Here is a 144,179-nt window from a genome sequence, read left to right on the forward strand (position 1 = left end):
AAAGTGGGATAGCATCCCCCTTAGCCCAGGGTTAGCTGGACCTGTTCCGGTGCAGGGTTAGCACTGATTTTTCGGGGTTAACCCCAGAAACAGTGCCAAAATAGCCAGTGTGAAACAAGGTCAAGAACAATGCCTTGAATGCTCACTGTCCAATCACAAAAGCTGCACTGTCACTTAATTAACATTTGCTCGTGATGTCTGTAATGTGCTCTATACGTTAGTTTGATAAGCAAATTCATACTATTTGTCAATGGAGTGCGTACTGGGAGCGGAGTCAGAGAGTTGTGAACAGGAACACACTTTATTTAGGCAGGAGAAACCAACAGACAGACGCCACTGCGTCGAAACCTCCATCCAATATGCCAAAGGGCAAAAACGCGCAAACAGTCACAATAATAATAAAGTACAAATAAACATACCTCGTGAATATACAACACGGAAATAAACGCACACCAGAAATAGCGCGTCAAATGACACGTAACACGAAACAATCTCACACAAAGACATGAGACGGGAACAGAGGAATAAATACATGTAGTGTGATTGGGGAATGAAAACCAGGTGTGCAGGGAACAAGACAAAACGAACGGATAAATGAAAAATTGAGCGGCGATGGCTAGAAAGCCGGTGACGTCGACCGCCGACTTCGGCGGAAGTCATAAAACTATTTTATCCTTCCATCTGAGGACAAAAAACGAAATACTTTCATCCTTGCAAACGCTCAATTTTCATCTGTTTTCATAGCTTTTGTATTGACATTTTATTGGATATATCCATGATAATAATATTGCTTCATGATTTCGCCTTAATCAGAAAAGTTGTCTCGTTCGTGCACATAATTCTCTGGTGTTGGGTGAAATTGAATTTCAAAAGTGAAACAATTGTGTCTGAGGTCAGACAGACAGGCGGCAATTTTATACAAACCATCAGGGTTGGAAATCAAATGCTAGGCTCGAAGCGAAAGGGTATGTGTTAACACATGTCTCATTACTTATAACATTGGTCACGTGTCAGATATATAATCAAATCAAATGTTATTGGTCACATACACATGGTTAGCAGATGTTAATGCGAGTGTCGCGAAATGCTTGTTGGTCGCATGTTGTGTTTGTCCACGTTTTCCCAGGGCTTTGGAATAAAAGTGTGAATCCTTAGCCCAGGGCTAAAGCTTAGCCCAGGGTTAACAAATGGTTGTGTGAACACAGGCTAAACTATTCCAGGGCTAGTCTAGCATGGGGGCTATGATAGCCTGGGGCTAAGAACAATGCAGTGTGAAAAGGCCGTAGGTAGCCAGGCAAAAAACTTAGTCCATGGTTAACAAATGCTTGTGTGAACACAGGCTAAGCTATCCCAGGGCCAGTCTAGCCTTAGGCTAAGAATATGCAGTGTGAAAAGACTTGTTAATATTTTTAAGAATGCCAATTTCATGAGGAATTGAATGAATTCTGATAAACTCCAGCTACTTAGAGCTACGTAAAGCAAAACCTGTTTGTTTTTATGACTAATTGTCTACATCACCACTGTTTATGGGTGACATGCAGTGATAAGTCCCAGATCTGAACCTCTCTCCATAGGTGTCATGTTCTATTGATGCAACCCCATAATGCACCTCATCTCACTTCACAGGAGACAAACTTTGCACAAAAGCACAGGCAGCAGGCAAAAACAAGCATGAGGGATCGCTCAACCTGACTACCTCCTACAAGCTGGCAAAAAAAGGTTCCCCTCCCCCAAGACTCCACAGACAAAGATCAGTAGTACCCCTGTAAAATCATTTCAGATAATGGTGTTGTGCATTCTAATATGAATATTGAGAATACCTTTATGTTCAAACATATTGGAACAAATAATGCAACTGAGATTTATGCACAAAACAATCCACAATTCTTACTATTGTAGGCTTAGTCACATGACAACAGGAAGATTGATGGGCTCGCCTTCCTTTGATTCTTTGTTTGGGTATGGCAATGCAAATATCAGGATTTGGACTGTGAAATTTAAAATTAAAATCGACAAAACTCTTTAACAGATGTTTTATGTTGCTAAATCAACCTGTTGGCAAAGGGAACATAGTAAACCGTGAGAAAATGAAATGCTCTGTAAACAAGACTGCATTCCAAATAATTTTTTTGTAGCAATCAAATGGGTATGTAGGCCTACTATGCATTCAAGACAAATATCCATTGAACAACCATCTTGTGTAATGAATAAAATGTAGATTTATTTTATTGAAGAACCACCCATTTCAATATGTTGAAACAAGTTGGCATTCCTTACAGATTTTTTTATATTTTTAACCTTTATTTAACTAGGCAAGTCAGTTAAGAACAAATTCATATTTACAATAACGGCCTACACCGGCCAAACCCGGACAATGCTGGGCCAATTGTACGCCGCTCTATGGGACTCCCAATCACGGACGGTTGTGATACAGCCTGGATTCGAACCAGGGTGTCTGTAGTGGCGCCTCTAGCACTGAGATACATTGCCTTAGACCACTGCACCATTCGGGAGGCCAACAGATGTGAGATAAAAACCATATTTGCTACCTTAAACCCTTTATTTTGGGTTTAAGGGGGTAACCCAAAAGTAAGATTCAACAACAAAGAGTGAATCTTATTTTCTATCTGGTATTAAAAAAGTGAAGGTAGGTGATATTTGAGCGCTTCAATCATGACAAACATGTTCTCTTTGCTCACTTGCTGTGGGCCATGGATGAGTTCTGACTGGAAAACAACCATTGTTGACTCAACCTCTCCAAGGCATGGCTCATTCTTCTCTTTATCTCCCCTGCATTCTTACTTCATTTTAATACCCATTCATGACTAAAGAGTCCTCTTACGGCTGTTTACACTTCTGATTTGTATTCTAAATAGCTCATAGATCTTTTGTATTCTGATTGTTAAATGCTATCTGCAAGCTCCTGCTGCTTACACTGGGGTCTGCAGACTTTTTCCTAAACCTTTTGGAACATAAATGTGTTATACATTGTGCGAAAGAATAGTGCATGGCAATAAAACAACTAATAAGAGTGAAAACATCACAAATTGATCTCGTTTAAACGGCCTTCACGAAAATGGTTTCAATGTCTCTTACATGCACTCGAAACAATGTGAGCAACACTAATGCATTTCACAGTCCTTTCTCTCTCCTTCCATGCACAGATTATGAATTATCTACTAAAACAGGATAGTGAGCACAAAATGCAATGAATAGTTGGGTAAACATTTGTACTGAAGTCACAAAAGGTGTTTATAACAGTCTTATTTACCCTCTATTAGCCCTAGAAATTGTTTTGGAACTCAGCATTGGCCCCCAAGAGTATTCTAAATCAATAAATGTTATTTTCTGAAGGTATGCTTTTGTAATAAAAATCTTTATTCTTCATTGAGTGTGGAGTCAATCTTTTTTTTTTTTTTTACTTAACATGAAGTCAGTCACTGCCTCTACATTTAATCCATCAGCACACACTTCAACCACAGGGACAGAAAACAACTGTTTGCCAGTGGCTGGCTTTGATAAGAGGACCCAATCCAATCCTTTACAGTGGGCATTCTCTCGCTCTCTGGCCCCTCTGCAGGAAACAGAGCCCAAAAATGTGTTAGTTAAAAGAGTTGAGTTCCTAACAATACTGCCACCTCATCTCCTCATATTCACATCAACTGCTGGTCTGTACTCTGCACTATGTATCTGATGGGATTGGCGTGGTACATAAAAACACTTGCTTTACAACACAAATATACGTTGAACTGATAAAGTGGGTGGATTCATTCAATCAGTCAGTAATATCAGATTTCAAAGAGGATAACTGCATGCTACAGGCTGCAGCTATTTGGTTACTGAGTAACCCTTTTTTTAACCTAAAGATCATAGTGACCTTCCCCGTCATCACCCAACACTAGCTGGGGATTACTTCAACTGAAATAAGAGATGGTGAGAGTAGTTTGGTTAGAAAAGGTCGAGAAAAACGAGTGCCACGACCTGTCTAAGCATGAGCATATAAGAGAGAGAGATATTTCAAATCCTTTGGGTCACTTAACACTTGGAAAGTGTAGACATAACAGTAGGCCTACTTAGAAAGTGACAACCTGTGGAAAAAACTGTTATCAAACATATCGAATGCCAGAAAATGCCTATCAGCACTACCAAATCGATGTTATCCATGATGCTGTGGAATGCTATGAGACCAGGCTGGATGAAAGAAAGGTGAAACCTAGTCAGTTGCACAACTCAATGCATTCAACTGAAATGTCTTCCGCATTTAATCCAACCCCTCTGAATCAGAGGTGCGGGGGGCTACCTTAATCAACATCCATGACATCGGTCGCCCGGGAACCAGTTGTTATTGGGGGTTAATTCCCTTGCTCAATGGCAGGACTGCATATTTGTCCACCTTGCCGGCTTGCGGATTCAAACCCGCAACCTTTAGGTTACTGGCCCAATAAACGTAACCGCTGGGCTACCTGTCGCGGAGGAGTATAGTTGATTTAGTGAGAAAAGTACATAAGTGCAACAGTGGCAACCCGTCATTCTGCCCCACCTGTTTTGAGCCGCACTTGTTTAGCTACAAAAAAAAATTAAAAAAATATTTGCCAGTAGATTGTTGACTTGATTCATGATGATGACTGCTAGCTTGCTTGCTAAGATTTTGAAAGTATGGTGTTGACATCAGTCCAATCAAAGCTACTGTAGAAATAATGGGATTTGACACAATTTTATCTGTGGCCAATCACCTTGAGCCTTCTTGGATGGGCACTTCTAATGTAACTCCATGGCAGCACCCAAGGGGCTTGAATTTTTTGAGCTCTCCTCGTCGATTTTTGCAAGTTATTTTGGCATCAAAACAATGTAAAAAAATGTTTTATAATTGAGTTAATAAAGCTGCATACAAACATGGTCTCTTTTGGCTTTCTTCAGTAAGTCAGCTCCAAAAGGCAGGTGTTTCAGCCTAGCTCAGTGCTTTCTGTGGTGGTGGGGCAGCCAGCGGAAAATACGGAGCATAGGGGTTGGTAATGTTCTCTAGTTGCGCTACGATTGGCTCAGTGTTCTGTCACTCATGGGGACACTACGTCACAGCAAAATCTACGGGGAGAGCTCGAAAATTCAAGCCCCATTTTGAATGGTCATCCAAATTCGGTCAGGAACTTGGGCCTCTTTCTAGAGCTCCGACCTGAAGATCACTAACGCCATGATTCAACCTTGTTTTTTTCCTGAGTTCCCAGTTGTCTTGAAAGCACCATAAGTCCAGAGAATGCCAGACTTTGATGACAACATTTGATGACAAAATTTGCCCATGAAGGACCGCCGTGATTAAAATGATCCCATATGGTATCAGGGAATATTCCCTTTTGACTGACCACTGTTCAAGTGAGCATAGCACAAGATGATGAGTCCAAAAATGTATTGTTTGCTGCTGCAGAAATTATGTAATATGCCAGGGAGATATGTATACTGTAGCTAAGAATGTAATACTAAGTGTATGTTGCCTAGTAAGCTGTTAGTAGCCCATGTGCCTCACCCAAATAAGTTGGTCCCTTTTCCCCTCATAATTTAGCATACTGTTCTGATTTGGTGGTGCACATGTAGCTTATAGACTGTTTTAGCGAAATGTCATCATCAAATATTGTAAGTGCTTTCATTGTCTGCTTAAAGCCCCCTTTTATTTATGCTATGGTTCTGACTTGGTGTACAGGGAGAATACTGTAAGAACGGCCCATGTTCTGAATTCTGTAGTTGTACTTTTCAAAAGTGCTGAACAAATAGTTATTTATATTGACTATGTCCGTCCTAGCTCAGTCATTAATACCTTAATCGAAATTACAGATTGCCTCTTATCCGCTCGTCGTCCCCTTATGCCATAGTTTGTACATCTCAATTGTCAGTAGAAACCACATTTGTTTAAGCAAGTCAGCCATATCACCTATGTTTTTTTAAATGGCAGTAAATGAGGTTGAATGAACTGTTCGCTGTTAGCACGGTGTAGCAGTGGTAAGGTGTTGGGACAGCTTTATGTAGACCCTAACAGTTTATGGGCACCGTTTGTCACCGTTATAGTCCAATTAATGTATTGTTTCGTGTTGTGTTGTGTAGTGGCTTTGCTGGCATGCATCTAAAAACATGTTTGGGAGTTTGCCACACCAAGATGTACATGCTAAAATCGCCACTGAAGTGCACGGAGATTCCAATACCAATTAACGCCTCATTCAACACTCCAACACTCTAAAATCTGTCCAATGTTTAAATATTGCAAAAGGGCTACTGGGTAGATTTCTCATTGCCTCGTCTATGCATTCAAGTGACGTCGGCCACTTCTGTGAGAACCCTAAAAACGACAGTGTCACACGCGACCAAGGCTCCTCCTGTGGGAGGAGCGCAAGAAGGGTAGGATATTTAGGTGCATTCGAATCCTCAGGTTACTAAAGTTATTCAGACCCGCGGAGATAACCTGCATCACTGCGTTGCCACGATGTCTTCTTTTTACGAGGTCGAAGTGAGTTTACCATTTCAGTCATTATTTCAAATTATAGTAATTGTATCTATAGCTTTAATATAGACATAGGTTCTATAACACATTGTTCTATACAATAAACGAGGCTATGTTTCTCAAATGACTATTCTGTATAATTCGCCGCAATTTTGCTATGTATTTTATTTTCTCGAAGTAATTTATCAATGTTTCTCAAATAACACAAATATAGCCTTATAATAGGCCTAAACTATTCCGTCATAACTAACTTAGTTTTAAGTATGTTCACAAATAGCCAATTATTATATTTAATAGACTTATTGTAAACGATTATAATATTACACTTTGTTTTTCTTTTTTGCAGCACATATTTTTGGACAACAGCACCTATGAAGAATCAGGGGATTTTGACTTGGATTTGGGTTTCGAGGAGCCGTGCAACAGAGTCGGAGGTGATTATTTTCAAAGGATCTTCTTACCGACAGTTTATGGAATAATCTTTCTACTTGGAATCGTCGGAAATGGACTGGTAGTAACAGTGATGGGCTACCAGAAAAAGGTCAAAACGATGACTGATAAATACAGGCTCCATCTTTCTGTGGCTGACCTCCTACTCGTCTTCACGCTACCTTTCTGGGCGGTGGATGCGGCCAGCAGTTGGTACTTTGGTGGCTTCCTCTGTACCACTGTGCATGTGATCTACACCATCAACCTGTATAGCAGTGTACTGATTCTGGCTTTCATCAGCGTGGACAGGTACCTGGCAGTGGTGCATGCCACCAACAGCCAAACCACCAGGAAGAGGAAGCTGCTTGCAGACAGATGGATCTATGTGGCGGTATGGCTACCTGCTGCTGTTCTCACTGTGCCTGACATAGTGTTTGCCACAGCTCTGGATAGCGGCTCCAGAACCATCTGCCAGCGCATATACCCCCAGAAGACTAGCTTCTACTGGATGGCTGCGTTCCGTTTCCAGCACATTCTGGTGGGCTTTGTCCTGCCTGGTTTGGTCATCCTCACCTGCTACTGCATCATCATTGCCAAGCTGTCCCAGGGTGCCAAGGGTCAAGTGTTGAAGAGGAAGGCTCTCAAGACCACCGTAATCCTCATCCTGTGCTTCTTCAGCTGCTGGCTGCCGTACTGTGTGGGAATCTTTGTGGACACCCTAATGTTGCTCAATGTGATCTCCCATAGCTGTGCCCTGGAGCAGAGTCTGCAGACCTGGATCTTAATCACAGAGGCTCTGGCATACTTTCATTGCTGTCTCAACCCCATCCTTTATGCTTTCCTGGGTGTTAAGTTCAAGAAATCTGCCCGAAATGCACTGACCGTCAGCAGTAGGTCAAGTCATAAAGTACTGACTAAAAAAAGAGGACCCATTTCATCTGTATCCACTGAATCTGAGTCTTCGAGTGTCTTGTACAGTTAAAAGTCACCATCCTTTGACTTTTAAATCTCAGGTTGAAACTAAGCTTTCTTTTTCAGGGACAAACTACATTCTCTACAGTTTTGACATCTTTGTAAAAAAACTAACAAAAAATAAGCTCTTTCTATTTGTAGTTGCCACTTACATTTTTTGTTCTCTGTAAAGAAAATCATTTTATGTACAAAGAAGATTTAATCTACAGGCAGAGCCTGATGTCCATTGACTGGTCAACTGTATATATCAATCCTGCTACAGACGCAATTCCTTGCGGACTATCATAGAGGATGCATTGTTCTAATACGGGACGTGCCATACTTCTTCATGTCTGCTTAGGGATACTATTTGTCCGTTTAAAATATCTGTAGATAGTTATTTGCCTTTTTTCTGTTCGCACTTAACTTGTGTGATTAGAAGTTATTATTTATTGCTGTCGCTCACACTGAACGTTTTGTATCATTATTTCCTATTTTGTTATAAGTGTTTATCATTTCAATGTCAATGCTATTTTGTTCAAGTGTTGTAAAATAAAATATTGATAAATGACATGTAATGGCCATGGTGTTCATTGCTTCTCAACCTTTTCTCTCTAAATGAGTGACTAATGTCCCCCGGGGGCCTTATTTGACTGTGGAGGAGGACTGACCAGAGAGTCTTGTAATTGCAAGAACATCTGTGCACTTTTATATCCTAAGCAGCCGCGGCACTACAAAAGCTCTGAGGTCGAGTCAGAAGGATGAGCACCCATATGGCTGGTTCTGGAGTAAGAAAATAATGTATGTTTAGTTTAGGTAGACAAACTGCACCCCTCCCCCAATAATGTAGTGGCTATGTAATGATCCAGTGTGTTTCAACTTAATTAGAACATTTTAAAGCAATCTATCAGCATGAGTACACAAATAGAGATGCTGACTGACCGATGTCTTTGTTCCAATCCGATATTGGTTATAATAATACAATAGGGAACACATGATTCCCATTTAATGGACTTTTTTTTAAAAGATGTACAGCAGGGGTGGTCAACTGTTATTTAAGAAGGTCCAGTCACACATTTCCTAGGTGGCAAAAGGTCCAGATGGATATTGTCATTTATCGGCGTAGTAACAAACACTCATCTCACAATGCATGTATCCCGAAACTGTTAACACCCCTCTTGTAGGCGGAGATAGCATTTTGCAGTTTTAAAAGCTAATTTCCTGCAACTCTACACATTTGTCTTGGGGCAGAGAAAATGTGCCATTTTATAAGCTAATTTCCTGCAATTCCACACATTATGCAATTTCTTATGTGTGTTCATATACCTGAGTGACTCCACAAAAACCAATGGGTGCCCCCATGGGGTAAAGCCCCCTGGGCATGTAATCTGGTCTGATAACTACAAGATTTAGATAGCTGGTTAGACTAATTTACCTAGCTAGCTAACATGGGCTAGTTTATCAACAGGACATTTCTGACAGGTTATAAATATCTCTCTAAGTTCTGTCAGTGAATGACATGACAAGTGGAAAACTACACATGCCCTACCAAATTTTGACATTGCCCCTTGTGGCTTCTACTATTACAAATCAAATATTGTATAACATTTTTTTTTTTTGTGACCGGGGGCCTGTATTGACCCCATTCTGGGTCCAGATCCGGTCCGTCGTCCACTTATTGAGTATGGCTCATGTACAGTATGGATATGGATAGTGAAACAGAAAAAAATAAGCAGACAGACTCATTAATTGATAGTAAGCCATTGGTAAATGTGAACAGTGAATGTATCCATTTGAAATGATGAAAGGCTGATGATCAAGTTGGAGACTGGAGGAAGCCAACAACAATGGATGCCGTAGTAAATTAAGATGTTGAATGGGCTTCACTGCGTTGTTGTGGTTACAGTCATTCCACCAGAGTCCAACTAGGAGGCATTACCATGACTTTACCTTTAAAAAAGGTGTAAATCACCCCCCATAAGTTCCATAAGTGTTTGGTTATTTTTTAGTCTAGGTTCTCACAGTCTACTCACAATAAAACAGGATGAAATAAGAAGTGCTTTTCCTGCTGGAAACGTATTGGAAAGGTCCACCTATTAGCATACGAGCTAATTGTCCCATTCAGCTGAGGGAGAACTGGGCCATTCACACTCCATTGAGTTCAGCTGGGCTCACCACTTCTGCTTCTTAACTGCCACTTGGAAACCTATATATGAGATTATATAGAACTGATCAAAGACTAATGTTTATACTCCATCTGAAAGTCAATGTCTTTGATATGGCATCAGAGATGTATTATATTGAAATGATGCAGAAATGATTTGTTTAGTATGACAGAAGCACAATTCAGTTGAATGCAATCATCATAATCATCATTATCCTCCAATTTAGACTGAATCATTTAGATCCATCTTGATTATCACACAAACCAATGGTTTCAAACTCAAAACTCATGTTTTCAGGAAGAAAATGGTCAACACATTTTGAGTCAAAAATGTTCCGTGATGATTCACTGGGTTGGATAGGATGTTTTTCCATTTCGAGAGGTTAAAGGCTAAAGCTGTTGACATGCACAGGAAATTGTTTCTAACCTGGGTTAATTAGCAATGTGCATTCAATTGTTTAGAGGTTCCGATTGACGGAGATATAAAGATCACTTCTATTACAAGATTTGACTCAGCTAATTGAGCTAAGATTACATTTATGGGAGATGAAAGTATAGGGTAATAGAGATCTCCTTCATATTAACCTGATGGAAGTGTTATTAGTTGGGGGCTAAAGTAAAACAAACAGACAAGGTTGCTCTGGGACATTAACCTATTACTAACGGTTACATTGTTTTGGTTGGGAAGTGACCAGCAGGAAGACTGTTTCCTGCATCAGGAGCTTCTGTGGCCAACAGCCTGTGAAAATACTTACCCCCCCTACGACTGTATTCAACCCTCCCAATGGACCACTAGATGCATTTAAGAGCAGGGTGCCAAAGTCATTTCGTCGCAAAGGCCATTCATGTAAAATAAAATGTCAGCGGGGCAACAAATTGGGGATTTAAGTTTGACCGATACAAATGGAATAGTCCCAAAAGTGCAAACTCCCCCCAAAATCGAACGCACTTCAAAAGCTTACACGGTTTTGAAAACATTTTGACATTACCTGTAAATTCAGGTATTTTCTGTGTATTATTATTTCCTCAACTTCATGTTTGCTTGTTTTAATTAATCGCTGAATCACCTAAAAGTAGTTAGGCCCTCAATGAAGTCCTTGATATTATATAGCTTTATACAGTTGAAGTCGGAAGTTTACATACACCTTAGCCAAATACATTTAAACTCAGTTTTTCACAATTCTTGACATTTATTCCTAGTAAAAATTCCCTCACTTTATTTTAAGAATGTGAAATGTCAGTTCAATAGCAGAGAGAATGATTTATTTCAGCTTTTATTTCTGTCATCACATTCCCAGTGGGTCAGAAGTTTACATACACTCAATTAGTATTTGGTAGCATTGCCTTTAAATTGTTTAAGTTGGGTGAATTTTGGCCCATTCCTTCTGACAGAGCTGGTGTAACTGGGTCAGGATTGGAGGCCTCCTTGCTCACACACTCTTTTTCAGTTCTGCCCACAAATTTTCTATAGGTTGAGGGCAGGACTTTGTGATCACCACTCCAATACCTTGACTTCTTTGTCCTTAAGCCATTTTGCCACAACATTGGAAGTATGCTTGGGGTCATTGTCCATTTGGAAGACCCATTTGCAACCAAGCTTTAACTTCCTGACTGATGTCTTCAGATATTGCTTCAATATATCCACATCATTTGCCTCCTCATGATGTCATCTATTTTGTGAAGTGCACCAGTCCCTCCAGCAGCAAAGCACCCCCACAACATGATGCTGCTTTTCCAACAGACTTGAAGGAGTTCCCACATATGCGGAGCACTTGTTGGCTGCTTTTCCTTCACTCTGCAGTCCAACTCATCCCAAACCATTTCAACTGGGTTGATGTCGGGTGATTAGTAGAGGCCAGGTCATCTGATGCAGCACTCCATCACTCTCCTTCTTGGTCAAATAGCCCTTACACAGCCTTGAGGTGTGTTGGGCCATTGTCCTGTTGAAAAACAAATGATTGTCCCACTAAGCGCAAACCAAATGGGATGGTGTATCGCTGCAGAATGCTGTGGTAGCCATGCTGGTTAAATGGGCCTTGAATTCCCAAAAAAATAATCACAGACACCATCACACATCCTCCTCCATGCCTCACGGTGGGAACCACACATTTGGAGATCATCCGTTCACCTACTCTGTGTCTCACAAAGACACAGCGGAACCAAAAATCTAAAATTTGGACTCATCAGACCAAAGGACAGATTTCCACCGGTCTAATGTCCATTGCTGGTGTTTCTTGACCCAAACAAGTGTCTTCTTCTTATTGGTGTACTTAAGTAGTGGTTTCTTTGCAGCAATTCGACCATGAAGGCCTGATTCACGCAGTCTCTGTTACTTGAACTCTGTGAAGCATTTATTTGGGCTGCAATTTCTGAGGCTGGTTACTCTAATGAACTTATCCTCTGCAGCAGAGGTAACTCTGGGGCTTCCTTTCCTGTGGCGGAGAGGCAGTTTCATCAGAGCGCTTGATGGTTTTTGTAACTGCACTTTAGGAAACTTTCAAAGTTCTTGCCATTTTCCGGATTGACTGACCTTCATGTCTTAAAGTAATGATGGACTGTCATTTCTCTTTGCTTATTTGAGCTGTTCTTGCCATAATATGGACATGGTCTTTTACCAAATAGAGCTATCTTCTGTAACCATCCCTACCTTGTCACAACACAACTGATTGGCTCAAATGCATGAAGGAGGAAATAAATTCCACACATTTACTTTTAACAAGGCACACCTGTTAATTGAAAAGCATTCCAGGTGATTACCTCATGAAGCTGGTTGAGAGAAGGCCAATAGTCATCATAAAGGCAAATGGTGGCTACTTTGAATAATCTACTTTTTTAAACACTTTTTTGGTTACTACATGATTCCATATGTGTTATTTCATAGTTTGGATGTCTTCACTATTATTCTGAAATGTAGACAATAATAATAATAAAGAAAAACCCTTGAATGAGTAGGTGTGTCCAAACTTTTGACTGGTACTGTATATTTTTTACCTTTATTTAACCACACAATTCAGTTAAGAGCAAATTCTTATTTACAATGACAGCCTAGGAACAGTGGGTTAACTGCCTTATTCAGGGGCAGAACGACAGATTTTTACCTTGTCAGCTCTAGGATTTGATCTAGCAACCTTTCGGTTACTGGCCCAACCACCAGTAACCGAAAGTGGTTTGATCCCTAAATGCTGATTGGCTGACAGCCGTGGTATATCAGAACGTATACCACGGGTATGGCAAAACATGTATTTTTACTGCTCTAATTACGTTGGTAACAAGTTTATAATAGCAATAAGGCACCTCAGGGCTTTGTATTATATGGCCAATATACCATGGCAAAGGGCTGTATCCAGGCACTCCACTTTGCGTCGTGCATAAGAACAGCCCCTAGCCATGGTATGTTGACCATATACCACACCCCCTCGTGCCTTATTGCTTAAATATTACATTTACGTGTGTGGAGTGTAAGCAAAACATCCATATCTTGCATGATCTTACACACACAGAAACGTGTACAAAGCTCTCCCTCGCCCTCCATTTGGCAAATCTGACCATAATTCTATTCTTCTGATTCCTGCTTACAAGGAAAACTAAAGCAGGAAGTACCAGTGACTCGCTCAATATGGAAGTGGTCAGATGACGCAGATGCTAAGCTACAGGACTATTTTGCTAGCACAGAATGGAATATGTTCTGGGATTCATCCGATGGCAATGAGGAGTATACCCCATCAGTCACTGGCTTCATCAATAAGTGCATTGATGACGTCATCCACACAGTGACTGTACGTACATATCCCAACCAGAAGCCATGAATTACAGGCAACATCCGCACTGAGCTAAAGGCTAGAGCTGCCGCTTTCAAGGAGCTGGACACAACTTATAAGAAATCACGCTATGCCCTCCAACGAACCATCAAACAGGCAGAGCGTCAATACAGGACTAAGATTTAAAACTACTACACCGGCTCTGACGCTTGTTGGATGTGGCAGGACTTGCAAACTATTACAGATTACAGAGGGAAGCCCAGCTGCAAGCTGCCCAGTGACACAAGCCTACCAGATGAGCTTTGAGGCAAGCAACACTGAAGCATGCATGAGAGCACCAGCAGTTTCAGACGACTGTGTGATCCCGCTCTCCATAGCCGATGTAAGTAAGAACTTTAAACAGGTCAACATTCATAAGGCCGCAGGACCAGACGGATTACCAGGGCGTGTACTCAGAGCATGCGCTGACCAACTGGCAAGTGTCTTTACTGACATTTTCAACTTCTCCCTGACCGAGCCTGTAATACCTACATGTTTCAAGCAGACCACCATAGTTCCTGTGCCCAAGAACGCCAAGGTAACCTGCCTAAATGACTACCGACCCGTAGCACACCACATCTGTAGCCATGAAGTTCACCCACAACCGCATGGCCAAGCACGACTCCAACACCATTATTAAGTTTGCAGATGACATAATGTTGGTGGGCCTGATCACCGACAACGATGAGACAGCCTATAGGGAGGTCAGAGACCTGGCAGTGTGGTGCCAGGAAAAACAACCTCTCCCTCAATGTGAACAAGACAAAGGAGCTGTTCGTGGACTACAGGAAAAAGAGGACCGAGCACGCCCTCATTTACATTGACAGGGCTGTAGTGGAGTGGGTCGAGAGCTTCAAGTTACTTGGTGTCCACATTACCAACAAACTAACATGGTCCAAACACACCAAGTCAGTTGTGAAGAGGGCACGACAACACTTATTCCCCCTCAAGAGACTGAAAAGATTTGGCATGGGTACTCAGATCCTCAAAAAGTTCTACAGCTGCACCATTGAGAGCATCCTGACTGGTTTCATCACCACCTGGTACTGCAACTGGTTGGCATCCTACTGCAAAGCGCTACAGAGGGTAGTGCATATGGCCCAGTACATCACTGGGGCCAAGCTTCCTGCCATCCAGAACCTCTATACCAGGCAGTGTCAGAGGAAGGACCTAAAAATTGTCAAAGACTCCAGCCACCCATGTTACAGACTGTTCTCTCTGCTACTGCATGGTAAGCGGTACCAGAGCACCAAGTCTAGGTCCAAAAGGCTCCTTAACAGCTTCTACCCCCAAGCCATAAGAATGCTGAACAGTTAATCAAATGGCTACCCGGACTATTTGCATTGACCCCCTTTTTTACGCTGCTGCTACTCAATGTTTATTATCTATGCATAGTCACTTTACCCCTACCTACATGTACATATTACCTCAATTACCTCGACTAACCCATACCCCCACATTGACTCAGTACCCCCTGTATATAGCCTCCTTATTGTTATTTTATAGTGTTACTTTTTTTTACTTGGGTTTATTTACCCTCGTTATTGTTATTTTATTTTTAGATAATATTTTCTTACTCTGCATTGTTGGTTAAGGGCCTGTAAGTAAGCATTTCACGGTAAGGTCGGGGAATGTGACAAATACAACTTGATTTGAAAGATGACAGGGTGAGATTTCCACAGCTCTGGCGGAACTATTGTTATTTGACCTAGTTTCGGGCCGGATTGAGATAAACTATTTTTCTGTGCGTCAGGGAAATAGGTCCGTCTTCTATCACCCATGAATGCTCTGTGAACAGCTGACTGTCAAGAAACGTTTGATATCAACTAACTACAATCTCAAAAGAATAATAACTGTCATGACTAAAGATGGAGTCCAAGGGTAAGAGAAATGCTTTCTCGTGTCTCAGAATGTTTTAAACGCTAACGTTAGATACTGTAGCTGGCTAGTTAAAGCCGGTTGTATTTGCAGATGATTGCATCAGCAATTTAATATAGCAGTTTTCCATCAAGATAGTAAACTAGTTTGCTAGCTAGCCAGTTTAAAACAGAAAACGTCACGAATAGCAGCTACAGCTGTGAAGTCCACATTTCTTTTCGCTAGCTACTACAGCTAAAGTTTGACAGCTAACTGGCTAGTATCTTAACAGTAGCAAGCTAACCACTATGCATGCCAGTGCTCTCTGACCGTGCCATCATGCTCAATAATATATGCCACTTAATTTAGCTGGCTAACTTTTCATGCGTGCTGAACCTAGTAGTTAGTTAGGTAGGTAGCTAGCTTGTTAGCTTGTTAGTTAAAACAACAAAGCCTTGATTTAGTGGTTGAACTTTCATTTTGCATTCCTCCGTACTCAATAAATGATGTAAATAGCTAACTACCGGTATGTCGTATAAAACCTATTTGTGAGAAAGCTAGCGTGACATGTGCCATTCATAATTGAGTGTGGTTGTAAAGGCTCTGCAAAAGGGAACTTGTCATAACCTGTCCATCCATACACATTCCCCCAGTTGTTTGACCAGTGGCAGATTATGCTCGGGTCAGAGTGCACAACCATGTCATAAAGTGCAGTGTTTCCCTTAAAACCGCTAGGCAAGTGTATGGGAAGCGTTACAATTGATTTTGGGACAGAAATAAACTGACAAGTCTAGATCACTGTTTGACAGCCAGTGTTGGACATTGTATAGCATACATTAACACTTGTCCACTTGCCGAGGCAAGTAAAACAAATTGTCAGTCGAGCAGATTATAGATTTAAATTGCCCGACTGGACAAGTACAACAAAAAAAATTGATCAAAGTTACCTCTGGATGCGGTGTGGTGTGCACTGGCCTCCCAATCTCTGCAGAGCGCGTCACAGTAGAATTATTTTAGGCCTGCGTTCACAGGCACGAGCGGTCGCAAGATGCGTTTTTGAGATCAGAGCCAGTGTAGCCGCGTGTGCATGTTTGTTGATATTCATTGCTAGTGAGTTATTTCCCCAGTTATTAGCAGTAAAAGTCATGGTGTTTGCGTCACCTGCATGCATGCCAGAGGCGAGAGAGACACTGTAGCAGCAGATAAAATAACGATATACAATAGACTAACTAGATAACCAGCCAAACTACACACTGTGTTTTGAATTGGCTATCTCGCTAGTTAACTATTGATGTATTAATGTCATGTCCAATGTCCTAAATATCTTTCCCACCCGGCACTCGTGTACAACCGCAAATGGCCGCCACACAGTTGATATGGGTGCACAGTTTATGAAACCAATGCTGAGTCCTCCGGGTTGTAAAACGTCTCTCAAGTGCTCAAAATTGGGTGTTTAAATAATTCTCACACCGTTGGAAAGCTGGGATTCTCCTCTATTCAATACTGGCCATATAATTCTAAAAACGTAAAAATAATATGATTTAAAATAGCCTAATTGACAAGTAACTCCTATGCTGCCAAGTTCTCCCCTGAAAACAGAGAGAAGCGTGTCTTAGTTAGCTACCTTGCTTTGAAGTCGCCCACCTTAGCCATTTGATCCCTGGTAATTGAATGAGGGAATTATTTTACAAAGACAAAAATAACAGCTGCTCAGCAGTCCCTTGATAAGCTGACTGTGTTTGAGCAGGGTTGGATCAAAAGCCGACACACCCAGTAGCTCTCCAGATAGAGGGTTGACCACATGTTTTATACAGTAGCCTATCAGTGCAGTAGTTTACTTTGGGGGGGTTTAGTGCCTTTCTCAAGGCAACAAAGGCAGGAGCTATAATACATGGGATCAGAGACCAGCAGCCTTCCATTGTCAACACTAGTGATAATAATGCTTTTTATCTTTTGAAGTGGTTCCTTGCATTATGCAACACAATTTTCAAGCACTGTTTTGGTCCATGGTGTTACAGGTGTTTTTTCACTTGTAAGTGACTTGAAGTTTCGTACAAGTAAAAAAATCTGTCCTATTTGTCCTATGGACAAGTGACAAAAAAATCAAATGACTGTCAAGCCCTACTATGTTCACAGCAGGTGAGGCCCAAGACTAATTTTACATGAGGGCAGGGGGGTGTTCAGCAAGACACAACGTTTTGGAATGTTCAGATAGAAATATGGTACAGTATAACAAACATGCCTGTAGAATAATGAATCACGTCTGCTCTATTTAGGGGCTCCCGAGTGGCGCAGCAGTCTAAGGCACTGCATCTCAGTGCTAGAGGCGTCACGACAGACCCTGGTTCGATTCCACGCTGTATCACAACCAGCCGTGATTGTGAGTCCCATAGGGCGGCGCATAATTGTCCCAGTGTCGTCCGGTTTAGGGTTTGGCCAGGGTAGGCCATCATTGTAAATAAGAATTTGACTTGCCTAGTTAAATAAAAGGTTAAAAATATATATAGAGAAATTCCATGAATATATCTGCAACGTTTTTGTAACTGAACATGGGGGCAGCAGTTGTCCCAAAAAGTGTAGACAAAAATGTTAAAGTAGGCCTATATATGATGAAAATTTTAAATGAGTAGGGTGCATAATCAGTCAGTTCATGTCTGATCTTACTTTCACTTATTCAACACATCAAGTCTTCCTTTGTTTTCTGTAAAATAACCCATAGTCTATGCATGATGGCACGTGTTGAAGTAGCCACACTGACTCTCTGAGTCTTTCATGTGGAGGAATATGGGCTTATTCTCACTGAATCGAGTTATCGGGAAGAAATCTCTATTTACATAATATGTACATACACTTAGAAGGTTCGGTTGACTTTCTTGCTTAGCAACTGAAAAATACCGTAAATGTCACAATAGCCAGCCACTAGCCAGGAGGCTACGCATGGGAATAGGGTTGCACATTTTGGGGAATATTCAGAGGTGGAAACCTTACGTGGGAATATATGGGAATTAATGGAAATATATGCAAATTAATATTAATACCATTTAAATGTAGATATTAATACCATTTAAATGGATATATTTACCATATCATATGGAGACAGAAACATAAACATTTTACCTTATCATAAGTAGACATATTTGCAAATGATTAAATCCTTCCAATAGAAAGAAATAAAAAAAAGATTTTAGTTGCGAAATTAACTTTAATTAAATGAGTTGACTCTTCACATGGGATGATTTCACTGAACAACAAAAGAAAGGGAATATTGAATGATCCATCGCATCTCCCAAAAATGTTTTCAACATACATCTGTAAAATGATAGTCTAGAAACTAAAGCTTTGGTTGTCTTCCGCTCAGGCGTCCATATCTTCTCCCTGGTCCTCCTCAATGTTCACCTCTTGAACATCAGACTCTGAGGCCTCATCTTCACTGTCACTTTCCAACCTGGTTGAGGATGGCTCGTTGTCAGGCTCAAAAAGCCTCACATTTGCCTTGTATTGGTCAGCCTGTTGCGTGCTTTGGTGTGTGTGTGTTCCCAAACAAGGACCAGTTGCGCTCTGAGGCGGCTGATGTTGGTGGGATGATTGAGGCAACAGGGGAAAGAGCCTTAGATCCACAAAGTCCCTTCCACCAGGTGGCTAATGAGATATGTTGGCATGTCTGCCATATTCCATCTCCATCCCAAAGCCCTTCCTTGGAAGTGTACTTCGCCAGACTGCCAAGAACCTTGCCTTCATCCAAGCCAAGGTGGCGAGACACGGTAGTGATGACACCATAGGCCTTGTTGATCTCTGCACCAGACAGGATGCTCTTGCCAGCATACTTGGGGTCCAACATGTACGCTGCGGCGTGTATGGGCTTCAGGCAGAAGTCTTCACGCTTTTGGATGTATTTCAGAACTGCAGTTTCCTCTGCTTGGAGCAACAGTGAAGTGGGCAGAGCAGTACAGATTTATTCTCTTACATCTGCAAGCAGAGTCTGAACATCAGACAGGATGGCATTGTCTCCCTCAATCTGTGCAATGGCTACTGCTATAGGTTTCAGGCTGCTTACCACTCCCTCCCAAAATACATCATCCAGGAATGTCCTCTTGATGGGTATGTCCATATCGGCGTGCTTTGGTGTGTGTGTGTTCCCAAACAAGGACCAGTTGCGCTCTGAGGCGGCTGATGTTGGTGGGATGATTGAGGCAACAGGGGAAAGAGCCTTAGATCCACAAAGTCCCTTCCACCAGGTGGCTAATGAGATATGTTGGCATGTCTGCCATATTCCATCTCCATCCCAAAGCCCTTCCTTGGAAGTGTACTTCGCCAGACTGCCAAGAACCTTGCCTTCATCCAAGCCAAGGTGGCGAGACACGGTAGTGATGACACCATAGGCCTTGTTGATCTCTGCACCAGACAGGATGCTCTTGCCAGCATACTTGGGGTCCAACATGTACGCTGCGGCGTGTATGGGCTTCAGGCAGAAGTCTTCACGCTTTTGGATGTATTTCAGAACTGCAGTTTCCTCTGCTTGGAGCAACAGTGAAGTGGGCAGAGCAGTACAGATTTATTCTCTTACATCTGCAAGCAGAGTCTGAACATCAGACAGGATGGCATTGTCTCCCTCAATCTGTGCAATGGCTACTGCTATAGGTTTCAGGCTGCTTACCACTCCCTCCCAAAATACATCATCCAGGAATGTCCTCTTGATGGGTATGTCCATATCGGCAGACTGTGATATGGCCATTTCTTGGAGAGACTCCTTCCCCTCCAGGATACTGTCAAACATGATGACACACCACCACCCCAAATGGTGTTGCTGGGCAGCTTCAATGTGGTGCTCTTATTCTTCTCACTTTGCTTGGTGAGGTAGATTGCTGCTAGATGACCCTTCACATACCTAACCATTTTTTAAAATGTTACTAGGCAAGTCATTTAAGAACAAATTCTTATTTTCAATGACGGCCTAGGAACATTGTGTGTTAATGCCACTGCGTTGTTCAGGGGCAGAACGACCTTTTTTTAAAATATATATATATATATTTTGACAGGACTTTTAATGTTTTCATCCTCCGTAGGGCCAGGCTTTTTCCCATAAGTTTACATTTTTTTTCTTCTCCATATTACCTAATTATAAAAGAATCGAGTCCCATCATAGTTTATATAAAACAATTTTTGGGTTGCTGCAACTGCTGAATTATTACTATGTCATACCTGGAGTTTTACCTGGTTAGGTTAGCCTACCAGATCAGGAGAAACTCTGTTTTCCTGAAGACCAATGTCCCCCCACAACTCTGGTACCTGTGGTGCCAACTCTGAAATGACCACACAATATTACAAATGAAAAAACATAGTAGAATATCTCAACATTTTTGACTTTCGTTGTTTGACTTCCTTTTCTCAATGTTGATTTGCATATGTCAACATTTTTAAGATAGTATCAACATGTTTTTAAAAGAAATGGTGGCGGAAATGGTTTTCTATAGTTTTCCGTGGCTCAGTGCAGCTGGCAGGCTTAAACAAGTCTCAAATATTAGGAAAATGGCAATACATTTCAGCTGTTTCAAAAACATGGCCCAACGCGACATCTGTTCTAGCGCTTGCAGCGTGATCATTTCCCAAGTTTACACAAACAGTATTGTCTCTCCAGCATCAATGCCTTTCGAGAACCTCTCAAATGTCCCTTTTCTATCGTCACTGTGAAAACGGCCTATGTTATCAGTGACGCTAGATGCCATTAAATCAGTTGCAGCCTGGTCAGGGGTCCTACCACCATTTCCTCCTCTCGTCATTGTGTGTTAATGGCACTGGATATGTGTATAGGTGTGAATGTGCTTAATTGCCCTCACTCATCCTGACTCTGTTGACATACTTGTATGGTTCCCAGGGGTCGCTTTTATAGTATTACAGGAGATAATGATGGTATTGTTTTGAAAATGTTCAAGATTCAACATCAAGAATTTTGAGTTTCGGTGAAGGATTGCCTTTGCCTAATGCCTATTATGCCTATTATGATTTCCTTTGTGACAGGAAACAAGTGGAAGGGAAAACATTGTAAAAACACTGGCAGGTCCTTCTTTTGAGGTCATTGCTTAACGCCATCTGTTGCTGTTGTGATTGTTGTTTATATTGCTATTTATGTCACTGTTCTCCTTTTGATCAGTGTTATTTCCTATAGATGCTTACTGTCAGCGAGCACAATGACACAACCTGACACTACCACAGGTTGTGGATGAGAAAAATACCTCCTGCTGTGCGTGTGCAACATGCGTAGTAATATTATTGAGGAAGTGCAAAGTTTTTTTTTTTTTCATGGAATCTTTGATCTAATTCTGGAAACAAATCGCCTATGCCTACCGCTCCTTGGTTACTGTAGTCATAATAAAGGCTAGACACCCTTGTAGTCCGTATGAATCATATTGACCTAGAATTTTAAGTGATCCATTTATCCCCAGTAGCTGTGTTTATTGTTAGCCTGGACAGAAACATGGCTCATCAACCTGTGTCATTAGCCACATCCAGAGGTGGTGGTGATGGCTGGAATACATTTTCCCACCGGTCAAAAACTTCCTACAGGAAGCCCCCAAAAATGTAGGTAGCTAGTTGACTTATGTTTTGCATTGGTCTGGACTTCCTGTTGCAGGGTCGTGGAGGAGGTGGACCAGGCACCGTCGAAGAAAGGCTTGAAGAAACAGCAGAAGGAAGCGGAGAAAGCAGCTAAGAAGGCTGAGAAGCAGGCCAAACTGGTCAGTGGGTTTTGTATGCCTCTCTGCCCCTCTGCTATTGACGTGACACAATCGGGTGGGGGGGAGGGGGACGGGGTCCATTGTTTTGCGATTCCTGTCGTTGGTTTGTTTTTGTCCACTCAAACAAAGAGACATTTTCTTAAGTCGGGTATCAGTGTTGCATCGTAAGCAAGTGTGAGAAAGTTAAACTGTTTTTATGTTGTTGTTTTTTTACCCATTTTTCTCCCCAATTTTGTGGTATCCAATTGGTAGTTACCATCTTGTCCCATCGCTGCAACTCCCAGACAGATTTGGGAGAGGCGAAGGTCGAGAGCCGTGCGTCCTCCGAAACACGACCCAGCCAAGCCGCACTGCTTCCTTGACACAATGCCCGCTTAACCCGGAAGCCAGCCGCACCAATGTGTCGGAGGAAACACTGTACCCCTGTCGAACGTGTGCCCGCCACAGGAGTCGCTAGAGCACGATGGGATAAGGACATCCCTGCCCTAACCCAGTTGACGCTCTGCCAATGGTGCGCCGTCCCATGCGTCTCCCGGCCGGTTGTGACAGAGCCTAGACTCGAACCAGGATGTCAAGTGGCACAGTTAGCACTGCGATGCAGTGCCTTCAGACTACTGCGCCACTCGGGAGGCCAGAAAGTTAAACAGTGTATGAAGAATGGTATTTTTGGTGGGTCATTCTCTCATTAGGGACAATCTCCGTTCAGATGCTTTCATGAAGTAGCAGTGTTTCCCCTAAATTCATTTAGCAGCTGTGCCCCGCCGCTGCTAAATCGTTGCCGCCATTTTGGACACACGTACTCATTCAAGGGTTTTCTTTGTTACTATTTTCTGCATTGTAGAATAAAAGTGAAGACATCAAAACTATGAAGTAACACATGGAATCAACTAGTAACCAAAAAAGTGTTAAACATGGCAAAATATATTTTAGATTCTTCAAAGTTGCCATCCTTTGCCTTGGTGAGTTTTACACACTCTTGGCATTCTCTCAAACAGCTTCACCTGGAATGCTTTTCCAACAGTCTTGAAGGAGTTTCCACATATGCCGAGCACTTGTTGGCTGCTTTCACTCTGCGGTCCAACTCATCCCAAACCATCTCAATTGGGTTGAGGTCGGATGATTGCGGAGGCCAGGTCAACTGATGCAGCACTCCATCACTCTCCTTCTTGGTCAAATAGCTCTTACACAACCTGGAGATGTGTTGTGTCATTGTCCTGTTGAAAAACAAATTATAGTCCCACTAAGCGCAAACCAGATGGGATGGTGTATCGCTGCAGAATGCTGTGGTAGCCATGCTGGTTAAGTGGGCCTTGAATTCTAAATAAATCACCAACAGTGTCACCAGCAAAGCACGCCCACACCATCACACCTCTTCCTCCATGCTTCACGGTGGGAACCATACATTTTACATTTTAGTCATTTAGCAGACGCTCTTATCCAGAGCGACTTACAGTAGTGAATGCATACATTTCATTTCATACATTTTTTTTTTTTTCCCATACTGGCCCCCCGTGGGAATCGAACCCACAACCCTGGCGTTGCAAACACCATGCTCTACCAACTGAGCTACAGGGAAGGCACATGCGGAGATCATCCGTTCACTTACTCTGCGTCTCACAAAGACCGGGCGGTTGGAACCAAAAATCTCAAATTTGGACTCATCAGACCAGTGGAAATCTTTCCTTTGGTCTAACGTCCATTGCTCGTGTTTCTTGGCCCAAGCAAGTCTCTTCTTCTTATTGGTGTTAGTAGTGGTTTCTTTGCAGCAAGTCGACCATGAAGGCCTGATTCACTCAGTCTCCTCTGAACAGTTGCTGTTGAGATGTCTCTTACTTGAATTCTGTGAAGCATTTACTTGGGCTGCAATCTGAGGTGCAGTTAACTGTAATGAATTTATCCTCTGCAGATGAGGTAACTCTACGTCTTCCTTTCCTGTGGCGGTCCTCATGAGACCCAGTTTCTTGATGGCGCTTGATGGTTTTTGCAACTGCACTTTAAGAAACTTTCGAAGTTCTTGCCATTTTCCGGATTGACTGACCTTCATGTCTTAAAGTAATGATGGACTGTCGTTTCTCTTTGCTTATTTGAGCTGTTCTTGCCATGATATGGACTTGGTCTTTTACCAAATAGGGCTATCTTCTGTATACCACCCCTACCTTGTCACAACACAACTGACTGGCGCAAATGTATTCAGAAGTAAATAAATTCCACAAATTAGCTTTTAACACACCTGTTAATTGAAATGCATTCCAGGTGACTACCTCATGAAGCTGGTTGAGAGAATGCCAAGAGTGTGCAACGCTGTCAAGGCAAATGTTGGCTACTTTGAAGAATCTAAAATCTAAAATATATTTTGATTTTTTTTGTTGTTGGTTACTACGTGATTCCATTTGTGTTATTTCATAGTTTTGATCTCTTCACTATTATTCTACAATGTAGAAAATAGTAAAATTAAAGAAAACCCCTGGAATGAGTTGGTGTCCAAACTTTTGACTGGTACTGTGTGTGTGTGTGTGTGTGTGTGTGTGTGTGTGTGTGCCAAATCAAAACAAACTTTATTTGCCACGTGCGCCGAATACAACAAATGTAGTCTTTACCGTGAAATGCTTTACATACAAACCCTTTACCAACAGTGCAGTTCAAGAAGAACAAAATATTTACCAAGTTGGCTAAAATAAAAAGTAATAATAAAAAGTAACACAATAAGAATAACGAGGTTATATACAGGGGGCAACGGTACCGAGTCAATGTGCAGGCTAGTTGAGGTAATCTGTACATGTAGGTGGGGGCGAAGTTACAATGCATAGGTAACAAACAAACAGTGAGTAGCAGCAGTGTACAAGGGGGAGGTCAGTGTAAATTGTCCTGTGTGTGTAATATCAACCATGTGTTGTTAACTAGTGATTATGTTGAGATTGATCTATTTCTATATATAATCAGCAAAAAAAAGAAACGTCCTCTCACTGTCAACTGTGTTTATTTTCAGCAAACTTAACATGTGTAAATATTTGTATGACTATAACAAGATTCAACAACTGAGACATGAACTGAACACGTTCCACAGACATGTGACTAACAGAAATTGAATAATGTGTCCCTGAACAAATGGGGGGTCAAAATCAAAAGTAACAGTCAGCATCTGGTGTGGCCACCAGCTGCATTAAGTACTGCAGTGCATCTCCTCCTCATGGAGTGCACCAGATTTGCCAGTTCTTGCTGTGAGATGTTACCCCACTCTTCCACCAAGGCACCTGCAAGTTCCCAGACATTTCTTGGGGGAATGGCCCTAGCCCTCACCCTCCGATCCAACAGGTCCCAGGCGTGCTCAATGGGATTGAGATCTGGGCTCTTCGCTGGCCATGGCAGAACACTGACATTCCTGTCTTGCTGGAAATCACGCACAGAACGAGCAGTATGGCGAGGTGGCGTTGTCATGTTGGTGGGTCATGTCAAGATGAGCCTGCAGGAAGGGTACCACATGAGGGAGGAGGATGTCTTCCCTGTAACACACATTGTTGAGATTGCCTGCAATAACAACAAGCTCAGTCCGATGATGCTGTGACACACCGCCCCAGACCATGACGGACCCTCCACCTCCAATCGATCCCGCTCCAGAGTACAGGCCTCGGTGTAACGCTCATTCCTTTGACGATAAACGCGAATCCGACCATCACTCCTGGTGAGACAAAACCGTGACTCGTCAGTGAAGAGCACTTTTTGCCAGTCCTGTCTGGTCCAGCGACGGTGGGTTTGTGCCCGTTGTTGCCGGTGATGTCTGGTGAGGACCTGCCTTACAACAGGCCTACAAGCCCTCAGTCCAGCCTCTGTCAGCCTATTGAGGACAGTCTGAGCACTGATGGAGGGATTGTACGTTCCTGGTGTAACTCAGGCAGTTGTTTTTCCCATCCTATACCTGTCCCGCAGGTGTGATGTTCGGATGTACCGATCCTGTGCAGGTGTTTTTACACATGGTCTGCCACTGCAAGGACAATCAGCTGTCCGTCTTGTCTCCCTGTAGCACTGTCTTAGGCGTCTCACAGTACGGACATTGCAATTTATTGCCCTGGCCACATCTGCAGTCCTCATGCCTCCTTGCAGCATGCCTAAGGCACGTTCATGCAGATGAGCAGGGACCCTGGGCATCTTTCTTTTGGTGTTTTTCAGAGTCAGTAGAAAGGCCTCTTTAGTGTCCTAAGTTTTCATAACTGTGGCTTTAATTGCCTACCGTCTCTAAGCTGTTAGTGTCTTAACGACCGTTCCACAGATGCATGTTCATTAATTGTTTATGGTTCATTGAACGAGTATGGGAAACAGTGTTTAAACCCTTTACATTGATGATCTGTGAAGTTATTTGGAAGAAAGGGACCTTTCTTCTTTTTGCTGAGTTTATATATGTGTATATTTCTACCGAGACACGCTTTTAATGGGATAGTGTGAGATTTTGGCAACTAAGCCGTTTTCTACTTACCCGTAGTCAGATGAACTCATAGATACAATGTTTATGTCTCTGTGTGCGGTTTGAAGGAAGCTGCTACCTAGCGTTGGCTCAATTGTTAATGGGCTAGTGCAATGACTGGAAGTCTATGTGATCAGCTAGCATGCTAACTGTTCCAATTGATTTCGTCATTGCACTAACTCTAGTTAGCAATGGCAAGCGCAACTTCCTTCAACCTGCATGCAAAAGACATAAAAATGGTGTCCATGAGTTCGTCTGACTGGAAGTAGAAAAAGGGCTTAATTTACAAAATATCACTCTATAAAAGTTAGGATGCATGAGTTTTTACTCACCAATGTAACAACACAGTGTGGTCAGACTAACATAGTTGTAGTCAAGATTTGGTTACCTATAAGTACATAGTTATGTTTTTGGGTTATTACATATTTATTAACTTCCGGACATCTTCGAAACTACCCACAATGCACTATTTCTCAACGTCATATGGAGGATCTCCTCTGTGCTGCCGAGTTCGTATGCTAGCTCAGTAGTTAGCTCAAGCTGGCTAACGTTAACCACTAGTCATGATAGCATGTAATTTCATTCCAGACCAAGTGTTGGTGGTTGTGAGCTACAATCCACCAATAACAGGAAGTGTAATGTAAACAAGAAGCAGATGGGGCACGTCCGGCCATGCAGCATGCTCCTCAGACTTTTTTGCTGGTTATCTAGTGGGATCCCGTTAGCACGACAGGCTCTGGTGCCTTCTTCCCGTGGGCTCAAAACAAAAGAGAAAATCATTGCTTGCTCTAATTTTGTAGTACCTCGTCTGTCCTCCTTTTTGTTATGTGAACTTTTCGGCATGTTCTCTGAAGTAGGCTATGGGAGTTTTGTAACTTTTCCCACCTTGGCTTATTGGTAGCGCACCATCTGACGGACATCTGGAATCTATTTGGGATTTCCCTGACTCTCCATCAGGCTGGTGAACCACCCGTCTCCCCCTGGCTTTGGTAGTTAACTCAGCCTGCACACTTTTAAAATGTTTCCCATTGGATGGCCCCAACTATCAATCTGTAAGTCTCTGCTTTCTCTTTGCTTTGAGCTTTGGTTATGTTTTAGTTGTTAGCTGTGTCCTAGCTGGTCTCCAGTAATTGGGCTCTAGCGTTCCGACCATAATCGTTAGGCTTGGCTGGCTAGGCTAATAGCTAGTTGGCAAAATAGATAATGTTAGCAGGCTGGCTAGCTTGCTGGCTAAGACAACTGCATATAGCTAATATTCTTTGATAACTGGTTAGATGGTGTAATGTATTTCCAAAACTTTGGTTTTCTTGAATGTGTCTGTAAGCTAGCAGTTGATAGCACTAAATGAGCCAGCAAGTTGCTAATGTAATGTAAGCAGCCTGGTAGTGCTAACATTAGCAGGCTAGTAGGGCTGACGTTAGCAGGCTAGTTGGCTAGCAACCTTGCAAGTTGATTTGTAACAACAAATTTAATAAGGTTTTTGCTTGTAAGTTGCCTGAAAATAAAATTGAGTAATCATGAGTGCAAATGATTTGGTTTAATTTGAAGTTATACATTTAAGTTATTTCTGTTGGAGTTTACATTATAGGGAATAGGCTGGCTTACCGGGTCCATATTACATCCCCCCCCGGAACAGCGTTTTTCGGCATTTCTTCTGAATTCGGATCGTTTTTATGTAATAACTCGAAAAATGTAAAAGTGAGGGGTAACTTTGCATTGCGACTTTTGATGCGTATACTAATGCAAATCCGTATGTTATGTGGTTATGTTTATGCTACCTACCCTTTTAAGATCATAGTGACAAGTTACAACTTATATTAGTTGCAAACAGGGTGAGCAGTTGCGCAAATAAGACCCATGAGTGCACAGCCACCGCTTGCTCCTCATCTCCCTACAGTGCAGTGGCACGCATCAGTTATTTCAGATGGTGCCAACCACCGCTGCTGAAAAAGATCTTAGGGGAAACACTTAAAGTAACCTATATTTCAGATGGAATACGTTCTCCCTTGGATCTTAGAAACTGCGAAAGCATCCATCCACTTCCATGGCCATTCCACTCATTCTCCCTCTATTCCACCAGCCAATACCGTAGACATATCATTTGCATGGGAAGTGAAATGGTAGCCTAACCGTTAATGCTAACTTTCATAGTATGGAGATTTAGCATGAAGGTCTCCAAGAAGTCGTTGCACAGATAATATCAGTCCACTTGCTGTTCCCAATAAAAGGCAGTTTACCATTATTTAAATGCAATGTTAGGCCTATGTCCCACTGTAATGATTTGCCTCTTCTTTTCAGTCTGCTGACCAACAAAGCACAGATGACGATGTAAGTATCCTCGAGGATCAATTCTTCCATGTTTCAATTAGCTTCAGATATTAAGTATTTATTTACACCTTTTCTATATGGCGCAATACCAAAGGAAAATGAAAATGTATGCACCTCTAGTGATGTTTCCTATAAAGCTACTGTATTGAATGCTTAGCAGATGAACTCTTCTCTTATTCATCAGGATTTTGCCAAGGATCGGTACGGTGTCCCTCCGATGGTACAGTCCCAGCAGAAACTGGGTCAGTAGTACAGTCAACAACTAACTCCTCTCTTCTTTGTTCCAACATAATATTTACATAGGAAATCCCCATTCTCAACAGCCCCTACTGTTAAGTAATATAGATAACGTGATTTATATCGGAGTGACTCAGTGACATGGCGCCAGTAGTAAAGACGGCGTAGATATCAACGATGATTGTGGTGTGCCATAACTCCCAGATAAATGTGACAGATGGGTCGTCCACCTGTCTGCCTGCTCTTTCAGCTCCAATGGCATACAACAAAGTTGCCTTCCCACCTGCACGCCTGTCCACAGGGATGAGGAAAGATGGCGCGAGACAGCCTGCCTTACATGTGGGTGGAATCCGGTTCAACCAAATGGGTGGCTCACTGCCGCCGGGGCGCATGTAACGTTAAGCATGCATCAGTGACACGGCAAAGTAGAGTCCATTTGTCATAAGACAGAGAATGGGGCGAGGGCCGCAGAGCGTTTCATATTTAGGACTTCTGCTCTCCTTGTAATATGAGTGTCTTTCCACGAATAGTGCCTTTTGCTTCCCTTTGATATTTGAAGGAGAAATTGCACACCGATATTGCATTTTAAAAGCCTGTTATATTAAGTTAGGTGCCCTTTTAATATAGACCACATGGATAATTTAATCAATCAACATTTTTTATATGAATAAAGGCATGCTAAAGTAATCCCTTAATCCCAAAATGTCTTCAACTTTCACCATCATTGTAAAGCCCTTGTTATTTTGTTGCTTTGACACTCATTTCTAAAGATGATTATTTTATTTAATGTGATTAATTTACATCTGTCCCTCATTTTAAGGTCACCCTGTTACGTGAACTGAACTCTCGTTTTAATATGGTGAAACTATGTTTTTCAAAAGGAACATTGAACATCTAATAGTCAAATCATAGTGTAAAAGTAAGTGAACTGGTTCTACTCTTTTTTTTTTTTTTCAGTTTTGTGGTGGAAAACTACATTCAATTGCTGCTCCTTGTAGCACACAACAAGTTTCCATTCCCCCTGTCAAGAGGGGATTTATGGCCGTTACTTTATTTGGCACTTATTCCTACTATAGTAATTTTTTTATTTAACCACTTGAGATGGAAAAACTTGTTTTTTGTGAAGTTGAATATGTGCTTTGTATTTTGTATTTTTTTTTAAACCAAGTTACACTTCTCAAAAGGCACCGAATTGGTGGAACAACCCATGAGCTTCTTTGTGTGAATGTGTGTGTGGGCAGAAGGGGGAAGGAGGTATATGGTCTTTGAAGTTTTCTTGAAAGGCACACTTTTCTTCCCCTGTGAGCCAGACAGAGGGTTGGTCCGTGTCCAGGAGCTGACACCTGAGAAGGCTGGCCAGCTGATCTGGGTGCGCGCCCGGATTCACACCAGCAGAGCTAAAGGTGAGATTCTCCATCTTTGTCCAGCTCCCAATCACTCATATTTTCCCTTTAGTCCTCAGGACATAGCCAGCCTTCTAATCTAAATGGCGCCGTAACTGAACCTTGGGGTTTACCAAAAAGATTACCAACTGTCCTTGGGCCAAAAAGTCGCTACTCAGAGAAGAGCATTTTTTTCAGTCAACTCTCCTCAGGTTGGCAAATAAGGAAGGTCAAAAAGCTAAACGAGTTGTGCACAATCTTGGAAAATCACAGTATGGCACCAGACTTGAGGTTTTTACCTTATTTGCGGTGATGTGGGACATAGGGGATGGGGGTTGTAGATTGCAATGTTTCTGCTATTATAGATTCATTACACAAGCACATGCAAGTTTCTTTTTGAAAAGTTTGAAAACTCCAACCAAAGCTCAGTTATTTAAATGGAACCTCAAATTTGGGTTAAATTGTTATTTTCCAAACTTGTCAGAGCTTGAGGCTATAATTCAATGAACTCATTGAGCCTTGGCTAACTGTCGGAGTCCATCCAAAATTATTCGAAACGTCCAGCACGTACACAACTGTGCTAACAATATGCTAATAAATAAAGCATCGTGTTATGATGATATCGTGACGGCTTCCTTCCAGGACAACTTCCGTGTCAAAAGCCATTTTCCTCAACCTTCATTCAGCTCCACAGTGAAGGATGTCCTTAAGAGCAGAATAACATCCTGATTTACACTGGGATGAAGTGACTGTTTTTTGGGGATTGCAGCCCCCCCCCCCCCCCCCCCCCCCAGTCAATGAACAGAGGAAACCACATCAAAGCACTTGGGTGGTGTCTGATGGTTGACAAACCTGGTTTACACAGTCTCAAGGTGTTTGGTTGGGAATTAGCTCTCAGCCTCCTTCCATACACCTTTCTTCAAAGGGTCGTCCGTTCACGGTTCTGACAGTTACCTGGAAATGCTGTGAAAAGCGTTTTAATGGGTGAGAGGTGGAATCTGAAACGGGTATGACCTGTTGGCCTGAGAGAGTGACATGGCATTGTATAGAACCACCATGGCACCTGTTTTGACAAGTGCGTTAGGAGTTGCTAGCCCAAATGAGAGGGCCCCTGCTGATGCCTATTGTATTGTTGTCATCGTTTTAGGGAAGCAGTGCTTCTTGGTCCTGCGCCAGCAGCAGTTTAACGTACAGGCCCTGGTCGCCGTGGGGGAGCGTGCCAGCAAGCAGATGGTCAAGTTTGCCGCCAAGTGAGTACAAGACTGAATTTCCTGTAGGCCCCCGACAAACAATGGTGGGAAAAGCTGGCTCCTAATGGGCCCAATCCATTTTCACACATTCTGAAGGAGTCAATCATTTGTCACCTCATGTCAAAAGCGGCCACTTTCAGATGCGATACAGCAGTGTTTAATGGAGCCATTCCTGCCCAGATAACAGAGTAAATACAGTAGATCAGATGGGAAGAGCCTGAGCATCATTAATCACTCTTGGGTCCTGCAATTTTGAGTTTTTGGGGGAGCATAAACAGAATCACATGTAGAATCCCTATTAATATAATAGGATCTCTATGGGTCTGAAAGTTTGTTTAACATTTCAAATGTGTTAACTTTTAATGTGGCATTAATGTAACCACTCATGCTGTTTTCATCTGATTGCCAAACAATCACTGCAAACTAACAAAACACCCAAAAGTTTATTGAATGACATTCGAAAATTGCCTATCACTAATAACCTGAATTGATGCGTCCACTGTCGGCGCGTCTGTCTCAGCCACTCATCTCTGCCTTTGAAAAATGGCACCGTTATCGTCGAACCACACCGCATTCTGAGCGTATTCCACATGATTTCAAGTCCCTTCGCAAATGTTTCATGCGGGTGACTTGCGGTAATGATAACTGTAGGCTCTAACACTATCTTTCTTGGCATCTTTGTTTTAATTATTGTGACATGCTCATGTTCAACCGGTACGGTGTAGCCCTATTAGTTTATTATTTACCATTCTGGCTTACATGCTGACCAAAGCGGACACGATCAGGACAAGCAGGTTGACATATCAAAACAAACTCTGAACCAATTATATTAATTTGTGGACAGGTCGAAAAGTATTAAACATGTATGGCAATTTAACTAGCTAGCTTGCTGTTGCTAGCTAATTTGTCTTGGGATATAAACATTTGGTTGTTATTATGCCTGAGATACACAAGGACCTCTACTCAGACAATTAATCCACAGATAAAATGGTAAACCAAATTCCTTTCTCGTCATCTCTCCTCCTTCCTCAGGCTTCTTTTTTACTTCTTTGGACTTTATATGGCGGTTGGAAACCAACTTTACGGTGCATTACCACAGTCGTGGACAAGTTTTGAATGACACAAATATTGATTTTCACAAAGTCTGCTGCCTCAGTTTGTATGATGGCAATTTGCATATACTCCAGAATGTTATGAAGAGTGATCAGATGAATTGCAATTAATTACAAAGTCCCTCTTTGCCATGCAAATGAACTGAATCCCCCAAAAAACATTTCCACTGCATTTCAGCCCTGCCACAAAAGGACCAGCTGACATCATGTCAGTGATTCTCTCGTTAACACAGGTGTGAGTGTTGATGAGGACAAGGCTGGAGATCACTCTGTCATGCTGATTGAGTTCGAATAACAGACTGGAAGCTTCAAAAAGGAGGGTGGTGCTTGGAATCATTGTTCTTCCTCTGTCAACCATGGTTACCTGCAAGGAAACACGTGCCGTCATCATTGCTTTGCACAAAAAGGGCTTCACAGGCAAGGATATTTGTGCCAGTAAGATTGCACTTAAATCAAGAACTTCAAGGAGAGCGGTTCAATTGTTGTGAAGAAGGCTTCAGGGCGCCTAAGGAAGTCCAGCAAGCGCCAGGACCGTCTCCTAAAGTTGATTCCGCTGCGGGATCAGGGCACCACCAGTACAGAGCTTGCTCAGGAATGGCAGCAGGCAGGTGTCAGTGCATCTGCACGCACAGTGAGGCGAAGACTTTTGGAGGATGGCCTGGTGTCAAGAAGGGCAGCAAAGAAGCCACTTCTCTCCAGGAAAAACATCAGGGACAGACTGATATTCTGCAAAAGGTACAGGGATTGGACTGCTGAGGACTGGGGTAAAGTCATTTTCTCTGAATCCCCTTTCCGATTGTTTGGGGCATCTGGAAAAAAGCTTGTCCGGGGAAGACAAGGTGAGCGCTACCATCAGTCCTGTGTCATGCCAACAGTAAAGCATCCTGAGACCATTTATGTGTGGGTTTATTCTCAGCCAAGGGAGTGGGCTCATTCACAATTTCTCCTAAGAACACAGCCATGAATAAAGAATGGTACCAACACATCCTCCGAGAGCAACTTCTCCCAACCATCCAGGAACAGTTTGGTGACGAACAATGCCTTTTCCAGCATGAATTAGCACCTTGCCATAAGGCAAAAGTGATAATTAAGTGGCTCGGGGAACAAAACATCGATATTTTGGGTCCATGGCCAGGAAAATCCTCAGACCTTAATCCCATTGAGAATTTGTGGTCAATCCTCAAGAGGCGGGTGGACAAACAAAAACCCACAAATTCTGACCAACTCCAAGCGTTGATTATGCAAGAATGGGCTGCCATCAGTCAGGATGTGGCTCAGAAGTTAATTGACAGCATGCCAGGGCGGATTGCAGAGGTCTTGAAAAAGAAGGGTCAACACTGCAAATATTGACTCTTTGTATCAACTTCATGTAATTGTCAATAAAAGCCTTTGACACTTATGAAATGCTTGTAATTATACTTCAGTATTCCATAGTAACATCTGACAAAAATATCTAAAGACACTGAAGCAGCAAACTTTGTGGAAATTAATATTTGTGTCATTCTCAAAACTTTTGGCCACGACTGTACAACCGTGTGGAGTGTGGACGCCGGTTCATCTTTCAATCACCCACATGGGTATATGCTCTTAAAAACCAATGAGGAGATGGGAGAGGCTGGATTTGCAGCGGGTTGAGTGTCACAAATAGAACCTATTTCTATTTTAGCGCCTGGCCAGGCAGACGCTCGCTGAAGCGCACAATGATTGAATAACATGTGCGTAAATGTATTTTGCAACGCTCAGCGCACGCGACACAAGCGGTGTGGTCAGCGTGTTGCTTTCACCGATGGGTCAGACTCAACTTAGCCTGCTACTGGAGGTCTTTATGAAAAGCGTAACAGCATGAGAATACTGCACTTTACCAAGCCAAGTCTGTCAAACACGTTCTAATCTCGAAGTTGACATGATTACACTTAATGAGTGACTCTGAAAACACTTCAATGAAAAACGATGAATGAAGTATAAATGGAACGACTATATAGGCCCAACACCACTTATTTTATGATCAGTAGGTCAGTCCAATATGCTTGGAAAGTGGAAACGGCAAAAGGTTAACGTTACTGGAGACGTTTTGGAGACTAATTAACGGTAAATAAGTGAATTGTTCCGCCCCACAGTTAAAATTGATTACAGACAGTTAGCAATTGCTCCTACACTTTATTGCTAGCTACAGTAGTGTTTCCATGTCAATAACATGTCTCTAAAAATGTCTCTAAATGTCTCCATGTCTCTAAAAATGACTGTCTCCTGTAGTAAAGGCCACACACGTTATCAAGGCCAAGGTCACATGGTCAAAACATTCACCTCATTGACAGGACCCTCTGACCTTGTCCGTTGTGTCAGTGGTTTGACCTCTCACTGTTTCCTCTCAACCTCTTGTCTGTGATGCAATCTAGGAGGTTGCTTCAGAGCTGGTGTACACTGTAGCAAAACGTTTTGCAAATGAAAACAAAAACAATCATTTGTTATTAGACAAATTCAGGTAGGCCCCCCGTAGTTTCTGCCCGTTTAGTTCCTATTACATTTTTTTTCTTTCTAGTTTAAGGACAATAATGGTCCCTGTTTGTGCTCTACATCGCTACCACTCATTCACCTGTACCTTCAAACACCCTTCCTCACACTTTGGCTAGATCTAGACTATCAGATCATGTATTTTTTTTAAATCCTGTGTCGCGATTGCTCCAAAATAAGAATAGTTTTTACTTTGCTTGTGTAAATAGGTGTTTTGGTTCGGCAGTTTATTGTATTGCAGATATTGCACACAACCACCAAATCCATGATGAAACGTCTGTCATAAACCAGCTTACATCAAAACACACTCAAGACAAATGTATAGTCGGTTTGTGTCCCAAATGTCACCCTATTCCCTATAAAGTGCACTACCTTTGACCAGAGCCCATAGGGAATAGGGTGCCATTTGAGATACAGATCGGGTTGAGGCCTGCGGTCCGCAGAGATCTAAACATCCTGCTCCCCAATCTTATCAATCCACACAATGCATATTGTACTTTTCCCAACAATTATTTTAAATCACAACTATTGGCCTTAAACGGTTAATCAAATCTAGCTGTTGGACATGTTCTATGTTGATTGAATTCTGGGGAAGCTGAGTAAGCTTCTGGGTCACATGGGTCTTTTCGTAATCATCAAGAGGTTAAGCCAGGCCAGTGGTGACCTATAGGGAAGAGCGTGTAATGCTTGTGTCACATAGTATTTCCACTTCCTCACGCCGAGTTAAATTAGGTTCAGGGTATCCTCTGCCTCACATTATCTTGATTAACTTTCTCTTACTAGAACATAATATTACACAATGGATTGAAAGGTTTCACATATCTTTATATAAGACACAGCCTAGTCAGTTGCCTTGTCTGAGCCAGAGCGGACCATAGGATCTCCTGTTCCTGTGGTGTGAGTCATCTTGATGTACAAGTACACCCCATGGACATGACGCTAGTCTAGGTAATCAAAAGTCTTACTTGTATGACTTACTCATATTAGTTGATGGGCAGCGTTCATTGTCCCTGGGCAGGCTGGCCAGGTGTTAGAGGGAGGAGGTTATTAATGTGGGCTTTTTATTTGTCTAGCTGATTCCCCCCCCCCCCCCCCATTGTGTGAAACGTCTGACTGAGGCAGCTGCAGTGGACTGACTGGGTTCACCGTTCACAACGCTCCTGTCTCTCATTACTGCTTTTTAATGAGAAGAGGTGAAGGGTCACACCGGGCTTGCTCCATCTGGCTCCGTGCTATGTGACAGTTGGTATTGACAGTTCTTCATATTTCTATGAGGCTCTCCTGGGGGGGGGGCTTGGACAGTAGGATAGGATAGCAGTGGCCTGCTCTGATAGTCACTCAGCATGTCTTTCAGAGGGTTGTTTAACCTCTGTCTTATTGTTGCGTGGCCACTGGTGTTTTTACTGTAGTTCATAGCTGTGGTGTTTGGTGTTTGCACGTTGTCGCAATCGGATGATTAAATGTAAAGAGAATAGGAATGTCCGACACCATGGTAACCGTGGATCAAAACAACATAATCCTGTGACATTTTGTCTCAGGGAGAGTAGCGTCAGGTGAATTTATGTAGCCGTCATTTTTGTATTTTGTTTCTTTATATCGTGGTTACCAACTGCTCAAACCCCCCTCCCCCCCCACCACCAAATCTTTCAGATCATGAAAAGCTCCTGTGACTGTGAATCAGGGTTTTGAATGGAAACTTTCAGTTCTCAGCTAGACTCCCACTCGTTTGACTTCAATTGATTTGTGTAGACTGATAAGGGCTGTGCCTCTTTACCCCCCCCCCCCCCCCCCCCGCAGCATCAACAAGGAGAGCATCGTGGACGTGGAGGCGGTGGTGAAGAAGGTGGAGCAGACGATCGAGAGCTGCTCTCAGCAGGATGTGGAGTTGCACATTGAGAGGGTAGGTCTGTCTTCTGCTCTGTCTGACCACACCACAGACAAACAGACCGACAGACATGGCACACGGAGGGAGGACAGCTGTGAATCAGAGGAGCTACTGGTTCAAAGATATCAGTCTACGACTTCTTTTGACTGCTTTCTCTTTTTCGAATTGTGGTACTTTCCGTTCCGCCTAGCAGTTGAACCTGGAAAGTACTGTGAGTTTAGAGTGACTTTCTAGCTGAATCTAGTTGAACCAACCCTTCTAAAGAAAAATCTCACCTTCTTTTCCTGTTTCAGATTTTTGTCATCAGCCAGGCCGAGCCTCGTCTGCCATTGCAGCTGGAGGATTGCGTGAGGCCGGAAGGAGAGGGGGATGAGGTGAGGATGAGGACCAGGGCTCTTGGGCCTCGCGCAGGCAGCTCTTCTTAGCTGATCAAAGGTCAAACTCATTTCATCCAGAGATCTTCCTCCGTCCTGATGCTGGGTGAAAAATACATACACACCCTCAAGGCCTTCCACTGTTGTTTTTGAATAGTATTGGTTCTATATTGCCATTTATTTGATTGAACCTTTATTTAACTAGGCAAGTCAGTTGAGAACAAATTCTTATTTAGAACCCGGTCAAACCCTAACCCGGATGACGCTGGGCCAATTGTGCGCCACTCTATGGGACTCCCAATCACGTCCGGTTGTGATACAGCGTGGAATCGAACCAGGGTCTGTAGTGACGCATCTAGCACTGAGATGCAGTGCCTTAGACCGCTGCGCCACTCGGGAGCCATGTTGTCAGTCAGTGTCTGTATTAAGGGTCTACTCTCCAGTGTGATTCAGAGACAGCTGAAGTGTGTCAGTGTTTATGCAGTAAGCCAACCCCAACGGCAGTTGTATCTAAGGTTTTGTCTGTGGGGTGTCTGTCTGTCTGTCAGTTACAGCAACTACCGTTGGGGAGGAGGCTCTGGACTGGGCTCGGTCTGTGTCCTCCGTCTTCATGTTCTGACTCAATAGGAGCTGGATGTGTGGAGCTTCAGTAAAGCCTGACAACCTTTGGCATCCTGTGATGTAACATTTAGGCGCTTCGGTTGTATTAGTTTATATAAAAAACAACAGGTTTATAAGGTTTAAAAATAGAACAGGATAGTGATTCATTTCCAGTGGGGGGGGGGAATAAACAAACATTAGAACGCATAGATCACGTCGCACATTATATTTCGATGTCCTACTGTGTTTTCACACATGTCCGATAGTTTGTTCCCATATACTTCAGATGTGTTTAACACTTTTAAATGTTTTGTAATGTGGTCAAATGATGTTGGTGTTGTGCGTTTACTCAGGATGGAAGAGCGACGGTCAACCAGGACACCAGACTGGACAACCGAGTCATTGATCTCAGGGTAAGTTCTACTACACTATCACACTTCAACCAGTGTTACATTCTTCCATGACAAATGAATGACACAAAAAATAAATATAATGAGTTATTCTAGATTCAAATTGGGTTTGAAGACGCTACATTTGTACCAACAAATATTGTGACGATGAGATGGAAAAATGACAGAATCGTGGTATCTATCCCACTTTGCAGCCTGCTGCTAGAGTGGAGTATAGAACTGTGCGTGGGTTCAGAGGTTTTAGGAGAGGGGTTCTAAACCAGACTCTGCTAGAGGCTTCATTGTTCTGCTCTGATGCGTATCCACACTAGTGATGTGGCAGCAGGAAAACAGCCCTACCGCTCGCCTCACCCTGGCTTTGTCACAACACCTGTTTCTACAAAATGTCTCTTTGAGCTTGAGGACTTGGGCCTGTTATCACAACCACACTTAAATGAAGGGTAAACCCATAAACAGGGTTTCACACAGACCGACCCCTATCCCTAACCCCAGTCAACAATAATGAAAAAGCACCTACCAACCAAGAACCGTTTCAGTGAAAATGAAAGGATTATTTCACAAATAACTTCCCTTTTTCACACTGTACAGGCCAGCCATTTTGTTGAAAATAAATGGTTGATGCTCTCTAGGGAAATACGGTACTATCCGTTAGGCACCATATGAGTGGTGGTGGTGGCGTGTGACCGAAACCACAAGCCATGGGCTGTTAGGCACGATTGTTTTGAGAGCTTGCATGTCAACGAGAGTGACGCACTGAGTTATTTCGCTCTCACTCTCTTTTATACCTCCCACCCTGGTGTGAGGACATAGAAAGATAACGGACCCCTCCTCCCAACTCGCAGTCGAGAGAAGTGTTTTTTGCACAGGAATAATGTAACTTATTTGTATAAGACCGTTTCTAATCAGGCTTTCATGTCAGTTTGTTTAGCTCACTAGGTATCTGCTTAGCAATTTTATCTAGTGTTATCCAGAAGTGGCAGTTATTCATCAGAGCAGGAGTTATTTTCCAACCACAGTCAACCACAGGCTTACATATCAGTTTACCATCTCAACCGGGGCCAGACTGGACCAGAGTCATTGTCTGCAGATTCATTCTCTGAAAATGAGAGAGTCCGAAAACTCCCGTTCAGCCATTTGGGAATGTTTAGAAGATAGAAATGTGAGCCTTCAGCTTTCAGTGTTCAATCAGGACGCTCAGAGCTTTTTGTATTAAACTCTTTGTGTAGATGACTAAAACCAGAGATGAAACCCGATAGAACTGGTTGAATAACTCCTCAGTAATAACACCAGTCATATTAGGAAATTAGTAATCTGATCAACTGAGAACTGAGAAGAACACCCCTATTGGCTCTTAGTAACCTTACAGTCATAGGGTTTGGGGATTTTGGCTGTTCCTCTGCTCGTTCCCAGACGTTATGTGTAATACCCAGCTTACTGACGTGCCTCATCACGAGTCATTTTGATGACTGGGTTATTTTCTACGCCACAAAGTTGACCTCTGTATACAACTAGAATGAATTGCCAATGTTAGGTTTTGAAAATATGACAAAGATCTCTATCTCATGTTTATTTTCTAAAGGCTTAGATTAATGCGAAATGCACCCTGTCTCCACTCCCTCTTAGGAAATCAAAGGTGTCGAGACTGTACAAGGCAAGATGTGACGCAAGCAGTGTTGTCTGTTCAGTCTTTTTTTTTTTGGCATCGTGTAATATCTCTGTGTGTGGGTCATTATCTACTCCGCACATTTTTTTTCAGAGGAACCTTTTTATATGATGTACGTCAGTCTTCATATCATAGAAACTGCAATGACTGCATCCCACTCTGAAACTTCAAAGTTTAAAATCAGTGTTCCATTGATTTGCAACCTTTTGAAAAATGGAAGGGGTGTGTGTGTGTGTTTGTTGGTGGAGGACCTTCTAGTTTTGTGCCAACATCAAATTGCTCAGTTTTTCTTTATTATATTTATATACATTACCGTTCAAAAGTTTGGGGTCACGTAGAAATGTCCTTGTTTTTGAAAGAGAAGCTATTTTTTTGTCCATTAAAATAACATCAAATTGATCAGAAATACAGTGTAGAGATTGTTAATGTTGTAAATGACTATTGTAGCTGAAAACTGCACATTCTTTATGGAATATCTACATAGGCGTACAGAGGACCATTATCAGCAACCATCACTCCCGTGTTCCAATGGCACGTTGTGTTAGCTAATCCAAGTTGATCATTTTAGAAGGCTAATTTATCATTAGAAAACCCTTTTGCAATTATGTTAGCACAGATAAACTGTTCTGATTAAAGCAGCAATAGAACTGGCCTTCTTTAGACTAGTTGATTATCTGGAGCATCAGCATTTTGGGGTTTGATTACAGGCTCAAAATGGCTAGAAACAAATAACTTTCTCCTCAAACTCGTCAGTTTATTCTTGTTCTGAGAAATGAAGGCTATTCCATGCGAGAAATTGCCAAGAAACTGAAGATCTCGTACAAGGCTGTGTACTACTCCCTTCACAGAACAGCGCAAACTGGCTCAAACCAGAATAGAAAGAGGAGTGGGAGGCCCCGGTGCACAACTGAGCAAGAGGACAAGTACATTAGTGTCTAGTTTGAGAAACAGATGCCTCACAAGTCCTCAACTGGCAGCTTCATTAAATAGTACCTGCAAAACACCAGTCTCAACGTCAACAGTGAAGAGGCGACTCCGGGATGCTGGCCTAGCAGGCAGATTTGCAAAGAAAAAGCCATATCTCAGACTGGACAATAAATAGAAAAGATTAAGATGGGCAAAAGAACACATACACTGGACAGAGGAACTCTGCCTAGAAGGCCAGCATCCTGGAGTCTGCCTAGAAGGCCAGCAACTCTGAACCAATGACATTAATTTGTGGACAGGTCGAAAAGCATTAAACATGTATGGCAATTTAGGTAGGTAGTTAGCTTGCACTTGCTAGCTAATTTGTCCTATTTAGCTAGCTTGCTGTTGCTAGCTAATTTGTCCTGGGATATAAACATTGAGTTGTTATTTTACCTGAAATGCACAAGGTCCTCTACTCCGACAATTAATCCACACATAAAACGGTCAACTGAATCGTTTCTAGTCATCTCTCCTCCTTCCAGGCTTTTTCATCTTTGAACTTATATGGTGTTTGGCATCTACACTTTCATAGTATTACCACGACAACCGGCAAAACACTTCGTCTTTCAATCACCCACGTGGGTATAACCAATGAGGAGATGGCATGTGGGTACCTGCTTCTATAAACCAATGAGGAGATGGGAGAGGCAGGACTTGCAGCGCGATCTGCGTCAGAAATAGGAATGACTTCTATTTTAGCCCTTGGCAACGCAGACGCTCGTTGACGCGCGCGAGCAGTGTGGGTGCAATAATTGAATAACATATATTCCAAAATGTATTTTTCTTGGAAAATTCCTGAAATTATGTTATGGCTTTAGAAGCTTCTAATAGGCTAATTGACATAATTTGAGTCAATTGGAGGTGTACCTATGGATGTATTTCAAGGCCTACCTTCAAACTCAGTGCCTCTTTGCTTGACATCATGGGAAAATCAGAAGAAATCAGCCAAGACCTCAGAAAAAGAATTGTAGACCTCCACAAGTCTGGTTCATCCTTGGGAGCAATTTCCAAACGCCTGAAGGTACCACGTTCATCTATACAATCAATCGTACGCAAGTATAAACACCGTGGGACCACGCAGCCGTCATACCGCTCAGGAAGGAGACGCGTTCTGTCTCCTAGAGATGAATGTACTTTGGTGCAAAAAGTGCAAATCAATCCCGGAACAACAGCAAAGGACCTTGTGAAGATGCTGGAGGAAACAGGTACAAAAGTATCTATATCCACAGTAAAACGAGTCCTATATCGACATAACCAAAGAAGAAGCCACTGCTCCAAAACCGCTATAAAAAAAAGCCAGACTACGGTTTGCAACTGCACATGGGGACAAAGATCGTACTTTTTGGAGAAATGTCCTCTGGTCTGATGAAACAAAAATAGAACTGTTTGGCCATAATGACCATTGTTATGTTTGGAGGAAAAAGGGGGAGGCTTGCAAGCCGAAGAACACCATCCCAACCGTGAAGCACGGGGGTGGCAACATCATGTTGTGGGGGTGCTTTTCTGCAGGAGGGACTGGTGCACTTCACAAAATAGATGGCATCATGAGGAAGGAAAATTATGTGGATATATTGAAGCAACATCTCATCAGTCAGGAAGTTAAAGCTTGTTCGCAAATGGGTCTTCCAAATGGACAATGACCCCAAGCATACTTCCAAAGTTGTGGCAAAATGGCTTAAGGATAACAAAGTCAAGGTATTGGAGTGGCCATCACAAAGCCCTGACCTCAATTCTAGAAAAAATGTGTGGGCAGAACTGAAGGCGTGTGCGAGCAAGTAGGCCTACAAACCTGACTCAGTTACACCAGCTCTGTCAGGAGGAATGGGCCAAAATTCACCCAACTTATTGTGGGAAGCTTGTGGAAGGCTACCCGACACGTTTGACCCAGGTTAAACAATTTAAAGGCAATGCTACCAAATACTAATTGAGTGTATGTAAACTTCTGCCCCACTGGGAATGTGATGAAAGAAATAAAAGCTGAAATAAATCATTCTCTCTGCTATTGATCTGACATTTCACATTCTTAAAATAAAGTGGTGATCCTAACTGACCTAAGACAGGGAATTTTTACTAGGATTAAATGTCAGGAATTGTGAAAAACTGAGTTTAAATGTATTTGGCTAAGGTGTATGTAAACATCCGACACATTGTAGAATAAGAGTGTAGACATAACTATGAAATAACACATATGAAATCATGTAGTAACCAAAAAGTGTTGAATAAATGAAATATATTTTTGATTCTTCAAAGTAGCCACCCTTTGTCTTGATGATGAGTTTGCACACTCTTGGCATTTTCTCAACCAGCTTCATGAGGTAGTCACCTGGAATGCATTTCAATTAACAGGTGTGCCTTAAGTTAATTTTTGGAATTTCTTTCCTTAATGCATTTGAACTAATCAGTTGGGTTGTGACAAGGTAGGGGTGGTATACAGAAAATAGCCCTATTTGGTAAAAGACCAAGTCCATATTATGGCAAGAACAGCTCAAATAAGCAAAGAGAAACGACAGGCCATCATTACTTTAACACATGAAGGTCAGTCAATCTGGAAAAAAAGTGCAGTCGCAAAAACCATCAAGCACTATGATGAAACTGTCTCATGAGGACCGCCACAGGGAAGGAAGACCCAGAGTTACCTCTGCTGCAGAGGATAAGTTTATTAGAGTCACCAGCCTCAGAAATTGCAGCCTAAATAAATGCTTCAGAGTTCAAGTAACAGACACATCTCAACATCAACTGTTCAGAGGAGACTGTGTGAATCAGGCCTTCATGGTCGAATTGCTGCATGGAAACCACTACTAAAGGACACCAATAAGAAGAAGAGACTTGCTTGGGCTAAGAAAAACAAGCAATGGAGATTAGACCAGTGAAAATCTTTCCTTTGGTCTGATGAGTCCAAATGTCAGATTTTTGGTTCCAACCGCCGTGTCTTTGTGAGACGCAGAGTAGGTGAACGGATGATCTCCGCATGTGTGGTTCCCACCGTGAAGCATGGAGGAAGAGGTGTGATGTGTGGGCTTGCTTTGCTGGTGACGCTGTCTGTGATTTATTTAGCATTCAAGGCACACTTAACCAGCGTGGCTACTACAGCATTCTGCAGCGATTCGCCATCCCATCTGGTTTGCGCTTAGTGGGACTATCATTTGTTTTAAAACAGGACAATGACCCAAAACACAACTCCAGGCTGTGTAAGGGCTATTTGACCTAGAAGGAGAGGAATGGAGTGCTGCATCAGATGACCTGGTCTCCACAATCACCCGACCTCAACCCAATTGAGATGGTTTGGGATGAGTTGGACCGCAGAGTGAAGGAAAAGCAGCCAAGTACTCAGCATATGTGGGAACTCCTTCAAGACTTGAAAAAGCAATCCAGGTGAAACTGGTTGAGAGAATGCCAAGAGTGTGCAAAGCTGTCATCAAGGCAAATGGTGGCTACTTTGAAGAATCTCAAATATATTTTGATTTGTTTAACATCCTTTTGGTTACATTCCATATGTGTTATTTCATAGTTTTGATGTCTTCATTTTTATTCTACAATGTCAAAAATAAGAAAAACCCTTGAATGAGTAGGTGTGTCCAAACATTTGACTGGTACTGTATATTTATATCTCCTGCGATTGCATAGAATGTTTCCAATCCTTTATACTGTACATGTTTTATGTTATGTGTCTTGTGTAGCAATCCGTCACCACACATGAAGTTCCCTCGCATGAAATACAAGTTGTATTTAATTGACTGTACTTTTTTTTTGTTTTTGGCATTTTGTGTGTGTGTGTGTGTGTGTGTGTGTGTGTGGTGTGTGTGTGTGTGTGTTTCTGCTTGTTTCTCCTCTGGTAGACAACAACCAGCCAGGCCATCTTCCGCCTGCAATCCGGAGTGTGCCAGCTCTTTAGAGACACCCTGACCAACAAGGGCTTTGTGGAGATCCAGACCCCCAAAATCATATCAGGTACCAGCACTGAGCACATATATAAAGCAGCGCAGGCTCGACTCTATCTGGTCATTTGTGCTCTTTGATGAGCACAATTGCACTTCACAAGCGTGAGCACATAGACAATGTGTGACCATGTGTCACATTTTGTAGCCATAGAAATGTGTAACACAACAGTGTTGTTTACTATAGTACTTGTTACCACAACCCCAAATGTGATAGTTTTTTTAACTGAGCTGCAACGAAGTGTTGCTTTCACTTCCTCATCTTCGGTAGGAGCCAATGGCATTCAACCCAGCCTGGCATTGACGTATTTAAAATTGCCGCCTTTTTTTTTCGGTGAGAGCAGCTGCGGATCAACAGTGTGCGCTAATCTAAAAACCGCATTCACCTCTGCCAACACCCATCACACGTACCCTGCACAAAATGTTCTCTGTGACCACCCTTCTGTAAAGGTAAACACATCAGACAATCTACTATGTGACGCGACCGTTTAACACGTGCGTAAATAAGTTAATGGCGCTGTTAGGAAATGGTGTCATCACATAGACGACTTGAAAAAAGGCTGTTCGCTACAGACGATTTTTGGGCCATGTGTTCCTTCTCTCCTGGGATAGTTGACTAAAAGGTGTTTTTCTCCTCTCTAGCTGCCAGTGAGGGTGGTGCGAACGTCTTCACTGTGTCCTACTTCAAAACCAGCGCCTACCTGGCCCAGTCTCCCCAGCTCTACAAGCAGATGTGTATCTGTGCTGACTTTGACAAGGTGTTCTGTGTGGGACCAGGTAAGGCAGCACCTTGTGAAGAACCAATGGTCTAGCGGGAATGCTACTAGCCAGGCACGTGTACGCTACTCGCCACCGGAGACCGGGGTTCAATCCCTGTGTCCACCCTTACTTATGTGTTCCCTCTGGTCTGTCTCCCCCTTTGTTTCCAACTGTCTGGATAAAGTTAAAAAAAATATATATATATATATTAATCTATATATAATACCACATCTCTAAGCCGTTCACCTATCTCCCCTGTATCCAATAATGGGAATTAATTTGGACTATTGGGTTGAATACATCAGTCACTCTAGTTATGTAGTCAACAAACAAACGGTGGCTTGCACAATATTAAACCTGGGCAGATAACTGCAAACACAACACATTTTTACACATAGACGGTGTTGTGATAGGGCTCATGTTGAGCAATAGGAAACATAATGTATCTGATTGGCTTCTGCTTGGTTGCACAATGTCTCTTTGTGACGTAGGTCAACACTGCCATCACCTTGCCGGATCCACATGTAACCAGAGGAGTATTGACCTCCCCCCCCCGCAGTCTCACATGTCTAGCTGTGTCCCAAATGGTGCCCTATTCCCTGGTCAAAAGTAGTTATAGGGTGCCTCTAGTTTATCTCTGGGGTGATGGATCTAATCCTCATACTGAAACACTACGTCGCTGATACTAACTGAAGATGTTCTCCGTTCCAGTGTTCAGAGCAGAAGACTCCAACACCCATCGTCATCTGACAGAGTTTGTGGGCCTGGATATTGAGTTGGCGTTCAACTACCACTACCATGAAGTGATCGAGTCCATCACCGACACCATGGTTCAGATCTTCAAAGGACTCCGAGACAAGTAAGCTGGGATTCACTTTGAACCCATATTTGCAAACAAAGTGAATTAGTATGGTTTAAACTTTCGAGGGCCTATTTCAGGGATGCAACTGAGCAAGTGGATGAGCCCCATATAAAGTAAATGCGTGCCTCCACCGCCATCTCCTGGTATGAAAGGGCATTGCATCTGTGCTGAGGGAGCAGGTGGTATTCGGGTAATCTCTCGTGGACAGACTACTTAAACATAAATGGTGCCGTAGATCTGTCATGATACAACGGGATGCGTGAGATAACGACAAATCCCGGTTTCGCAGGTGTTAGCTTCTTTTGAATTTTGGAAGGGGAGGGGACATTTGGCTCATCGACTTGCCAGTAATTTACAAAGAGAGAGGGTGGAGCGCTTCGTTCCAGTTCCGATCCTCATTCGATCTCTTCTCTTAACACGTATGGACCCAGAACCTAATCGAGTATCTGGCCAATTACGCAAGACTTTAGTTCTGGGTTAACCAAGATTAGTATTTCAGTGACCCAGTTCTGTGTGTTTTAAGGGAAGGTTTTCCTTTTAACAATAGAGGCACTTATCAACTTGTACTGTCCTCCAAGAGTTGCTGAATTACCTTTTTCACGTGTGTGTGTGTGTGTGTGTGTGTGTGTGTGTGTGTGTGTGTGTGTGTGTGTGTGTGTGTGTGTGTGTGTGTGTGTGTGTGTGTGTGTGTGTGTGTGTGTGTGTGTGTGTGTGTGTGTGTGTGGGCCAGGTTCCAGACAGAGATCCAGACGGTGGGGAAGCAGTACCCCAGCGAGCCATTCAAGTTCCTGGAGCCCACTCTTAGGCTGGAGTACTCGGAAGGCGTGGCCATGCTCCGGGAAGCCGGGGTGGAGATGGGAGACGAGGAGGACCTCAGGTCAGTAGCAGGTCAACATAAGACATTAAAATGGGTCGGCAAGTAGCAGAGCGGTTAAGCGCATTGGGCCAGTAACCGAATGGTTGCTGGTTCGAATCCCAGAGCCGACCAGGTGAAAAATCTGACTGTGCCCTTAAGCAAGGCACTTAACCCCAATTGCTCCTGTAAATCGCTCTGGATAAGAGCGTCTGCTTCATGACTAAAATGTGAAAAATAAAAACATGTAAAGAGCAAATTAAATACTTTTTTTTCTCTTATTTTTTCTACTGAAATAACATTATTTTTTAAAACGTTTTTCATAGCACTCCCAATGAGAAGTTGCTTGGTCGTCTGGTGAAAGAAAAGGTATGTTACGTTCAGTTTCTTTGTCAACCGATTTTATATTATTCTAGATGGTACGTGCTGAGCATTTTAGGCTGCAAAGCAGACCAACTCATCTCTTTATCGCCTTTCTGTTAGTATGACACTGACTTCTACGTGCTGGACAAGTACCCCCTGGCAGTGAGGCCCTTCTACACCATGCCTGACCCCAACGACAAAGTATGCAAGTCACTAAACACAGGCATACACACACCACACTTCACCAGGTTGATCATGACACCATTGTGGCAGGACGTTGGCAGTGTTATACCAGAGGTGTAACTGACTTGACTGATATTTCCTCCTCAGAAATACTCCAACTCCTACGACATGTTCATGAGAGGAGAGGAGATCCTCTCCGGCGCTCAGAGGATCCACGACGCCCAGCTGCTCACTGAGAGGGCCATGCACCACAACATTGGTAATTAAACAACTCTGCCTTGTTATTCAGGGCAGCCATATTGGTCAATCAGTAACTCAAGCTTCTTTTCTTCTCTTAAGCGATTGCTAGACAATCTGCATATTATTACTATGTTACGAATACACTGGTGGCTGGTGCTAATATGTCAAGTGGTGATGCTAGTATCAAATATTACAATGATTTGTGTTGCTGCAGACCTGGAGAAGATCAAGTCCTACATTGACTCCTTCCGATACGGAGCTCCCCCACATGGAGGTGGTGGCATTGGTAAGAAATAAAATACTGATTCTGAACCTTGGCCCGTACCCTCTCAATAAGAAAGACCATTGTCAATCTAATCTAAATATACTAATTGTAAATATACTCCATATGAAAGACATTGTAAATATATTCAATAAGAAATCCATTGTACATCTATTCTAAATATACTAATTGTAAATATACTCAGCATGAAAGATGTTGTCAAGGTACTCTAAATATACTCATTGTAAGTGCACTGTGATGCTGACATGTGAGTTGTTTCCCTCAGGACTTGAGAGAGTCTGCATGCTCTACCTGGGTCTTCACAACGTCCGCCAGACCTCCATGTTCCCCCGTGATCCCAAACGCCTGACCCCCTGAGCGGCCATCGATCGCCACTGGACACAGATGCAGGACATGGGGAAACCACATTTAATCTCCAACACACCAGACAGAGGAGACATTAGTGGCACAACACTGAAGTGCCACTGTGATTAACACGAGAATAATAGATAATCAAGCCAGGCAACTACGATTACCAGTATTCAGTTATAGAAAATGACACGGGAAGAAATAGATCCATAATATAAGGGATAAATAATTTGAAGATATTATAGAAGTGGAATATGATTTAGAGATGTAATAACTAAGGCTTAGCTCGAGTGCCTGTCTGTTTCTGCTGTCTTGCCAACTGCTTATGGACTTGTCATGCCGTGTTTGGCTTGACGATGATAATGGAGTAGGCAAAAGTACAAACAGTTTCCAGGCTTCCCTAGGCTCACCAATGGGGAAAATAAACCTGTGTTTTATGTTTTATGTCTAACACTTTTCTATAGGGTTTATCAACTTTGATACCAGTCTTTGTCAGAGTACAGAGGTATGACTAATAAATAGTCTTGGTCTGGTGACATAATTTTTAATTATTGCAGATGTTTTTAAAGTAATTGCAGAAAAAATAAAAATAAAAGAAGTACTTCCAAAAGCTTATTTCACTTTCCGTCTTTGCTCTCTTGTTTCAAAAAGAAAATCTTTCGTTTCGGGGGGGCATACATCTGTATTGGGTTACTGGAGCCCCTCGGATATATGATATCTCGATCGCTCAAGGAGGAGCCACTAACCAGGTCATTGAAAACAATGGGGGGAAACAACCCCTATCATATTCTACACGTTCTTTGCTATGGGTAATGTGCTAAGGAGCTTGCTTTGTTCATCACTATAAGCCCTGTCACTTGAGAAACATTCATGTAGAAGTCTTTTGATTACCTTTCAGGAGGAATGCTGTCATGTTTGAAACATATTTCAGGGTTTGTTACATTTTGAAATTGGTGGACATGATGAAGTGCTTTTTGTAAGGAAAAGGACCATAGTGAACTGGCACCTGAAAGGAATAGTGTATGAAATCAACTCAATGAAAGGACTCATTCTCAGTAGGCTCATAATTGGAAGAGTTCACACGCTAATAATCTGTAGAAGAGAACATGCCTTTTTCATTACTTCCCATCTCTATGCCATCCTGATTCAGTTGGGTTGAAAAAGTCCCCATGCAATAATTGCTTTCTCACACAAAAACTGCATGACAAACAGAACCTTCTGAGATATCATTGTCTTTAATTATTGATTCTGATAATCAGAAATGTATATCAAGAAAAGTAATCACATTTCCAATTGAGGAAAATGGAAGCGATGTTAGAATAAACTGTAATTTGTTTTATAAACTGGGTGGTTCGAGCCCTGATTGGCTGACGGACATGGTGTATGCTAAAACATATTTTTACTGCTCTAATTACGTCGGTAACAAGTTTATAATAGAAATAAGGCACCTTGGTGGTTTATGACATATGGCCAACATACCACAGCTAAGGGCTCTGTCCAGGCACTCTGCGTTGCGTCACGCTAAGAACAGCCCTTAACCGTGGTATATTGGCCATATACCACACCCCCTCTGGCCTTGTTGTTTAACTATAACACCACTAATGGATGCATACAAAGACAGTTTATTGAGCCATTTTGACAATTAATTATGTTTTACATTCTTACAGTTTAAGGAAAAAGACAACATAAGGACAAGAAATCTATTTTAAACATATCTAGGTCAAATCAAATGCAATTCAGACAATCATGTATGCATATTGCATTCATAACTTACCAAATCATCACATAACCAACATCCATTCTGGGAATAAGTAAATATATTATAAATATATAACAATCTTAATTGAAAGTTTGCAGCACTCTCATAGGGTTATGTTAATGGGATTAAAATACCAAAAAATAAGTTACAGTCCTGTATGAGCAGCAACAGTTTGAGGTGAAAAAATAAAATATAAGTAGGATCTATCCACACTAGGTCATATGTCATCCTCCTGCCTTTAATCTGTGGAAGCCCCAACTAGTTGCAGGAGGAAAATGAAGATCTGCACAATGTCAACATAAAGTGAAAGTGCTCCAAAAACATACTCCTCTGGGCTGATGGAAAGCTTGCGGTTTCCGATGAGAAGCTGGGTGTTGTACGCTAAAAACTACAAAATAAAAATGGTTAATTTCATACATACAGGTTGGTTCAAGAGAGTCACCATTCTATTCCCTTTGATATACTGAGGCTTTTCAAGAAAAAACAAACTCACCAGGGTGTAAACGACAGCTCCAATTGCAGCATAGAGCATATGAAGCCATGGGACCTGTGAGTGGAAGAAAACACAGGACATTTTGTATGTATAGGCCTTCATTTCTCAGATTTGTGCAATTAGAGACAAAGTGCATTAAAATGTGAAAGATGCATGCATATTACTATTAAAGCAGTTCAACTTTTGACCAAACTGAGGCACTTACATATTTAAAGGATAGTACGATGGCTGTGATGATCCCAGTAACCAAGACTACGATGGCAAGAATACTGAAAAGTCCCCCACAAGATGTAAGATCCACCTGTTATAAGCATAGACATACAGTTGTTGTCAGAAGTTTACATACACCTTAGCCAAATACATTTAAACTCAGTTTTTCACAATTCCTGACATTTAATCCTAGTAAATATTCCCTGTCTTAGGTCAGCTAGGATCACCACTTTATTATAAGAATGTGAAATGTCAGAATAATAGTAGAGTGATTTATTTCAGCTTTTATTTCTTTCATCACATTCCCAGTGGATCAGAAGTTTACATACACTCAATTAGTATTTGGTAGCATTGCCTTTAAATTGTTTAACTTGGGCCAAACGTTTCAGGTAGCCACAATAAGTTTGGTGAATTTTTGGTCCATTCCTCTTGACAGAGCTGGTGTAACTGAGTCAGGTTTGGAGGCCCCCTTGCTCGCACACGCTTTTTCAGTTCTTCCCACAAATTTTCTATAGAATTGAGGTCAGGGCTTTGTAATGGCCACTCCAATACCTTGACTTTGTTGTCCTTAAGCCATTTTGCAACAACTTTGGAAGTATGCTTGGGGTCATTGTCCATTTGGAAGACCCATTTGCGACCAAGCTTTAACTTCCTGACTGATGTCTTGAGATGTTGCTTCAATATATCCACATGATTTTCCTCCCTCATGATGCCATCTATTTTGTGAAGTGCACCAGTCCCTCCTGCAGAAAAGCACCCCCACGACATGATGCTGCCACCCCCCGTGCTTCACGGTTGGGATGGTGTTCTTTGGCTTGCAAGATCACCCTTTTTCCTCCAAACATAACAATGGTCATTATGACCAAACAGTTCTATTTTTGTTTCATCAGACCAGAGGACATTTCTCCAAAAAGTACGATCTTTGTCCCCATGTGCAGTTGCAAACTGTAGTCTGGCTTTTTTATGCCGATTTTGGAGCAGTGGCTTCTTCCTTGCTGAGCGGCTTTTCAGTTTGTCGATATTGGACTCGTTTTACTGTGGATATAGATATTTTTGCACCTGTTTCCTCCAGCATTTTCACAAGGTCTTTTGCTGTTGTTCTGGGATTGATTTGGACTTTTGCACCAAAGTAAGTTCATCTCTAGGAGACAGAACGTGTCTCCTTCCTGAGCGGTATGACGGCTGCGTAGTCCCATAGTGTTTATACTTGCATACTATTGTATGTACAGATGAACGTGGTACCTTCAGGCGTTTGGAAATTGCTCCCAAGGATGGACCAGACTTGTGGACTCCTACAATTTTTTCTGAGGTCTTGGCTGATTTCTTTTGATTTTCCCATGATGTCAAGCAAAGAGGCACTGAGTTGAAGGTAGGCCTTGAAATACATCCACAGGTACACCTCCAATGATGTCAATTAGCCTATCAGAAGCTTCTAAAGCCATGACATCATTTTTTGAATTCCAAGCTGTTTAAAGGCACAGTCAACTGAGTGTATGTAAACTTCTGACCCACTGGAATTGTGATACAGTGAATTACAAGTGAAATAATCTGTCTGTAAACAATTGTTGGAAAAATTACTTGTATCATGCTCAAAGGAGATGTCCTAACCGACTTGCCAAAACTAGTTTGTTAACATGAAATTTGTGGAGTGGTTGAAAAACGAGTTTTAATGACTCCAACATAAGTGTATGTAAACTTCAGACTTCAACTGTACATGTTCTTCACAACATTGGTCAAACGACAATCATTAAGGTTCACAAATGACTCAATAGTTGGAATGTTTCATAGGATGGCACATGAATGGGCATTTTTAAAATGTTATTTAAGTAGGCAAGTCAGTTAAGAACAAATTCTTATTTACAATGACAGCCTACCAGGGAACAGTGGGTTAACTGCCAGATTTTTACCTTGTCAGCTTGGAGATTCGATCCAGCAACCTTTCGGTTACCGGCCCAACGCTCTAACCACTAGGCTACCTGCCGCCCTAATAACTTCATATGAAAGGTCTACAAAAATTACCAACCATGGAATGTGCACAGTAAACCCAGGGAATCAATGTATGCTATTTATTTAGACAATCGATTACATAATTAGGAATTGCACAAGATCTTACCCAAAATGCCATGAATATTTAAAAGACAGTCGCCCATTGTAATCCTAGACAAAAGAGTCATTTGACACTGACAACAAAGACACTCTCACAAGCTAGGTTCTGAAGAGGCAGTTTTTTATACACGTACCTTAGTTTGAAAGCAGAAGATGGTGACAATTATGCACACTATTGCTGTTATTCCAATGGTCAGAAACACTGCTTTTGTGTCATAGTAACTGCAAGAAATGCAAAGTAGATTGAGTCACAAAACAAACATTACTACTTCACCTTACATTAGTATTTCTAGTAGTATTATGTAAAAGAAAAGAAAAAAATATATGAAAATTCTATAACAAACCTTGATATTGTTCCTGTCATGTAGGACATGGCCAGTGTCTAAAATATGACATATAAAACAATACAATCATAACATATCTATACTGTAATGTAAAGTCAGCAAAAAAAGAAACGTCCTCTCACTGTCAACTGCGTTTATTTTCAGAAAACTTAACATGTGTAAATATTTGTATGAACAAAAGATTCAACAACTGATACATAAACTGAACAAGTCCACAGACATGTGACTAACAGAAATGGAATAATGTGTCCCTGAACAAAGGAGGGTCAAAATCAAAAGTAACAGTCAGTATCTGGTGTGGCCACCAGCTGCATTAAGTACTGCAGTGCATCTCCTCCTCATGGACTGCACCAGATTTGCCAGTTCTTGCTGTGAGATGTTACCCCACTCTTCCACCAAGGCACCTGCAAGTTCCCAGACATTTCTGGGGGGAATGGCCCTAGCCCTCACCCTCCGATCCAACAGGTCCCAGAAGTGCTCAATGGGATTGAGATCCGGGCTCTTCGCTGGCCATGGCAGTACACTGACATTCCTGTCTTGCAGGAAATCAGCCATACTGCTTGTTCTGTGCGTGGTGGCATTGTCATGCTGGAGGGTCATGTCAGGATGAGCCTGCAGGAAGGGTACCACATGAGGGAGGAGGATGTCTTCCCTGTAACGCACATCGTTGAGATTGCCTGCAATGACAACAAGCTCAGTCCGATGATGCTGTGACACACCGTCCCAGACCCAGACCCTCCACCTCCAAATCGATCCCGCTCCAGAGTACAGGCCTCGGTGTAACGCTCATTCCTTCGACGATAAACACGAATCCGACCATCAACCCTGGTGAGACAAAACTGCGAAAAGTGAAGAACACTTTTTGCCAGTCCTGTCTGGTCCACCAACAGTGGGTTTGTGCCCATAGGCGACGTTGTTGTCGGTGATGTCTGGTAAGGACCTGCCTTACAACAGGCCTACAAGTCCTCAGTCCAGCCTCTCTCAGCCTTTTGCAGACAGTCTGAGCACAGATGGAGGGATTGTGCGTTCCCGGTGTAACTCGGACAGTTGTTGTTGCCATGCTGTACCTGTCCTGCAGGCGTGATGTTCGGATGTACCAATCCTGTGTAGGTGTTGCTGTGGTCTGCCACTGCGAGGACGATCAGCTGTCCGTCCTGTCTCCCTGTAGCGAAGTCTTAGGTATCTCACAGTACAGACATTGCAATTTATTGCCCTGGCCACATCTGCAGTCCTCATGCCTAAGACACGTTCACGCAGATGAGCAGGGACCCTGGGCATCTTTCTTTTGGTGTTTTTCAGAGTCAGTAGAAAGGTCTCTTTAGTATCCTAAGTTTTCATAACTGTAACCTTAATTGCCTACCGTCTTTAAGCTGTTAGTGTCTTAACGACCGTTCCACAGGTGCATGTTCATTAATTGTTTATGGTTCATTGAACAAGCATGGGAAACAGTGTTTAAACCCTTTATAATGAAGATCTGTGAAGTTATTTGGATTTTTACGAATTATCTGTGAAAGACAGGGTCCTGAAAAAGGGGCATTTCTTTTTTTGCTGAGTTTAGTTCCATTATGTGTTAATACATGATATAGAGATTATTTTTTGCAAGCATTACTTACAAAAATGGCCAGCAGCACAAAGTTCCAAGGAAAGCGTCTCCTAAACAAAGATTATTAAGATCAAAAGATAAATATCATTATCTGATGTTTAACGGTGTACTGTTGTATCATAAAGAGGGCAAGGATAATCTTACCTTGGCCCTTTGCAGCAGACAAGAATGCAGTAAGTGACAAAATAAACAGCGCTGGAAGAAAAACATGCCATTAGTATGATAGGTCAAAAATATTGCTTATGTTTTATTATAATATATAATTCAGAAATAATGAATGAGTAATACATGTAGTAAGGAACCTTAATGGAATAGGAAGTACTTACAATGATGTCCAATACACAGCTGGGTTCCTAATGACAAACGCACGTACTTCCTCACTGTAAAATAGATCGAATGCTAAAACGTTAGCATTACACAAACAGAAAACTAAAACGGAAAAGAGCTCACATTGATATTACATGGTATGACAGAGATAATACAATGTTACACTGTTGACACTTACACAAATGTAAACACAGCCACAATTGATACAGTGACGATGAGCTGAGCAGCCAATATTAAGTACACCTGTTCCAACACAAAAAAAGGGTGAATTCTGTCATGATCACAGCCAGTATAAGCAGACTGAGTGATTAGGAAGTCGATGTGTAAAAGGTATAAGATCTCATACTTTTCGGATGAATGCGTGTCGAACAGAAATGCTTTCCCATGCTGTAGAATATGCAAATTCATCATCTTCCACTACATTAAAAAAATACATGAAGTCAATAATGACCAAGTAAAACTATTTTGACAAACTTCAGACATTAACAGTATATCTTTTTTATATTCTGTTACATAATATGTAATATATTATACTGTACAGTCAATAGCTCCAGAACCTGGGTTGGAGGTGGGCATTCCTAGAGGAATGGAATAAGGCATCCCAGATGGAGGGTAGCCCAGAGGGTACCCTGCTTGTCCTGGGTATTGTGCTGAGGACTGAGCAGGGTATGGTCCATATGCTGGTGGGGGCTGTGGGTAGTTCCCATGCCGGGGCCTGGGGCCATGTAGTGCATCTTCATAGGCTGGAGGGAAATCCGACTTTGACATTATGACATGCGATATGGGCACCTTATAAGACAAGAGGGGGTTAAGAGGGAAACGTTATGCCGCGTTCAAAACAACTGCGAACTATCTCCGACTTCAATGCGTTCAAGACAACTAGGGGGGAAAAAGAGCTCAGACTGGGAAAAATCGTTTTGAACGGTGATCCACCTCGGAAAGATTTTACCTTGTTTTTTTCCAGAGTTCCCAGTTGTCTTGAAAGCACCATTAGACCATGCCAATGACATCACCATTTTTCGTCCCACAACGCTATATATCCATTTTCGGAAATGTTGGCAAATTAGCTTTTGTTGTTTAAATAAATAATGAAAAAGATGTGTGTTTTCTCACTATCTAATCATGACATGACGTTCAATGACATATAGCCTATGTGCTGTATTTGTTAAGAATCTATCACTTGATGGGTTCATTTCTCAGAGACCAATAATCATGTTTTTTTTGCTAAACGCTATATGTCCGCCTCACTCAGAGAAATAGGTAGATTTTGCACAGTCCAATGTAACAAATAACTACTTTTTTTTAAATAAACAACTGTACAGATGATACATTTGTGACATCAATATTAAAAAAATATGTTTTGAATATTGTACACAGTAATATCTGTATGTAAAACATTTACATTTGTGTCATTTAGCAGATGCTCTCCCAGAGCGACGAACAGTAAGTGCATTCATCTTAAGATAGCTAGGTAAAACAACCACACATCACAGTCAAATGTACAGGATAAGAACATTCCATTCCAGCTAAACTATGGATAGGCCTATATTGTGCAAAAAAACACATGTTCAGACACATCTAAAATCTATGAATGAAAAATCTGAAAACAGTAATATTTTACATACACATGAAGGTACCCATAAGCAATCATTTCTGATGAAAAAAACACAAATGTTACATTTTTCGGGGATATTGCGTTTTGGAAATACACTAAGACTAGCAGGGTATTTAAGGTTAAACATATACAGTCTCAGTAACTTCAGATAGGGACTCCTGCATGATTCAGATGACATGTTTGATGTTAATGATGACAAGCCTTCTAGCATCGACTGCATAAAGGCGTATAACAACATAACAATCGTACAAAATAGCCATCCAGATTGTTATAACAAAGTCTGAATTAAATGTCATAACGTAGTTTCGACGAAAACTTAGCAAAAACATAAAGACGCATGTATACTCACCAAGTGGATTCTGATGAGATATCGATCTGCTATGTAAAACACCTAACGGTTAAATGGTTTGATCATTTAGCTTGGTCAAGGCTGGGGCTCTGTTCCTGTGTCGCCTACATTCCACGGAGTTGTAATGAGATCTTTACCCAACATGCCCCCTGCTGATGCATTCTAAATTTCTAAGAAAAAAAGTGTGGTTATATTTGTTTTGTTCCAAATGAACAATTATTTAAGTTTCAAGGCCTATCATTAAAACCATTATTTATTCACTTTTATTAAGACATTATTTTGAGACCATTACCTGGAGAAATGATTTTAATACCTATCCGAATAACGCAGGATTACTAGATACATTCCAATAGGCACGACCAAATAGCAACATTTCCGCTGAAGTTACACTGTAACAATGTGTCAACAATGTTCCATAGTTCGATACAATATTAGTTACATGTCATACTAGTAGGCGTCACTAGGTGTCGCTGTTTGGAAACAAAGTGCGACACAGGCCCAATTCCCTTCCCTAGTTCCTACTCTCATGTGTATATATTTGAAAGGAAAACAACGTACACATCATGGCCAAAGTTCCACTATGTTCTATTAACTGCTAGTCTTGTAAACATCACAATATGTATTGCATCCAAATCGTTTCAGATACTTGCTGCAGAAGTGGAAATAACAATAGTGACCGAAAAGTGATTGGGCCCATAATCACCCAACACCACTAGTCTCGAAAACCAGACCCGAAGCGTTTGAAAATTGTGGGAACGCGGATGTCTAGACTAGAGACCTTTGTGTTTAGTTGTCAGTTTCTTTACTTGTTTGTAGCCTCTTGACTTGTCGTGTGTAAACTGTATGTGTTATCAATATTCAATTAATATAACTGACTAGAAACTACATTCAGACTTGGCTATATGGTTCGCAATGACATGGACAACATGTCGATATTTCAGAATGTATAGGTTAGGGTTATGTTTAAGGGTTTGGTTAAGGTAAGGGTCCGTTTTAGGTTTTTGCTAGTCGGTTTAAGCGCCAGCTGTGTCCTAATGGTGCTTTCAAGGCAACTGGGAAAAACGGGGTCAAATCATGACGTCAGTGATTTTCAGGTCAGAGCTCTATAAAGAGGGGTCAGTTCCGGACTTGAATTCAGAGTTTGATAACCGTTCAAAAGATTTTTCCCAGTCGGAGCTCGTTTTTTCCCCCCCCGAGTTCCCAGTTGTCTTGAACGCACTGAATTTGGAAGTCAGAGATTTCTCAGTTCCGAGCTCCCCGTTGTTTTGAACGCGGCAATAGTCTCTCCCACAACACACAGGAGGAGGAGGACAAACGTAGGCTACACGTGTGTCGTGAACAACATTAGCGTGAGCAACAATAGTGGAATCGGCGGTCTTCTTCAAAATAAAAGTCCCAAATTGAAACCACCTCAAACGGATACAAATAGTGAAAACATCCCACAATTGGACTAGATAATGCTGAACACGGTTTGAATGGTGTTATATACATTCAACAAAATATAATTATTAGTTAATTTGATAACAAACAGCAAAAAATCAGTTTCAAACTGTATTTAAATATTGTATCCCTATTCTTTATTTCTTAGTTTTTCTTAAAATGTTTGACATTCAATTGCATTGTTAGAAGCTAGTGGCATAAGCATTTCGCTGTGCCGCTATAATACTTGCTAAACTGTGTGCGTGACCAATAAACTTTGATTTTGATTTGTGGATGTATTTTAATTCAGAATTGCATTGGGGGCACAGCCTATCCTATGGATTATGCACAGTGCTCGACTTGGACTGAAATACACTGAGTTTACAAAACACCTGCTCTTTCCATGACATAGATAGACTGACCAGGTGAATCCAGGTAAAAGCTATGATCCTTTATTGATGTCACTTGTCAAATCCACTTCAATCAGTGTAGATGAAGGAGCGGAGACAGGTTAAAGAATGATTTTTAAGCCTTGAGACAATTGAGCCATGGACTGTGTGTATGTGCCAATCAGAGGGTAAATGGAGGGTGAATGGGCAAGACAAAAGTGTTAAGTGCCCTTGAACTGGGTATGGTAGTAGGTAGCAGTTGAACATTTGAAGTGCTGGTACTCAGCTCACCATCAAGCACTGATTGTGCAACTATGAAATTCGGTGTCAACCTACTCAGTGACACCCACAGAACACAACTATGTAGAGTTTACACAATTATTAGCGTCTACATAGTTGTGTTCTGTGGGTGTCACGGAGTAGGCTGATACCTCCATTTCATAGGTGCATAATCCATATGTTAGGCTGTACAGTGCAATATGAATGTCCAAAACACACAATAGACTGACTGGGATTGTAATGGGTGCGTGCTGGTGGCAGGGAAGTCAGGCGCAGGAGAGTGAACTTGGTATAAACGGAGCAGTTTAATAGATGCTAAAAAAATCAGAAAACCAATATATACAAAAATAATATAAAAGGGTACAAAACCCATCACACACCAGAACATGACTTGCACAAAACAGACAACCAACAATCACCAACAAAGACATGAGGGGAAACAGAGGGTTAAATACACAACATGTAATTGATGGGATTGAAACCAGGTGTGATGGAAGACAAGACAAAACCAATTGAAAATGAAAAATGGATCAGCGATGGCTAGAAGGTCGGTGACGTCGACTGCCGAACACCGCCCGAACAAGGAGAGGGACCAACTTCGGCGGAAGTCGTGACAGGGATGGTGATTTCCCGCAGTCAAAGTCCTCCAATAAGAGCTAAGATGCTAATATTTGGGTAAACTCTACATAGCTGTGTTCTGGGTGTCACTGAGTAGGCTGATACCCCATTTCATGGGTGCATAATAGGTTAGGCTGTACAGTGCATACTGTAAGTATGCCCCCAATGCTATTCTGAAGTCAAATACATCCACAGTGCGGTTTCAACATATTTTTAAAATGTGGGGGTCAAATGAACTAATAATTGTATTTTTGTTGAATTTATATAACAACATTTCAACATTGCTTATCTTGTCAAATTGTTGCACGTTTAACAGTTTTAGTTTCAATGGGATACTTTTATTTTGAAGGCGAGTCGACGATTCCACTATTGTTGCTCACGCTAATGTTGGTCACAACACAAATGTGACGAAAATTGAGTCATACGTTGCACCGCCCACGCAATATGGCGCCTCCTGACTGGTCGGTAACCCTCATTGCAACTGCATCATTTTGCAGTGTGTTATGTTTTTGTCTTCGTTTTAGGCGCACAGGACGTACCATTTGGAAAAGCTTTTTTGGTCAAATAATGGCACGCACAGAGAAACCCCTGTTTCGGATCGCGTAAGTTGGTTGAAGCGTCAGTATTTCCGAATCAAATTGTATTTTTTCCCCACATTGTTGTTCCTCACTTCTTACAAAATGAAGCGATGCTTCTGTTAGCTAGCGAACTAGTTACATTGTTTGCAGGCAAAATAATGACAAATGTAACTCTGGAAAACAACTGAAATAACACAGGCTATTACATTTTAGGTATACATTGTACACAAGAACCAAACTTGGTTACATGTACTACAAGAGGCAGATGAGGAAGGCACGCGAGCAGTTCCCCACTGGACATTCCAGAACACAGCCCATGGAATTAAACGGTTAGCTGTGGTTCCGACAGGCTACTCATGTTTAGTCACTTAATACTGTGAGCTAGCATAAAGATCAGTGCACGACTTACACGTCTCCCGTCACTCATCTGTCTACAGGTATTAAAATCATGCCCATTTCAGTACTGTCTGATAACTACAGCTACCTTGTCATTGACATGGCCTCGAGCGTTGCAGTGGTGGTCGACCCTGCGGACCCACAGACGGTTCAGGTGGGTGACGGGGTCATGGTTATGCCTTCTTTGTGGATATACTTTCTGACCGTTTTAATACTCTCTCTTGAAATAGTCGGGACGCTATGAAGACTGTCGTGTAAACTTAACAAAGCATCGGGGTGAGCTTGGCATTTCATAGGCCTATGCTACAGTGGATATTCAGTATGTAAGTCAGCGTTCACAAGATAATTTGGGACACTGAATGATTGTAACCCAGAACGATACACTATTAAATGTAAATATGGATGAGCCTTCGAAAGGGCTTTTGCTGATCTGTGGCACTTCCTCTTGGCCTCAATAAGATCCTCTTTGATTGGATGTAGCCGGCTCTGGTGCCAGTCTGGCCTCTGTCCCAAACACATACAATGATTGCTCAGTCTGGAGTAGGCCACGCTGTGGTTTATGTTGTCCTAAATATATCCACAGCATGTTTCATATAAAAGTGCATGTTTCATATAACATTTTCGCCCAAATGACTTCAAACATGTTATATTATCTCTAGTTTATATATATATATATATATATATATATATACATATACAACAGCACTTTTCAGTTCCAGTCTGTGATTTACCTCCATCTAGTGCTTTAAAGTGGTGGGTTTTAGCCACAGTCGTGATGTGAATGTTTCTACCCTGTCGATGATAATTGATGCCTCTGTCTGTAATCGTTTAGGCTGTCCTTGAGGAAGAAGGGGTGATGTTAGAAGCGATCCTCTGCACACATAAACACTGGTGAGGACCAAGAGCGTCATTACTTTTAATGCACAAATACTTGTAGATGGAGTATTAGATGGACTGGGTTGTAGGTGTCATGCGTATCAATGGAGCCGTTCAATATTTTGTTGCTGACGCTACATTCAAATGTTATAGGTCACATTGCAATGCGATATTAAGTTGACATGTTCTGTGTTATTCATCTACGCACATTTTATAATGTGATATTAAGTAGCTGTTTAAAAAAAATAAAAAATAATTAATAGACATATTTTGTTTTATCCCTAGGGACCACAGTGGGGGTAACAAAGGACTTAAAAAACTGTACAGCTCATGTCGTGTTTATGGAAATGCAACTGATAACATTCCTGGCCTCACACAGTAAGTCTAGGCTTCAGCTCTTTAGTAAGTCACGATCCTATCTTTGACAGCTTTTCCGTTGTATTTGGAATTTCAGCCTTCATCTGACGTCATTATGTTCTAGTGAAAATTGTAGTCATGGCAACGTTACATGGGGAAATTGCATGTTATTTGCCCAATTCTGTGATTCAAAGTCATAGAGGAGGTTGGTATGTATCATTGAAGATATTGATCCAGAGGGCAAACATGCATTTCACTTGCTAAACAGAATGTCACCAGTAGTTCCCATGGCACTGTCCTTTAATTTGTCTACTATGGATTTGTGGAGAATTATCTCCTCAGTCTCAGATTACATAAAATCAGAAAAGGTCAAATGATTCACTGTGACATCACAGCTTCTCACTATTATCGGCTTGTATTTAGCATGTTAATCAGTTATTCATATATCATCAGTGCTTGACTTGGGATGGAAGAAGTACTGGAGCTGTCTTTTTCCATTATGCGAAAGAGATCTCTGATTAGTCTCTGTTAACAGTTCTTACACATTTTCCATGACTTCTCCATGTCTTTGAACCAAATTTTCACAACGATTATTATAGCCGACATGAAAAAGTAAGCATTATTGACACTGGAAAGCTACTGTGTCTGATCCCATGTAGACCTACCACCTCCTGCCGTTGTGCCCTTGATCAAGGCACTTACCCCCCCCCCCATATAGAACTTCACTGTTAGTCGCAAGTGGTCAACCCTCCATCTGGAGAGCTCCTGGGTGTGCAGGCTTGTCTTTTTCAACATTACAACCAAATACTGTTGTCTTTATAAAATGATTCCCTCATTTAACAAATCAGGGATCAAATGGATAAGGTAGGCTACAGCGAAGCAAGGTATCTAACTAGACATGCTTATGTAAACTCAGCAAAAAAAAGAAACGTCCCTTTTTCAGGACCCTGTCCTTCAAATATAATTCGTAAAAATCCACTTAACTTCACAGATCTTCATTGTAAAGGGTTTAAACACTGTTTTCCATGCTTGTTCAATGAACCATAAACGATTAATGAACATGCATCTGTGGAACGGGCGTTAAGACACTAACAGCTTACAGACGGTAGACAATTAAGGTCACAGTTATGAAAACTTAGGACACTAAAGAGGCCTTTCTACTGACTCTGAAAAACACCAAAAGAAAGATGCCCAGGGTCCCTGCTCATTTGTGTGAACGTGCCTTAGGCATGCTGCAAGGAGGCATGAGGACTGCAGATGTGGCCAGGGCAATAAATTGCCATGTCTGTACTGTGAGACGCCTAAGACAATGCTACAGGGAGACAAGACGGACAACTGATCGTCCTCGCAGTGGCAGACCACGTGTAACAACACCTACACAGGATCGGTACATCCGAACATCACACCTGCGGGACAGGTACAGGATGGCAACAACAACTGCCTGAGTTACACCAGGAACGTACAATCCCTCCATCAGTGCTCAGACTGTCCTCAATAGGCTGAGAGGCTGGACTGAGGGCTTGTAGTAGGCCTGTTGTAAGGCAGGTCCTCACCAGACATCACTGGCAACATCGTCACCTATGGGAACAAACCCACCGTCGTTGGACTAGACAGGACTGGCAAAAAGTACTCTTCACTGACGAATCGCGGTTTTGTCTCACCAGGGGTGATGGTCAGATTCGCGTTTATCGTCTAAGGAATGAACACCGAGGCCTGTTCTCTGGAGCGGGATCGATTTGGAGGTGGAGGGTCCGTCATGGTCTGGGGCGGTGTGTCACAGCATCATTGGACTGAGCTTGTTGTCATTGCAGGCAATCTCAACGCTGTGCGTTACAGAGAAGACATCATCCTCCCTCATGTGGTACCCTTCCTGCAGGCTCATCCTGACATGACCCTCCAGCATGACAATGCCACCAGCCATACTGTTCGTTCTGTGCGTGATTTCCTGCAAGACGGAAATGTCAGTGTTCTTCCATGGCCAGCGAAGAACCCAGATCTCAATCCCATTGAGCACGTCTGAGACCTGTTGGATCGGAGGGTGAGGGCTAGGGCCATTCCCCCCCAGAAATGTCCGGGAACTTGCAGGTGCCTTGTTACCCCACTCTTCTACCATCTCACAGCAAGAACTGGCAAATCTGGTGCAGTCCATGAGAAAGAGATGCACTGCAGTACTTAATGCAGCTGGTGGCCACACCAGATACTGACTGTTACTTTTGATTTTGACCCCCCCCTTTGTTCAGGGACACATTATTCAATTTCTGTTAGTCACATGTCTGTGGAACTTGTTCAGTTTATGTCTCAGTTGTTGAATCTTGTTATGTTGATACAAATATTTACACGTTAAGTTTGCTGAAAATAAACGCAGTTGACAGTGAGAGGACATTTCTTTTTTTGCATAGTTTTATAAGGTTAAAATATTCCTGTTTCGGGGAAGATCGATGCATAGCAAGTTATTTGTCAATTAGGCTATTTTTTTTTTACTATTTATAACATTGCAATTACATGGCTACTGTTTAATAGAGGGGAATTCCAGCTTTCGAACGGTGCAGATTTATTTAGGTTACACAGTGCCGGTGGAAAGGCAACAACAAAGTGAATGCTTAGTTAACTGTTACACATTAACTATAGCTATCTCGCTAGTTGTGTTTTGAATTGGTGATCTATTTACTCTGTCATTATTTTATACCTACTGCTGAAATGTCACGCTCTCCCTCCTTGGGCAACGGCCCACTCGCACTGGCACACGCAGCACCACAGACGTGCACTGAAAGGTCAATCCGATAATGGCGGATATGTCGTTTTTTTTAAATTGATTGATCAAATTTAAGTGTGCTTTCATTTAATTACATTAACAACAATTAGGAAACTAATTTCCATGACCTTACAAACCCTCATTTGACAACTTGAAACAGCGCGTCATGCCATACAGGCCGGCACGTTTTCAATCCTGAACAGCCTCCTGTCACTCTCTCAGATTCACAGACTAGCGGCAAATAAACTTCAACAAAGCGGAATCAGGAAATGAATTCCCAATCTCCATTGCTATTCAATGAAGATCCTGCCTTGATCAAACTTTTTTGCCTCTGTGTGTGAATCTGGGTCAGCGAAAGGCTACTTTGTTTTTATAGAGGAGTCGGTACGCGAATCCCCCAAAATTTGAAGTGCCGGTACAGTGTTCAGGACAGCTCCAGTCCAAGTCAAGCACTGTATATAATACATTGGGGGTATAGCACTGTGGTAGACTAGCGTCCTGTCCAGGGGATGTACTTGTACATCCAGCTGACTCACGCTACAGAAACAGAAGACAGGCTCCTGCTCCTATAAGCCGTTCCAATTCACACAAACCAAGGCTTGTGCGAGGTGACTTATTTGCACTTTGAAGCATCACACTGTTATCTGAGTGGTGTGAAGAGGTAAGCAGTGGTACGTGACTCGACTATACACATCAACTGGCCAGGTGAGTCACGTGAACTTATCTGATGACCACACGCATGAAGCCATTTGTCTTTTGCTTGGTTTCCAGCCCACTGACAGACAAAGACTCCATAGACGTGGGCCGTATGCACTTCAAGGCACTGTTCACACCTGGACACACAGTGGGTCATATGATCTACCTCCTGGATGGTCGTACCATAGGAGCCCCCTCCAGCCTGTTCTCAGGTGACCTGGTGTTCCTCTCTGGATGCGGTAAGTCCAGCTCCAAAATCAGCTCTGTGGTTAGTTATTTTGAAGCATTTAGTGAGCAATGTACACCTATTGAAAAGCAGGTTCACAGTTGTTTGGCTTCTGTAGCTGTAATGCACTATGTTTGCTTTGAGTTTCACCCACTGTGTCGCGCGTGTGTGTATATAACTTGGTAATTGCGGTAGATCATCTATGTCTGCAGGGAGGATGTTTGAAGGCAGTGCCTTAACAATGCTGTCATCACTAGACACGGTCGGCTCCTTAAGTGATGAAACCCTCTTATGGCCCGGTAGGGAAATGACCTCCTTTATGTTTGCATTAAGTGCAAATGTATGCATTAGAATTACAAACAAAAATATTTCAGCACCAGTCTTCTGTAAGAGTTGTATTGATGTCTGTGTTTCCGTGTGTACGGATTTGTATTTCCCAGGCCATGAGTATGCAGAGGATAACCTGATGTTTGCTGCTGAGGTGGAGCCCCACAACGCTGCCAGGGAAAACAAATATCAGTGGGTCCTACAACAGAGAGGTCAAAAGCTGTGTACGGTACGGGAATAATCCATCCTCATTGTTATTCCTTACTGGCATCAAATCCCAAAGGTATTCACTATCCCGGGCTGTGTGGAAGAGAGGCTTGTCAGCGGCCCACAGGACAGTCTTTGTCAGAATGCCTTTGCACTCCCTCCTCTCTCTGAATGCTCCCATCTTTGGTGATACAACAGTCAGCGTATCGACTGTATCTATGCCGAACGTGTTAAACGGCGCGAATCAATTCTCACAACCTCATGTCTATGAAACTTTTATATGTAGGAGACTAAAAATAGCCCTGCCATCAGTGATCCCATCCTCCTAGTGTCTTTGATGTTAGTGGATGCAGATTCCAACGGTGGAATGCATGCCAGACTAGAGGTGTGGGTGGGATTTTCATTTGGTCATGAGGATAATACCCAGTCTTTGCTGTGGATTTGACTAATCTGTGCTGCTGGGATCAGGGTGTGGGTCTGATGCCTCTGCCCTCGGGGGAAGCTTTACTAACAAGCAGGGTGTCTGTTGTGAAAATGTGGCGCCGAACATTTGACCGGCAGCATTTTAATTGACCGGACCCGTATGCATTGGGTGCGTAACCTAATTAGGGCGTCCACTAACGGTGCTCAGAATGATAGAAATCGCATTTAGATGATGGTAGTTAAACATAACATGCAAGTTGAGGATGCAATGACGTGTGTCCTTACCGTGCACTTTGAAAATGTTAGAGTAGCGGTCCACATCCTCAGCCAAACGAACAGTCAAATCATTAGCCCATGTATGGACGGTGCGTGAGTTTCAAGTTTGGGGAAGCGCATTTTCACTATAAAAATTCACATTTATAATAAAGAATTCCATGCATCATTGTATTTGCCGACTTATGTGATGAGTAGATCGGATAGTCATAATTTAGGCTAATAATATAACTAAATCACTGTTCGCAAAAAAAAAAGGCTGTTCAATGCATGGCTGAGCGTGTATAGCGGAGAGGTAACGTTTCTTCTTTGCACGGGAAAAACACATGTCATGCAATTCTACTGCACTTTATATGATTGGAGACATTAGCAGAATCTTTTTCAATAGGACAAATTCCAGGTTAGCCTACTCTGCTGACACTGACAAGCAGATCAATCGAAACGACGTTGTCCATATAATAGACCTCTGAGAAGGGGAGACACAAATAGAATATGACGTCTGTCTAAACTGGAGGAGGAAATTATTGTCCAAAAACAAACGTTTAAGTAGCACTGAGCCGACAATGATAAAGAGTGAATATGTGCAGTGCGCACTTACCGGCGATATGGCCGATGCTCTTCGCTGGTGCCAATAAGGTAGTAGGCCTTCTGTTGTTCAGTCAGTTAAGTTGAGACTTTTGATAACAGATTAGTCTTTATATTGTCTTCTCTTTATAGCAATATCCATTTGCTTTACGAACAATGTTTTGCGTCAATTGAATTTTGAAGAATTGCGATATGCCTGGCTGGGCCTCATTACTCAACAATCATGTATTTGGTATTTGCCGGGCGCACCGCATAAATTGCGCTCTGCCTTTCCTTCCAACTGTTAAATAAAAAACTGTAGGCAATACATTTTAAAACAATCTACAACTTTTTTTTTTGTAAGGCTAGGGGAAGCTAATGATCCTCTGTTGCCAAGTCATACTTTAGTAGCCTATTTTGAATGATTTTATGTATTTCTGTATAGACAGGAGTAGGCTAATTAGGCTATATCGTTTTGGCAATTTCATTCAATTTACGTAGGTTCATAGGTGGCGCGTTCATAAGGCTATGTCAATCTACTATCCCCCATAGTAGAAAAGTTGACCTGTTCAATCGGTCAGCTTTTCGAGAAAGAAATAGCCCAAACAACAGACTCTGGGACAGTTGTGGGACATAGATCCCAAATTCATAAAACCATTAGGTTTAGGCTACATAAAAAAACATTAAGAATCAAATCCAATTTTATTGGTCACATACACATGGTAATGCGAGTGTAGCGAAATGCTTGTGCTTGTAGTTCCGACCATGCAGTAATATCTAACAATTTCACAACAACTACCTTATACACACAAGTGTAAAGGAATCAATAAGAATATGTACATATAAATATATGGATGAGCGATGGCTGAACGGCATAGGCAAGATGCAGTAGATGGTATAGAGTACAGTATATACATATGAGATGAGTAAAGTAGGGTATGTAAACATTATATAAAGTGACATTGTTTAATGTGGTTAGTGATACATTTATTACATCCAATTTTTAATTATTAAAGTGGCTAGAGATTTGAGTCAGTATGTTGGCAACAGCCACTCAATGTTAGTGATGGCTGTTTAACAGTCTGATGGCCTTGAGATAGAAGCTGTTTTTCAGTCTCTCGGTCCCAGCTTTGATGCACCTGTACTGACCTCGCCTTCTGGATGATAGCGGGGTGAACAGGCAGTGGCTCGGGTGGTTGTTCTCCTTGATGATCTTTTTGGCCTTCCTGTGACATCAGGTGGTGTAGGTGTTTTGGAGGGCAGGTAGTTTGCCCCCGGTGATGTGTTGTGCAGACCTCACTACCCTCTGGAGAGCCTTGCGGTTGTGGGCGGAGCAGTTGCCGTACCAGGCGGTGATACAGCCCGACAGGATGCTCTCGATTGTCCATCTGTAAAAGTTTGAGTGTTTTTGGTGACAAGCCAAATTTCTTCAGCCTCCTGAGTTTGAAGAGGCGTGTGGGTGGACCATTTCAGTTTGTCTGTGATGTGTACACCGAGGAACTTAAAACTTTTCACCTTCTCCAGTACTGTCCCGTCGATGTGGATGGGGGGTGCTCCCTCTGCTATTTCCTGAAGTCCATGATCATCTCCTTTGTTTTGTTGACTTTGAGTGTGAGGTTGTTTTCCTGACACCACACTCCGAGGGCCCTCACCTCCTCCCTGTAGGCCGTCTCGTTGTTGTTGGTAATCAAGCCTACCACTGTAGTGTCGTCTGCAAACTTGATGATTGAGTTGGAGGCGTGCATGGCCACGTAGTCATGGGTGAACAGGGAGTACAGGAGAGGTCTGAGAACGCACCCTTGTGGGGCCCCAGTGTTGAGGATCATCGGGGTGGAGATGTTGTTTCCTACCTTCACCACCTGGGGGCGGCCCGTCAAAGTCCAGGACTCGGTTGCACAGGGCGGGGTCGAGACCCAGGGTCTCGAGCTTAATGACGAGTTTGGAGGGTACTATGGTGTTATGCTGAACTATAGTCGATGAACAGCCTTCTTACATAGGTATTCCTCTTGTCCAGATGGGTTAGGGCAGTGTGATTGCGTTGTCTGTGGACCTATTGGGGCGGTAAGCAAATTGGAGTGGGTCTAGTGTGTCAAGTAGGGTGGAGGTGATATGATCATTGACTAGTCTCTCAAAGCACTTCATGATGACGGAAGTGAGTGCTAGGGGGTGATAGTCGTTTAGCTCATTTACCTTAACTTTCTTGGGAACAGGAACAATGGTGGCCCTCTTGAAGCATGTGGGAACAGCAGACTGGGATAAGGATTGATTGAATATGTCCGTAAACACACCAGCCAGCTGGTCTGCGCATGCTCTGAGGATGCGGCTAGGGATGCCGTTTGGGCCGGCAGCCTTGCGAGGGTTAACACGTTTAAATGTTTTACTCACATTGGCTGCGGTGAAGGAGAGTCCGCAGGTTTTGGTAGCGGGCCGTGTCGGTAGCACTGTATTGTCCTGAAAGCGAGCGAAGAGGAAGTTTAGTTTGTCTGGGAGCAAGACAATGAATCTGGTGTAAGATCAGAATGTTTAGCCTAAAATGTTGCTAAACTATTATTTATTAACATTAGTAGCGCAGCAAGGCAGTAGGCTATGGGCAAATGTGCATTTGGCTACCGGACAATGAAAGAAAGGTGAGAACATGAGAGAAGTAAGCTACTGGTTTCAATAGTTTATGGAAGTCTTTATAGAATAATTGCCTCCATGGATATGGTCGGATTTTGCCAAGGCTACTCGGAAGCAAGGTCAAACATGCCTCATAGTATGAAGTAAAATGTTCAGGTTTCAAACAATTAAGTAGCTATATGTTTTCAATATGTATACTGTCTCCAGCTCATTGCAAAGTGTTGTGACATGCTTCAATTACCAGTTGAGAAATAAAATTAGTAGCTCTCTTTAATTGTGGCCCAAAAACTATTTTTAACACACAATTGCATTTAGAATGGTTGTGGAATGATTGGGTTTATAAAATCGCTGTTTGACAGATTTTCTATTCAAAAGCTCTGTGTCTGTATGCTGTGCTCGTGTGATAGATGAGATACATAACAAATATTTTAATTCCACTAAAATATGCACATTTACAAGTCACCCCCCAGGCAGAAACCTATTGTGACTACCAGCTAGTGTAAAGGATGTCACGCTGCTTGCTTAGCGAGTACCGCTTCCTCCTGATTCGGCTCACAGTGAGGCTCGAACCCAGGACCTCTGCCTTGCCAGCACACGTGGCCACCCTCCTGAAGCATCTTACCAATCGGGCCAGGCATAAAGCTAGCTATCCGCTACCGCAAGTGGTGACCCTTCAGGCTGAGGAGTACGTTTTCCACATTCCCATGTGCTACACGAGCATACCTCTCTGTCTTTACATGCAGATCATTTCTATCAAACCATTAATTGAAGAAACATTTCAGACCTCTACTTGGAAAAGCTAAGGCAAAAATGTTGAATTGAGAGAATGACTATTACTCTTTGTTCTTCATACATTGTTTACATAATCATGTGGTTTCAGAGTCCCTCCACCATTGGAGAGGAAAAGGAGTACAACCCATTCCTGCGCTTCCACTCCTCTGAGCTGCACCAGGCTTTGGGCCTCCAGCAGGACCAGGATGAGGACTGGACACTGTTCCGGGCTCGGGTCTTGGAGGAGCTGCGAAGGCGCAAGGATATTTACAAGGGCAGATAGCGATGAGAATACATTTCAACAAAATGCCTTAAGGTGAATTAAGCCAATAGGGAACTCTATATTGATGTAATGTGAGGTTCAAAACAAATACAGGCAGATGGCTTTTTTTTTTTTTTAAAGAATGCCATGTTCCATTCCATTCCATGTTGGTTGTTCTTTACCTTCCAGCTCTAATATTGCAGGTGACAAATATGAAACCTACTGCTTGAAATATGCACACAGAAAAGTTTAGTTCAGGACACTAGTTGTAGTATCTCACTGTAAAGTTGATCTTGTGTGTGCGATTCTAAAAGTTGACATGGTCAACAAATGTATTACTGTAATGCAGCAGTCTTTTCAAACAATTGTACCATTTCTGGTACTCAAACTAGACTCGGTGTCTAAAAGATTTGTTTGCACATTCATGTTATTTGTTGTCAGATTTCATTAATATTGAACTATAAAGATCAAGGGATCGGTACTGTTAGTTAGCTGCTATTATCGGTTTGTTTTTTATTTGACACGTGGTGTAATAGGGGTAAACAGATTAATATTAGAAAACCTGCATTATTTTTTTTACGGTTAAATGACAAACTTCAGGCAGGTACATGCGTGTTAACTCAGTTTTACTGGACCATATTGATACCACTTCAGTCAATGGGCACATGTTTCTATCTTGTATTTTGGCTGAATTCATACTGTATCTCCACATTGTATGCGGTGATAAAATTATTAAGAATTGTTGCCATTATGATTTTTTTTCAAATGACTGTAGATTAAGTTATTATTGTTATGTGCAGAAATGAATTAAAGAAACTCTCTAGTTTATAATAATTACAATATTCTTTATAGGTGACTGCTGACTTCTGAAAAGTTAAATATTTTTTTATAACTACTTTTCTTGAACATGTTACTTAACAAGTTAGATATCCTTTATATTGCATTGAAGGAGACAATTACAAGTCATCATCAATAATAAGTTTGATATTTGGTAGAAAATTGAGAGCACTGGTTATTTGATGAAAATGAATTGGATTTTATTGCAATAAAGATTTTCAAATCAAAGTTTATTTGTCACATGCGCCGAATACAACAGGTGTAGACCTTACAGTGAAATGCTTACTTACCAATATTGCAAAAAAGGTGTTAGGTGAACAATAGGTAACTAAAGAAATAAAAACAGTAAAAGACAGGCTATATACAGTACAGTAGCGAGGCTATAAAAGTAGCGAGGCTAAGTACAGACACTGGTTAGTCAGGGTGATTGAGGTAGTATGTACATGTAGATATGGTTAAAGTGACTATGCAAATATGATGAACAGAGAGTAGCAGTAGCGTAAAAGAGGGGGTGGCGGGTGGTGGGTGGCGGGACACAATGCAGATAGCCCGGTTAGCCAATGTACGGGAGCACTGGTTGGTCAGCCCAATTGAGGTAGTATGTACATGAATGTATAGTTAAAGTGACTATGCATATATGATAAACAGAGAGTAGCAGCAGCGTAAAAAGAGGGGTTGGGGGGGCACACAATGCAAATAGTCTGGGTAGCCATTTCATTACCTGTTCAGTAGTCTTATGGCTTGGGGGTAAAAACTGTTGAGAAGCCTTTTTGTCCTAGACTTGGCACTCCGGTACCGCTTGCCATGCGGTAGTAGAGAGAACAGTCTGTGGCTGGGGTCTTTGACAATTTTTAGGGCCTTCCTCTGACACTGCCTGGTATAGAGGTCCTGGATGGCAGGCAGCTTAGCCCCAGTGATGTACTGGGCCGTACGCACTACCCTCTGTAGTGCCTTGCGGTCAGAGGCCGAGCAATTGCCGTACCAGGCAGTGATGCAACCAGTCAGGATGCTCTCGATGTTGCAGCTGTAGAACCTTTTGAGGATCTCAGGACCCATGCCAAATCTTTTTAGTTTCCTGAGGGGGAATAGGCTTTGTCATGCCCGCTTCACAACTGTCTTGGTATGTTTGGACCATTCTAGTTTGTTGTTGATGTGGACACCAAGGAACTTGAAGCTCTCAACCTGCTACACTACAGCCCCGTTGATGAGAATGGGGGCGTGCTCGGTGCTCCTTTTCCTGTAGTCCACAATCATCTCCTTATTCTTGGTTACGTCGAGGGATAGGTTGTTATTTTGGCACCACCTGGCCAGGTCTCTGACCTCCTCCCTATAGGCTGTCTCGTCGTTGTCGGTGATCAGGCCTACCACTGTTGTGTCGTCTGCAAACTTAATGATGGTGTTGGAGTCGTGCCTGGCCATGCAGTCGTGGGTGAACAGGGAGTACAGGAGGGGACTGAGCATGCACCCCTGTGGAGCTCCAGTGTTGAGGATCAGTGTGGCAGATGTGTTGCTACCTACCCTCACCACCTGGGGGCGGCCCGTCAGGAAGTCCAGGATCCAGTTGCAGAGGGAGGTGTTTAGTCCCAGGATCCTTAGCTTAGTGATAAGCTTTGAGGGTACTATGGTGTTGAACGCTGAGCTGTAGTCAATGAATAGCATTCTCACATAAGTGTTCCTTTTGTCCAGGTGGGAAAGGGCAGTGTAGAGTGCAATAGAGATTGCATCATCTGTGGATCTGTTTGGGCGGTATGCAAATTGGAGTGGGTCTAGGGTTTCTGGGATAATGGTGTTGATGTGAGCCATGTATGTCCAATATACCACGGCTAAGGGCTGTTCTTAGGGCATAGCCCTTAGCCGTGGTATATTGGACATATACCACCAAGAACAACCCTTAGCTGTGGTATATTGGACATACCACAAACCCCTGAGGTGCCTTATTGCTATTATAAACTGGTTATCACTGTAATTAGAACAGTAAAAAGTATGTTTTTGTCATTCCCGTGGTACACGTCTGATATACCATGGCTTTCAACCAATCAGCATTCAGGGCTCAAACCACCAAGTTTATAATTGTAAATAAATCCTGTTTGTGCATTTGCATAACTACAGATAAATCCGACAGGAGAGTTTGAGTGATAAAAGTTGGACAGAGGATCTCGAAATCTCTGCGCAAGCAACACTTGGAAGAATATAAAAAAATGAATGTTAGGCACATTTTTGGCAAGTGCCATATACAGCTTTTTTGGCATGTGCCATATACAGCTCCGGAAAAATCTGCCTGACTCCAGCCTTGCTGAAGCACCCCCAGATCATCACCGATCCTCCACCAAATTTCACAGTGAGTGCGAGACCTGGAGAGGCCTACAAGCCACAGTGTCTTGCACCCACTGAAATTTGGTGGAGGATCGGTGATGATCGGGGGGTGCTTCAGCAAGGCTGGAATCGGGCAGATTTGTCTTTGTGAAGGACGCATGAAGCAAGCCACGTACAAGGTTGTCCTGGAAGAAAACTTGCTTCCTTCTGCTCTGACAATGTTCCTCAACTCCAAGGATTGGTTTTTCCAGCAGGACAATGCTCCATGCCACACAGCCAGGTCAATCAAGGTGTGAATGGAGGACCACCAGATCAAGACCCTGTCATGGCCAGCCCAATCTTCAGACCTGAACCCCATTGAAAACCTCTGGAATGTGATCAAGAGGAAAATGGATGGTCACACGCCATCAAACAAAGCCGAGCTGCTTGGATTTTTGCGCCAGGAGTGGTATAAAGTCACCCAACATCAATGTGAAAGACTGGTGGAGAACATGCCAAGACGCATGAAAGCTGTGATTGAAAATCAGGGTTATTCCACCAAATATTGATTTCTGAACTAAAACATTAGTATTGGTTTGTTTAAAAATGAATATTAACTTATTTTCTTTGCATTATTTTAGGTCTGACAACACTGCATCATTTTTTGTTACTTTGACCAGATGTCATTTTCTGCAAATACATGCTCTAAATGACAATATTTTTATTAGGAATTTGGGAGAAATGTTGTCAGTAGTTAATAGAAACAAAAATGTTCATTTTACCAAAACACATACCTATAAATAGTAAAACCAGAGAAACTGATAATTTTGCAGTGGTCTCTATATTTTTTTCCAGAGCTGTATATATACAGTACCAGTCAAAGTTTGGACACACCTACTTATTCAAGGGTTTTTCTATATTTTGACTATTTTCTACATTGTAGAATAATAGTTTAGACATCAAAACTATGAAATAACACATTTGGAATCATGTAGTAACCAGAAAATATCAAATCAAAAATATATGATGACAGCTTTGCACACTTTTGTCATTCTCTCAACCAGCTTCATGAGGTTGTCACCTGGAATGCATTTCAATTAACAGGTGTGCCTTGTTAAAAGTTAATTTGTGGAATTTCTTTCCTTCTTAATGCGTTTGAGCCAATCAGTTTTGTTGTGAGAAGGTAGGGGTGATATACAGAAGATAGCCCTATTTGGTAAAAGACCAAATCCATATTATGGCAAGAACAGCTCAAATAAGCAAAGAGAAACGACAGTCCATTACTTTAAGGTATGTAAAATTTTAAGAATGTTGAAACATTCTTCAAGTGCAGTCGCAAAAATCAAACGCTATGATGAAACTGGCTCTCATGAGGACCGCCACAGGAAAGGAAGACCCAGAGTTACCTCTGCTGTAGAGGATAAGTTCATTAGAGTTACCAGCCTCATAAATTGCAGCCAAAATAAATGCTTCAGAGTTCATTGTAACAGACACATCTCAACATCAACTGTTCAGAGGAGACTTTGCAGCAATTCATGGTCGAACTTCTGCAAAGAAACCACTACTAAAGGACACCAGTAAGAAGAAGAGACTTGCTTGGGCCAAGAAACACGAGCAATGACATTAGACCGGTGGAAATCTGTCCTTTGGTCTGTTGAGACCAAATGTGAGGTTTTTGGTTCCAACCGCTGTGTCTTTGTGAGACGCAGAGTAGGTGAACTGATGATCTCCGCATCTGTGGTTCCCACCGTGAAGCATGGAGGAGGAGGTGTGATGGTGTGGGGGTGCTTTGCTGGTGACATTGTCTGTGATTTATTTACAATTCAAGGTACACTTAACCATTATGTCTACCACAGCATTCTGCAGCGTTACGCCATCCCATCTGGTTTGCACTTAGTGGGACTATCATTTGTTTTTCACCAGGACAATGACCCAAAACACCTCCAGGCTGTGTAAGGGCTATTCAACCAAGAAGGATAATGATGGAGTGCTGCATCAGATGACCTGGCCTCCACAATCACTCGACCTCAACCCAATTGAGATGGTTTGGGATGAGTTGGACTGCAGAGTGAAGGAATAGCAGCCAACAAATGCTCAGCATATGTGGGAACTCCTTCAAGAATGTTGGAAAAGCGTCCCTCATGAAGCTGGTTGAGAGAAGGCCAAGAGTGTGCAAAGCTGTCATCAAGGAAAAGGGTGGCTACTTTGAAGAATCTAAAATATAACATATATTTTGATTTGTTTAACACTTTTTTGGTTACTACATGATTCCATATGTGCTATTTCATAGTTTTGATGTCTTCACTATTATTCTACAATGTAGAAAATAGTTTAAAAAAAAAAAAAACGTTCTTTTTTGTATTTTATAGAAATGCCATGGCCGCTGCAGTGCAATTTAGAAGTAGCCCAAAAACCCACCACCTGTGACCAATACATTTTCACTAGCATTGTTTTCAAATTAACACAATTTGGAGGGGAAACCGTGAACATCTTACGCAGCGGGTTAGAATAAATAACGTAGCAGTTTAGGATAATTAGGCTAAAGTTAGAAAAAGGGTTAGGGTTACCTAAAATGTTCTGTTAACATGCTACGAAAAGTCACTTCCGGTCGTAGCTATACTCTATCTAGTCACAACCCATTCATCCCGATTAATTCACGCCACTGTGGCACATATTTTTTATAACTAATGCAAGATAGAGCAGCACCTGTCGTTTTGAATAGTAGCAAATGACTCACAGTGGGCAGAACAAGCAAGGAGGTGGGCAGAGCCAAGCAGAAGCTAGGGAGAACCAATGGGCTCGTTCTAGCAATTATTTGCATATTTCCGTTTGGGAATACCGGCTCTTTGAAGTGCTCGTGTGCAATAACTCAATTCGTCCATGTACTCCTGAACAACACCATTTTGGGAAACTTTGACGAAGGGTAAAGTCTACAAAAACGCATTCCTCTCTGTTTGTTGCAGGTATGGAGATCAAAAGTTTCATGGTTAGAAAATTAGCAGAATGTCGGCCAAAATCCATCCCTCTCCATCTTCTCCCACTGCCGGCCACTGGGCTTCCTCTCATCACCATATTTGGTAGGAAGTGGAAACGACAACCGGAGGCTTCACATTTATACATCCGTTGAAATATCTTGCTTATTGTTCTATGATTGAGGTATAAGGTTTTCTTTCTGACCGACAAAATAACTCAAATTCCCATAATCCTCAGGTTTACGTGGTGACGTTTGAGCATAACAAACAACTCAGGAAGAGCATATTTGATCCAGGTTAGACAGCTACCTACACATTCAAAATGCTGAAGGCTGTGATTCTCATTGGAGGCCCGCAGAAAGGTACGTGTTAAATAAATCACTATTTTACAAATGCCTACATGTTTATTCTCCAGTACTGCTATATAGCCATGTGTCTTGCTAACGTTAGCTAGCTAGCCTTGCTCTAAAGGGCTAGCTAGCTAGTTGATGGCTAGCTAGTTGTAATGAATGACGTGGAGTGATCATGGAAACCCTCAGGTGCAGTTTGCATATGTAAACATTCTAGCAATAAGCATTTTGTCGAAAAAGCAAGCAAACAAACAAACAAACAAACGATTGCATGGGCTGACAGCTTACCATCAAGATAGTTGATAGCCTGGAATAAACATTCTGTACCAGTACTTGCATTGGCATTAATTGAACGAGTTGGGTGCGTTCAACTCCTGAGACTATAATCGGTTGGAGTGCTTTTTACTACATCAGAATCTAGAATGGAATAATTCGTTTGTACTTTTTCTAAGGTAACTTCTGAAAATGTTATGTGATCAACTGAGCAGGTGACTTTCATTATCATACAGGGACACGGTTTCGACCGTTGTCATTTGAGGTCCCAAAACCCTTGTTTCCAGTTGCTGGTGTGCCCATGCTACAGCATCACATTGAAGCATGTGCCAAGGTCGGTTAGCACTGATCAAATGATCAATTTCTACATTTTCATTGGTAGAAAGAAACATGTTTTTAATTTTCCCCATAGGTGCCAAATATGAAGGAGATTTTGCTTATTGGCTTTTACCAGCCAAATGAAGAGCTTACAAGATTCATTTGTAGCGCACAGCAGGAATTCAAAATCTCAATCAGGTAAATAAGAGGATCTTACAGAAATGTCATAAAACTAACATGAAACACATTCAGAATAGATGGATCATTGATAAACTTGTTGAACCTCTGTAGGTATTTGCAGGAGTATGCTGCTTTGGGCACAGGGGGTGGAATCTACCACTTCAGAGATCAGATTCTATCTGGTGGCCCAGAGGCATTTTTCATCATGAATGCTGACGTGTGCTCTGAGTTTCCTCTACCAGAGATGCTCAACTTCCAGAAAGAACACGGAGAGCCAAGCAGTTTCGTCATCCTGGGGACAACTGTGAGGAGACATCCATGATTTCTATGGCTAAGGCTATGACCAATACACGGAAAGTTGGCCAATGAGCTGTTGGGAGTATGTTTGATGGGGACATTGGGGTATAGTTCCTTTGACTTTCATTATTATTATTTTTTTTCTTTGTTTTGCAGGCAAACAGAAAGCAGTCCATGAACTATGGCTGTATTGTGGAAAACCAGCAAACAAATGAGGTGATGATGCAGCACACTTTAGTCATGGGCAATTCCACAGTAACAGAATTTGCGCTGAGACTCAAATCTTTCACTTTATGTATGCCAAACAAAAACCATTGATTTCAAAGTTTAACAAACCATACAACTCTATGCACAAGGACTACTTTTAACAATTTACACTGAACATTTTGCAGATGCAAAGTTAGGTAACGGAGTTTCTGTAAAATCTCCATGTCTTCAACTCTATGTGCTCCTAATTTAGATTCAACAAAGTCTGCATAAAGAATGGGGTGTCAGCTATGACATGACACATTGACTTTGAAAAAATCTATTTTGTTATTGAACTACAGTAAGTGAAGTGGATTTACACCCGGTAACGGAATTCTATCATGGGTCCTTGATATTTACTACACAGAAATGCATAATTAAGGATATGAACGTCATTCTCTTCATGGTAAAGAGGTACAAAGGTTTAAATATGCAATATCTCCTTAGCATATTTGGGTATTATTCAACACACTGGTTATTATTTTAATGAGCTCTGCCTCCAAACCGGCCAAATCTGAACCAATTATAGACATCTATGTTTCACAAGTTTGGACATCAAAGTACAACACAGAATTCAGTGCAGTTCAGTAAAATATACACTGATGTACAAAATATTAGGAACATTAGACTGACCGGGTGAAAGCTATGATCCCTTATTGATGTCACTTGTTAAATACACTTCAATAAGTGTAGATGAAGGGGAGAAGACATGTTGAAGAAGGATTTTTAAGCCTTGAGACAATTGATTGTGTATGTGTAAGGGTGAATGGGCAAGACAAAAGATTTAAGGGCCTTTGAACGGTGTATGGTAGTAGGTGCCAGGCGCATCGTTTTGTGTGTGTCAAGAACTGCAACGCTGCTAGGTTTTTCACGCTCAACAGTTTCCTGTGTGTATCAAGAGTGGTCCACCACCCAAAGGACATCCAGCCAGCTTGACACAACTGTGGGAAGCATTAGAGTTAACATGAGCCAGCATCCCTGTTGAACGCTTTTGACAACTTGTAGAGTCCATGCCCCGATGAATTGAGGCTGTTCTGAGGGCAAACAGGGGTGCAACTCAATATTAGGAGGGTGTTCCTATGTTTTGTACACTGTAGTTCAGTAGAGTACTTTAAAATACAGTAGTGTACTCAACTCTAGTGTGCTTTACTGTGTATTGTACTGAACTCTATTATACTTTTCTTTAATGTACTGGGCTGTCCCAACTTGTGAACCCAACTGGTCTGTGACTACTATGATTTCCTATTGTAGCCAATTCAATTGCAGAAATTCTGTTACCCATTTATTTTTATTTATATACACACTACCGTTCAAAAGTTTGGGGTCACTTATACATTTCCTTGTTTTTTTTTTGTCCATTAAAATAACATAACATTTATCAGAAATACAGTGTAGACATTGTTAATGTTGTAAATGACTATTGTAGCTGGAAACTGCTTTTATTTTTATTTTTTTTATGGAATATATACAAAGGTGTACAGAGGCTCATAATCAGCAACCATCACTCCTGTGTTCCAATGGCACGTTGTGTTAGCTAATCCAAGTTAATCATTTTAAAAGGCTAATTGATCATTAGAAAACCCTTTTGCAATTATGTTAGCACAGCTGAAAATTGTTGTTCTGATTTAAAGAAGCACTAAAACTGGCCTTTAGACTAGTTGAGTATCTGGAGCATCAGCATTTGTGGGTTCGATTACAGGCTCGAAATGGCCAGAAACAAAATAACTTTCTCCTGAAACTCGTCAGTCTATTCTTGTTCTGAGAAATGAAGGCTATTCCATGTGAGAAAATGCCAAGAAACAGAAGATTTCGTACTACTCCCTTCACAGAACAGCGCAAACTTGCTCTAAACAGAATAGAAAGAGTGGGAGGCCCCGATGCACAATTGAGCGAGAGGACAAGTACATTAGTGTCTAGTTTGAGAAACAGACACCTCAAGTCCTCAACTGACAGCTTCATTAAATAGTACCCGCAAAACACCAGTCTCAACGTCAACAGTGAAGAGGCGACTCCGGAATGCTGGCCTTCTAGGCAGAGTTGCAAAGAAAAAACTATATCTCAGACTGGCCAATAAACAGAAAAGATGGGCAAAAGAACACAGACAGAGGAACTCTGCCTAGAAGGCCAGCATCCCGGAAGTCGCCTCTTCACTGTTGACGTTGAGACTGATGTTTTGCGGGTACTATTTAAAGAAGCTGCCAGTTGATGACTTGTGAAGCGTCTGTTTCTCAAACTAGACACTAATGTACTTGTCCTCTTGCTCTCTCCAGAAATTCCATTACCAATTTGGTAACGGAATTGACTTAATCACATAAGTCATAAACAAAATTGCTATCATTAAACACTAACTAATTGATAGGTCTACCTTCTGTGAACTTTCATTATTAGGAAGAGAAATGTGAAAATGTCTTAATGTGTGTTTTTGGTAATTAAGGCAATGTTTCATTAAGGCAATGTTTCTTAAACGTACAGAGGGCAGAACAAATTCCCAAACTAAATATGTGTTGATATTCGTTGGCAGGGGTCTTTACTTCAACATGATTGTGTTTTGATGTATTTCTAATACCGTAAGACTTTTTCTGCTAGATGTTTTCTATGACCCCTTATCCATCTGTTTGACCTAAAATCAAAGCCTTTGCTTATTTGTAATTTTTAGGATGAAAAATGTCTGCTTCTATTTTTTTCTAAAATAGGAGCATGTCAAATGAAAGGTCTATGAACTTTACATTGACATTTTAGTCATTTAGCAGACACGCTTATCCAGAACAATTAGGGTTAAGTGTCTTTCTCAAGGGCACATCGACAGATTTTTCATCTAGTTGGCTTGGGGATTTCAACCGGCAACCTTTTGGTTACTGGCCCAATGCCCTTAACTGCTAGATTACTTGCCATCCACTTCATGTTGGTGCTTTTACATGCTTTTCTACAAACATTTGACAGTTCTTACTTGATTCAGACAGTAATCTCCTGCTCTTATTTCAGGTTTTACATTATGTGGAGAAGCCTAGCACTTTTGTTAGTGACATCATCAACTGTGGAATATACCTGTTTACCCCGGAGATCTTCCAACACATTGGGGCAGTCTTTCAGAAGAACCAGCAGGACATGCTGTTGTAAGTGGGAGGAATCCCTCGGGGACCCTATCGTGGGAGCATGGAGATCCTATAAAGATCTTAGGATTTCTATGCGTGGGCGTGGTGCATTTGATCAATTCCTATCCTTGGTTGTCCTCATGTCTTTTTTTCCTTTCCCGCCATCATTCCGTTTCCCATCACCAGATATCCATATGAGGGGTAAGTCGGTACAGCTAGGCTGCACAGTGTGGTTGTAGAGCTGGGCATTAGTAAAATACGTCACACAAAAAAAATGTATCTAGAAAGTGTGTTTCTTCATGGAGTCAATACCAGCGCATGGGGTGATACAGTAGATCATTCTTAAAGCTGCAATATAGCACTTTTTGGGCGACCTGACAATTCACAGAATTGTGAGTTATAGATCTGTCATTCTCATGGAAAGCAAGTCTAAGAAGCGGTAGATGTTCTATGTGCACTTTCTATGCCTCCTGTGCTTAAGTGTTTTGTACACCAGCTTCAAACAGCTGAAAATATTTTTGGTTATTGAAAAGATATTTCACAGCGGTTTAGATGTACAATGATTATACCATACATTGCTTGTTTTGTCAAACTTTCCACACACCGCACATCATCACTTTTCAAAAGTGAAGTTGGCACACAGATTTATAAAATGGGTTATTAATCACATGTACAATAATTTCAATACCATTTGGACACATTCAAAGGGCCTGTGATATTTGTATATTAATATTGTCTTTGAGTATGTGTACCATTACTCAAGTCAACTATGTTGCCTCTGATTCTTCTTCTGTCAAATAAATGTTCCTGTCACAATCCATTTTAATACTACTCTGCTTGTCAACTTAACACTCTCCATGTATCCTTAAGCACTGGGTGAATCCTCTACTCACTTGTTTACAGCCCTTCAAACTGTCTTGTTGCCTTTCAAAATTCAATCAGAAATAGTTGTGATCTACCTTTTGGTAAACACTTTTTACCACAGAAGTCTCATACATTGATCTCTTCCTCAGAGATGAGCAGACCAACGGCTGGCATCGGGCTGAGGCCATTCGGTTAGAACAGGACATTTTCACAGCCCTGGCCGGGCAGGGCAAGCTCTACGTCTACAAAACACCCGCCTTCTGGAGCCAGATCAAATCTGCAGGGTGAGTAAGTCGTCTCCATCTCGTCCAGTCGCCTCCATGTCGGAGCAGCGTACTGTCACAAATCGGCTTTGTCTCTTTTTCGTTAACAGGTCTGCAATATACGCCAGTCGGTTGTACCTTAACCAGTACCATAAAGTACATGCTGAAAGACTGGTTACAACTGAGGATGGAGGGCCTAGAATAAGTGGTAAGCTAATCCAGTACTTGCCGTTTTTGTTAGCTTTCCAGTTTCTGGTTTGTTTACACACCAGTGATTTGGTTTTGTTGTGTCCCAGGAAATGTTTACATTCACCCAACAGCCAATATTGACCCTACTGCGGTGGTAAGTGCTTCTTCTCCTTGGTATTACTACTTACTTATACAGCACAAGACAACAAAATCATATTCCTAATGTTTTTCTATAGTTGGGTCCCAACGTCTCCATAGGCACAGGAGTGACCATCGGGGCTGGGGTGCGCGTGAGAGAGTCCATCATCCTCCACGGGGCTACCCTACAGGCAAGCAGTTACCAGTGGCAAATGTCATTGTTTAAATTTGCCAGTTCCCCAGGCGAAAAATAAAATCTGAAATGGCTCTTCCCTTGATAAATATAAAAGTGAGCTATGATCATGTCTGTGTTTTAAAGTACGATTGATAATTGAGTGGCCCAATTCCATTGTCGTATGGTTCTTTTAGGATCACAGTTGTGTGTTGAACTGTATAGTGGGGTGGGACAGCACTATTGGCAAGTGGGCCAGAGTTGAAGGAACTCCCAGTGACCCAAATCCAAATGACCCCTATGCAAAAATAGACAGTGAAACACTCTTCAGAGATGGAAAACTCACACCATCAATCACCATTCTTGGTAAGTTGCAAATACTTTCACATTTAACACTGAGTTGAGCTGTGTTGGCTTGGTTACGCATATACCATAGTTTCTTAAACCGTGCAGGAAAGGACTATAATAGAGCTAGCACAGTCCGAATAAGGTTTCAGATACGTGTTATTTTTTTAGATCATGTGAAATAATTGTATACAAAAGTTAAACTACATGACCCACTAGCCCCCACTCATCACTTTCTGCCACATGACCTCAAACCGCACCATTTTGTTTCTGTCGTCCACGCTTTAGTATGTGAACGACAGGATTGGCTGATTTCCAGTTGACAATGTTTTAATATTGCTCTTTTTGTCCCCCAGGTTGTAACGTGACTATCCCATCTGAGGTGATCATACTCAACTCAATTGTTCTGCCACACAAAGACCTCAACAGGAGCTTCAAAAACCAAATTATACTGTAGTTCATTTAGTGTCAAACTAATTAAGGATTGTAGCTTGAAGAACAATGTCACTGCCTCTGGGTTATTGTATATAAAGATGACACTGGGTGTTTTGGAAAGATTGTGTAGGTTTTAGCCTTTATGAGATGGCTTGGAGGATGATAGTGGGTTGGTTAGATTACCTCGACATGAATGTCATCCCTAACGAAGCGGCCACACGCCTGCGTTTTCGGTAAAAAGCTGAGGAATGAGCCTGGAGAAATGTAACCACTCAATTTGAGCTATGGATGCAACCATGTTGAGGCTAGACAGTGTTTAAACATCAGTAAAACCAGCTTTTATTTCGGGTTCTGATGGGGTACGACAGTTGAACAAAGCACATGCGGTATGTATAAGTTAATCTTCAAGAATCAAAGTGGGTGTGTGCACACAATTAAGTCAAATGGATGTAGCAATTAAGGATTCTAGTTTCACATCCCTATGATTAGCTCTGGATTCACTACCATAAGGGAAATTAAAACAATGGATATTTTGGCGTAGGGTTTGCTAGCGTTACTTACCATTTGGTGCTAGCCTAGTTACTGAAATGTCATCTTGAAAAAAAAGTCTGCAGCTGATTTAGTCAGATTGTGAAATGGAGTTGGTTAGCTGTTTAATTGTGAGGGGTAATTTGGGGGCCTTTTTACATGCGCTTTGATTAAAACATGACCATTAACTGCAAGCGTTTATAAAATTTATTTCAGAGAAGAATGACTCATGTTTTATTTTGGTTAAAGGGGCAATAACAAAGCGACAACCCTGCCTGTTTTGGTAAATAGCTGAGGGACAGGGCTGTTGAACTGTACCACTTCAAATTCATAGTCAGCGCTAGGGATGCAAGAACTGACCAACCATGAGATAAACAGTTTAACCTTGAGGCTAGTGTTTGTCCAAAAATGAATGTACCAATTGCAATCAAGAAATGTTTGCTTTCAATTTGAACATGGCAGGGAATCTAAAGATTTGGGGCTGTAGGAGAGATTTACTTTAATGAGTAGCCTTATGATTCTGTACATGTGACAATCAAATGGGAAATTGTTACCCAGTATAAAATTGTTGCTGCATCCCTAATTTGCTTCAAATCAAGCGCTCCTTGTTTAAAAAAAAAAAATACAAAACCACCCTTTAACTAAATTGCAATAGTCTGTGCCAAGTATAGGAGAAAAGGTGTTGATTCTCACGTTCATGCAGAAACGTCTCATTTCACAGATCTCTCCATTTAGAAACAGTATTACAACAGTTTCATAATGTCGTTTATTTAAAGTTTCTCATGCATTAGTGTGGTTCCTAAAGTGTACACCGTTCTAACCCTTATACTCCACGTTATGATCCGAAACATTTTTACACTGAAAAAGAGCCAAATGTGAAGTGCTTTAGTTACTCATGAATATACCAACAGTCTATTCCACAGAACTAATCCAACTTAAAGAAGTCTGGAAGCCACAATGATATCAGTTGGGGGATGTGAAGAACTTATTTTTGCCCGGGTCAATCTTTGCCCTGTTACTGCAACAAAAAACAAAAAAGACCACAAGTGACAGGATTGGTTGTTGTAACAATGAGAAGAGCTAGCACATCATTGTCATACCATCCACAAAACATTTTTGTAATTTGCTTAAGGAAAAAAGGAAAAAAATAATCAAAAGTGGTCTTACGTATTGTTGAAGGCATTCTTCATTCTGCCCTTCAGGGAACCACTGGTAGGAGTCTTGGGGTATTTACTCAGCTCAGGGGAAGTCAGCGGTTTAAACAGACGATCTGAAGAGATGGTAGATGCATGATGATTTTGCATTTGTCATAGTCCAGCATCATGTGTACAAGTAACTCCGGTGACATTTGGGTGAGGGCTGTTGAGTCACCATTGATGGAAAAATGTAATGGCACAGCAGCTTAGTGTTGCTGGCAAGTTGTGCGTTCACCTCTGTCTGTACTGTGGCTCTCGCTATTGATGTTGGCGTCGACAACTGATGATATAACTTGGTCCCTCGCCACCATGATGAGGCGTTTCCAGTACTCAGCAGGGAACGACAGCATTCTGCCTATGACCTGAGAGAGAAACCAGTTTCACAAATACAGAGGCATCACGTCGAATTCAAATCGTATTACCATCTATGGGTGACATTGACAGTGCAAGTGTTTCAGCACCGAATCATTGGAAATACTGTGGCACTTAAAAATAAACCTTCAGGAACACTGTTAAATACCGAAATGGTGATCTCAATTGCATTACATTCATGCACAAGACAGTGCCCACCATTGGCTGAATGTTTGTGTCCCTCATAATGGTCATTGGGGAGGGCTCAGCCATTCCATGCCCAACAATGGTTGGTCCAAACACCCTGGACAAATTGTTCTTGTCCATCTGACAGAGGGGGCTCTGCATGACTCTACAGTGAGAGGGAAATCAGTGTGGTATTTGTTATTAAAGACAACCTCTTATTGAATATAGACTTCCTGTTTACGCATGCAATAAACTGCATCGGAGTGGTCCAATTTTGCTTAACTACAATTATCGTGACAAGTTATGGAACTGCAAGTTGAGAAAATGGTTCAACGTCACAAATCAGTGCCCGATCGTGGAGAGAAACCAATCACTAAAGCCAGAGGTATCCCATCACCCATAGGTTTTACCTCTGCAGATGAAGCATGAGGAAAGCCAGCGTGTCTCTGTTGGGCTTAGGCAGATCCCCTATGGACCGGTACATTATCGCTGCGCTGTTGTCATCATCTGGAATCTCTGTAATTGATACACATCCCATCAGCGAGGCCCTTGGGACACCATAAGATAAAGAACATTGTAACAGCGCTGAGATACAGTACACCTCAAATCTATACTCCCTCAGCAGATTGTAATCCTTCAATTGATTTCGCTCACTTCATTATGACTGAGAAGGCCTCTAGAGAGTGTAGAAATTATAGTTCTCTGTACCATTAGCATATATCTATTATTGGCTGCCAAGGAAATTAGACAAAGCAACCCTGAGCTCCCTCAGACATCAACGCAATTGACAAAAGAGAGGTGCTATGTCCTAAAGTCAAATCGGCTTTTCTAAGAGGCAGCGAGAAAGACTGATTTAGATTGGATAATTCCCGGCACGGTGCAAATTACCACTTACCCTTCACTCAAGATCATATACAAGATTGAAGTGAATATGCTGAAAGTAGACAAACTGGGCTGGGAGAAATATTGAGCGTTGATTGTTTTACAGTCATCAGGGAGTTTGTCAGGAATTACAACGAAATAACCATCTGCCCTGAATGGATGAGCTTAAGTAAACGCATTCCATGTCTCCAGCACTTTATACCTAAAGCTTTCCAAGGCGATATTGAGATCATTAAAAGTCCATCCATGAGTTACTGCCAAATGCATTCTATCAAGCATTGCATTTATGTAGATTACATACATCAGATTCTCTAGTGCAGCTTAAAACCAGAGGCCAAATCAAAAAGTGAGTTCAACGCTCAGATCCTGGGTCCATACGTGTTAAGAGAAGAGAAAACGTGGAATGAAGACTTCCACCTTCTCTCTTTTCAAGTTGCGGGGAAGTCCATGTGCCAAAATGTCCCTTCTGAAATTTTAAAGATGCCAACACCTGCAAAAATCATGATTTATACAAAGCACCGGAACTAATGCATCCCGCTGTATCATGACAGCTCTACGGCACCATTTATATAGCTTGAAAAAAATCTTGTGTATTGGTTCTGCACAGTGGTTATAACCTAGTGCTCTTCGGTGTTAATAATCCAATACAATTGTAATCACAGCTGCTCAACAGGCAATTAAGACCACCTCAAGAGAGGTTGACTATTGTATACCCTCCACTTGAGAAACTATGGCTGCGTTTAGACAGGCAACCCAATTCTGTTCTTTTTTTCCACTAACTGGTCTTTTGACCAATCATGTCAGCTCTTCACATCAACTCTTTTTCAGAGCTTATTCGATTGGTCAAAAGACCAGTTAAAAAAAATTATCAGAATTTGTCTGTCTGTAGACGCAGCCCAAGTGTCCCTTCCATTTGGTGGTGTGACATCCAAATGGCACCCTACATAGTACACTGCTCTACTACTGTTGACCAGGGCCGTGTGCCATTTGGAACAGTGTGTGGGAACACATACCACAGGCCTCCATGAAGGTTCTATGCAGCCTGAAGGTGATGAGAGGCTCCTTCAGTTTCCTCAGGAAGTCCTTGAGAAGTCCACAGACAACGTGGATCTCATCTACTCTACTGAGCATGAGCGGCCTTTTCCCATTAATGTATCTCTCCCTCAGCGCCTTCACCATACGTTCACCCCCAGGAACACGGTAGATGCCTTTCTGCAATAGAGGGAGGAGGAAGTCAAACTTATGTTGATAACTAGGCAAATATAAAACATCTGAATGAAAAGTATTACAGATTGAGAACAACATACCTCCTCTAATCCTCTTTTCTCAATTTCATTCACGCACTGAACAATAATCGGAGGGATCCTAGGCTGGGTACGTGGGGCAAAGCTCTCTAACGTGTCCTGCAAGTGAATGTAAAAAAAACAAATATATATTTCTCAAAGAGAACAAAGCAAGGTTGGAACCTTAGGGAATATTGAGTTGAGGTACCTCAGATCCATGAGCTCCACATGAGGCAGAGCAGCTTTCCAGGCACTTCGGTTTACATTCGGGATGAGCTACCACACGGCAGTCCCTGCACTTCACAGCCATCTTCCCAAACCGGATTCTCTTCCCACATGGAACACACGTTTCTGGACGAATCACCTGAAAAGAGCCCAGATGGCTAGAAGTTGCATTCACATTCTAAATAGTACTAACAATTCCTATTCAAGAGTCCATATGTTGTTTAACATGAGACGGGAATCCATGAAACAGTTCTTACCGTTTTAGACAGGAAGTAGTGTCTCAAAGTTTTGCTAACAGTGGGAGTGAACACCTGGTTAAATCTAGGCTCTGTGGTGGACTCCATTTCTGTCATGGTGTCAGGCTCCACAGTAGTTTCATGCTCAACAGCCGTTTCATCATTGGGAGTCCACACGGACGTTTGCTCTGAAGAACAGAAACGTTGACAATTTTATTGAATGGGAATTGGGAAACGTCGCTTGAGCCACAGCGACCGTGGAGTATGTCTCCCTTACCGCCAACAGATGAAATCTGGTGCTCCTTCCGGTAAGTCCTGGGTGGTTTCTCAGGTGTTTCCTGGGTGATGTCGATCACCATGTGAATTTGACCTCCGCTCTCTGGGGTTGTGACAGACGCGGTCACAATCGTAGTCTCAACTTCCTGAAAAAGAGTGCGAAAACACTTGCCATTTTCACGATTCGTATTTAATGAACTAATCTGATCAATCCATGCTAACGGAGTTAGTCAGTGCTGAATTGTCTTTGTTCCCTCAGAGTGAAGTGGTCTCTACAGCGCATGTGGGAGGAGAAGGAATGTGACCGAGGTAGACAAAGACTGCATCCCAAATGGCACCATTTCTTATATACTGAAGTAGTACACCATAGGAAATAGGGTGACATTTCCACCTGTGCACTGAAAGGATGACACTGAGCAGAGGGCCTGGAGACTGACGAAGGAGCCACCTAGTAGCAAGTGACAACCCACTGGGCACAGACGTCAGTTCAACGCCTAGTTGACCGAGTTGTCAACTAACGCGAATGCAACAAAACATTTTTACCATGTCATTGGTTTTAGGTTAAAAATATGAAATTCCCTTGCGTTGACCATTTCAAATCCAATCAGTTTTCCATGTGAATTCAGTCACAGATATCCGGTTGAAATGACATGGAAACAACGTTGATTCAACCAGTTCTTGCCGAGTGGGTAGGTCCAGGGACCCAATGGCCAGGAACACATGATTCCGCAGAATAAACGTCTAACCAGGAACTGCTAATGTTTTAAATGTATTCTAAACCATAATGGGTGCAAATGAACGATTCTCTGTTAATCCAGCAAGGTTCTTTCTATCCCCAAAAAATGTTCAATGATTTATTTTCAAAAGACACAAGCTCTAATGACCTGCTGATAAAATGAATGTATATGTTTGAACTAAAAACCTTTTCATATTTTTGTGCTTAGGGCTTAAGATAGACTGGCTGAACCAAGTCACCGTCTCCCCGGTGAAAAGGCCTTAGTTCCACTCCAGCTGATTCAAATAACTTCCCGAAAACTAGACTGCCATTGCATTGTGAAGCCAAATACATTTTAGCAGATGATTGTGTAAAACCAGAGGGCATCCATTTTTAAACAAAAGAATAAGCATCAATTTGCAACATGAACAATTCAGAGAGTCCGTTAGTGGTTGAAACTGAAACCCCAGTGAATTTTTATTATTATGAAAGTTAAATCCATGAACCTCCATGTTGCAGCCTTTTGTTAATGAAAAGAATGTATGGTCAAAAATCACTCATATTTAGCCTTTGCTTACCTTTTCCATTGGTCTTCTTTCAAGGAGATCGTCTGAACGGCCACCTACTCTTCCCCTCTTCCCTGTGTGCGCACCTACAGTCGGTCCCATGGAAGAGCGCTGGTAATGCCCAAAAGTGCAGAACGTGGGTCAAAGCACCATCGTAATCATAGCTTCAACCTCAAGAGGTCCACACTTACCCTTTTTTCCCTTGCTCTCGACTTAAGTGGTTTCACGGCTGTCACATCCAGGTCCTGTTCACATTGAAACAAAATGTTCACGGCAAAAAAAGTGACACATGGACAAGCCACATCCAGCTTTGACATTTAATCATCTTGCTTTCAATGTGGATGTTGAGTCATAAATACCAACAAGAGACACCTACCATGTCATCATCAGTTCTATCATAACTAATATCAGAGTGAGACAGGAACGAAGACTCGTCGATGACAGATAATCTAATGAGAAAGCAGAAAACAAAATAAAATGTAAAAAAAAAAAGGAAATATGAAGCAATTTAAAAAGTAATGGTTATACGCGTGATACCGTTTGCTCTTGTGCTGGGTGACGTTGGCTCCCCTGTGGTTGAAGTTGGCCAGCAGAGACCTCTGCTCGTCATTCAGACATGCATTGGACTTGCTGTCGTGGACCAGTATGTCACACATAAGTTGCATCTGTCGCTGCTGTGTAGGTATACAATATGACAGTTAAAAGGGAGGACATGTCCGGTCTACATACATACTTTACAAATCAAGCCATGCATTTATTTGTGAATGTTGAAGGGCATCACTGATAAGTACACAAGTTTTACACAAGATATAATGGTGCTACTACATTTTCCACGAATAGGACACCTACCATGACATTGTGAAAGTCATTGACTTCTAACCGTAGAAATCGTGATTTCCAATAGGACAGTGCAACGAGGTTAAAAGGAGCCATACCAGGTACTGAAAGTCTGCCTCAGCCTTGTAGCGCTTCTTAATCTCCACATCGACCTGGTTGCGACAGTGTTTTAGTTTGACCTCCAGGGCAGCCTGGGCTATGTCGGACTTCAACAGTAGCGCCTTGTGCCTCTTCAGCTCCAGCTCTGCATGTAGCCATTTCTTCCTTGTGGCATCAAAGTTATTCACTACCTCAATAAACTCTGGCAGAAAGAGAAGACCAAAGTGATGAGGCCTTGGGTCAGATACCAATTTGAACACCATAGGCAGCAAGAACTGCATTGCCTGTTCCGTGTGTATATAATGCCAGAACAAAAAAAGATATACCATAACAGGAAATTAGTACATGCAAAGTTTGGCCATAACATCTCACTACAATTCACACAAACATGCCTTTTAGTGGAATACACCTTGAAAATGTTCTCAAGTCACATGTCTGAGACTATACTGTAGTGTACCATTCAACATTGTCTGTTCACATTTTAGGAGCATAACACCTCTGAACTGAAAAAAAGCTAAATGGCATGTACACACACAAAAAAATTGATTTGACTGGGCATTCACTTATTTAAGTCCCAGTAAGCCCATGGAATGTAAACATCTGAACAGGAATATGGTATTGCAGACTGGACTTCTAATTCTTTGAAACAGACACTCTGGCCAAAACCAAAATGTATAGTGTAGAGCCAGTAAGAAAACCTGCATTCTGCAACAAGTTCACAACGGCTATTCAGATTGCATTCTTACCAAGTTCAGTGTTGTTCATTGCATTTTCCTCCACAGCAATCCGTTGAAGGCACAGAGAGAGAAGCTCCCTGATAAAGGCTTCGCCCATTTTACTGATGGATAGAATAGTTTGCATCTAAATACATTGAGACTAAATTCAGAGACGCATAGCGCAATGGCCTAAAAATCGAAAACTATCAATAGGCCTACACTACAGCTCCTCCATACCTTTCAGGTAGGACGCAGGGTGTCAAATGAACATGCTTTCGGGGAGCCAAATAAAAGCCCATACCAAACACTGGGATAATCCAAAATGCACCTAAACAGGTAGGCAATTTCATGAATTTAAATGAATAAATCAATCAATAATCACTACGTATCACTAGTTTCAATATCAATAGCCAATAAATAATACATTACAACAAATCGGGATATAATATCACATTAACATTCGAGGACTAAATAGGAATACACACTTAAACATAGAACATTCTAATTACAAGGCGCGCGCACCTGCTGCTGGATATGTGGACGTGACCACCCAGCGCGATCCCGTTACCTGTCCACAAACAGCTGTGGTGTTTAGTAGGCCTGGCCTACAGGTCGGCAATATAATGTAACTTCTTAACCACGTTATTTGATGTTAACATTTTAGCCTACACGCTAGTAACATCACAAACATTAGCAAACATTTACAAAAATTGTCGGCGCTGAACCAGTAGGTCTATCTGGGCATAGGAGGCGATAATGAATGAAGAGTCTCCTGTCTAGCCCAGTTAACTACCATTAATTTCCCAATTAGACAGTAGTGATGTCAAGGGCATAACTTTGTTTTGGATATTGGGGGGTCAGGGTCAATGGGTTCCAGTGTCAAAAACCCCTCCAAGGGGGTTTGGGGCATGCCCTGTGAGATTTGTTGTTTTAAATAGCTGTTTCTGTAGAATTTGAAGGCAAAATACATCCAAAAATGTCCTGATAATTTGGTCAATATACCCCAAACACCATTTTTTTTATCATCATCCCAAAGTGCAATTTTAACCTTCCCAAAATAAAATATTTTTTTATATGCCAACATGGGTCTAGTCTAGGGTCATTCACAGTGATTTTAAAGGCTAATAACAGTACTACTGAAATAGATAAACGGGTCTGTCAACAAAGCCAGAAATTCACCTCTAAAAAGGCCAACATTGGAATAATATTCAAATCTATTTTGCATAAATGTACAGGTAACTGACAAAATAAAGGGAACACTTGAGTAAATGAGGTATACAAAGTATATTGAAAGCAGGTACTTCCACACAGGTGTGGTTCCTGAGTTAATGAAGCAATTAACATCCCATAATGCTTAGGGTTATGTACATGTAGGATATAAAAATGCCAGGTTGCCCATTATTTTGTCTACCATAGCAAAAGAAGAGAGCTCAGGGTTCTCAAAGGAGCTTAGGTGGTTTAAAGGGTGTGCGTGTGTCTCAGTCACCAGATATCAACCCAATTGAACACTTATGGGAGATTCTGGAGCAGTGCCTGAGACAACCACCATCGACAAAACACCAAATTATGGAATTTCTCATGGAAGAATAGTGTTGCAATTCCTCCAATAGAGTTCCGGACACTTGTAGAATCTATGTAAAGGCAAATTGAAGCTGTTCTGGCGGCTCGTTGTGGCCCAACGCCCTATTATGACACTATATTGGTGTTTCCTTCATTTTGTCAGTCAGGCCTACCTGTACATAAATAATTAGCCTACATTTCAAAGTGTAGCCTAGGATATATGTCCACGTTGATGCTGACATGAGGGAGGCACCAGAAAATGTAGCCAAACTTTTAATTACATAAATTTAGGCTAAACACCAGTCATGTTTGACAAATATAATGTAGGATTATATTCACATTAACGTCTAAAGGCTTGATTTTGTTGACATACCTGAGGAACAGTTCGTTCAGATCAAATGGTCACAAGAGTGGAGAGAAAGGCCAGCACACATCACCCACCTTGCAATCTGAGCAGAAGCAGTCAGCATTTTGAAACTATTTAAACATAAACTTAATTGTTTAAAACCTGGAGGTGTTATGCCATTTTATGAGGCATGTCTTAACTTGTTTTAAAATAGCCTATGCAAAATCAGACCATAGTTGAGGGAATTATTTTATAAACACTTCCTTTTGCCATTGAAACCAACATTTCTCTCATGTTCTGTTGGTTTTCAAATGAACTTTTTTTCATTGTCCAGCAGCCAAAGACACAATCCTAGTCATATTAGCAACCCATGCTAGTTGTTTTTTTATTTAACCCTTATTTTACCAGGTAAGTTGACTGAGAACACATTCTCATTTACAGCAACAACCTGGGGAATAGTTACAGGGTAGAGATGAATAAGCCAATTGGAAGCTGGGGATAATTAGGTGGCCATAATGGTATGAGGGCCAGATTGGGAATTTAGCCAGGACACCGGAGGTTAACACCTGTACTTTTTCAATAAATGCCATAGGAACTTTAGTGACCACAAAGAGTCAGGACACACGTTTAATGTCTCATCCGAAAGACGGCACCTTGCACAGGGCAATGTCCCCAGTCACTGCCCTGGGATATATATTTTTTGACCAGAGGAAAGAGTGCCTCCTACCGGCCCTCCAACAACACTTCCAGCAGCTTCTGATCTCCAGTCCAGGGACAGACCAGGACCAACCCAGCTTAGCTTCAAAGACAAGCCATCAGTGGGAGGCAAGCCAGCAGTGGGATGCAGGGTCGTATGTTGCATCTTTGGATCTCCCCTCTTTCTACATTTTGAACTGATATTTTCCTTTCTGTCACATGAAACCGCCTGCATGTGCAGTGCCCTTTTTAGAACAGCGTGTTCCCGCTAATTGCATTTTGGAACATTTGTACGAAGCCTATGGGCCTACTGCCACGTGCGCATTGCTGCGCAGCTAAAAGCATATTTGTCTGTGGGGGGGATACAATCATAAAATGAGGAACTGAGTCACTGCGGTGCGATGCCACATAAAGCCAGTAGCTTCCTGGCACTTTACAGTGGGGATTTTTTCTCTCTCCAATCAATCAAACTAATCGTGGTAGGATGTTAAAGGGGGGGTCAAATTGACCTGTTTCTAATATTGGGGGGTGGGGGGTCATGACCCCCATCCCCCCTGTAAGTTATGTGCCTTAATGATGTGCAGTTTGCGAACGGTGTGTTCTTTTTGAACAACTCTTTTTACCTACCTGAGAGTCATGATCTGTTTGTCAGAGTGACTCATTAATTTGAGTCATTCATTTGACTTGCAGTAATGATTTATACAGGAGGATTAATACATGCTCCTCCGGCTCAGCAGCTCCAACTGTCTATCATGTGCACGCAGAAAATTTGATCATGCATGCAGGCAGCATAGAGAAGAAAAGGGCATGTTTAGGACTGATAAATGATTGCATGGTGCAATAATGAATGCAATTAATTGATTATTGAATGTTATCGATGGACACAGCTTTGTAGAACCAAAACATACACAGCCTGCTTCTGCTTAACACTCAAACTGGAGAACTAATCATTTGGGGGGGCTAATGCAGTTCGCGAACGATATTGTGCTCATCTCCCTTGCGGCTGCCAAGCAATTGCATTCCTCTAAGAGTCGTTCACAATCTAGTCCAGTTGTGGCCGCAAGTAGACCTCATTTCAAAGGTATTCATAAATAATTATATTTTTAGGTCTCTCCAGAGATGCTTGATCAGGTTCAAGTCCGGGCTCTGGCTGGGCCACTCAAGGACATTCAGAGACTTGTTCCGATGCCACTCCTATATTGTCTTGGCTGTGTGCTTAGGGTCTTTGTCCTGTTGGAAGGTGAGCCTTTGACCCCATCTGAGGTCTTGAGTGCTCTGGAGCAGGTTTTCATCAAAGATCTCTTTGTGCTTTGCTCCGTTCATCTTTCCCTCTATCATGACTAGTCTCCCAATCCCTGCCACTGAAAAACATCCCCACAAATGATGTTGCCACCACTATGTTTCACTGTCGGGATGGTCCCAGGTTTCCTCCAGACGTGACGCTTGGCATTCAGGCCAAAGAGTTCAATCTTGGTTTTATCAGACCAGAGAATCTTGTTTCTCATGGTCTGAGAGTCCTTTACATGCCTTTTGGCAAACTCCAAGCGGGATGTCATGTACCTTTTACTGAGGAGTGTCTTCCGTCTGGCTACTCTACCATAAAGACCTGATTGGTGGAGTGCTGCAGAGATGGTTGTCCTTCTGGAAGGTTCTCCCATCTCCACAGTGGAACTCTGGAGCTCTGTCAGAGTGACCATCAGGTTCTTGGGCACCTCCCTGACCAAGGCCCTTGTCCCCCTATTGCTCAGTTTGGCCAGGCAGCCAGCTCTAGGAAGAGTCTTGGTGGTTCCAATCTTCTTCCATTTAAGAAATGATGGAGCCCACTGTGTTCTTAGGGACCTTCAATGTTGCAGAAACGTTTTGGTAAACATTCCCAGATCTGTTCCTTGACACAATCCTGTCTCGGAGCTCTACGAATAATTCCTTCGATTTCATGGCTTGGTTTTTGCTCTGACATGCACTGTCAACTGTGGGACCTTATGTAGACAGGTGTGTGCCTTTCCAATCAGGTTGTAAAAACATCTCAAGGATGATCAATGGAAACAGGATGCACCTCAGCTCAATTTCAAGTCTCATAGCAAAGGGTCTGAATACTTATGTAAATAAGGTATTTCTGTTTTTTATTTTTAATACATTTCTAAACATTTCTAAAAACCTGATTTTGCTTTGTCATTATGAGGTATTGTGTATAGATTGAAGTGGGAAAACAATACTTTCATACATTTTAGAATAAGGCTGTAACGTAACAAAATGTGGAAAAAGTCAAGGGGTATGAATACTTTCTGAATGCACATCCATTGAGAATTACACTAGTTCCTCAATGTACACTGAACATCAAATCAAATGTATTTATATAGCCCTTCTTACATCAGCTGATATCTCAAAGTGCTGTACAGAAACCCAGCCTAAAACCCCTAACAGCAAGCAATGCAGGTGTAGAAGCACGGTGGCTAGGAAAAACTCCCTAGAAAGGCCAAAACCTAGGAAGAAACCTAGAGAGGAACCAGGCTATGAGGGGTGGCCAGTCCTCTTCTGGCTGTGCCTAGATGTTCAAATGTTCATAAATGACAAGCATTGTCAAATAATAATAATCATAGTAGTTGTCGAGGGTGCAACAAGTCAGTAACACAAGAGTAAGTGTCAGTTGGCTTTTTCATAGCCAATCTTTAAGAGTATCTCTACCGCTCCTGCTGTCTCTAGAGAGTTGAAAACAGCAGGTCTGGGACAGGTAGCACAACCAGTGAATAGGTCAGGGTTCCAGCAGGTCAGGGACAACAGGTCTGGGACAGGTAGCACGTCCGGTGAACAGGTCCGGGTTCCATAGCTGCAGGCAGAACAGTTGGAACTGGAGCAGCAGCACGGCCAGGTGAACTGGGGACAGCAAGGAGTCATCAAGCCAGGTAGTCCTGAGGCATGGTCCTAGGGCTCAGGTCCTCCGAGAGAGAGAAAGAAAGAAAGAGAAAGAGAGAATTAGAGAGAGCATATTTAAATTCACACAGGACATCGGAAAAGACAAGAGAAATACTCCAGATGTGACAGACTGACCCTAGCCCCCCGACACATAAACTACTGCAGCATAAATACTGGAGGCTGAGACAGGAGGGGTCAGGAGACACTGTGGCCCCATCCGATGAAACCCCCGGACAGGGCCAAACAGGTAGGATATAACCCCACCCACTTTGCCAAAGCACAGCCTCCACACCACTGGAGGGCTTCTCCAACCACCAACATACCATCCCGGGACAAGGCCGAGTATAGCCCACAAAGATCTCCGCCACGGCACAGCCCAAGGGGGGCACCAACCCAGACAGGAAGACCACATCAGTGACTCAACCCACTCAAGTGGGTTGAGTCACAACATGCAAGAATTTCAAGGATTTTACTGAGTTACAGTTCATATAAGGAAATCAGTCAATTGAAACACATTCATTAGGCCCTAATCTATGGATTTCACATGACTGGGAATACAGATATGCATCTGTTGGTCACAAATACCTTAAAAAAAGTTAGTGGCATGAATCAGAAAAGCGGTCAGTATGTGGTGTGACCAACATTTGCCTCATGGAGCGAGACACATGTCCTTCGCATATAGTTGATCAGGCTGTTAGCTGTGGACTGTGGAATGTTGTCCCACTCCGCTTCAATGGCTGTACAAAGTTTCTGTATATTCGCAGGAACTGGAACACGCTCTTGTACATTTAAATCCAGAGCATCCCAAACATGCTCAATGGGTGACATGTCTGGTGAGTATGTAGGCCATGGAAGAACTGGGACATTTTCAGCTTCCAGGAGTTGTGTACAGATCCTTGCAACATGGGGCTGCGCATTATCATGCTGAAACGTGAGGTAATGGAGACGAATGAATGGCACAACAATGGGCCTCAGGATCTCGTCACGGTATCTCGGTGCATTCAAATTGCCATCGATAAATTGCAATTGTGTTCGTTGTCCGTAGCTTATGCCTGCCCATACTATAACTCCACCGCCATCATGGGGCACTCTGTTCACAACATTAACATCAGCAAACCGCTCAACCATACACGGTGTCTGCCATCTCCCGGTACAGTTGAAGCCGGGATTCATCTGTGAAGAGCACGCCTCCAGCATGCCAGTGGTCATCGAAGGAGAGCCTTTGCCCACTGAAGTCGGTTATGACACCAAACTGCATTCAGGTCAAGACCCTGGTGAGGACGACGAGGATGCAGATGAGTTTCCCTAAGACAATTTCTGACAGTTTGTGTAGAAGTTATTCGGTTGTGCAAACCCACAGATTCTTCGGCTGTCCGGGTGGCTGGTCTCAGACAATCCTGCAGGTGAAGAAGCTGGATGTGGAAGTCCTGGGCTGGCGTGGTTACACGTGGCCTGCGTTTGTGAGGCCATTGTGGTTGTGAGGCCAAATTCTCTAGAACGACGTTGGAGGCGGCTTATGGTAGAAAAAAGAACATTCTATTCTCTGGCAACAGCTCTGGTGGACATTCCTGCAGTCAGCATGCCAATTGGACACACCCTCAAAACTTGAGACATCTGTGGCATTGTGTTGTGTGACAAAACTGCACATTTTAGAGGGGCCTTTTATTGTCTCCTTTGACAAGATAATCCATTCACCTGACAGGTGTGGCATATCAAGAAGCTGATTAAACAGCATGATCATTACACAGGTGCTTGACACGTTGACAAGGTCATAAATAATGATTTTTATTGAAATAACAATTGTGTCCTTGAAACTTTGCGTTAGTCAAAGATCCCTCCATTTGCAGCAATTACAGCCATGCAGACCTTTGGCATTCTAGTTGTCAATTTGTTGAGGTAATCTGAAGAGATTTCAGCCTATACTTCCTGAAGCACCTCCCACAATTTGGATTGGCTTGATGGGCACTTCTTAAGTACCATACGGTCAAGCTTCTCCCATAACAGCTCAATAGGGTTGAGATCCGGTGACTGTGCTGGCCACTCCATTATAGACAGAATACCAGCTGATTGCTTCTTCACTAAATAGCTCTTGCATAGTTTGGAGTTGTGCTTTGGGTCATTGTCTTGTTGTAGGAGGAAATTGGCTCCAATTAAGAGTCGTCCACAGGGTATGGCATGGCATTGCAAAATGGAGTGATAGCCTTCCTTCTTCAAGATCCCTTTTACCCTGTACAAATCTCCCACTTTACCATCACTAAAGCACCCCCAGACCATCACATTGCCTCCACCATGCTTGACAGATGGCGTCAAGCACTCCTCCAGCATCTTTTCATTTTTTCTGCGTTTCATGAATGTTCTTCTTTGTCATTCAAACATCTCAAAATTAGATATGTCTGTCAATAACACGTTTTACCAATCTTCCTCTGTCCAGTGTTTGTGTCCTTTTGCCCATCTTAAACTTTTCTTTTCATTGGCCAGTCTGATATATGTTTTTTTCTTTGCATAGAAGGCCAGCATCCCGGAGTCGGCTCTTCACTGTTGACGTTGAAACTGGTGTTTTGTGAGTACTATTTAATGAAGCTGCCAGTTGAGGACTTGTGAGGCGTCTGTTTCTCAAAGTTGATACTCTAATGCACGTGTCCTCTCGCTCAGTTGTGCACCGGGGCCTCCCACTCCTCTTTTTATTCTGGTTAGAGCCAGTTTGCGCTGATCTGTGAAGGGAGTAGTACACAGCGTTGTACGAGATCTTCAGTTTCTTGGCAATTTCTCGCATGGAATAGCCTTCATTTCTCAGAACAAGAATAGACTGACGAGATTCAAAAGAAAGTTATTTGTTTCTAGCCATTTTGAGCCTGAAATCGAACCCACAAATGCTGATGCTCCAGATACTCAACGAGTCTAAAGACAAACAGTTTTCAGCTGTGCTAACGTAATTGCAAAAGGGTTTTCTAATGATCAATTAGCTCTTTAAAATGATAAACTTGGATTAGCTAACACCACGTGCCATTGGAACACAGGAGTGATGGTTGCTGATAATGGGCCTCTGTACGCCTATGTAGATATTCCATTAAAATTCAGCCGTTTCCACCTACAATAGTCATTTACAACATTAACAATGTCTACACTATTTCTGATCAATTTGACGATATTTTAATGGACAAAAAAATTGCTTTTCTTTCAAAAACAAGGACATTTCTAAGTGACCCCAAACGTTTGAACGGTAGTGTATATACACTGCTCCAAAAAATAAAGGGAACACTAAAATAACATCTGAATGAATGAAATAATCTTATTAAATACTTTTTTCTTTACATAGTTGAATGAGCTGACAACAAAATCACACAAAAATAATTAATGGAAATCCAATTTATCAACCCATGGAGGTCTGGATTTGGAGTCACACTCAAAATTAAAGTGGAAAACCACACTACAGGCTGATCCAACTTTGATGTAATGTCCTTAAAACAAGTCAAAATGAGGCTCAGTAGTGTGTGTGGCCTCCACATGCCTGTATGACCTCCCTACAACGCCTGGGCATGCTCCTGATGAGGTGGCGGATGGTCTCCTGAGGGATCTCCTCTCAGACCTTGACTAAAGCATCCGCCAACTCCTGGACAGTATGTGGTGCAACGTGGCGTTGGTGGATGGAGCGAGACATGATGTCCCAGATGTGCTCAATTGGATTCAGGTCTGGGGAACGGGCGGGCCAGTCCATAGCATCAATGCCTCCCTCTTGCAGAAACTGCTGACACACTCCAGCCACCTGAAGTCTAGCATTGTCTTGCATTAGGAGGAACCCAGAGCCAACCGCACCAACATATGGTCTCACAAGGGGTCTGAGGATCTCATCTCGGTACCTAATGACAGTCAGGCTACCTCTGGCGAGCACATGGAGGGCTGTGCGGCCCCCCAAAGAAATGCCACCCCACACCATGACTGACCCACCGCCAAACCGGTCATGCTGGAGGATGTTGCAGGCAGCAGAACGTTCTCCACGGCGTCTCCAGACTCTGTCACGTCTGTCACATGTGCTCAGTGTGAACCTGCTTTCATCTGTGAAGAGCACAGGGCGCCAGTGGCGAATTTGCCAATCTTGATGTTCTCTGGCAAATGCCAAACGTCCTGCACGGTGTTGGGCTGTAAGCACAACCCCCACCTGTGGACTTCGGGCCCTCATACCACCCTCATGGAGTCTGTTTCTGACCGTTTGAGCAGACACATGCACATTTGTGGCCTGCTGGAGGTCATTTTGCAGGGCTCTGGCAGTGCTTCTCCTGCTCCTCCTTGCACAAAGGCGGAGTAGCGGTCCTGCTGCTGGGTTGTTGCCCTCCTACGGCCTCCTCCACATCTCCTGATGTACTGGCCTGTCTCCTGGTAGCACCTCCATGCTCTGGACACTACGCTGACAAACACAGCAAACCTTCTTGCCACAGCTCGCATTGATGTGCCATCCTGGATGAGCTGCACTACCTGAGCCACTTGTGTGGGTTGTAGACTCCGTCTCATGCTACCACTAGCATTCAAAAGTGACCAAAACATCAGCCAGGAAGCATAGGAACTGAGAAGTGGTCTGTGGTCCCCCCCTGCAGAACCACTCCTTTATTGGGGGTGTCTTGCTAATTGCCTATAATTTCCACCTGTTGTCTATTCCATTTGCACAACAGCATGTGACATTTATTGTCAATCAGTGTTGCTTCCAAGTGGACAGTTTGATTTCACAGAAGTGTGATTGACTTGGAGTTACATTGTGTTGTTTAAGTGTTCCCTTTATTTTTTTGAGCAGTATATTTGCACACTCTTGGCATTCTCTCAACCAACTTCATGAGGTTGTCACCTGTAATGCTTTTCCAACAGTCTTGAAGGAGTTCCCACAAATCTCAAATTTGGACTCATCCAACCAAAGGACAGATTTCCACTGGTCTAATGTCCATTGTTTGTGTTTCTTGGACAAAGCAAGTCTCTTCTTCTTATTGGTGTCCTTTAGTAGTGGTTTCTTTGCAGCAATTCGACCATGAAAGCCTGATTCATGCAGTCTCCTATGAAGAGTTGATGTTGAGATGTGTCTGTTACTTGAACTTTGAGGTGCAAATAATTGCAGATTTCTGAGGTTGGTAACTCTAATGAACTTATGCTCTGCAGCAGAGGTAACTCTGTGTTTTCCTTTCCTGTGGCGGTCCTCATGAGAGTCAGTTTCATCATAGTACTGGATGGTTTTTGCGACTGCACTCTTGAAAGTTCTAGACATTATTTGGATTGCCTGACCTTCATGTCTTAAAGTAATGATGGACTGTCGTTTCTCTTTGCTTATTTGAGCTGTTCTTGCCATAATATGGACTTGGTCTTTTACCAACTAGGGCTATCTTCTGTATACCACCCCTATCTTGTCACAGCACAACTGATTGCTCAAATGCATTAAGAAGTAAAGAAATTCCACAAATTAACTTTTAACAAGGCACACCTGCTAATTGAAATGCATTCCAGGTGACTACCTCATGAAGCTGGTTGAGAGTGTACAAAGCTGTCATCAAGGCAAAGGGTGGCTACTTTGAAGAATCTCAAAGATAAAATATATTTAGATTTGTTTCACACTTTCTTTGTTACTACATGATTCCATGTTTTTATTTCATAGTTTTCATTTCTTCATTTCATTCTTCATTTCTTGAAAGAGTAGGTGTGTGCAAACCTTTGACTGGTACTGTAGATGGTTAAAGGTCACATTTCTGGACTGCAACTTTGTAAGATTGTGCAAAATCTTTATTCTCCCTACCTTATACTCCAATGCATTCAACATTGTGCATGTCCACCATGGTATTGGGCAGCTGCTGACTCATCTGGTTTAGAAATCAAACTGGTCATTTTATCGCAGAGCACATTGTATACAGTTTGCCCAGCTGTTTTTAAAGACTTTATTGCAAGGTATATGGATAGGATATGCCGTGTTGGATAATATGCATATGCAGCTGTAACGTTAAGTTTTTAAACCTCAATTTTAGCATACATGACACACCACACATCTTTCCATTTACAGTACATGCTTTTAATTGGGTTTCTATGCAAATGATATGATTGAATGTTTATTTAAGCCTGCAGCTAGTTAATTGAAATTAGACATATAACCATGCCAACACATGATTAAAATATGTAATTCACAGACAGAGTGCTAGCTAATGAAACACTAGCTTCTTGATCAGGAAAATTGACATTTACAGTAGCTGGACTAGTCAAACTGTAACATTGGCTAGTGTTCAAAAAATTGGCTAAGTGGTCAATGGAGTTAACCCTTCATATGATCAAGACAATGTTCATTGCAAGCTGTATTTTTCAAGTGCACTCAAACAGATATTTATGTTACTTCAGTCATTACACACAGGCAGCAGCTCGAGTTTTCATGTGAGGCTGTGTTTCAATGACTGTAAATCTGTGTTTACATCTTAGATAGAAGCCGGCCATTGGTTGCCTTCATCACGAGGCGTATGTACGGGAGTTCTGATTGGTTCCAAGTTTAGCACTTCGGCAAATTTGCCTGAGAAACTTCGTTGAAATATACTTTTATGAGAAAATGTGCAAGAATTGCCAATACATTTTATAGTCAAAAAAAATCTGATCCTCCCTAGACGGGAATCGTTTTTTGGTTTCGACCCACCACCTAGAAGTCATAATTATGAGATAGTAGGTCACAGTGTAAACTGTGTTTGTCTACAATTACATTGTTTACGAACAAGGGAGTTAAACAAGCTGAATCGAACAATCTGATGTCAACCAGATCATCAAAAACAATATCACCACAAACAATCTCTCTCGAGCACGCATGCTCACACACACACACACACACACAATGTGTGATTGACTATAGGATATACACCTCATACCGTCATGACCTACTGACTTACAATCTCATAATAAAGACATACTATCTCATAATTATGACTCACATATCTCATAATAATGACTTCCTATCTCATGACTACGACTTACTATCTCATAATTATGACTTACTATCTCATAATTATGACTTACTATCTCATAATTATGACTTACTATCTCATAATAATGATTTACTATCTCACAATTATGACTTAATATCTCATAACTAAAAGTTTTTTTTGGGGGGGGGACCTTTCACCTCGCAAACACCTTACTACTCTTCTGCCACCAAATCAGTTGAGGTTGAATTGAAATATGCAACTAAATATGTCTAGGCTACATTGTCTTTGTTTACTAGGCCTACATGAGTAATGTAATGTGCATTATTGCAGTGCAAGAAAATATAGGGTTGGGTTATGTAGGTTGGCTGTGAAAACCTCTGTAGGCCTATGAGTAGGCCTAGTCTAAGGTTAATTTATTGTGAGGCTTTAGTCCCTTCCATATCCATAGCACAAATTGAGGAAGTGGCAGAAACCAAACTACTAGGAGTGTAGCTAGACAACTGCTTATCATGGTCAGCTCAAATAACTCATCTATGTAAATATATATACATATTTAAACTGCATGTATGATCAGAAGGATAGCTAAATATTTACCGGGAAAGATTTTTAATTGGGAGTCGGGTGAACTGTTGTTCTGTGGTCACGTTAAATTAGGAGGCTGGAGATTGCACAGAACAAAGCAGCAAGGATTGTTTTAAGGTGGAGATATGGTTCTTCTGTTGTAGTCATGCTCTTGGTCGGTCATCAATCAAGATAATAAAAAAAACATGTTTATTTTATTTCACAATGCACACCATTTAAAATGGTCAAACTCTATTCACAACAGTATTTAGTTGGTTAGAGACAGACATTCTGTAAATACTAGGAATAGATTTTCCACCATCTATGTGTTATCCAGACAGAAAAGAGAAATGGGCAAAACAACATTTCAATTTAGAGCGGTAAAGAAATTTAATAATTTATCTGAGCAAACCAGAAACCTTTCAATATATAAATTCAAACAATACTTTAAAACCATTTAACTATAATAAATTGGAAGGTTGTGCGGGGCTATGGTAGATGAAGGAATCAATCTATCTTTTCAGACCGACATATTGACTATCTGGTCAATATGTCAGTGTATTATGTCTGTTTGTAACAGTGAAAATGTGATCGGATTATAAATTGCATTTTAATGTTTAAGGACTCTTGAAAGATTAGTCCAAATGAGGACTAAAAGAGATCCTAATAAAATCAAGCACTGGCAGTTTCCAGAAAGCAGAGGGTGGATGTTCTCCTCAGGGGCGAAAATCTGATATCAACTTTTGAGGGGACAATTACATGAAATTTTCTCAAGAGCAATTCCTGAGGGGGACACCAAAAGTAGTGCTGTAACACATAGCCTACATTGTAATATGGTAAATATATATTGAGGAACCAAAGAAATAAGGTGTTTGTCGTACTCCTAACTACCGGTACCCAAAACTACACAACTAATCACAACAGCAATACCATTGCCTTTAACAAATCTTAGTTCAGTCACCAGTTTAAGTTGAGAGTGGGGGTATCCATGGCATTTTCCAATTATGTTCCTATTTTACAAGTAAAAAAAATGGAGAACCTTTCATAATGTTGCCAAACAAAGACTCAACAAACTTACCTGAGACTCCCTGTCTCTGCCAGTCTGTCCCTGCATATCTGTCCCCAACTCTGCTGTCTGTGTGCCATCTGTTGCCTCCTCTGCCTAATGACATCATTGTGAAACATTTCCATTAGAATTTCATTTCTTTCTTATGAACATTTTATCAACTAGTCTTTGAGATATTAGGCTACTAGGGTTCTTACTATGCGTTTTGGTGTATTGAAAAATACTCTGATGTCCGTCTTTTATTTTTCTGCCATTTTTCTACCTGGCTGGCTGGCTGGCTACACACACACATAGTGTGTAGGTTATTTACAGTAGGAGATGGGCTTCTATCATCTTCTATCATTCTATTTGGGCTTCGATCTAAAAGGTAGCTAGCAAATGTGAAACGGATTAAAATGACAAGAGTTGACAGCTGTATGAGTTCACCATTTACACAACATATGCTGCAACCTTTTGTAATTTTAATAGTTTGTTTCATATTGGCTGGCTTCCAACAATAGCTGAATTTGCAAAGCTAGCGAGCACCAATTCAGTTTCAGTGGTGTTTGCTATAATCTTTGCTACCCGGGTTAAATAAAGGTGAAATAAAATAAATAAATAAAAGTTCCCTTGCGACAATTTAGCTTTTGCAACGAGACCATTAAATATATTGAAGACAATGGTAGAAGAGAGTGTAGTTCTGTTCAGTTTGGACTTCAGTTTATTGCTAACCTTATCACAGGGACTTTGAAGCACTAACTTACATCATCTGCATGCTGATCTTGGAATAAATTGACGGTAGCAAAGATTCCATCTTTGACGACGCCACATAAATGGAATAGGTACTAGCTAGCTTAATAGTTAATATTTGCACGCTAGCTCTGCATATTCAGCTAGTGTGTGTGCGCGATTGACTAGATTAACCTCACGTCAGTTACGTTCATTGAGTGCCTTTCAGACAGTAGATACGACCCCTCTGTTACCTTGCCAACTAAGGAAGTGGCAGTGGATCAAACCATTGTGAGGCAAAGGGTGGGGGGGTCGCAATCTTTTGAAACTTAAAAACGCGCTATTAAGTGTCTATAATCAGCACAATTGCTTTCATTGCGTATTATTAATATTATTTACATTACATAGTTATGTTTCAGTGATATATTGGGGGGGACAAATCATATTTTTCCCAGGATGGGGGGGTCGTGTGTCCCCCGTCCCCCCCGGGATTTCCGCCCCTGGTTCTCATAAGCATCATGATGTTAATGAATGCTGCTTCAACGCATTCACACATTATTCTGAAGAAGGTACATCATTCATTTGATTGGAGAAAGTAATGCTGTCACTTATTTACAGGAGATGGCAGTGTGATTATTCTCATTATTTCCATAAAAATCCTAATTTTGCACATTCGGTACATTTTAAGATTAAAGCGTATCAGGAACTTGGCATCCCGGGGGGGATGTCTTTTTCAGCTTTGCTTGCAGCAGCTGTCAGACAGCCCCTGCATGATAATAAGTGTTATATTGATGTGTTGTCAAACTATAGTTATGTTCACTAACAAATTTCAGCTACCCTGCTCTGACTGAGCACAAGGGGTAGGATCAAAATCAAACAGTTGTGAATGTTTTTTTTTATCAATAAGCAACGCCTTTCAGGTTTTTCTGTACATCATGGAGTCCGGATAACATAGTCAGCAACGTGCCCGTTACATTTTTACTATACCCTGAGTGTTCATAGGCCTACTTCATCTGCAGAAGAAGAAGAAATGTTTGTCTGTCACCCTGCAAAAACATGTTGTATAAACCTGGTTAGACAGACAAACTGGTGAGGGTAATTGTTTTAAGAGCCATTTGAAATAGTTGCAAATAGTATATATTTTTTTTTAACAAACCATACTGTACTATTTTGATAAATGTGTGCTGGGCTAGTCTGACGTTGACTCAGTTACTTACAGCCTTTTTATTGACTCAGTGCACCGGACAAACTAACCACTCCAATGATTGCATGGAATAGCCTTGGGTGATGACATAATGGCCATTGACAGTGCATTTTTACAGGCTAAGAAGGCCTTTTCTGCATTGTTTGTCGATTCTCTACATTGGCATATAGAAAACCAAATCAAACCAATCTGCTGTTTTAATCTCTGTGAGGTCTAGAAGGCCACAACAAAGTTTATTGTTTGACTAATAATACAGACTTACTTGTGGTCTTTTTATTTAATCAATGGCCTCAGATGGTGTTTGCATAGCACCATACATAACAATTGCGTACTGCTCCTGTAGTGCCAAGGTGAAATGGGATATAGTTTTTTTTCCCCCAGTAGAGGGCACTGTGGAGATTCACTCTACGATAGCCAGTAGCCAGTACCTCGTTTTCGTGTGTGGTTGTGTGGCCTCAGTGATTAGGAGGATGTTTGAGCAAAGCTTTGTTGTGTTTGGTTGGCTTTACGCTACTCACAAGAAAAAAATAAGCTCCCTGCTGATATGAAAAGGTGTTAGTCCTTTTTTCTCAGTGTTGAAATTACTCTATTACACAAACCAGTAGGTCTAGCTGGCTAGGAATCACTTGAATTAGAGACCCATATTTTGACATGAAATGAGGCCCTTAAGTCTTAACGCAGATCACAAGCAACACTGCTTGGTTAGCTCCAAGTTTGAGACACAGGTGTGAAACTGTGATTTTACTCTTGCCTTGAGCGATTATTCATTATGAGGTAAACACAGACATTGTTGTTAAGCTCTTAATTAGTTTGAACATAATTAGCTTCCTATTCCTACTGATTTTTGATTATTGACAATATAATATTCGACATTATTAGACAGATTGGAAAGTAATTTAAAGTTAAATTACAATGGATCTACTTCTTTATGTGACACTGGTAGAGATTTGACCTTTGAATTAAAGCTTTCCGCTGTTACACAAGAATGTGTATTGCCTATTAGTTGTAACACAAACATACCAAAACATTAAATAAGGAAAGTACACTGGCTACAACTCATGTAATAAGCACTTCATATTATGGCTAATGCTTAGCAGAAGTGCATCTGTAAATGTTTTTGAATATTAAACACAAGTCTGAGTGCAGAGCAAATCTGAATTTTCCATGTTTTTAAGAACATTTTAGAAAAGGTGCAGAATTAGATAAACATTTTGACTCTCTGTGATGCAAATATGGTACACTACATCTTGGAGAAAGATAATGTGCCATCTTACAGGTGAGCCATCACTCCCACACCCTTACCCTATTTTAGTTGCAATATGTCAATTTGAACGAGAATAGTCTAGAGGTATTTTAATGAATCCTTTGTATAAAGCAATTTCTATTTATCTTTCTCTTTTACCCGCCTCTCTATCTTCGTTCCCTTTTCTCACACACTTTTATTCTCTCTGTGCCCCCCTCTCTTCACCCCATGCATATAATTCCAGTGTGATTTTAGAAATTGAGTTTTGGTCTCTAAATGAAATGTTCTCCCAGTGCCATGTTGATAAAAATGTAATTCTGACAGGGAGTGTTGCGTTGAATGCAAAATTTGTTATTCTCCGGAGTATATTCCTATTTGCATTGTTTAGAAAACCCTAAAAATAATCAATTGGTGATAATAAGACATTTGATTCATGAAAGCCTTCATTTGTGGGGGAAATTGACATTGCAAATGATTTTCCTTGGATTAACACACGTTACTGCTGTTAATGTTTGTAGAGAGAAAATTGTTTTTTGCGTCATCATAAGCATACCATTTAAAGCTTAGTTTTATATTGTGGTATGAGTTCCACTATTGTTGATTGGTTTCTGCCAAATGTATAAATTGGACATCAGGGAGATGCTATGTCAATGTAAATGTACTATATAACAAACTATACACAGATGAAACTTAGTTGAAATGACCATCTAAAAATCAACCCAAATGTATTCAGAATTAGCCGTGTATTTAGCTTCCATTTTTACTCTACTCTGTAGTCTTGGTAGGGCCACTAGCTGGTCATTGCACCTGTACACAGCCCATCTGTAAATAGCCCACCCAACTACCTCATCCCCATTGTTATTTATTTTTTTGCTCCTTTGCACCCTAGTATCTCTACTTGCACATTCATCTTCTGCACATCTATCACTCCAGTATTTAATTGCTAAATTGTAATTATTTCGCCACTATGGCCAATTTATTGCCTTACCTCCCTAATCTTACTACATTTGCACACACTGTGTATAGACTTTTATATTGTGTTATTGACTGTACATTTGTTAATCCCATGTGTAACGCTGTGTTGTTTGTGTCGCACTGCTTTGCTTTATCTTGGCCAGGTCGCAGTTGTAAATGAGAACTTGTTCTCAACTGGCCTACTTGGTTAAATAAAGGTGGAATAAATAATAAAATAAAAGATGTCACTTGCGCATTTTAAAGATTATTTTTGTAATGAGAGTCCATTTGGGCAGCTTCTGTTTCTCGGCTCAGTGATTCTACAGTCTTGACTTCCTCTTTCTCACTCAGAGTCCTCATAATTCATTTAAACTGGTTTCACATCCAGTCCAAAGCACAACGAGTCTAAATAAAAGGAAGAATATGTCCCTGTCATGCCGATTGTGTAGGTGGCAGGGAAGTCAGGCGCAGGAGAATCAAACTTGGTATAAATGGAGCAGTTTAATAACGTAAAACAAAACCTCCAAAAATAAAGTACATAATCAAATAAACGTGGATACAAGAACCCGTCGCACACCAATCTAAATTCACGAGCATAACAAACAATCTCTGACAAGGACATGAGGGGAAACAGAGGGTTAAATACACAACATGTAATTAATGGGATTGGAACCAGGTGTGTAGGAAGACAAGACAAAACCAATGGAAAATGGATCAATGATGGCTAGAAGACCGGTGACGTCGACCGCCGAGCACCGGCCGAACAAGGAGAGGCATCGACTTCGGTAGAAGTCGTGACAGTCCCTAAGAGAATCTATTATTATGAAGCATTAAGGCTAGACATGAACCCAATCTCAACCATCTGTAAGGAAATTATACCTTTCATATATCAATTTGTGCTATATTGTTTGTCTTCTTAGGTAGTAGCTATCAGTGGCAATGCACTTGCAATAGTCCGTTTTGTTTGTATAAAATAGAATTTTGTTAAAATTCATGGTTAGCCAAGACGACTGATGCAAGTTGAGCAGTATTAGGTTGAGATATTATGTCTTAAGTAAGGTTGTTATGCAAACATCATTGAGCAAAGACAATTGGTTCTTGTTCATGGGCATGGGTAGGCTATTTACTGTAAATGATTTTACCATCAGAAAAAGTGTCACTGTTTGATACTGAAGCTTCGCTGTTGACAGGCCTGCTTGTGTCAATCTGGAACGGTGGTCAACCCAGTCTACATCAAATCTCTTAAATTGGAATGACACCATCTACACTGAGAGCCACCACTCTGCTAAGTACAGAACATTCACTTAGTGGCGTACTTTGCTTAAACACTGCTGGGCCGGTGAAACATTGATTTTAGTGTGTAGCATTTTTGTCTGTGGTGCTGTTATGAAGGTCGAGGTGTGTACTAAACAAGGGATGCATGGCACTCCAAAATCCTCTGGGATCCATTATCAGCATCGCTGATGCAGGAAATAGATTCAATGTAGAAAATAATACCTTTGAATAATTAATTTGTTTTAAATGGGCCACTAACAGACTGCACCCAGGGGAGGTGGAGCAGGTAAGTTTACAAGCGCTGTTTAAAAAGCTGTGGGAGACCTCGGGACTGTTGATAAGAAGGCAAAGGAGAGGGATCTAAAGCGGTTCTTTAGCGTAGAAAGCATTGAAAACATTGGATCGTTGACATTGAAATCAGATGAAAACAAGAGTGGGGTTTGAGTATGTTCCAGCATACAGCATGTCAGTCAGCTGCAGTGGTCAGAGGGTCAAGTGGTCAAATTGTGTGATGACATCAGTCTGGTTGCTAAGGACATTTGGAATTGACATGGGAGAATCTGGCGGCCTATGTCTCAGGAGGACATGGGTTTAAATACTATTTCAAATACTTATCTGTGGTTGATTGAGCTTGCCTGGCTTAATAGAGCCAGTAGAATAATCGCCATAGTTATGGAACTCCAGGCAGACTCGGGGACGCTAAGTATTTTAAAGATTTCAAGTAGTATTTAAACCAGGGGGTCTTTTTTTTTAGCTAGTTGTCAGAATAAAATACTTTGTGGCATACTGATTGCTTCAAACATTTGTTGAGGTGTGTTTCTGTGTCAGTTAAGCCAATGAAAGGTGACTATTCACTAGACTGTGGCAAAGCAATGCATGAATGAATTCATGGGTTTTGTATAGATGCAAATGATTGGAATGTTGGTCGACAGAGGAGGTTTTTTGTAATGTTTTAATGTATTCGAAAGATAACCTACAACGGGGGCGAAATGTCAACATTGAACACGCAAATCTTGTTCCGTCTCGTACGCAGCCCTTTTAAAATGGTTTTCTCCACTGGCTGTTTCCAGTGAGTAGGAGATGTTCAGTACAAATGTCACTATTTGACCTTTTGGTTGCCATTCCATTTAACTAAAGGACGCTGGCATAGGCTTCCCATAAGCCTTCCGAGATGTTTGGTATTAGCGAAATTAAGTGTCCCAATTAGATTTTTTTTGTCATGTTTTATGTGACTTCAAACCACACTATATGCCCTGATATGTTAGTTGAATCAGCAAGCATGTTGAACTACTGACAAGCTTTTAATAGAACACTTGGCAGCCGAGCACTTCATTTGTTGATTTTGTGGAAATGTCAGTTTCCCAAATCTTCTATTTGAACATCACCTCCCGCTGCAACTGCTCACTTAGTAAGACTGTCAAATTACTTTTAAGGTTGAGAGGCATCCACCAGCTTCCATCGGACATGTTCGTTTTGTTTATTACAAGTTATTTTCTTCATTCGTGATGTTTCTCCTGAGAGCAACCATCGTTTTTCTGTGAAAACACACACGCGCACACAATTAGTGTGAAAACAGGACCCATATGAATTCAGAGTGAATCGGGAGGGAGAGAGTAGTACAAGAGGAAACGGTGAATTCAGGAATGGACTGAAAGTAAACCAGACATAATGAAGGAATCTCTGTTCCACATCTCAGGAAGCCCGTTTTATTCTTTTTTTCATGTTACGTTGATTTGAATGTGTCTTTGTTTGGTTGTTGAATGAATGAATGAATGAAGACACAAGTGGAATTGTGTCATAATGACTTCTGAGGATAGTCTCCCAGCTGGGCGGCTGCTTGAAGGCCCAGCAGTTATTTGTTGTTTGCATTTTCTGTATTATGTAGTGTTTGTTGTTTGCTCTGAATCAGATAAGAAGTATGCACATGCATCTGAATACTGTATCTTGTACAAGACTGGTATTCATGCACATTTCCTGTGAGAGAGGTGATGATGCCACAAATATACTGTTCTGTTATGTCAACGTATTATACTCCCATGTAAATTGTGTTGCGGTCTCTATTTAGTGATAACGGGTCACTTGAAGTTCAGTGTTCATGCTTATGATTAGAGCCTAGTCTGGACATGGCACTACATTAACTCTAGGATGTAGTTGTTTATTTTAGTTTTAGGCATCTTTCCAAATACAATGAGCTCCTGGAAATGTTTGTTCTCTCTTGGTTGAGCCCTTAAGACCACTTGCATTAGACTGCATAAATTAGACTGCTATCAGCCCAAGAGGTTGGGTATTTTTTTCCTGATATTTCATAAATAATGGCAAAATTCCAGGTGGCTGAAAGCCCTCAAAGTCATTTTGTTCAGAGTTGGAGCTCCAAGGACTGTGTTTACTGGTGCCTTGGCTGATAAGGTAAGAAGGGACAATTCATTACATGACAGAGGCCAATGTTGCTAGTTTTCGCTTCATTGTTTAAAATGTCTCTCAACTACTTTTTTTGAATGACCAAATATAGGCCTATTTACCCCCCCCCCCCCCCCGCATCTTGTTTCCACGCTAACCTGTGTTTACTGTTTACACACTAACCCTCAAAGGAATGAGCCCTTATCATCATATATGGTCAAGATAGTAAGTTAACACCCCTTTTTCAGTGTGCACATTCTTGATTGGCGGAAGGACAATTATTTGCATAGTAGTACTGATGCAACCTTTTACAATAGTTTCTGAGAGTATTGAGTTTAATCATCATGTTGAACACTAAATAAGCCCTTAGGAAGCGTTAAACTTCTAGACTCATTACACAGCCTATTGTTTACATTTGTCTGCAATCAGTTAAACGCAGAAGAGAATTTCAGTGGAGAAAAAAACTCGGCTCATAATTTTGTTACCCTAGCCAGACATGGAAATATTAATTAGTTGGGATTCATCATTTATGGAAGTTAATTACACAAAGTACATGGTTTTTAGGCATATCTGGGAGGATAAGGAGTGGGAAATCGCGATATTTCTGCTCAGCCTGCTTGGGGTAATTTTGATTATTATGAGGGAACTTTAGCAAATTGAGTCGGATTAAAAATCATTATCAGTCTCTAATGAACATGCAGTTTGGCCTGCGAATTAATTGTGAGCACAATTTTAAACAAACAGGATAAAGAGATTACAGCAAACAATCACAATTTATTCTGTACATTTCTGTGTCAAACGTCACAGCACAATTTAATCAGGGAATGCCACACGAATCACTGCAGGTCTTATAGAAAGGCATCAGGTAAACCTGTCCATGTCTCTTCTGCTTGAGGCAGATATGATATGTTTTAATTAAATGTCCTTGTCCCTGTTGGACCGTGTGCATTATTATGTCCATTTATTCACATTATTCTTTATTTCATGGGCCACACTCCTCTCTGAAAAGTCAAATGATATCTGGCCAGAGGTGTCTTCTTCCGTTTCTTTTCACATTATGTGGTTTCATTTTTGTTCCAATCGTCTGTGATGCGGAATGATACGTTTAGAACTCACTTGGGTGAATACGCTCCAGAGTCCATTACTGTGATGGTAAAAAGTCCTCAAAGAATGAAAGTGGTGAGCCGGTCCAGCAATTAGAATGTCTTTAATTCGCTATGGGACAGCAGGATGAAAACCGACAGTTTTGCACTGTCATTCCTCGTAGATAGGCCTGCTAATGAACTGCTCACTTGTACATATTTCACGTGTCCTGCTGGCTGCTGGTTCAGACTAATGCAGTTTGTTCTAACGAATGGGAGACACCGTCAAGCTGGCTGCTTCCCCCTCCCCAAAGTATTTGTTCATTTAAACTGCACAGTTTAGCCAAATCTAATAATGGAGAGGTACTGAGGTGAGTATGGGGAACAATCACAACTCTCTTAGAAAGTATTTGTGTGTAACTTGCCTAAACAGAACAATGGTCAGTGTCTAACAGAGTCTAGATATTCTGGATGTATAAAGTTCTCTGTGCCCAAGTTTACAGCAATATAAAGATGGACTATGATGTCTGCAACAGATACTCAGACATCAATCTTCTTCCCACAGATAATATGATCCGGCACAGTATAGGGGCTATCCAAGCTTGAGCACAACTTCTATTAAATTGTTGCCTCTCCTGGACATTTCCATGACCCTGTACCCACAGCAGCCATAGAAATACTACGTTGAGAGGTAGAGCTGGGACTTGGAGCCGCAGGAGAGAGAAATGAAAGGCATTGGAGTTAATTGGAAGCTAGCTAGGCCAATGCCAGATCAATTTTATTTGAGCAGGTTTAAGAGCCTAGGTTCTACGGGCGGCATGTTGCTGTCCTCTCACAGACTCATGCATTACAAAAGGGGATATGACAGAGGTTATGGGGGAGATGATATATTGAACAGTTTATTTTTTTATAGGAATCTATGATTTAAGATTCGACAGGATATGTTTTCCCCGGGAGCTTGGTCATTTTTCTCCAAACACTGTACCACAAATCTTTTGACCCAGCTCGAAGTACGTTTGGTTAATTGCAATAGTTTCCGCCCCTTTAACTACCGAATGATTTAACATATGAACTTTATGTAAACAATGCAAATTGTAGTGACCTTCAGAGTGAAGAATTGACGAGATTCCAAGCATCATCCTGTTTTCTGAGAGTTTCTTTAGATGTATTATTGGATGAAGTTTGAGCATTGCCGAGGGAGATGATTGTGATCCTTTGTCAGGCAATACAGTACAATATCTAGCCTGACAGTATTACCTGGGTACTGGAAGGTTGGCTAAGAGGGTGTTAATCTTGTAGAGATGGCAGGCAGAGAGGACATGCTGTGTCTTGGCTGCACTCTGATCAGTGTCGGCAGGACGTCACACTCCCTATAGTGAGATGTTTCACTGGGTTGGGGGTTGTTTGGGAGGAAGCCAGAGCCCACTTCTTTGTTTAACAGCAAATCATTGCCTGGCCATGAGTGGAAGGATGGCAAACACTCTAAAATATCTATGTTGATATAACCATAATGTTGAACAATCTACCTACAAGGACTTTGTAGTCAATATTTAGCTTGAGTTTTTTTTTTATTGAAGATATTTTACTGAGTACTGCTCAAGTGGAACATGAACCACAAAAACATATTTTCTCAAGGTTGCTCAACAGTGCTTTCAAACAAATACTATGTTTTTGGATGCTTTCACGCAAATGTGTTCTAATGTTGCTAAAGCATGTCCCATTTTGCTGATCAATAAGCCCTTATCATGCCTGCTATCTGAACCAGAGGGAACGAAGACCATTAGAATAGCTTCCTGCACTCATTCAACCAAAAGAGAAAGCTTTTTATATGGACATTTTTACATCTATTCTACTTTGTTTTTCATTTATGATCTAGATATTTGATTGTATTTTTCCTGTTGTGAGGAGCTTCGTTAATGATAAAAGGTTTGTTGATGGAAAGGGTAATGTGGTTGACTTTCCTACTTTCCTACCATCTTCCGATGGTAATTTTGAAACAGTGGAGTGGCTGTGTCTCTCCGATGCCAGAGATACACACTCAGAGGCCCGTTTATTAGGTACACCCATCTAGTACTGGGTCGGACTGAATTCTTCGGGGCATGGAACCGTTGCGCAATTGGTATCAAGGGACCTAACAGGTGCCAAGAAAACATTCCCCACACCATTACACCACCGCCACCAGCCTGTACCGTTGACACTAGGCAGGATGGGCCATGGACTCATGCTGCTTACGCCAAATCCTGACTCTGCCATCAGCATGACGCAACAGGAACTGGAATTCGTCGGACCAGGCAATGTTTTTCCACGTCTCAATTATCCAGTGTTGGAGATCGCGTGCCCATTGGAGCCGCTTCTTAAGTTTTTACCTGATAGGAGTGGAACCCGGTGTGGTTGTCTGCCACAATAGCCCATCCATGACAAGGACTGACAAGTTGTGCATTCCGAGATGTTGTTCTGCACACAACTGTTGTACTACGCCATTATTTGCCTGTTTGTGGCCCGTCTGTTAGCTTGCACGATTCTTGACATTCTCCTTCGAACTCTCATTAAAGAGCTGTTTTCACCCACAGGGCTGCCGCCTACCAGATGGTTTTTGTTTGTCCCACCATTCTCAGTAAACCTTAGACAGTGATGTGCATGAAAAGCCCAAGAGGCCGGACATTTCTGAGATACTGGAACTGCCATCGACGATCATACCACGCTCAAAGTTGCTTAGGTCACTAGTTTTGTCCAATCTAACATTCAATCGAACAGTAACTTAATGCCTCAATGACTGTCTGCTGTCTGTAGGAGCAAACCATTTTTGTAAATTGGGTGGTGTACTGAATAAACTGGCTACTGTGTATAAAAGGCAATTAAATCCACTTCAGTCTTGTTCGTTGGCTATGAGGTATCAAATGTTAACACATTTGGGTGGATGGTATGAAAGTTTCCCAGAGTCCAACTCCTGTCCTATCCATACTCGCCCTGAGGAGCTGAATATGCCAGAAGATTTGCAGCGGTTTTCCAGCAGAACGTCTCTCCATGGTCTACTACATGCAGTCAGCCGTGGTTCCTCCAGCATCGGGCTCTGCCTTTCTGGCTTTCTCCGGGTCACTCTGCTTCTTCTTCTACCACCGCATCTGTGCTATCACCTACTACTTCTAGTTCCATCATATCACCAAACTTGATGAGAAGAGACCAACAGAGATACTTCCCTGCCGAAACCTTCTGCAATGTCAATACGGTTCGACTGTCTGCGCTGACTGCATACGACGTGGAGCATGTTGGGAAGATGTGGGCGAACCTGACCAAGCATGTGGATCAGTCGAACGTAAAGCAGACCTGTTCTCCATGACCGAAGAGAAGCACCACCTTTGTGTGTTTTGACTGGAGCGACCTGTACGAACGTCTTGTCGCTTGCATAAAGCCCACTGCATGGTCGAAGACTGAGTCAGTAAGTCGTTTTTTTTCTGCCTTTGAACTTAATCATTTTAGTGGAGGTTTGGCCTGAGGCCTGCAGGGTGTATGGAAGGTGTCAATGAACCAAGAAATATGCATACAGGCCTCTGTCTATTCATGAATCAGAGATGTTCCAACTGACCAGTCATCTGTTGTAAAGAAGTGATTTCATAGTCAAAGAACAATGTATGGCTACTTTTGAGTATTGAGAAACAAGACTTCTACTACCTTTTTGAATAAGCTCTCTGCAAACTCTTGCTTTTTTGCCCATAAAGGCACTAACTACACATCAAAGCTTGAAATATATTCTGTTTGAAGTCCCTTTTTCTACTTCGGTATTTCCGAAGCAGTTCATATCATTTTTAGACCACCTGTCTTATATTCCTGAGTGCACATGAATCCTTAAATATGGGCTAAAGGAGGCTGTTGGTAAGACTGTTGCAGACGGAATAGTCTGTCATGCTCAGCTTCCCTATCTGATACGAGTAGTACTCAGAATAAGCCTTTTCCACATACCATACTGTACTAATACACTTCATACACCATCGTATTAACCCACAGTCAGTAAATAAAGTCATTAATTGCACTGCTACATGACGTAGACGCATGTTCTGAGCTACCTGTTTCTCGCTAGATGTACTCATATTGCACAGAACTTTTGCCCTTATCTGGCATCTCAGTGTATTGGTAGGGTGGATTACTCCGTAATGATATTTACAATCCTTCTCTATGTGATTAGAGATCTAAGATCATCAAAGCAGATTAACTCTCCCCTTGGTGTAAATAACCTCCCCATTTTTCTCTCCACCTCCACGGCAGCGACTGACAAGGCATTAAAGTCGTGAAGACTTTATCCTCCGCTCTAGTGTTTGGGGTTTAATTAAAACTCTGTTCACTCAGGAGAGTGTCACCACATAGAGATATCTCCTGAAAAGATGAGGTTCCAGCTGTATCTTATCAATCTGATTGTCATAACCTCGCAGTAATATATATCGGTCCCGTGTGGCTCAGTTGGTAGAGCATGGTGTTTGCATGGTGTTTGCAACGCCAGGGTTGTGGGTTCGATTCCCACGGGGGACCAGTACGGAGAAAAAAAATTATGAAATGTATGCATTCACTACTGTAAGTCGCTCTGGATAAGAGCGTCTGGTAAATGACGTAAATGTAAAAAAAAATATTGGTTGAACTATTGTGTTGGTAAATCATATTAATGAAAGCCATACAATACCTTAGACATACTGCACTGGAGGGAATATGAACAACTTGAAAAACACCGCCATTAACTTACTAAGAGAGGATAAAACACAAACATCTCAATAAAGCTTTGATGGATTTTGTGCATTACAAATACAATGTTAATTTGCCATGTCAGCTGAACGAGAAATGTATAAAGCTTTATTTGAACTCGTCCTTGGATACGATGATATCGCGGGTTCATTTTTTTTGCCATGAATTACAGCATTTGTACGGTTTGCCCATTTGTACAATGTCCAGTAGCAGATGGTCAACAGTTGACAATTTTGACTATTTCTCACAATGCTACTCCACTTGCCCCTGGGATGAATACAGAGAAAAAACAAGGGTATAGTAAGTAGGCTAGTTACTTTCCTTCTCTGTTGTAATCGGTATCTGAGGTTCCTGTAGGACGTGTAGTTTATGCCGGCACATCTTATGTTCCAGTGCCTGTGGGGGGGGGGACTGTTTTTCTCTGCAACCTTGTGGCCTGTAGACAAGTAATTGGTCTCTAGATTATTCATGTTGATTGTCATGGAGCGTTCATCAAGCAAGTCTAATTGACATATGGAAATCCTTCTCTCTCACCCGTGTAAACAGCACACCCCCAGAAATGCCTCGGCACAGACATTCATGATTTGTAATTTACTAGTGTACACGATTAGACTTGCAGACCTTTTATCCTAATAGTTACTGACATTATGTAAACAGAGTCCCTTGCAGTTGGTATTGACCGATTCTGACTTGCTAGCTAATATTGATTGATGGGCCTGTTAGGTAAGTTGTATTGTCTATATACATTTACATTTGTACATTTCAGTCATTTATAGCAGATGCTCTTATCCAGAGCAACTTACGGGAGCAATTAGGGTTACGTGTCTTGCTCAAAGGCACATTGACAGAGTTTTTTCACCTAATCGGCCTCGGTGATTTGAACCAGCGTAATTTCGGCCCAATGCTCTTCACCGCTAAGCTACCTGTCGCCCTCTCTATATGGAGAAAAGTCTTAGATTAGGCTTGCGTTAGAGGTTTGATGTGTCGATTTGTCTATTACAGTGGTTGGTACCGCGCTACTACTGATGATCAGATCAATGCAGCCTTACAATGGAAAACAAACCAGAGGGTGCCTCAGCACTAAAGATTGGCTGCTCGATATTGGCGTCTCGTCACATTGCGCCAGGGTTAAAATGTATTTTTAGAGGTCGGAAAATGCAAGCTTATGAAACCAGTATGGAGGTCAATCAACATTAATAATAATAAATAAATAAATACTATTGTTGCCCTTTTTGCTTTAAGCATAATCCACAAAATATGAACTTTCCTGTCAAGAAAGAATGATGCTTTAATCTCCCAGACATGCACAAGCTGAAATATATTTACAGTGTTGGTATATCTAATGAATTAAACGCAAAGCCAGTGTCTTTATACCTGACTGGCAGTGTCTTTAAGTTTTTAGGACAATGTATTGTGTGTTTGGCTTTAGCAGTGGTAAATAGGAGTGTAGTGAACCAATCCAAGATGTTGTCATGCATGGGAACGTTCCCATTTCCAGCTCAGCAGGTATCCATGGCAACCCTAATTCTGCAGGTACAGCCAGATCGCTGGTGGTAATTGCTTCAAACGGATGCATACTTTTACCAAATTGACCTTTATCAAAACCTTGAGTCGTATTAATCTTCTGTTTTGTCGCCATTAGTCTGACTCTGCAAAGTCATCCTGATTTATGGCAGTGTCTGGAGGCAGACTCCAGACACCAGATTTTGAAACAGGCCTGTGAATGTCATCATTTCATCCCTTCTATCAGAAAGAAAGAAAACAACTGACTGTCACTGAACCTTTGCTGTTGGTTTAGTGGTTATGAAGGGCCTGTCGGCCATTTAGTTCACTTTCGATTAGATCATCTTCCATTTCCAATGCAAAAGACAGTAAATCACTAAAAGTGGATAAAACATTTGCAATGATATCAAGGTGGAAGTGGATCGACATGGACATAAACGAATGTGTCAGACCTGATTTTATAACTAGCATAGAAGTTTATTAGAAGGTTTGCAACATTGTTGTCTTGTATTTCTTATAATATTCTGAGAACGCTTTCAGAATATTGCATGAAACTCAAACTTATAGTGAATTGGCATATTGATGATCGTTATTTCATTCAATAAAATGTACAGACTTTTGTTCACAGTCCGACACGTGTGGAGTTTTTGGTTCAGAACATTCTATTTTAGAACCACATGCTTCTTTGGGCCAGACTGGTTGAGAACACTTGCATAAGACCCATTACTAATAGAAGATTAATCCTTGAGAAGCTTCTACCATCCTCTGACTAGTAGAAAATTGTCTTGTCAGGGTTTTGGGCTGGTAGCTTAGAGTGTTAGGGAAAGATGCCTCCTACCCTGCTTCTACCTCCTATGCATCAGAAGTCCGTAGTGTTTATCATCAGAGATTCGGAATCCTCAGATTATCTGTGTTCCGGCAGCATGAGGGAAAAGGCATCAGCTTCCAATTTTCTAGTATCAAAACAGCATTTTGTCCAAAGTTTGATGTGCAATTACTTTCCCCCCAGCTCACAGTTCATGATTCTCTCTCACCACCACCCCCCCCCCCCCCCCCCGTCCTTGGGAAATGCACTGGCCTTAAATGCTTTTCACTAAGGTCTTACTGCTGTTCTATAAAGATGTAGCCTATTGGATTAAAAGCATTTTGTGCATTTATCACATTTAAACCACAATCTCAAAAGGAAAATAACATGGTGGCACACTGAGAATCAATAAACTATACGTTTTCATTCTACAGAGGACACTTGCCTGTCCATGTCCCTCGCATGATAGTGACAAAATGTTTCATTACTTTATCTGATATGTTTCTCTCTCAGTAGGTGTTTGTGATGTTATCTGAGGGCATGTTTTCACTCTGGCCACATGGATATGATGTATCCTCAACCAACCCATTGGTTTGCTCTTGGCATATCATTAGAGTCAAAGACTGGTCTGTGATCATTAACAACATGATGTTTCTGTAAGTCCCACAAGCGGCCTTACGGTGAGTGACCTAGAGTAGCTTCTTTTGTCCGGCTTTTTTTTCCCTTCATCTTTAGCTATGACCCTAAAGCTGTTTGCTAACCAGAGGAGTCGAGAGGGGACTCAATTTGCTTAAATGACTCGCTAATAGCGTTTAATGAGCTGTGTTTTGGCATGATGATGTCTTCCGGAGCTTGTTTGCAGAGCGAGGCGATCTGACACCACCCGTCTGCAACCCACCCCAGAGTGTGTGTGAGGTGGCGTGTGTGTGTGTGAAGCAGTTTGTGTGAGGCGATGTGTGTGTTGGGTGCTGATCACAGAGAGCCAGCCTCGCAGGCTTAATGGACCCAGATGTACTGTACCAAGGGTCTCCCTAAGGACCTGCAGCTCTCAGGCCTGCCTCTGGAAAGCCGCAGTCCAGAGAGACCCTGGCTATTTTAAATCCCCTACAGGGAAAATCAGTTAATGTGTTTCTAGGAAGCCATGCAGTCATGAATTGAACCAAGTGATTACGCTGGAAGTTGAGAGAAGAACCTCCCACATAGCAAGTCAACAGGACCAGGGTGTATCATTCTCAGGACCGGACAGCTGGCTGGATGAACAACTGGCTGGATCATCAACTAGCCAGGAACCCAAAGACCTGGACATCCTAGGCATTATGGGTATGCTAGGGTCTCAACTCCTTGGCTTCTAGTACCCTGAAGGATATTTCTTAAAATAAAGATTCAGCCCCCTGATTTCTCCCCAAATGAGCTCCACATGGATTTGTTGTCTCCATGGTCTGTTACATCATTAGCACCTATGACCTGATTTTTCAAACCTGGTTGCATCTGTCTTTTAATCTTTTAAGTACTATAAATAACCTATCTTGGATGTGTTATTATCTGGTACAAAATGAGCATGCCTTTTATTATTTAACTCATCTTATCATGTTAGTTATGGGTTTGATCTTTGCATGATGACGAATTAATGAACTTCAGTCCGGCCCTTGACTCCCTGCTGCTTTGGAGGATTTCTCTGTTAAGATTCTACTGGAATCTCTTTTGGGTTCTTTTGGAATCTCTTTTGGGTTCTTTTGGAATCTCTTTTGGATTCTTTTGGAATCTCTTTTGGGTTCTTTTGGAATCTCTTTTGGGTTCTTTTGGAATCTCTTTTGGGTTCTTTTGGAATCTCTTTTGGGTTCTTTTGGAATCTCTTTTGGGTTCTTTTGGAATCTCTTTTGGGTTCTTTTGGAATCTCTTTTTGGATTCTTTTGGAATGTCTTTTGGAATCTCTTTTGGATTCTTTTGGAATCTCTCTATTAATAGACATGTCTGGTATCTTTGGTAATTACAGTCATCTGTTAATATTTGACATATGTAAAGCAAGAGTCTAAAATATAGCTGAGATAATGTCGATATTCATTTGCAGGTTTAGCCTATAGGTGGAGCTACTGTCTTCGATGATGCCTGGATCAAATGGTACTATATCAGTAATTGTTAAGTTTGACAAATTATACAAGTGTGCCAGTTTTCACGTCTATACCACAGTGGTACGATTTTATTTGCGCTTATCTGCTGTGCTAACTGTGTCTGTTTGTCATGCAATTAGGGGGGTGGCAAATCGAAATGTTACAGGAATGCCTGCGCTCCGGTTGAAATTAATTTTCCAGACCACGGTGAACTTTGGATTTAATAAGCCATTATCAAGTAATCTGTATTATGGTTAAATGCAATAACTACTGAACACACATTTACAAAAGGAAAGCCTAATGAGGTTTGCATGACTTATAGTCTGTCTTGCAGTCTGTTTCATTCATATCCATGAAAATTGATTTGTAAAAATATTATTAAAGCTACTGAACCATCATTTGACTAATAATCCTAGAGCAACCTCAACATTTATATTACCCTCCCAAGTCCTTTTTATTCTGCACCCAAAAACCTTTGAGCCTCCCCGTCATCTCTGGGTAGCTGCATGCCTGGAATGTTAAACTCATGAAGAATAGTCTACTTCTCCTGCTTTCTCTCCCTCCCCTGTGTTAGTAACAGGATATCACCATATACACAGCTTTGTTGATACACTATATATACAAAAGTATGTGGACACCCCTTCAAATTAGTGGATTCGGCTATTTCAGCCCCACCCATTGCTGACAGGTGTAGAAAATTGAGCACACAGCCATGCAGTCTCCATAGACAAACATTGCAGTAGAATGGCCTTACTGAACAGCTCAGTGACTTTCAACGTGGCACTGTCATGGGATGCCACCTTTCCAACAAGTCAGTTCGTCAAATTTCTGCCCTGCTAAAGCTTCCCTGGTCAACTGTAAGTGCTGTTATTGTGAAGTAGAATTATCTAAGAGCAACAACGACTCAGCTTCGAAGTGGTAGGCTACACAAGCTCACAGAACGGGATCAACAAGTGCTGAAGCGCGTAGTGTGTAAACATTGTCTGTCCTCATTTGCAGCACTCACTACCGAGTTCCAAACTGTCTCTGGAAGCAACGTCAGCACAAGAACTGTTCGTTGGGAGCGCCATGAAATGGATTTCCATGGCCGAGCAGTCGCACACAAGTCTAAGATCACCATGTGCAATGCCAAGCATCGTCTGGAGTGGTGTAATGCTCGCCCCCGTTGGACTCTAGAGCAGTGGAAATTGTTTTCTGGCAGTTCAATGGACTAATCTGGGTTTGGTGGATGCCAGGAGAATGCTACCTGCCCCAATGCATAGTGCCAACTGTAAAGTTTGGTGGAGGAGGAATAATGGTCTGGGGCTGTTTTTCATGGTTCGGGCTAGGCCTCTTAGTTCCAGTGAAGGTAAATCTTAACGATACAGCATACAATGACATTCTAGACTATTCTGTGCTTCCAACTTTGTGGCAACAGTATGGGGAATGCTCTTTCCTGTTTCAGCATGATAATGCTCTTGTGCACAAAGCGAGGTCCATATAAAAATGGTTTCTTGAGATCGGTGTGGAAGAACTTGACTGGCCTGCACAGAGCCTGACCTCAACCCCATAGAACACCTTTTGGATGAATTGGAACGCCAACTTCGAGCCTGGCCTAATTGCCCATCATCAGTGCCCGACCTCACTAATGCTCTTGTGGCTGAATCAAAGTCCCCGCAGCAATGTTCCAACATCTAGTGGAAAGCCTTCCCAGAAGAGTCAAGGCGGTTATAGCCGCAAAGGGGGGAACAACTCCATATTAATGCCCATGATTTTGGAATGAGATGTTCGACGAGCAGGTGCCCACATACTGTTGGTCATGTAGTGTATTTCAGATTGAAGTGTGGGCGCAGAGAGGGATGATGCCTTTACAGCTACTCACACAGATCATTGTTTTTTTCCCCGCCCTCTCTTTATGCAAAACAAACATGAGTTTGAAGTACACCTCGTGGAAGTTGGAATATGCAGTATTAACTTTTAAAGAGCCATTTTTGTCTAAACTATAAGAAAAAAAATCATAGAATTTAGATGTGAATTCACAATGCAGATATTGTCCTGCTCATGACCAGTAGGGGGCTATTTAGTTCCATCTACGCGGTCAGGGCTACCAGACGACGCTCACCTTCCTGCTGTCCCCCACCCACTCAACAATAATGGTAGTTAATGACGTTTTTAGGTTCTGTGCTGTGTGCCTTTCCTCCATGTTCTCAGTGGTCTGTACATGGGACTTCATGTCCCACTTGTCATCAATATTATGGCTCGTTGCAGTGATGTATGACAGCATGTTCATAGAAGTCCAATAATCTGTAACCACGTATGGGGTGTTTGAGAGCTTGTGCTTTGTACATGGAGAGGAATCATTGTACAATTTCTCCATCCAGGCCGTCGTGGTTTTTAGACATGGCATCTTGTAGTCTGGTTCTAGATATGCCATCAGGGCATTAAAGCCAACATCCTCTACCATTGACAATGGCTGCATATCAACTGTAATCATCCCTGCTGAAAAAAACAGCATAGACCAGCATACATTTCAAGCTGGTCCATGGTGGTCTATGCTGGTCAGTGCTGGTTGGATGCTGGTCAAGCTGGTCTGACCAGCATGGTCTAACTGGTTCTGCTGGCTGACCAGCATGGTCTAGCTGGTTATGCTGGCAGACCAGCCTTCGTTGTATTTTCGTCGTGACCAGCCTTCTTTGTGTTTTTTTCTGGTGACCAACCTTCGCTGTGTTTTGGACACTGGTGACCAGCATAAGCTAAAGCTAAACCAGCATCAAGTCACATTATGCTGGTTTACAATGTTGTTCAATTCCTATTGGATTCCAGCCAGAGTAGATTCCCACAATCTGCATACCGAATGACTACCGGGGTTAGAAAGATAAATTAATGAGACTACCTAAACCATCTAAACTGGAACAACCATTTCAATAACAGATGCAATAAATCCAACTAACATATTGGATTTGTTTATAAAAGTGTATGTTATGTATCTTTGTGCAGCATAAGATACATTACTTGATTAATGCACATGCAAAAATGTCTATCATACATGTCAGATTTCAGTACAGGCCAATGTCATAACACGGGAGGTAAAGTAGTTATTGTAAAATTCCCAGTAACTTACTGTGGCTGATTTCTGTCACGCTCACTAACCTGAGGGTGTGGCAGGAAGGTCAGTTTGCTGTCAACCAAGAGGTTGAGGCCTGGTGAGGCTGAGTTCCGTGTGTGCTCACCACATAGAATGCTTAGTAGTTTTCACCTAATGTTATAAGCTTTCTTGTAGGAGGAAGAAGAAGAAGAAGAAGAAGAAGAAGAAGGTACAGTGAGTTACTGTGCATTTAAAAAAATAATAATTTAACCCCTTTTTCTCCCCAATTGGTAGCTACAGTCTTGTTCCATCGCTGCAACTCCCGTACAGACTTGGGAAAGGCGAAGGTTAAGAGTTATGTGTCCTCCGAAACACAAGCCGCACTGCTTCTTGACATACTGCTCGCTTAACCCGGAAGCTAGTCGCACCAATGTGTCAGAGGAAACACTGTATACCTGTCAACGTGCATGTTCCCTGCCTGCCACAGGAGTTGCTAGAGTGCATTGGGACAAGGACATCCCAGCCAGCCAAACCCTCCCATAACCAAGACAATTGTGCGCCGCCTCATGGGTTTCCCAGTCAGTATCGAACCTGGATCTGTAGTGATGTCGCTAGCACTGCAATGCAGTGCCTTAGACTGCTGCGCTACTCGGGAGGCCCTTACTGTGCATTTCACAATAACTTATTGACATCTTGTTGCCAGTTAGGTTGCCAGTTTTGCCAGTGAGTTACTAGCAGTTACTGGCTATTACGTTACTGTGAATTTTACAATAACTTACTGACAGCTGGTTGCCAATTAGGTAATGTACAATTCAGAGCAACTTCCACACTGTAAAAAAGTAATGTTGTTTTTATGGTAACTTACTGACAGCCATTACCGTAAAAATGGTACAGTATGTTACCGTAAATTCCAAAGAAACTTTGCTTTAACAGTACATTACTGTAAACTTTGGTAATTTACTGTAAACTTTGGCAAGTTCAAATTCAAATCCCCTAAGAATGTATGCACATTTTACATCAAGGGTGCCTGAGCACTTGACTTGATTCTGGGCAACTTTTAGCAAAGTGTAGAAATGTATTCTTGCCGTTAAATGTGTGGCCAATCTCTGTCATGCCCACAGACCTGGTGGTGTAGAAGGAAATTCAGGTTATTAGCAGCCAAGAGGTTGTAAACTCAAAAAATTAGGTATAGTCTCAAGTAACCAGAATTAAGCAGCATACTGTCCATTTACAGCAATAACACCTTCATTCAGCTGTAAAAAGGCAGGAAATTGATGTTTACCTTACTTTCACTGCAACTAGTAGCCTGAAGTGTACTGTCAAATTACAGGAACTTTTTAACAGTGTAGCATAACATGGCATAAAAGGAAAACATGGTGCAGAGTTAAAGAACAGGATGGTTCTTCATAACCATCACAGCACGAAAGAGCCCTTCCTGGTGTGTGTAACCATTTTTTTTACATCACCTTCACCCCTGACAAAGAACCCCTCAATAACTTTTTTTTTGTGTGCGTATGCTTGTCTAGCGTTGTCTGGTCAAGCTGGTCTGCAAAACCACGCCCATCATTATTAGATTTGCCAGCATGCTTTATTGCAGTTTTAAAAAAATAATTGTTTGTTTCAATATCTATGTTTTTGCATGTATGAAGGCTGGTCAGCAGCAAAAACACAACGAAGGCTTGTCACCAGCCTATTCTGGTCTATGCTGGGTTGCGGTTTGTTTTTTTGTAATTAGCGCTGTGATTTTATCACTCCGTCCCTCATCACACTTCTTTCGTGTGAAGAGCCTGTCTAATGTCGGTTGTTGGATGCCTGCGCTGCTGCCAGCAACGGTTTGGGTCTCACTGTGCCTCCCTTTCATATAGCTGAGCATTGCACCTGCATTGCCACAGTTGCTCAATTCCACTTCGCAAAGTTTGCATTTCACCACTTTCTCATTTAACTTCTCAAAATATTGTCATCTGGAACTTCGCTGCTGTTGCTTCCCTGTCTCACACTCTGACATTTTTCCAACTGTTAATGATGATGACGTGCAGAGGGCTTTATATCCGTGGTAAATAATTTGAAAGATGCACATCTCCGACTAACGTCACAGCGTTGTTGTGTTAGGTGGTGTATGTTTAATTTGTATTTTTCCCGTTATGATGATATTTGGGACCTGTTAGTGGTAGTTTTGTGATAACTGCACTGGGATTTTTTTAATTTTTTAAAACAACTATTATTTGGCTAGATTGTTTTTTTAATTAAGGATCTGCCCTTTTTTTCAATTTTCGCCTAAAATGACATACCCAAATCTAACTGCCTGTAGCTCAGGACCTGAAGCAAGGATATGCATATTCTTGATACCATTTGAAAGGAAACACTTTGAAGTTTGTGGAAATGTGAACGGAATGTAGGAGAATATAACACATTAGATCTGGTAAAAGATAATACAAAGAAAAAAACAACTGTTAAAAAAATAAATGTACCATCATCTTTGAAATGCAAGAGAAAGGCCATAATGTATTATTCCAGCCCAGTTGCAATTTAGAGTGTGGCCACTAGATGGCAGCAGTGTATGTGCAATGTATTAGCCTGATCCAATAAAACATTGCATTTCTGTTCAAAATGTTGTATCAAGACTGCACAAATGTGCCTAATTGGTTTATTAATAACTTTTCAAGTTCAAAACTGTGCACTATCGTCAAACAATAGCATGGAATTATTTCACTGTAATAGCTACTGTAATTTGGACAGTGCAGTTAGATTAACAAGAATTTAAGCTTTCTGCCAATATCAGATACAGTATGTCTATGTCCTGTTACTTGCAACCTCATGCTAATCGCATTAGCCTACGTTAGCTCAACCGTCCCATGGACGGGACACCAATCCTGAAGAAGTTCGTTCTTAACGTTTTTTCTTAATGTGTCAAAGTTAATAGCGACACGTGTTGATGCTTGCCAAAATTCAGGTGTTAATATTTTACGTTCTGTGGTAAAGTCCGCCCTCAACAAACAAGATGTACTTCATCACTCTGCCATATGCTTTACCACTAGTGCTCCATTCCAAGCCCATCACTGTGACTTATAGTATATTCATCCATTAACTGACCATCCCTACATGTACAACGTCAAACCCACTGGCTCACATTCATATACAAATCCCTCCTCGGCAAGACCCCGCTTTATCTCAGCTCACTACGAAGACTCCCCACCACCATCAGCAACCTGAGATCCAGCAATTACTGTACACAAACCTGGCAATCTCCAAGACATGCAGTATCTTTGGTGAAAATGCTTTTCAATTATCCGCTGCTAGAGACTGGGCCATCCTTAAAAAAAACACTGAAACTAAGCTCTTTTGTGTCCATTGGTGCTTTAAAAAAAAAACTGTCTGAGATTTGAACCGATAACAGATTTCCCCTGCCTCTTAAATACTGCCTATTACTAAATGTCTTTCTGACTGTTTTACTGACTGTCCATTGGGTATTTTTGACTGTTGTTTGAATGATATTGTTTAATCTATTTGTGTGTTGTGTGTGTGTGCAGCGCTCGCTCCCTGACAGGTCATCATTGTAAATGAGAATTTGTTCTTAATTGACTTATCTGTATAAATAAAGGTGAAAAAACAAACAATTATCTTAGAAATGTAGCGAGAGATAAAATACAGCCAATAGCTTTTGAAACATTTCAACGCGCTAATTATTTAATTCCACGTTCTGAGTTTTCTATTAAAGATTAGGACAAAGTTGGAGAGACGTGGATGGGTTTTATCCCTGCATTGTCTGTGTTGGTTTGTATGAGCACGTCAACATGAATGTAGAGAATTGCTGTAATGAAAATAAAAGGCACAGGGGTAAAGGAGGAACATGCATGTCCAGCTGTAGAAGCATTCCAGGTCTGAGTAGATGACGTTAGATTCCCTGACCAGCTCGATGGGCCTAATCTCTGTCTTGTTTCAGGAGAAACGCACAACAGGCTGCCACGCTGATAATTACAGATATGGCTTTGAGGTTTTGCCCTGTAATTCTACGTGATGGACACTAATGACATTGAAAGACTCCATCAGTGCTATCTCACTGTTATCGGTATGGATTCCGTCTGCGTGTGTGTTGCCATTATCGCAGCCACTGCTGTCATCATTACCACCGCCGCCATGGAGACCGAGGGCGGACAAGGTCTCATCCATTCCAAACCCATCAGCCACTGGGAATTATTCAACCCTGGGCTGGCCTTCTGTCCTCCTCTGGACATGCCAGACCCACTGGCCCAGAGTTCATACTAGGGAGAGGGGGCGGGCGCGACATCATCCTGCATCATATACTAGTTTAGAAAATCGATGGCTCTACTGGGCAGTGAGGAACACAGGGCAGGGGAAGAGGCAGGAGAGAGGGAGGAAGGGGGAGGCAGGGGCTTCCTGTGCGTGTCCAGCAGGCCAGAGAGCAGCCTCATGTTTATGGAGAAGTGTTGAAGAATGCAGGCAATGGCAGGCAGAAGAGGCAGGAAGGCCACCATGTAGACTGAGATTGTCTCGGTTCCCCCAGCAGGACTCTGGCGCACTGAGATTAGCTGTGCTGAGGGTCAGCGTCAGATTGGGCTTCATGGTTCATCAGGCAACCCCGATGGAAGTGGGTTTGAATGTGTGTGTGACATGCTGGGATCAACCTGAACTCTGTCGCTCTCACCAAAGGAAGAAGCTTTAAAGCCTGCGGTGTGACTAAAAACACCTGCCTCTCCACTTGCAGTCTCAAACCGGTAGGATGAAGTGCAGTCATTTCATTACTATAGGATGAGTTGAAAGGCACGGTGTGTGTATGCATTGTACAGCCAACACACATCTGAAATGGTGCGCAGTCACTTGAAAAAAACGAATGTTCAGATGGGAAGTCATTCTAGAAGAAAATCTGAAATTGGTACTGTTTCAGGGCATTTGCTTGTGGAGGTTGGAAGAAGTGCATATGATTCTGTTGACTATACAGTATACTCAGTGGAGGCTGCTGAGGGGAGGACGGCTCATAATAATGGCTGGAATGGAGTCATTGGAATGGCATCAACCACATGGAAACCATGTGTTTGATACCACTCCATTGACTCCCTTTTAGCCATTATTATGAGCCGTCCTCCCCTCAGCAGCCTCCACTGAGTATACTGTGTAATACTGTATATGAAAAGGATCTAAGAATGTCCTATTGGTGCCGTCTGGGATTGACATGAAACGTTTCCGATAGTTTTGCTGAGCTGTGTTATTTTCTGCTGAAAAATAAGACGGACTGAGCAAAAGCTTATGAAAGTGTATCCTTCTCCACCGATAGTCTGTTCATTCAGTTTACTGTGACACACCGGGGCATCCTTCATCTGATCTCAACACAATTTGGTTTATTTTCCTTGTTCCAATGCCAGGGTCCTCTCAGGTGAGGACAGGGCCAGCGGCCTGTACAGCTGAGATGGAAGACTGGATGGATAATATGTGTATCTCTGGGGTTGACGGATCTCATCCACTATGATCCCACTCCTTCACTTTCATTCACTTTCACTATGATCCCACTCATTCAAAGATAGGCCAGCGTATTATGGACTAATTTACAATTCAAAAACCCTAAACTCTTATCCAAAACTCCCCCGGAATCTACAGGGGGCCATGCCGCCTCTGAGACTCACAGGCTGACAGATGGACTGAAAAGGGTTCCAGCTACATTTGGATTAAGGACTTGTTTTAAATATTGAAGTAGCCTTTCATTAGGATTTGTTATCCATGTTGCATATGCTGTACTAAATTGAAGCACATCGTGCTTCCTGCATCCAGATTAATAATGAATATTCAGTTATCTGTGATTCATTTTCTACAATTTATTGTACTGGGTTTTCATATGTATTGGCTATTCTGGTCATACATCTGCATACATTTTTGTTGTTGGACAGAGTTTGGCACTATGAAAGATTTTCGTTTGACAAGGTCCAACGTTGACAAGGACTTCATTGTCCCTGTGAAGAAAACGTGTTGCAGTAACACATTCACAACAGTTATATACAGTATATACCGATGAACGAACACCAGCCTGATAGCAACATTAACTTAAGCTTTTTAGGAGGGATATCACACATGACACAAACGGTTGTCTAGATCTGTCTTTCCTGTAGGGAGGTGCCCCCATATCTGCACCCAGAGGGGAGAAGTTCAAGGTCCAGGGGGGGGATCTTAATTGCCTTACTCCTCACATCCTCTCTCCTAGCCTCCTTCTCAAAACACATTGGAGGCGAAGATCAAATGGGAGGGACCTCTGCTTTTCACATGGGTTTTGAGGAGACAAGTAGAGAGGACACAAGGAGTATGCAATTGAGATCTTCCCCAGGTACAGGGGGTGGCTTGGGTCTAAAAGGATTCAGTGACCCTTGCTTAAAGATCTAATCCAAGCCTGTCTGTCTGACTCCAAGTACCTTGCTTGCTGTGGTGATAATCTGTCTCAGCATGTTTTTCTGACTGACAGTGGCATTACCAAACAAACAAAGCAGAAAGTTGTCAGTTATTACATTTTTTTAATGTATGCAATGAGACTTCCCCCGGCCGGTGAGGATGTGCACCTTAGTTCTTACACATACACTATACCAGTGTTTTCCAAACTAGTTACTGGGGACCCCAAGCAGTGCACATTTTGGTTTTTACCCTAGCACTACACAGCCGATTCATATAATCAACTCATCATCAATCTTTGATAATTTAATCTGCTATGTAGTGCTAGGGCAAAAAACGCTTGAGGGAAGGTAGAAATACATGTAGGTCCTCTTTCCTCGCGTGCCTACAGTAAAATGAGTATTTACTGCCATGCTTCTATTTTAACCATTGCCCTGATGTACTGTAATTGACTGTGTAAACAATACAACATTCCTCCACTTGGCTTCTTCCAGTAGCACTTATTACATTGGACATTATTCTCCAGTTCTACATTTTCAAATGGCTAGTAAAGGGGGAAGGCTTAATCATTACTCTGCTGCCTGAAGATACATTTTAACTCTATACCTTATCTTAAAGATGTTTAAACACAATCATAATGGTATTTAGCAATCGCTGTAATGCATAATATGAAAGAAGTCATTCTGTGACTAATTTGCATAAAAAAATGGCTGGGCTGTTGTGCCTTCAGTCATGAAGTTCAGGCGCACTCATGTAAGCAGCCTCTGGGCTTGTAGCATGAACATATTGGAGCAGGGAGTACCACAATAGCTTGGGAATACTAAAATGGAGGCAATTGAGTATACTGACGTTCAGCTACTTTGCTTAGAAGAAGTATAAAACAGAAGTAGGTGAAGGAAAAAAGTAGGCCTAGATTTAGTGTACTAGTATACTTTGTTGTTAAAATGTTCAACTTTGATGTGATAGTTTGAACTGTTGAGTTGAACTACATACACTCCCCTTGTTAGGCTTTGAGCAGATAAAGGTTTTTGTTAAACTAACAAACGGACAGCTCTTTTAAACGGAATGTAATTTGCTAAGTTGATTGATGCTCTGGGAAGCCTGAGCAATCTACAAAACCATTGCTCAGTAAAATGAGTGTGTGAACGCATCACTGGCCCAAATATCACCAGGCTGGCTAACATTTCTAATCTGTTTTCCATCACACACGTAGCAGTTATTTTGGAGATATTTCTTCCACAAGTGACTTGCACTTGGTTGCCATCTGTATCATGTTTGATTTAAGGATGCTGCTTGTGCATAGTGTGCTGCATGTTGATAGTGTTCAACTGCAATCAAGACATCTCCATATGAAGTAGCAAATGAATTTGATGAATCTGTGGTGTTTATTGAGTCTGCGTTTACCTTTTGTAATTTCAATATGTTGTCCGTCAAGAACCCTTTTTTAAAAGGCTAGAGATTTAAACGCCTGCCCACTCCGGCCCCCCACCCCACCCCACTCTAACCTTCCCCTCCCATAGATTGGTCCCACAGCTTCATCAATCAGCAGTGTGGTCACCATGCTGACAGAGAGCATCTTGGTTTCTGGGTCAGGTTCTAATAAAGGTCCCGCGGTGTGCCCTGACCCCTGTCGCCTTGACACGTGTTTTACTTAGCCCAAGTGCGGACGAGTGGAGGGTCCTGCCCCCGCCTCGCCCCTGTCGGCCTCCGCCTGTCACTGGCTTCCTGTAATCACTAACTTATTTACAGTCGTCTCCCATCCCGCAGCCTCTGATTGATGGCAGGCTTCTCATTAACGCCAGGCCAAGGCCTCCACACCAGCCGGCAGCCACGTCCAGAGCCATACAGCCCAACCCAGCCGGCAGCCCAACCCCCTCAGCTCACCTTTAAGCCAAGCCTCCCTACCTTAATTAAACAACCCACTGAAAGAAAACTGAGAGCAGATGGAAACAGCACTAACCCTAGCTACCTAGCTTTGAGTTGTTATTATTTTAGAAAGTGTGTATGTATGTGTGTGGGTGTGGTGGGGGGGGTATAATAAAGGGAGTGAGAGAATGTGAGAGTGTTGAGGGAGGAGGTGAGTGGATGTGAATGATTTATAAGTGTAGCTGGACACTTAATAATTACTTAAAACACACACATAGATCACCTTTACAGTATTTCTGTCACGCGGTGGTGCAGGAATGGAAGTGACACGTGATTGATGCCAGGAAGCACAGGCCCGGCCCAGGGGGAACGCGGTGCAAGGTCTTACTTATAAAATCATCAATCAGAGAGCATGCCCTCCCTGTGAAACGGGGCTGTGAAACACCAGCGGTACCCCTCGCCTCACACCACACTGCACTGTGCACCATGGAGCACTGCCTACCTGCCTGCTTCAGAGGGAAGGGGCTTCCTTCTATTGATTAATGAAGACATTGGTCGTGCCCGAATACCCATTCTAGCGTACTACATACTTACAGTGCCTTCAGAAAGTATTTATACCCCTTGACTTATTCCACATTTTGTGTTACAGCCTGAATTCAGAATGGATTAAATGAAAAATGTTCTCACCCATCTACACATAATACCCCATAATGACAAAGTGAAAACATGTTTTAGATTTTTTTTTAAAATTAAAACATAAATATCTAATTTACACCTTTTGGCAGCGGTCACAGCTGTGACTATTTCTGGGTAAGTTTCTAAGAGCTTTCCACACCTGGATTGTGCAACATTTGGCCATATTATTTTCAAAATGCTTCAAGCTTTGTCAAATTTGTTATACTAGACAACAATTTTCAGATCTTGCCATAGATTTTCAAGTAGATTTAAATCAAAACTGTAACTTGGCTACTCAGGAACATTCACTGTCTTCTTGGTAAGCAGCTCCAGTGTAGATTTGGCCTTGTGTCTTAGGTTATTGTCCTGTTGAAAGGTAAATTAATCTCCCAGTGTCTGGTAGAAAGCAGAATGAAACAGGTTGTCCTCTAGGATTCTGCCTGTGCTTAACTCCATTACTTTTCTTTTTTATCCTGAAAATCTCCCCAATCCTTAACGATTACAAGCATACCCATAACATGATGCAGCCACCACTATGCTTGAAAATAGAAATTGAGTTATAGGCCTACTCTGGCTGGTTATAGGCAGACTATCACATTCAACATATACCTTAGTAGACCATATACTGTAGCCCATCTATCCTATTTAAAAACAACTGAAGACAGAAACAGATAACTTGGATCCATTTCAACATATTTATTTGTGAAACCAAAGTGCTGTAACATATTAATTAAATAGCCGTAGGCTTACACACGCACACACCAACACTTTTCAAATGTTCAAATAAAAAGGGTATCACATAGAAAAACGTGGACAGTTGGGTGCATCACAAATTCAGAACCGCTGTACAACAATATAATAAACTAAACCACTGATCATTGGGAATGACATTAGAATGACTGCCAAGGCTTGATCCAGAAATGTAATAACTAAACTTAAACAATCCATATTTTGAAATCAAACGGCCTGATTAACATGACATCATTAATGCAGCCACATCTCGAGTCCCGACAGGCAGAAATCAAAAGATGGTTTAGCATTTAGTTTAAAATACTTTCCTGTGAGAAAACAGAAATCCACTTAAAAAAATTAAAAACAATACTTATTTTTTCAAAGATGTAGCCTACGATGCAATACTCATGATCATTTTAAGGAGAACATTTTAACTCTGCAGAAGCTTTGGGCATTATCACAATTAAGTAGCCTAGTTTTGTGAAAAAGTGTGCATCGAATTCTACTAGATGAAGAGCCGAAATTAGTATAATTAGTATAACATCCTGGAATTTAACCATACAATGAAAAAAAAATGTTGCGTACTATGAAACATTCTATTTTTGCATATTGAGTATGCGTCATGTGTGATTGCGTTGATTTCAGTAGCACATCCCCATATCTAATTGATCAGCTGTTTTCAAAGCCGAAATGAGTATGACATCCGGGTATACTAGATTTACGAAATGTCACATACTATTAAATATTGTTTCGCATACTCAAATGGCCTACTATTTAGTATGCAAGTATGGGTATTCAAACAATTCCATTGACACCATGTGTCTACAGTACAGTATACTACACTACTGTACATAGGCTACGGCACAAACACCTATTGTTTAAAAATCAAAATATTCTATCCAATATAGCTGGCTTGGTTTGTGGGGGTCCTATTGATGTGTAGTTGGATAGGAGGAGCAATTAGGTACAGTGCATTCAGAAAGTATTCAGACCCCTTCTCTTTTTCCACATTTTGGTACTTTACAGCTTTATTCTAAAATGGATTAAATCAATGTTTTTCCTCATCAATCTACACACAATACCCCATAATGTCAAAGCATTTTTAAAAATGTTTGTGCAAATGTATTAAATTAAAAACAGAAATACCTTATGTACAGCGCATTCAGAAAGTATTCAGACCTCTTCCCCTTTTCCAGATTTTGATACTTTACAGCCTTATTCTAAAATGGATTAAATCAATGTTTTTTCTCATCAATCTACACACAATACCCCATAATGTCAAAGATTTAAAAAAAATTTTTTGGGTGCAAATGTATTAAAAATTATAAACAGAAATGCCTTATGTACAGCGCATTCAGAAAGTATTCAGACCCCTTCCCTTTTCCCACATTTTGTTACGTTACAGCCTTCTTCTAAAATGGATTAAATGAGAAAATGTCCACATCAATCTACACACAATACCACATAATGACAAAGTGAAAACAGGTTTGTCGAAATCTTGGCACATTTATTAAACATAAAAACATAAATACCTTATTTACATATAAGTATTCAGACCCTTTGTTATGAGACTCGAAATTGATCTTAGGTGCATCCTGTTTCCGTTGATCATCCTTGTAGTGTTTCTACAACTTGATTGGAAAGGCACACACCTGTCTATGTAAGGTCCCACAGTTGACAGTGCATGTCAGAGCAAAAACCAAGCCATGAGGCTGAAGGAATTGTCCGTAAAGCTCAGAGACAGGATTGTGTCGAGGCACAGATCTGGGGAAGTGTACCAAAAAAAATGATGCAGCATTGAAGGTCCCCAAAGAACACAGTGGCCTCCATCAGTCTAAAATGAAAGAAGTTTGGATCCACCAAGACTTTTCCTACAGCTGGCCGCCCGGCCAAACTGAGCAATCAGGAGAGACGTGCCTTGGTCAGGGAGGTGACCAAGAACCAGAAGGTCAGTCTGACAGAGCTCCAGAGTTCCTCTGTGGAGATGGGAGAACCTTCCAGAAGGACAACCATCACTGCAGCACTCCACCAATCAGGTCTTTATGGTAGAGTGGCCAGATGGAAGACACTCCTCAATAAAAGGCACATGACAGCCTGCTTGGAGTTTGCCCAAAGGCACCTAAAGGACTCTCAGAACATGAGTAACAAGATTATCTGGTCTAATGAAACCAAGATTGAACTCTTTGACCTGAAATCCAAGCGTCCCGTCTGGAGGAATGCTGGCACCATCCCTACAGTGGAACATGGTGGTGGCAGCATCATGCTGTGGGGATGTTTTTCAGCAGCAGGGACTGGAAGACTAATCAGGATCAAGGGAAAGATGAACGGCGCAAAGTACAGAGATATCTTTGAATAGTTGCTCCCGAGCGCTCAGGACCTCAGACTGGAGTGAAGGTTCACCTTCCAACAGGACAACGAACCTAAGCACACAGCCAAGACAATGCAGGAGTGGCTTTGGGACAAGTTTTTGAATATCCCTGAGTGGCCCAGCCTGAGCCCGGACTTGAACATGATCTAACATCTCTGGAGAAACCTGAAAATAGCTGTGCAGCGACGCTCCCCATCCAACCTGACAGGGCTTGAGTGGATCTTCAGAGAAGAATAGGAAAAAATCCCAAATGCACCTGTGCCGAGCTTGTAGCGTCATACCCAAGAAGACTCGAGGCTGTAATCACTGCCAAAGGTGCTTCAACAAAGTACTGAGGAAAGGGTCTGAATACTTATGTAACTGTGATATTTCCATTTTTTATTGTTATTGCTTTTTCATTATGAGGCATTGTGTGTAGACTGATGAGGGAAAAAAACTATTTAATACATTTTACAATAAATCTGTAACGTAACAAAATGTGGGAAACGTGAAGGAGTCTGAATTAGAGGTCGACCGATTAATCGGAATGGACGATTTTAAGTTTTCATAACAATCGTAATCGGCATTTTTGGACACCGATTGTGGCTGAAGTTTTTGTTGTTGTTTTTTTTACCTTTATTTAACTAGGCAAGTCAGTTCAGAACACATTCTTATTTTCAATGACGGCCTACCAGGGAACGGTGGGTTAACTGCCTTGTTCAGGGGCAGAACGACAGATTTTTACCTTGTCAGCTCGGGGATTCGATCTTGCAACCTTACTAGTCCAACGCTCTAACCACCTGCCTTACATTGCACTCCATGAGGAGCCTGCGTGGCCTGTTACGCGAGTGCAGCAAGAAGCCAAGGTAAGTTGCTAGCTAGCATTAAACTTATCTTATATCTTATAAAAAACAATCAACCTTAACATAATCACTAGTTAACTACACATGGTTAATGATATTACTAGTTTATCTAGCGTGTCCTGCGTTGCATATAATCGATGCGGTGCCTGTTCATTTCTCATCGAATCACAGCCTACTTCCCCAAACGGGTGATGATTTAACAAGCGCATTCGCGAAAAAAGCACTGTCGTTGCACCAATGTGTACCTAACCATAAACATCATTGCCTTTCTTTAAAATCAATACACAAGTATATGTTTTTAAACCTGCATATTTAGTTAACATGACTTTCTTTTAACGAGGGAAATTGTGTCACTTCTCTTGCGTTCCATGCAAGCAATCAGGGTATATGCAGCAGTTTGGGCCGCCTGGCTCGTTGCGAACTGTGTGAAGACCATTTATTCCTAACAAAGACCGTAATTAATTTGCCAGAATTGTACATAATTATGACATAACATTGAAGGTTGTACAATGTAACAGCAATATTTAGACTTAGGGATGCCACCCGTTAGATAAAATACGGAACGGTTCCATATTTCACTGAAAGAATAAACGTTTTGTTTTCGAAATGATAGTTTCCGGATTTGACCATATTAATGACCTATGTTGTTGTTATAATTAAGTCTATGATTTGATAGAGCAGTCTGTCTGAGCGGTGGTAGGCAGCAGCAGGCTCGTAAGCATTCATTCAAACAGCACTTTCGTGCGTTTGCCGGCAACTCTTTGTTGTGCTTCAAGCATTGAGCTGTTTATGACTTCAAGCCTATCAACTCACAAGATTAGGCTGGTGTAACCGATGTGAAATGGCTAGCTAGTTAGCGGGGTGCGCGATAATAGCGTTTCAATTGGTGACCTCACTCGCTCTGAGACCTTGTAGTTGTTCCCCTTGCTCTGCGAGGGCCGCTGCGTTTGTGGAGCAATGGATAACGATGCTTCGAGGGTGGCTGTTTTTGATGTGTTCCTGGTTCGAGCCCAGGTAGGGGCGAGGAGAGGGACGGAAGCTATACTGTTACACTGGCAATACTAAAGTGCCTATAAGAACATCCAATAGTCAAAGATATATGAAATACAAATGGTATAGAGAGAAATAGTTGTATAATTCCTATAATAACTACAACCTAAAACTTCTTACCTGGTAATATTGAAGACTCATGTTAAAAGGAACCACCAGCTTTCATATGTTCTCATGTTCTGAGCAAGAAACTTAAACGTTAGATTTTTTACATGGCACTTTTACTTTCTTCTCCAACACTTTGTTTTTGCATTATTTAAACCAAATTGAACATGTTTCATTATTTATTTGAGGCTAAATTGATTTTATTGATGTATTATATTAGTGTTCATTCAGTATTGTTGTAATTGTCATTATTACAAATGAATACATAAATAAAAATCGGCCGATTAATCGGTATCGGCTTTTTTTAAGGCCCTCCAATAACTGGTATCGGCGTTGAAAAATCATAATCGATCGACCTCTAGTCTGAATACTTTCCGAATGCACTGTATGTCTCCCATTATTTAATGTCCACAAAATCCACATACACTCTAGTGAGGACAATTTGCAATATTGATGGTTAATAGGTGTTCTGGCTCAGTTCTTGTGGTTAGATGGTAGGACTATAGGGCTGGCCAGGAAGGCTTATTTATTTAGATTTTTTTACACACATGCACACACACTCATTCTCTCTATCTCGCTCTCTATCTCTCTTTCTCTCACCCCCCTCTCTCTTTCTCTCTCTCTCTCTCCATTTCACAGTCCTTTGATAATGAATTCAAATGGTTTTGGTTGTTGAGTCATGCAGTATTATCTCAGACGGCCATGCTGCCTAAACCAGGGCTTTACTTGCTGTCTCACTGGGGGATCACAAATAGTGGAAAGGAATCACACATTAAAGTAAGGCTGACAAATGTATCCTGGGTACTAGGGTGCTGATAGTTTCTCTCCTGCCCTAACCGTCTAAACTGTGTATACAGGAGGGAAAATACATCCAGGGAGGCTTTAGATTAGCTCTGAACGCATCTGCAAATATACCATGGACGAAATATTGTGCCTTTTTGATGATTTGGTTACAATATTGTAATTTTACGTACCTAACACAAACCTAATGTCATGGTCTACTAAGCAGAAATGGTCTCGTATACAAAAATGTTCTCTTTCACTTATCCGTTTCGATATCTCACGGTAGGATTCACCAGGATCTCTAAGTACTGTAGCTCGACTAACTAATCATACAGGCCGAGTGGCGAATGAGGGACACACTCCCCTCATTCTAAAGAGGGCAGTGACCAGACTCAGTATTGATTGGCCCGAACCAGTGGGATGTGGCAGTGCAGAGAGGGACTGGTACAACGGGAGGAAAATCCCCTCTCGCACCACCCCAGGAAAGCAACAACTCCCAGCTCTTCCAGCTTACATGGTGGAAGCCAAACTCAATTGGGCCAAAACACTTGACTTTTTGCCATCATTAATGTCAAGGACATGAACATGGCACTTCTCTCCCTGGTAAGACGGACCACTTCTT

The 144,179-nt window shown here is 41.8% G+C and overlaps 6 protein-coding genes across 7 annotated transcripts; 4 read left to right on the forward strand and 2 right to left on the reverse strand.

Annotated features, from left to right (window-relative positions):
- The first annotated feature begins 6,381 nt into the window (after positions 1–6,381).
- On the forward strand, positions 6,382–8,439 carry LOC115160672 (C-X-C chemokine receptor type 4-like). The gene is made up of 2 exons (XM_029710921.1): positions 6,382–6,490; positions 6,831–8,439. Exons 1-2 carry the CDS (start codon positions 6,467–6,469, stop codon positions 7,893–7,895), a joined length of 1,089 nt encoding a protein of 362 aa, XP_029566781.1. The 5' UTR covers positions 6,382–6,466; the 3' UTR covers positions 7,896–8,439.
- A 7,119-nt stretch (positions 8,440–15,558) lies between these two features.
- Positions 15,559–50,031, forward strand: LOC115160671 (aspartate--tRNA ligase, cytoplasmic). The gene is made up of 18 exons (XM_029710919.1): positions 15,559–15,706; positions 22,311–22,413; positions 29,168–29,197; positions 29,382–29,439; positions 30,745–30,837; positions 31,964–32,066; positions 37,487–37,589; positions 37,868–37,948; positions 38,902–38,961; positions 45,427–45,538; positions 46,168–46,302; positions 46,996–47,143; positions 47,877–48,023; positions 48,326–48,368; positions 48,483–48,563; positions 48,693–48,804; positions 49,000–49,071; positions 49,334–50,031. The coding sequence occupies exons 1-18, from the start codon at positions 15,609–15,611 to the stop codon at positions 49,423–49,425; spliced, it is 1,671 nt and encodes a 556-aa protein (XP_029566779.1). The 5' UTR covers positions 15,559–15,608; the 3' UTR covers positions 49,426–50,031.
- Positions 50,032–51,018: 987 nt separating this feature from the next.
- Positions 51,019–58,676, reverse strand: LOC115160673 (protein lifeguard 3). Its single transcript, XM_029710922.1, has 13 exons — positions 58,515–58,676; positions 58,223–58,392; positions 56,816–57,047; positions 56,605–56,675; positions 56,437–56,501; positions 56,258–56,311; positions 56,076–56,126; positions 55,942–55,981; positions 54,329–54,366; positions 54,119–54,206; positions 51,874–51,969; positions 51,669–51,722; positions 51,019–51,563 (listed from the first exon to the last, which is right to left on the reverse strand). The coding sequence occupies exons 3-13, from the start codon at positions 57,024–57,026 to the stop codon at positions 51,414–51,416; spliced, it is 918 nt and encodes a 305-aa protein (XP_029566782.1). The 5' UTR covers positions 57,027–57,047; positions 58,223–58,392; positions 58,515–58,676; the 3' UTR covers positions 51,019–51,413.
- Positions 58,677–61,345: 2,669 nt separating this feature from the next.
- Positions 61,346–73,319, forward strand: pnkd (PNKD metallo-beta-lactamase domain containing). Its single transcript, XM_029710923.1, has 9 exons — positions 61,346–61,529; positions 61,719–61,834; positions 61,943–62,055; positions 62,734–62,792; positions 63,063–63,155; positions 66,658–66,821; positions 67,021–67,107; positions 67,249–67,364; positions 72,102–73,319. The coding sequence occupies exons 1-9, from the start codon at positions 61,372–61,374 to the stop codon at positions 72,273–72,275; spliced, it is 1,080 nt and encodes a 359-aa protein (XP_029566783.1). The 5' UTR covers positions 61,346–61,371; the 3' UTR covers positions 72,276–73,319.
- A 5,201-nt stretch (positions 73,320–78,520) lies between these two features.
- Positions 78,521–86,268, forward strand: LOC115160676 (mannose-1-phosphate guanyltransferase alpha-A). 2 transcript variants are annotated; one of them, XM_029710925.1, is made up of 13 exons: positions 78,521–78,717; positions 79,215–79,312; positions 79,391–79,494; positions 79,588–79,780; positions 79,930–79,989; positions 83,002–83,132; positions 83,298–83,312; positions 84,125–84,259; positions 84,349–84,446; positions 84,535–84,581; positions 84,664–84,756; positions 84,935–85,103; positions 85,439–86,268. In XM_029710925.1, the coding sequence occupies exons 1-13, from the start codon at positions 78,678–78,680 to the stop codon at positions 85,537–85,539; spliced, it is 1,284 nt and encodes a 427-aa protein (XP_029566785.1). In that variant the 5' UTR covers positions 78,521–78,677; the 3' UTR covers positions 85,540–86,268. The 2 variants fall into 2 exon arrangements, with proteins under 2 accessions (XP_029566785.1, XP_029566786.1); XM_029710926.1 differs by lacking the exon at positions 83,298–83,312 and having other exon boundaries at positions 78,524–78,717.
- Positions 86,269–86,929: 661 nt separating this feature from the next.
- Positions 86,930–94,080, reverse strand: si:ch1073-416j23.1 (rac GTPase-activating protein 1). The gene is made up of 16 exons (XM_029710924.1): positions 93,644–94,080; positions 92,897–93,099; positions 92,499–92,635; positions 92,338–92,410; positions 92,153–92,206; positions 91,974–92,072; positions 90,682–90,826; positions 90,426–90,592; positions 90,152–90,307; positions 89,968–90,063; positions 89,674–89,872; positions 88,189–88,294; positions 87,812–87,944; positions 87,477–87,603; positions 87,213–87,315; positions 86,930–87,063 (listed from the first exon to the last, which is right to left on the reverse strand). The coding sequence occupies exons 1-16, from the start codon at positions 93,756–93,758 to the stop codon at positions 87,009–87,011; spliced, it is 1,968 nt and encodes a 655-aa protein (XP_029566784.1). The 5' UTR covers positions 93,759–94,080; the 3' UTR covers positions 86,930–87,008.
- Positions 94,081–144,179: the final 50,099 nt, after the last annotated feature.

This window comes from Salmo trutta, chromosome 24 (assembly GCF_901001165.1).
Source record: "Salmo trutta chromosome 24, fSalTru1.1, whole genome shotgun sequence".
NCBI lineage: Eukaryota > Metazoa > Chordata > Actinopteri > Salmoniformes > Salmonidae > Salmo > Salmo trutta.

Bases quoted from the DNA above. Each gene is read 5' to 3' on its own strand.
- LOC115160672 (XM_029710921.1), top strand. From the start codon at position 6,467: ATGTCTTCTTTTTACGAGGTCGAA. The intron at 6,491-6,830 runs GTGAGTTTACCA...TCTTTTTTGCAG, and splicing joins CTTCTTTTTACGAGGTCGAA to CACATATTTTTGGACAACAG.
- LOC115160671 (XM_029710919.1), top strand. From the start codon at position 15,609: ATGCTCTGTGAACAGCTGACTGTCAAGAAACGTTTGATATCAACTAAC. The intron at 15,707-22,310 runs GTAAGAGAAATG...TTCCTGTTGCAG, and splicing joins ACTAAAGATGGAGTCCAAGG to GGTCGTGGAGGAGGTGGACC. The intron at 48,805-48,999 runs GTAATTAAACAA...GTGTTGCTGCAG, and splicing joins GGCCATGCACCACAACATTG to ACCTGGAGAAGATCAAGTCC.
- LOC115160673 (XM_029710922.1), bottom strand. From the start codon at position 57,026: ATGTCAAAGTCGGATTTCCCTCCAGCCTATGAAGATGCACTACATGGC. The intron at 56,502-56,604 runs GTATGAGATCTT...GTGTTGGAACAG, and splicing joins GACACGCATTCATCCGAAAA to GTGTACTTAATATTGGCTGC. The intron at 55,982-56,075 runs GTAAGATTATCC...ATCTTTGTTTAG, and splicing joins GTCTGCTGCAAAGGGCCAAG to GAGACGCTTTCCTTGGAACT.
- pnkd (XM_029710923.1), top strand. From the start codon at position 61,372: ATGGCGCCTCCTGACTGGTCGGTAACCCTCATTGCAACTGCATCATTT. The intron at 62,056-62,733 runs GTGGGTGACGGG...GTAATCGTTTAG, and splicing joins CGGACCCACAGACGGTTCAG to GCTGTCCTTGAGGAAGAAGG. The intron at 63,156-66,657 runs GTAAGTCTAGGC...CTTGGTTTCCAG, and splicing joins AACATTCCTGGCCTCACACA to CCCACTGACAGACAAAGACT.
- LOC115160676 (XM_029710925.1), top strand. From the start codon at position 78,678: ATGCTGAAGGCTGTGATTCTCATTGGAGGCCCGCAGAAAG. The intron at 84,260-84,348 runs GTGAGTAAGTCG...TTTCGTTAACAG, and splicing joins AGCCAGATCAAATCTGCAGG to GTCTGCAATATACGCCAGTC. The intron at 84,582-84,663 runs GTAAGTGCTTCT...GTTTTTCTATAG, and splicing joins ATATTGACCCTACTGCGGTG to TTGGGTCCCAACGTCTCCAT.
- si:ch1073-416j23.1 (XM_029710924.1), bottom strand. From the start codon at position 93,758: ATGCAAACTATTCTATCCATCAGTAAAATGGGCGAAGCCTTTATCAGG. The intron at 90,308-90,425 runs GTAAGAACTGTT...GGCTCTTTTCAG, and splicing joins ACTACTTCCTGTCTAAAACG to GTGATTCGTCCAGAAACGTG. The intron at 87,604-87,811 runs GTGGGCACTGTC...TTTCTCTCTCAG, and splicing joins ACACAAACATTCAGCCAATG to GTCATAGGCAGAATGCTGTC.